Below are 122616 nucleotides of genomic sequence, written 5' to 3' on the forward strand. Positions count from 1 at the left end.
TGTTGGATTCAAAAAAATTGTTTTTTTCACAAAAAACCAAAAATTATCTGTATATTCTTAGCTACATTTTAAGACCATGACCATTAACATTAGTTGCGTCGTTCTTGTGTTATAAGCGTTTGAAGGTAGCCATATTGAATTTTTTTTCGATTTTTTAAAAATCAAATGTGAAAACTTTTTTATTTTTATTTCTAATTTTTCGAAAAAACTTTGGTAATTTTATATACATATCTGTTCAACATCTTATCAGGATCCATTTAAGACTTTTATCTGAAAAGTGCATTGCGTATATCTCGAGATATTAACATTTCAATGCAACCATGTCAAACAAATTTTTGATTATTTTTTTCTATGAGAGTTTTTTTCAAACCTCGTTTTCTCCGCTTTTTTTTTTTGTTAATATTTTCAGATATTTTTGTATGAACACAACAAATAAAGTACCTTGGCACTACTGTTTTTATCGAGAGAAAGTAAAATCTGGATAATTATCTGGATTTTTCAAAAATCTATACAGATAAAGTTTTTGTTGTTTTTAACATGTAAATTGTTTTGATTTCAAAAATCTCGATGTCGTTTTTTTGCACAAAATCTATATAGATAAACAAAAAAACACACCTATTAAAAGAAAATAAATTGGCGTTTTTATTTGAACTATAAAGAAAGTAATACAACTATAAAATATATTTGAATGACTTTAAAATCCAAATCTCATCAAAAGAAATTTTGTCCAGAGGGTCAATTCTCGTTCTGTGAAGCTGTGAAGTGATAACAATAATATCATTTCAGTTTTCGCAGCGTTTTTTTTTTCATTTTATCACTTCACATGCTCCCCGAAACCGATTCTCAAACTCAATGTGATAAATCTCTGAAAAATTCTGTACTTAAAACTACTAAATTAAAAAATTCTGTCACTTATATTTCAGTTTTGAGTTTTTAAATTGTGTATTTTTTTTGTGAGAATAATTTTTAATAAAAATGCTAGTCGACTCAAGTAAACTTGATAGTTGGAAAACCTGGGGTCGAACTACGGCATACGTTAACGTATGGTTGCTATGTGTCCCTATCTTGTTCTACTAATTAAATAGAGAGAGCAATAAACAAAACGTTAACGTATGATCGTAATCGTGTTCGGTAATTCGACCCCTGTTCGGGGTTATGAATTCACAAGTGGCAGCGGTGGTGCCATGCGTAGTGCGTCTTCCCAACCGCTAGGTCGTGATTTCAAGCCTCGCGGGGCAAATTTTCGAAATTGATCGAACATAAGCGACTTGTCACCACTGAAAGGAGTCTGATGATCGGGTTGGTCCCCGTAAAATAGCTATAACTCCAGCCTATGAACTTGGTGGTAACACACACAAGTTGTTGTTGTTCTTCGAATCCTTCAATTTCACTTTTTATTTCATCTAAAATAAAAATACTTTTATTTTAACTGATAAGAAGATTTAATTCGATGCTACAATACATAAATATTCAATTTTACAAAAATGCATCTCTAATCCAGAACATTGCAAGAGTCCACAGGAAAAAACACCTAAGTCAACTTTTTGTCAAAATTAAAGTAATGGTGCGGTCTCGTGTTATTAGTAATTAATATAAGAACTATCAGTGACATTCCTTGTTTTTAAAAATCAATTTGTATCCTTTCAAACAAAAAACCTAATACAATGATCTACAACCCTTATTAGTAACTTATGTCAACAATTAAATTTACATATAACTATTTATGTTTTTTTCTTGAAATTGATTTGACTAAGTTATGAAGATGTAGAAGTAAACCATTTTTGTATTTTATTTTTACTGCCGTTTAAAAATTTAAGTCGAAAAAAAAATTTTTTGATTGTAATCTAGTCTAGTAAGAGTACGGTCTAGCTACATAGCACACCAATTAGCAAAAGCTGTGACCTTTTCCTATTGGCAAGAGTTGTTCTAACTAGACTTCTTAATTTACCTTTTTAGAAGAGTTTCATGCCAAACTAAATAAAGTCAAATTGCATTTATCTGAATTACACAATTATTTACAACAGTAATATTGAAGTGCATTAGTTACTGTTGTGAAATAAACCAGTTACCGTTGCTATCAATTGTGAAATTAAATTTGTTTTTTTTTTTTTTTGTTATTTCGAGTTAAAATCTTGCGAAATTCAATCAAATTGCAGGACAATGACGCTCTTCTTGGAATTATAATTGCAGTAAATCTTTAAGTCTATAAGATCTTAGGAATTTTGAATGCGACTTGCAGGACAATTGTTAGGTAGGACTATTAGGCAAATATACTTTTTTAATATGTCTATAGCTGTTCTTCAAAACCTACATGAAGCTTAAACTGGATCCACACAAGGTTGATCAACACATTCAGCATACCTTCCAAATCGACATACTGAACAGTTAAACATTTCCAAATTATTCTAACTAATGTATATGGGACATATTTGAGCCCACACATCAATTGAACTAGCTTGTAACGGTTTAACTATTCGTAATTTCGATTTGGAACGTATGTTGAACGTGTTGATCAACCTAGTGGGGATCCAGCTTAAGAGATAAAGAGGGGTTCACACCTCCCAATAAGAAATCAAGCACCAAATTCACTTCAACATTGTCATCTGTTAGCTCTTTGATTAACAAAACTTTAAGGCTTCTAAAAATTGTTAAATGATGAGCTTAAGAACAAATCACAATAATTATTTGTGGATTGAATCACAGCACATGGATCCTTTCCTCACAATTTACATTACAAGTTACGACTCCCGAAAATGCTTTTCAATCTTAGCACTTTCATCCATTTAAGTGAACAGACAAAGTTCCCAGCTAATGCCACTGATAACTTTCCTGTATGTTCCATTTTGGGAAGACTTAACCTAAAACTTTTAAAAAATAACATAAACAAACAATTAAGTTTGTTTTATTCCGTCCGTCTGTCTTTTTAAATAAGATTTAACAATGCTTGTTGATTTTTTGTTATTTTATTTAAAAAGGAATTTACATACAAACCAAACTAGGAAAACTACTTTTTGCTTGGACCGGTGGTCGCTGCCAAAGCTGCAACTTCATCTTCCTTAGCTTGAATAAGCACGAGTTCCTGCTTCTTGTTAGCAATACGCTCCTCTCGCCGCTTGCGTGCCTCACGCACCTTTTGTCTGCGGGCCTCAGCTTGGTCAGCCAACATTTTGCTGCGTTGTTTCTCGGCCTTCTTCTTATGGATGTACTCCATAAGGACACGCTTGTTCTTGAAGACATTACCTTTGCACTTCATGTACAAATCATGGTACAAGTGCCGGTCAATTTTCTTGTTGTCTCTGTACTTCTTCAGCAATCTGCGCAAAACTCGCATACGCTGCATCCACAGGTATTTGGTTGGCATACGGGCATTGGCTGTACCCTTGCGCTTACCAAAACCACAATGACGTCCCTTGCGTCTGGCTTCGGTGTTCTTGCGGACACGGTAACGAGAGTGAACGACTACGGGTTTTTTGATGATCAAACCATCCTTGATCAATTTACGAATATTTTGACCTGTAAATTAATTAAAAAAAAAAAATAATAAGAATATTTCTTACTAAAGATTAGGGTTAAAAAACTTACGTGAGTTTGTGTTTGCAATCTCATTGATTTCATTAGGATCCAACCAAACCTTCTTCTTGCCACATCGCATTACCGAGGCTGCAAGCCTCTTTTGAAGTTTAAGCGAACTGAAAAATTATTTAAAAACATGTTATTAATTTAATTTCACATTAGAAAAATATAAATAAACACTTTTGATTAGAATTTTGGAAATATTTATTATTTTATTTAGGGAAAACCGTACCTCATGGTGTTCACTCGTACTCGCAGTTTCTTGAAAAGAAGGAATTATTTGAGATGGCGGAAGTTGGAGCCATTTTCGAAATTAAAAACTTTTCGAAGTGAACGTATTCAAAGATGGAATGTTGTTTTTTATGCATTCAGTGAATAAATGTCTTATAAGGTTGAGTATACACTAAAGCTATTTGGTTGGTTGTCAAAGCAAAATTTTTGGTGCTCGCACAATCAGAGATAATTTTTTTTCTTGCGATAAAAGATATGTTTGGGAACTGCCTTAAATGGAAATATTTCTACTTTTTCAACTTTTTTAATCCAATTCCTGTTTGAGTACTCTGAAATTGTGTAGTTTTTCACAAAAAAGATGGCCGCGAACAGGGGTGGAAAAATATCATTAAAAAAAATGCTTTTGAAATTAAAAAAGAAATATTTATTGCAAATAAAAAATATTTGCATTGATAAAAAAAAGGTTATTGCAACTGAAAAATATTTGCAATGAAAAAAAAAATTATTGCAACTGAAAAATATTTGAATTGAAAAAAAAATATTTATTGCAACTTATATTTTGCATTAAAAAAAATTCTATTGCAAATAATGAAAAAAATTTACATTGAAAATAAAATTTTTATTGCAAATAAAAATATTTTGTATTGGAAAAAAAAAAAAATTTACTGAAAAAAAAATATTCATCAAATTTCCAACAATTTTGAATTTTTGATTATACATTTGGTTCAATGTTATAGTTGAAATAGGCAATATATGGTCAAATAGTCAAAATTGTTAGAAATTCAAAAAATATTTTTACAAAATTTTGAATGCACACTTTTTGCATTGAATTTTTTTTTTCAACTCAGAAATTTTTTATTTTCAATTAAATTTTTTTTTTAATACAAAATATTTTTATTTGCAATAAAAAAAATTATTTTCGAAACAAATGTTTTTTCATTTGCAATAATTTTTTTTTTGTTCCAATTTTTTTAGTTTCAATAAATATTTTTTTTTTAATCAAATATATTTCAATTACAATAAAAAATTTTTTTAAGGCTTGGCCACACCGGAGGGTACGCGGTAGAGGTACAGGTAACGGTACGGGTATTTGTATGGAAAAAATTCCAAACTGACACATCAACAGGTCCGTCAAGCTGGGTACGCCACAACCGAAAATCCAAAATCTGAGTATGCAGGAATTTGTTGCTAATTTGTTGCTAATTTGTTACCCCAATCCCGAATTTGTTGCTCCTGCCCTTACCCCTTAAATCTGTGGCGTGCCCAGCTTGACGTCAAGCTGGGTACGCCACAAATTAAAATTCAAAATTTCAAAAATGTAAGTATGCAGGAATTTGTTGCTAATTTGTTGCTAATTTGTTACCCTAATTTCGAATTTGTTGCTCCACGTTTTGCCCTTCAAATGCACATTAACAGATTATGCAAAAAAGCTAAATCGCCCAAAAATTATCGCACAGACAAAAAAGTGGTATCAATAGAAAGAGGTCCTTGAAACCTTTTCAAAAAGGTCCATATCAAGTTTTTATTCCAATCCCTTCATGTCCAAAATGCCTTGTGGAGCTTGAATGCATTTGTGGAACATATGTGGATGAAACGAAAAAACGCAAAAACACGTAATACTCAAAATTTCAAAAAAATAAGTATGCAGTAATTTGTTGCTAATTTGTTGCTAATTTGTTACCCCAATCCCGAATTTGTTGCTCCCCCCCTTACCCCTTAAATCTGTGGCGTACCAAGCTTGACGTCAAGCTGGGTACGCCACAACGCAAATTTGAAAATCTGAGTATGCAGGAATTTGTTGCTAATTTGTTGCTAATTTGTTACCCCAATCTTGAATTTGTTGCTCCACGATTTGACCTTCAAATCGACTGCAACAGATGCAATTTTGTGGAGACTTTTTATCTATACACTTTTTCAAAAAACTAAAAACGCCAAATTATAGACAGAATTTGTTGCTCTGCAAAAAGCTATTTTTAAATTTTCTATCATTACCCAATCCCATCTTACAGGAGGAAAACTAATTTTTCGATGACGTCATCCAACAACGCAAAAAATCGTAATACTCAAAATTTCAAAAAAATAAGTATGCAGTAATTTGTTGCTAGTTTGTTGCTAATTTGTTACCCCAATCCCGAATTTGTTGCTCCCCCCCTTACCCCTTAAATCTGTGGCGTACCCAGCTTGACGTCAAGCTGGGTACGCCACAACGCAAATTTGAAAATCTAAGTATGCAGGAATTTGTTGCTAATTTGTTGCTAATTTGTTACCCCAATCTTGAATTTGTTGCTCCACGATTTGACCTTCAAATCGACTGCAACAGATGCAATTTTGTGGAGACTTTTTATCTATACGCTTTTTCAAAAAACTAAAAACGCCAAATTATAGACAGAATTTGTTGCTCTGCAAAAAGTTATTTTTAAATTTTCTATCACCACCCAATCCCATCTTACAGGAGATAAACTAATTTTTCGATGACGTCATCCATCAAGCTGGGTACGATAAAACACAAATTTTAAAATCTAAGTACGCAGGAATCTTAAGTTATTTTGTTGCTAATTTGTTACCCTAATCTCGAATTTGTTGCTCCACGATTTGACCTTTAAATTGGCTGAAACAGATGCATGATTTTGAAACTTTATGATACAAAGTTAACAATGCATAGATTTAATACTCTTTGCAGATTAATGCTCAAATCTTTAATTTGATGTAAAAACTACCTTAAAATACTGTTAAAAACTTCCAAAAACTGAACATAACGCACTTAAACCAACTAGCTGCAGGTAATTCAATGCTCTTTAAAGGCTACGTCATTTCCAATATTTGGATATACATACATACCTACCCTTACCCTTTCATATTTAAAAACCTTTAAAGGCTGGACCTACCTTCAACCTACTTCACTCCCTTCAATAAAACGCAAAGTAAAATTCAACACTCCAACTTGATTTTTATGGATGCTCCTCAATTCTTAGTTTAATAAGTGTTAGGTACTGCTACCCATTCAATTCCTATATTGCCAACAGCTTTTTTGTTCTATTTTTCCTCAATTTCAAAAATAAATTGAATTTAACGTATTTTTGCATCTTCCTATTTTAAACATATTTAACTATATAGGTAACTTCTTCAATATCCTAGAAAAACCCTTAGACATCTTTTGAAAATACTGTAACGATGAATTACCGAACTACTTTTAAGATAAAAGTCTGAACACACTACCTGCTACAGTAAAGGTAGAAATGTGAACGGACCTTTAGTAATTAAGAAACTACCCTCTGAACGCATCCAAAGAAATTCCCTCGACTGCTGAATATCCCAAAATATCCCACTGGACTGGAAGTATGAAGCGCCCCCTCTTGGAAAGGAAGCTTCGAGAAGCAAAGACGAGAACCTTCGAAGACATTCTCGAATTCCGAATTTCAGGTATAAAAGGGCAGCGTGGACACCGACCGGAGACAGTTTAATCTTGAATGTGAAAGAGTACAGTACAAAGTGAAATAAAGTGTTGGAAATTGTTAGTAGTAAATAAAGTGATTGAAAAGTGTGTTTGTTTGAGCGAATAATAAAAGTAAATTGATTTGAAATAAAGTGTGTTCTTATTTGAACGGAAAGATAAGTGGAAGTTAAAATAAACGAAATAAGTTTTATTGTGAACCCGGAATAAAACATTACATTGGTGTCAGAAAAGTGGAATAAAACTTATTTATTTGTGCGAATCAGATAATTTCGCGAATAAAATAAAAAGTGCGCGTGTGTTTTAACAATAAACAAAGTGTAAAACATTTTGAAATAAGTAAAAGTGCTCGCGTTTTGAAAAGTTAAAATGGGTAAGACATTGAATCAGTTAAGTTTGACTGAGCTGAAGGCGGAATTAACTAAACGAGGTCTTCCTACTGCTGGATCGAAAAATGACCTCATTATTCGCCTGCAGGATTATTTAACCCAGAAAAACGAAGATTTGGATACATTTCAATTCGAAGTTGAAATGGTAGAAGAACGAGTAAGTACTAGTTCCGATATGTCATCCATGATGGCTGTTCTCCTTGCAAAATTTGAAGAACAGAAAGATCAAATGGAACAGCAACGTAAAGAACAAAAGGATGAACAGAAAAATCTTCTTGAACAAATTGAGACACAACGCAATGAACAAAGAGAACAAATGGAACAACAACGAACAGAGCAAAAGAGTGAACAACAGAATCTTCTCGAAAAAATTGAGAAACAACGTACCGAGCAAAAGAGTGAACAACAGAATCTTCTCGAAAAAATGGAGAAACATCTAGAAGAACATCGCGATGAGCAAAAGAATCTTCTAGAAGAACAGAAAAATCTTTTAGAGGGAAAGCTTGGTGATTTCGAGAAGAAGTTCACTGCTCTTGACGAGCGTGTTGAAGAAAACAAAGAAAAGCTGTTGGCAATGCACACAAAGTTCGAAGAGAAATTCCAAGACATTACTAAAGAGTTGGACAAGGTTCGAAAAATTAAGGCCCGAGAAAGTTCTGGTGAGTATTCAAAGAAGAAGGAAATGCATCCACCAACCTTTGATGGACAAAGTTCTTGGTCGATCTACAAGAAACAGTTTGAGGCAGCTGCCACAACAAATGGCTGGGATGACGAAGACAAATGTATAGCGCTGACTCTTGCTCTTAGAGGTCCTGCTGCTGAGTTGTTACAAACTTTACCACCAGAAAAGAATGGTAACTTTAACGCTCTTGTCCAGGTCATTGAAAAACGCTTTGGAGATGGCCATATGCAGGAAGTCTTCCGCGTCCAACTCAATACAAGAGTCCAGAAAAGAGGAGAAACTCTGCAACAACTCCAAGCAGATATTGAAAGGTTAGCTCATCTGGCATATCCGACAGCAGGAGACGACATTATCAATCAGTTTGCGACAGAAGCCTTTGTACGTGCTGTATCTGATATAAATCTTCAGCGAGCAATTCGAACAGCTGGAAAACGTTCCCTTCCTGAAGCATTAGCGTTTGCACTCACTATGGAAGCAGCAGAACAGGCTTCTCAAGGCGTTCATCGGGTAAGAGAAGTTACAGTGGAGGAATGCTCTTGTCAAAAACTCGCATTCCAAAGAAACCAGCGAGACGGAGCTGCTCGATGCTGGAACTGTAACAAGACAGGACATCTCCAGCGGCAGTGCAGATTGCCACCAAGAAGAAGTGCTTGCCAGCACTGTGGAAACAGGAATATTGCCCAACAACAGGGGCAGAAGCTGGTTTCTGGTATCGATGGCCCCAGAACCACAATTCAAGTCTCACAAACTAAACGAGACAACAAAAGTCTGACAGTAGAGGCAACCATAAACAATAACCAACACGTGGCTACAATTGACACCGGTGCCACCGCCTCTATTGTACGAAGAGACTTGGTAAAGATGACGTGGCTACATAACATCAACAGCTATCGTCTGAAGACCGCCACAGGAGAAGCAGCAAGAGTGTACGGAGAAGTTCGTCTTGAGATCCGTATAGCAGAACTAAAGTTTTTACATGTGTTTTTGGTGGCAGATATATGTGACGAGTGCATCATTGGAATCGACTTTATGAAGGAGCATGGAATCATTTTGGATATCGGTAATCAAGTCCTGAAATACAGAAATGTAGAGATTCCAATGGTCTATGGCAGCGAAAACTCAACAACAATTAGAACTGTCATCAAAGAAGACATGTGCCTGCCTCCTTCTTCAGAAGTTTTTGTGTGGACGAAGTTAAAGGGGAACTGTGGAAACCATCGATACCTCATGGTCGAACCAGAAGTTGAGCAAAGTTCCGAAAACATCATCATCGGGAAGACTCTTGTGGCACCAAAGAACAACATGGTACCTGTACGGATACTTAACATCAAACCGTACCCAATCAAGCTTAAGAAAGGAGAAGTTGTTGGGCAATGTGAATCTGTGTCCGCAATAACTAAGATCAACGAGATGGACACACAGATGATTATGAACTCTGAGAAACTAAAGACTCAAATTCTCAAATCAGACAACTTGAGTCAACATCAGCTTAATGTTGCTGGAAGGCTTCTTCATGAATATGCTGATATCTTCTCTTCACCCAGCGGGCAATACGGCCGAACACAACTGGTGCAGCATCGAATCGATACAGGAGACGCTAGGCCGATTCGTCAACCAGCAAGACGTCTCCCCTTGGCCAAACAAAGTGAAGTTGAAGAAATGATATCGACAATGAAGAAAGACGGGCTGATCGAAAATTCCAAAAGCCCTTGGGCATCACCGGTAGTTCTCGTCAAAAAGAAGGATGGAAGCACTCGATTTTGTGTCGACTACCGCAGGCTGAATGATGTGACGAAGAAAGACAGCTACCCACTGCCAAGAATCAGCGATACTCTAGATGCAATGGAAGGAGCACAATGGTTTTCGACTTTGGATTTGAAGAGTGGCTACTGGCAGGTAGAAATCCATCCAGAAGATCGGGAGAAGACGGCTTTCTCCACAGGAAATGGTCTGTGGCAGTTTAATGTCATGCCGTTTGGGCTATGCAATGCCCCAGCTACTTTTGAGCGCTTAATGGAGTGCGTTTTAAATGGATTAACCTGGAAATCTTGCCTAGTCTATTTGGATGATGTCATCGTTTACGGGAAAACATTTGATGACCATTGTGAAAACCTAAAGGCTGTATTCCAGAGGCTACGAGAAGCACATCTTAAGTTAAATCCAAAGAAATGTGCACTTTTCAAGACCGAGGTTAAATATTTGGGGCATATCATCTCATCCCAAGGAGTAATGACTGATCCAGAAAAAGTTGACACTGTGAAGAATTGGCCAACCCCTCAGGACAAGCATCAACTTCGGAGTTTCCTCGGTCTGGCAACGTACTATCGACGGTTCGTGAAGGATTTTGCGAGAATCGCCAAAAGCTTGCACCAGCTTACGGAGAAGGGTAAACCCTTTAAATGGTCAGGTGAGTGTGAGAAAAGCTTTCAGGAACTGAAGCTACGGTTATGTGAAGCTCCTGTGTTGGCCTATCCGACTCCAGGCAAACAATTCATCATTGACGCAGATGCAAGTAATGTTGGAGTTGGTGCTGTTTTATCGCAAGTTCATGACGGAGAAGAAAAGGTCGTTGCCTATTTCAGCAAGGTACTCTCGAAACAAGAAAGAAACTATTGCGTGACCAGAAGGGAACTTCTAGCTCTGGTATTGGCAACAAAGCACTTCCATAAGTACATCTATGGACAGAAGTTCCTTCTTCGCACAGATCATGGTGCACTAAATTGGCTTTTGAACTTCAAAAATCCAGAGGGTCAAGTAGCAAGATGGATCGAGATACTCCAGACGTATCAATGTCAGATTCAACATCGAAGAGGAAAGCTACATTCAAATGCAGACGCATTATCTCGGCGCCCGTGCAAGCAAGACTGCAAGCATTGCACACGGCTAGAGGAAAAGGAAGTTGTCGCTGTAAGAAGAACGAGAGCTGATCCCATTTGCGGCTGGAGTAATGAAGAACTCAGGATGGCCCAACAGGAAGATTCGGACATCGAACCCATCCTTGCATGGAAGGAACATGAAGAGAAACCAGAATGGGCCGACATCTCCGACCGAAGCCCCAATCTCAAAGCATATTGGGCACAATGGGACTCACTTCATGTGCAAGAAGGGTTACTCAGGCGTAAGTGGGAATCCGCAGATGGTAAATCTTATGTAATGCAACTAATCGTACCTCAGTCAAAGGTTAATGATGTTCTCCGAGAGATGCACGAGGGAACTTCTGGAGGCCATTTAGGCATCAACAAGACGCTGGAAAAGGTACGCCAGCAATTCTACTGGTTACGTATGAGAGAAGACGTTGAAAAGTGGTGCCGAAAATGTGATACTTGTGCCGCTAGCAAAGGACCAGCTAGAAAAATGCAAAGCAAGATGCATCAGTACAATGTGGGCACACCTTTTGAGAGGATTGCAATAGACGTGGCAGGTCCTTTTCCCGAAACCAACAAAGGAAACCGGTATATCCTCGTAGTGATGGATTACTTCAGCAAGTGGCCTGAGGCATTTGCCATCCCAAACCAGGAAACCAAAACAGTTGTGGATAAGATTGTCTTTCATTGGGTGAGCAGGTTCGGAGTACCCATGGAACTTCATTCCGACCAAGGAAGGAACTTCGAATCTAAGATTTTTCAAGAGGTTTGCTCACTCCTTGGCATCAAGAAGACGCGAACAACACCGCTTCATCCACAATCTGATGGGATGGTTGAGCGATTTAACAGGACACTTAAAGAACACCTGTCAAAAGTAGTCAACGATAATCAACGAGACTGGGATCGACATATTCCATTATTCTTGATGGCTTATAGAAGTGCAACACATAGTTCCACTGGACATACACCATCGGAAGTCCTTTTTGGTTCTACAATACGGCTGCCAAGTGAGATAAAATTCGGATGTGTTCCAAATGAGCCACAGGAAATAGATGAGTATGTTGATAACCTGAAAGAAACACTGGCTGACATTCACCAACGGACAAGGACAAATATAAAAGCGTCTAGTGACAGGATGAAAACAAGATATGACGCGCGAGCGACAGCAACAGGGTTTCAAGAAGGAGAACTTGTGTGGTTTTACAATCCCCACCGACAAAAGGGACTATCACCGAAGCTACAACAAAACTGGGAAGGCCCTTACACAGTAATAACCAGAATCAACGACGTGGTTTACCGTATACAGAGAGGGGTAAGAGGCAAATTAAAGGTAGTTCATTGTGACCGTTTACATCGTTATAATGGTGAAAGTAGCAATGGAGTTGTTCGGGACGAACAATCCTAAGAGGGGGGCAATGTAACGATGAATTACCGAACTACTTTTAAGATAAAAGTCTGAACACACTACCTGCTACAGTAAAGGTAGAAATGTGAACGGACCTTTAGTAATTAAGAAACTACCCTCTGAACGCATCCAAAGAAATTCCCTCGACTGCTGAATATCCCAAAATATCCCACTGGACTGGAAGTATGAAGCGCCCCCTCTTGGAAAGGAAGCTTCGAGAAGCAAAGACGAGAACCTTCGAAGACATTCTCGAATTCCGAATTTCAGGTATAAAAGGGCAGCGTGGACACCGACCGGAGACAGTTTAATCTTGAATGTGAAAGAGTACAGTACAAAGTGAAATAAAGTGTTGGAAATTGTTAGTAGTAAATAAAGTGATTGAAAAGTGTGTTTGTTTGAGCGAATAATAAAAGTAAATTGATTTGAAATAAAGTGTGTTCTTATTTGAACGGAAAGATAAGTGGAAGTTAAAATAAACGAAATAAGTTTTATTGTGAACCCGGAATAAAACATTACAATACCATCAATTTTTTTCCATCTTTAAATTTATCTCTATAGCCCTAGTTTTGGAGAGATGCATTTCATTTACTACCACACTAACGACCTAAGATCTCAACTCAATTTATGTACCTACTATTCATCCAATCAGATTATTGCAATTTGCGACTTATTTTTATATTATAAAAACAAACCAAATACCTACATAAAAATGTGTACCTACATTATACTAAATACAAAAAAATCACACATTGATTTTCTATTTTCATAGAAATAATCGAGTGTGTATGCGTTGACTTTAAATTTGACTCCGCCCCCAACGGTCTGCTTTGATGAAAATAATACATATACTATTACAATTAGTTAGTATCTATATCTACGCACTACGCCTTGAAATGTTTTTTCTTTAGTCGGCCTCAGACCTCTAGTAAGGTAAGTACCATGTACGTTCTTTAGAGGCAAAAATGTTATGAAATAGGAACCTACATTTATAATGTTATAAACACACATATGTAGGTAGGTAGTTTCGTAGGGTTTTCAGTTGAACTGAATTTAAAATTTAATTCTGGAAATATGTATGTGCAAGTTTTTTTTATGTTTTGGGTCTGCTATTGATGTGATGAACAACGCTGCATATTTTTAGGGAAAAACTTTAAATTCTAATAAACTGAAGACCCGCTTATTGTAGGTATTCTAAATAAAATTAAAACTCTTAGGAAGGTTATAACGGTATTTAAGTGAAGGTTGAAACGTCTATTTTTTTAACTTAAAGTTTTTGCTTTATATTAATGTAAAGAAATGAAGAAATATTTTTGTTCATATGTTAAAATGTGCAGAAGCAATTATTATTGCTTTTTGTTTAAGATAGATAGATTTTTTCTGAATTCGGATTCGAGATCAGCACACAAAAAACCATTAAAAAAATAAACTTTGATTTCTATAAAAAAAATCTTTTTGACTGGCGAATCGAACGGGCAGAAATAATCGAATGCCTTGTTCGAGTTCACTAGTCAAACAGTTTTTTTTTATAGAAATCAAAGTATATTTTTTTAATGTTTTTTGTGCGCTGAGCTCGAATCCGAAGTCAAAAAAAATCTATCTTTCACATTTTTGACATATTACCATGCCAAAACATCACAAAAATAGTGTTTTGGACGTTCAAAATACAATATCTCAAAAACTTTTCACGTAAAAGCTATTCTAATGCTAGATTCAAATTAAGAAGGTTAAAGGCCATTAGAAAAGTATAATTTGGTTTCTATGGAAAATTATTTCTCGCCAATATTACTGTCATCTACGGAAAAATCAATCTTAAAAATCGTTTTTCTGTTTTTTTCAACTTTCTCAATATTTTCTAAAACAAAGGTGTAGTTTTTCTTAATCTTAAAAAATAGTTTTTAATCTAAATAATTGCATTCCAAGCTTTTCAAAAATGAAAATTTTATTCGGTACCTTTTTTGATTGAAAAATAGGCTATTTTTTCAAAATAAATTCGTTAAAAATCCAAAAATTAACTTTTTGCTCAAAAAACATATTAAATAGATAGAAAACATAACAAACTAGTTTTGCTAAAATCCAACCATTTTTGTAAAAGATAAAAATAAAAAATCCTATTTTTGCATTTTTTCAATATTTATTTATATTATATTATATATAAAAAATGGCCTGAGTAAAAGTTGTAGATATCTATACTATCTACAACTATGCATTTAACTTTTTTCGATAGAAAGGTCTACTTTTGAGCATGAGGGTGGTGCGAAAATTCAGGATAAATGGTATATTAAAAGGGAAAAATAAATTGCCCATAAACAAATTGGGGGAAAGGGGGTGGGTGGGCGAAAAAGTGCGGTGGGTGTCAAAAATCTTGGTTTCTTACGATTTCTGTCAAAAGTAGCTAGATAGTATAGATATCTACAACTTTTACTCAGGCCATTTTTTTATATATAATATAATATAAATAAATATTGAAAAAATGCAAAAATAGGATTTTTTATTTTTATCTTTTACAAAAATGGTTGGATTTTAGCAAAACTAGTTTGTTATGTTTTCTATCTATTTAATATGTTTTTTGAGCAAAAAGTTAATTTTTGGATTTTTAACGAATTTATTTTGAAAAAATAGCCTATTTTTCAATCAAAAAAGGTACCGAATAAAATTTTCATTTTTGAAAAGCTTGGAATGCAATTATTTAGATTAAAAACTATTTTTTAAGATTAAGAAAAACTACACTTTTGTTTTAGAAAATATTGAGAAAGTTGAAAAAAACAGAAAAACGATTTTTAAGATTGATTTTTCCGTAGATGACAGTAATATTGGCGAGAAATAATTTTCCATAGAAACCAAATTATACTTTTCTAATGGCCTTTAACCTTCTTAATTTGAATCTAGCATTAGAATAGCTTTTACGTGAAAAGTTTTTGAGATATTGTATTTTGAACGTCCAAAACACTATTTTTGTGATGTTTTGGCATGGTAATATGTCAAAAATGTGAAAGATAGATTTTTTTTGACTTCGGATTCGAGCTCAGCGCACAAAAAACATTAAAAAAATATACTTTGATTTCTATAAAAAAAAACTGTTTGACTAGTGAACTCGAACAAGGCATTCGATTATTTCTGCCCGTTCGATTCGCCAGTCAAAAAGATTTTTTTTATAGAAATCAAAGTTTATTTTTTTAATGGTTTTTTGTGTGCTGATCTCGAATCCGAATTCAGAAAAAATCTATCTATCTTAAACAAAAAGCAATAATAATTGCTTCTGCACATTTTAACATATGAACAAAAATATTTCTTCATTTCTTTACATTAATATAAAGCAAAAACTTTAAGTTAAAAAAATAGACGTTTCAACCTTCACTTAAATACCGTTATAACCTTCCTAAGAGTTTTAATTTTATTTAGAATACCTACAATAAGCGGGTCTTCAGTTTATTAGAATTTAAAGTTTTTCCCTAAAAATATGCAGCGTTGTTCATCACATCAATAGCAGACCCAAAACATAAAAAAAACTTGCACATACATATTTCCAGAATTAAATTTTAAATTCAGTTCAACTGAAAACCCTACGAAACTACCTACCTACATATGTGTGTTTATAACATTATAAATGTAGGTTCCTATTTCATAACATTTTTGCCTCTAAAGAACGTACATGGTACTTACCTTACTAGAGGTCTGAGGCCGACTAAAGAAAAAACATTTCAAGGCGTAGTGCGTAGATATAGATACTAACTAATTGTAATAGTATATGTATTATTTTCATCAAAGCAGACCGTTGGGGGCGGAGTCAAATTTAAAGTCAACGCATACACACTCGATTATTTCTATGAAAATAGAAAATCAATGTGTGATTTTTTTGTATTTAGTATAATGTAGGTACACATTTTTATGTAGGTATTTGGTTTGTTTTTATAATATAAAAATAAGTCGCAAATTGCAATAATCTGATTGGATGAATAGTAGGTACATAAATTGAGTTGAGATCTTAGGTCGTTAGTGTGGTAGTAAATGAAATGCATCTCTCCAAAACTAGGGCTATAGAGATAAATTTAAAGATGGAAAAAAATTGATGGTATTTTCAAAAGATGTCTAAGGGTTTTTCTAGGATATTGAAGAAGTTACCTATATAGTAAATATGTTTAAAATAGGAAGATGCAAAAATACGTTAAATTCAATTTATTTTTGAAATTGAGGAAAAATAGAACAAAAAAGCTGTTGGCAATATAGGAATTGAATGGGTAGCAGTACCTAACACTTATTAAACTAAGAATTGAGGAGCATCCATAAAAATCAAGTTGGAGTGTTGAATTTTACTTTGCGTTTTATTGAAGGGAGTGAAGTAGGTTGAAGGTAGGTCCAGCCTTTAAAGGTTTTTAAATATGAAAGGGTAAGGGTAGGTATGTATGTATATCCAAATATTGGAAATGACGTAGCCTTTAAAGAGCATTGAATTACCTGCAGCTAGTTGGTTTAAGTGCGTTATGTTCAGTTTTTGGAAGTTTTTAACAGTATTTTAAGGTAGTTTTTACATCAAATTAAAGATTTGAGCATTAGTCTGCAAAGAGTATTAAATCTATGCATTGTTAACTTTGTATCATAAAGTTTCAAAATCATGCATCTGTTTCAGCCAATTTAAAGGTCAAATCGTGGAGCAACAAATTCGAGATTAGGGTAACAAATTAGCAACAAAATAACTTAAGATTCCTGCGTACTTAGATTTTAAAATTTGTGTTTTATCGTACCCAGCTTGATGGATGACGTCATCGAAAAATTAGTTTATCTCCTGTAAGATGGGATTGGGTGGTGATAGAAAATTTAAAAATAACTTTTTGCAGAGCAACAAATTCTGTCTATAATTTGGCGTTTTTAGTTTTTTGAAAAAGCGTATAGATAAAAAGTCTCCACAAAATTGCATCTGTTGCAGTCGATTTGAAGGTCAAATCGTGGAGCAACAAATTCAAGATTGGGGTAACAAATTAGCAACAAATTAGCAACAAATTCCTGCATACTTAGATTTTCAAATTTGCGTTGTGGCGTACCCAGCTTGACGTCAAGCTGGGTACGCCACAGATTTAAGGGGTAAGGGGGGGAGCAACAAATTCGGGATTGGGGTAACAAATTAGCAACAAACTAGCAACAAATTACTGCATACTTATTTTTTTGAAATTTTGAGTATTACGATTTTTTGCGTTGTTGGATGACGTCATCGAAAAATTAGTTTTCCTCCTGTAAGATGGGATTGGGTAATGATAGAAAATTTAAAAATAGCTTTTTGCAGAGCAACAAATTCTGTCTATAATTTGGCGTTTTTAGTTTTTTGAAAAAGTGTATAGATAAAAAGTCTCCACAAAATTGCATCTGTTGCAGTCGATTTGAAGGTCAAATCGTGGAGCAACAAATTCAAGATTGGGGTAACAAATTAGCAACAAATTAGCAACAAATTCCTGCATACTCAGATTTTCAAATTTGCGTTGTGGCGTACCCAGCTTGACGTCAAGCTGGGTACGCCACAGATTTAAGGGGTAAGGGGGGGAGCAACAAATTCGGGATTGGGGTAACAAATTAGCAACAAATTAGCAACAAATTACTGCATACTTATTTTTTTGAAATTTTGAGTATTACGTGTTTTTGCGTTTTTTCGTTTCATCCACATATGTTCCACAAATGCATTCAAGCTCCACAAGGCATTTTGGACATGAAGGGATTGGAATAAAAACTTGATATGGACCTTTTTGAAAAGGTTTCAAGGACCTCTTTCTATTGATACCACTTTTTTGTCTGTGCGATAATTTTTGGGCGATTTAGCTTTTTTGCATAATCTGTTAATGTGCATTTGAAGGGCAAAACGTGGAGCAACAAATTCGAAATTAGGGTAACAAATTAGCAACAAATTAGCAACAAATTCCTGCATACTTACATTTTTGAAATTTTGAATTTTAATTTGTGGCGTACCCAGCTTGACGTCAAGCTGGGCACGCCACAGATTTAAGGGGTAAGGGCAGGAGCAACAAATTCGGGATTGGGGTAACAAATTAGCAACAAATTAGCAACAAATTCCTGCATACTCAGATTTTGGATTTTCGGTTGTGGCGTACCCAGCTTGACGGACCTCACATCAACGTTCGGGTGTGGAATTTTTTTAATACAAATATCGTTGCCGCTACCCGTACCGCTACCGCGTACCCTCCGGTGTGGCCAAGCCTTTATGCGAATATTTTTCAGTACAATAAATATTTTTTTTTCAATGGAATTTTTTTTTATTTGCAATAAATATTTTTTCAAAAATTTGTAATAGAAAGTAAATTGCAATAATAATAAAATGATTTTTTACAATCCTGGCCGCGAGAGAGAAAACAATTTTCCCTTTTCTTGCGAATTTCAGCAAAAAAAATTTCTTCGGACAAATATTTGAAATCTTTCAAAAGGTAGTGCTTTCTCTGTTTTTCTTTATTTGGTGTTGTCGGCTTGTCACAAAACATAAACAAAACAAACTACAAACATTTACACTTTTGCACTTTTGCTATAATAAAATACAATGGTGCAAAAATTGTCTGTTGTAGTTGTAGTAGTAGAAAAATAAAACTTAGCAATTTTACACCTTTTCGTTGCACCGTTTCGTGAATACACCTATCAAAAAAGTGTTTGAAAAAAATACAAAATGCTTTCATATTTTTCGTTTCTTTATTTATTTTTTTTTTTCAATTGGTGTTGTTGTTTACATTTTTGATGAACAAAACAAACTACAAACATAGCAGTGTGGTTTTTTGACATGTGTTTTTATTTTTAATTTATTGCGTTTAGTTGGTTTAAGTGCGTACTTTGCGTAAGTGCGTAATAGCGTAATTAAAGGCCGACCTGACAGATTGGTGCCCATTTTTGACAAACAAATTTTGACAACGTTCGGAAGATATTACCTTATTATGTGTACTGTGGTTCAAAGCAGCTTAGGGCCAGTTGTATATAAATATTTAATCCGTGGTTCAGCAACTTTTATCTTCTGAATTCGGTGGTAAAGCCTTAGTACGCTGCTGAAGCGAAAAGAAATTTTCCATATAAAATTTCGTCAACGAAATCCTGAACGGAAAATTTCGTTTTGCTTTTCGTTTTTCAGTACGCAGCTCTAGCGAAAAATTGGAGAGTTTTCATTCATTTGTCACTTACTTTTTACTGTCCTGTGCATTTTTCTTGACTCCAAGAGTTGACGTGTTGACGGTTTTTCACTTCTAATTCATTTTTTTTTTGCTTTAAAAATTATTTTCTTTTAGTTTTTCTTGATTTTAAATTAATTTTGAATTTTTTATTTTGACTTTGACAGAATACTCGATGATATTTTTTCGTAAGGCATTTTCGTTTTCGACTTTGTAGACTTGAAAACTTTTCGTTTCACATCAGCAGCGTAACAGTGGTAAAAATTTGGGCCTATTCCGCCAAATCTTTAATTCTGCTATAAATTTTTTGTTATGAATGATAAAAGATCTTTTATAATTGGTATTCAGGAGTTCGAAAATCTGCTATAAACAAAGCAAACAGAAATTAAATCTTTTATCATCTGTCATTTCCAAAGACAAAAAAAAAATCAAAATATAGAAAGTAAAGTGAATTGAATTTTCTTGTAGATTATCCAGTAAAATTGTGTTTCTTCCTATAAAATTAAAGTTAATAAATAGATTCGCGTGCATCTTGCCTTTCGCGAAATATTTACAATCTGGAGCAAATACCTCACCGCTACAAAACCAACCCTATTACATACCGAACCCGCCGGTGCTGAAGTGATAGAATGACAGTTGGCTATATAAGTGTCAACATAATGACTTATGTCGGTATGACGTTTAGTGTGTTTTCGTGGATTGATAATACAGTTCATCCCGGGGAGTTCCAGGATTGAAATTTCATTCGGTTGCGGATCGAGTAGAGCCCCGGGGAGTGAATCCACTGCGTCTTCGGTAATAGGCATGATTTTGATTATATTTAATATTCTTAGTTTGTAATTTTTTTTAGTTAGGAGTGTTGGCTATACTTTTGGGCTAAGGTCTGATATTTTTTTATTCCGAAACTACATTTGTTATAAATGATTTAGGCAATTTTGTCGCCGAAGCCAAAATGGCGTCCACTTAGAGTGACAAAAGTTTTTGGCTCTAATTTTAACTCTATTTAATATAATTTAATGGGAATTTATTTTTGTATTATAAATCTTTTTATTGCGGTTCGATCTGTGTACTCAGTTTGATTTTTTTTTGAAAATGTGGGTTAGGCCGTTTTAGTTCTGAGCGCCTCATATAAAAAAAGGACCTACTTTTATTGAAAATTTGCTACTTTCATGAAATCTTTTATGATAAAAGTAACAAAAATCTGTCTTTTATTCTTTTATGATTCATAAGTCTGCTTTTACATGAAGACGCAAGGCGCAGAAATTATCTTCGAATTTCCTTTTGATTTTCTCTTCGGTGCGTCGCGCGCTTCTACACGTAGTAATTTTTATAAGACGCAAATTTGACAGCTATTTTTTTTATTTTATCTTGTTCTTGTTTTCGTATCTATTTTTATTTAAAAAAAAAGCACCAAAATATACAAAAAACAACATCAGGGGGCTCTATGTGCAACGAAAACATTTAAATAAATTAACAAAAGTTAGTATACACCCAAATAATATACATCCGACGAAGCGAACTCTGCCACTGACGAAATCAATTAAAGCAAAACAGCAAAAAAAAGAACAAGATCAAAGAGAGACGTCAAAATGAGTCTCAAAATTTTCGACCGGGGACTCACAGGGTAAAAAATCTTCCATCCCTCTTTTTCGAACTTTCTTTCTCCCTTACTCTTCATTGAATCTTGACTCTTGCGTCTTCATGTAAAAGCAGACTAATAGATTTCATAACAGATTAAGGCTTGCTGAATACCAAAAATGGGATTCGTAAAAGAATTTTTGACAGTTCGAACTTCGTAAAGATTTTATAAAAGATTTCATAGCATATTGGGTATGCCGAATACCAAATATGAAAATCGTAAAAGATTTTTTGATAGATTAGATTTTTGTATGGAAATTCATAAAAGAATAACAGAATAGCAGAATAAAGATCTCGCGGAGTATTTAACTCCGAAAATTTTCGAAAACTACATCAGAGTGCATCGCCATAGCCATCTCAAATTGTGGAACACGCCTAATATTTATATGACACTTGACAGATAGATATCAGTGATGCCGTATGTGTTTAATCATGTGAATAAGTTAATAAATTGGACTCTGGACGAGGCCATTTACTTTCTGATTAGCGATTAAAGTAAATTCATATACCTCTTTTACATTTCTTAACCTATCCAAAAGGCAAGGTTTTGCTGCAAGTGCAACAAATTATTATTTTTTTTTAAAGAATGGCTCCTGGATTATCAATACCGCTCAATCGTTATGAGCCTGAAAATGTTGGCATCAAGGCTGTTTTGATTGGGCCTCCAGGCTCTGGAAAAGGAACCCAGGTATGTTTTATAGTGTACCTTTATAACCTTCATACGTTATTGTATAATTAACTCAAAAATATGTCCACGAATCAATTTTTAGGCTCCACTTCTTAAAGAAAAGTTTTGTGTTTGTCACTTGTCAACTGGAGATATGCTTAGAGCCGAAATCTCATCTGGATCGAAATTGGGTGCCGATCTCAAGAAAGTTATGGATGAAGGCAAACTTGTCTCTGATGAACTTGTTGTAGATTTGATTGACAACAATTTAGATAAACCAGAATGTAAAAATGGTTTCCTTCTTGATGGTTTTCCACGGACAGCAATTCAGGCTAAAAAGGTACAAAAATTGGCATCGAAATATGACAGTCATGATAAATGATGGAATTGGTTTTGTTTTCTTTTTCAGCTTGACGAGTTGCTAGAGAAGAGGAAAACCGAGTTGGATGCTGTCGTTGAATTTGCCATCGATGACAATTTACTTGTGAGGAGAATCACTGGAAGACTCATTCACACAGCCAGTGGACGGTCATACCATGAAGAATTCCATCCACCAAAGGTGGCGATGCGTGATGATGTAAATATAAGATTTAATTGATGTCCTTTCCCTATTAACTTCCTTATCCCTTTGCTTTTTTTTAACAACAGATTACAGGCGAACCTCTGATCAAAAGAACAGATGACAATGTTGAGGCTTTAAAGAAAAGACTCGAATCATATCACAAGCAAACTAAAGTTTTGATTGATTACTATGCTCAGCGGGGTTTGCATTTCCGAGTTGATGCCGCCAAACAAGCTAGTGATGTGTTTGCCAATATTGATTCAATATTCCAGCGCCAACGCAGTCGACGTGCAGTTTCATGATTCCCTTGTAAGACTCTAAAGTGTATTAAAGAAAAGTTATAGAAAATTTGTATTTTTATTATTTATCGTCTTATATCATAGTTTCCAAAAAAAAAAAATAAGTTATCAAATTCAATTAAAAAGACTATAATTTTAGACAGTTGTATTGGTAGGTTAAAGTCCACCAAAAGTATTGGATAGAATAATACTAAGAACATCTAGATGGAAAGATACTCGTAGATATAAATTAATTGATGATTTTGCATTATTTGTGTCGATGGGTGTATAATGTATATCATAGTATATAAGCATTTTTGACATAGCATTTCCTAATTGCTATTTCAAAACCGCTTTCAAATAGGGAACAGAATAATTTAAAAAAATTGTGTGTTATTTGAAATGAAATACTTTTCGAAAGTATTTTGTATTCAATTTCGAATTCTTGGAGCGAAATTTTAGTCAAGTCGAAATTGAACGAAATTGAAATTGAATTGAAATTGAAAGGCCATCCTAAAGTAAATATTTGATCTTACCCTCATAGAATTCTCCACGGACTTGCACCTGTTGGTGGAAAATTTTCCTCAATTCTTCTCAAACTTGGTACATTATGTGTAGTGGAGTAACTAAAGCAAATTATTAAAGAAAGTGGAACAGCTTCGATTTCGATGAACTTTTTTTCAAACGTCGGTAATTAAAAATACTTTAACCTCTATAGGTTGAAAATTGCCGATGTTGCCGTATTGTTTTTTTTTTTTTTTAAATTAAAATTAATTTAATTTTTTATAAGAACAAACCAATTTAGTTGCTTAAATTTCTGAATTAAAAAATACCAAAAGATTCTCTAGGTAATTTAAGGGAAGAAAAAATATATAAAATATATGGGAGTAAGAGACAATCTTCCATTGTTTAAGCGATAAATGCAATTTTCTCACAAACTGACTTCAAACACAAAAAAAAAAAATATTTTGAACTCAACGGCAACACACATTTTTAAAAAGCCAAAAGCGCATTCGTATCTATGAAATTTAAATCCACTAAATTTAATGAAGAGTTTTAAAAATAAATTGCACGATTGGGGTCGACGTACTTGTTCTTATGCTTAAAGTAACTATAATGTTAAAACTTTTTATTCAAGAAATTTAAAATTTGATATTTTGAAGAAATTTCAAAAGTAGTATAAAAAAATTAAATCTGTTTTTATAATTAATTAAATTCCGTTTTAAATGATCTTTAAAAAAAAAAAAAACAAATATGCCATTTTATTTCTTGTATAAAAAGGTATTTTTAGAAAAAAATTTTCGAAAATTGTAGGAGCCGTTTTTTAAAAAAATAATTTTTTATATACAGGGTGTCCCAAAAGTAATGGATCAAACGAAGTATGCTGATAGGGGATCTTAAGGGCTCTCAGAATTTGGTAACTTGTTCATCCCAAATCCTTACGGTTTTCGATTTAATGCAATTCTTGTGAAATTTCGAAAAATCCCTACTTTGCAACAGTATTTTGCTTCCTACGCCCGTTATTGATTTTTGTTTTTTTAAGTTCTTTTACAAAAACATTGCCAAATAATTAGGAACAATTAATTAATCAAAATATTTTTTATGCCATACGCCATTTCGCTGCAAATTAACTAACAGTTTCAAGTTTTATAAAAAATCAGTTTCTTACTTTTTTTTGAGAGCAACACCGTTAAAAAAATTTGTACGGTGTGAGACTCGTTTATTATTTTAAAAAGTTGCCCTGTTATTATAGTTTTCAAAAACGTATAAAAGTTTCCAAAGTTGCAGTTAGATCGCAAAATATTACAATTTTAATTCAACAAAACAAAAAGTTGGCTCTTATGTGTAGTACTACACACAAAAATTTTAATCAAAATCGTTAGAGCCGTTTTTGAAAAAAATTAACTTTTCTATTTCCGTTATATGGCAGGTACCCTTAGTTTTGGTCATAAAAAAAAATTTCAATTTCCCCTCTAGGGAATCACCAAAAACTGCTAACTAACAAGTTTGAAGAAAATCACTTCACTCGTTTATGCTGCAGCTCCAGATAGAGACAGACACACAGAGAGACAGAGAGACAGACAGACAGAATTGCCGGACCCACTTTTTTGGCATTCTCCATTATCGTAATGTCATGTAAAATTTTTATCTCGAGTTCTATTTTTTTTACGAATCCTAAACTTGCCCTATAGTACCTATATCGCAAGTAAAAATGTTCTTCAGACTCAGAATTTTGAAAAATATTGTTATTAAAAAAAAAATTTTAAATGACTTTTTTCAAACTTTTTCGTAATAAATATGGTTAAAAAATTTTATTTAATCGATATTATTAGTTAAATTTCGAAGAGGAAAAGATAATATATTATATTACCGTTTTGAAACAAAAATTAAAAAATTTATTCAATTAAATTGGATTTTTTTGATAAAAACTGAAATTTTGTATTGACATACATACCTATGTAATTGATTTTCTCTAATAATATTTTTTTTGTGTTTGCAGTCAATTTGTCAGAAAATTGTATTTATCGCTTAAACGATGGAAGATTTTCCCTGCACTCTTTTGGCATCAATTAATTTATGAAATTTAAGCAAAATTTTTGAAAACGAAAGTTTATTGTTGCCAAAAATCTTCAAATAACCCCTTGTAACCTTGTAATCACAATCGACTGGATCTTAACTATAATAAAACACGTATTTTTTAAAAATTCAATAAATTCATTATTTACTTAGTTATTTAGATATTTAGGGAGTAAGAACATAAGATTAAATAATTTATTTTTATATACAAATGCAAAAATTCAAACAAAAAACTATCTAATACTTAGTTTTAGGCACTTTCCTAAAATCCAAAAATAAAACCCCGTTGGTTTATCCAGAAAAATTATTTTTTCTGAATTTCGTAGTTTTTACACAAATTTACTTATTTTCAAAAAAAGCCCATCTTTCAACATTAACAATTTAAAACTATTGGTGCCATTTAATAAAAATATGGCGTACTATTTCGATAAAGCAATACTTAGGCCGTGTGTGAATTGCGTTAAATAGTTAACACCGTGTAAAATTTTTGACACTATTGAGGTGAACAAAAAAAATTTGATGATTGATTTTAGGAAGTACTTTGTATTAATACTTTAACACTTCTTAAAATATCAACGCATTACAACAAAAATAATTTCAAATCTATATTGATCTTTCTGTCTTGAGAAACGTCAAATTTTAACCACTAGTGTCAAATTTTACCCTGCTCCTCAGCTGGGTAAAATTTAATCAAACGTCAAATTTTAACCAACATTTTAACGCAATTCGCATACGGCCTTAGAGTGAAATGTGACATGGTAGCCCCATTAAAAAATCAACACGGCAATAGCGGCAATTTTTAAGCTTTAGAGGTTAAAGTATTTTTAGTTACTGATGATTGAAAAATCAGAGCTGTTCGGCCGGGTTCCCTAATTTTTCCATTTTTTGAGCTTTAGTTACTCCACTAGTAGAAATTTTTGGAAATTGTACAGAGAATTTTTTGAAATTAGTTTTTTCAACACCTTACCTAACGGTATCTGTAATATAATTTTAAAAAAATATAATATTCTGTAAAATTCTTTTTACGAGTTTTTTTTTAAGTGAGTTTTTCAAGTTTTTTTTAACGGTACCTGTCATAGAAACGTTTTTTTTTTTTCAGTTCTGAATTCTTCTCAAAAGCATTTAAACAGGGTGTCCTCGGCGGGGCTGTACACCTTGTCGCGGTGCGGAGGCTTAGTAGAGGTCAATGACTCTTGGGACTAAAACATTCCCTATGAGGAGATTCGAAGCTAAGATGCAGCCATCCCCTCCCCTCCTCTACCCCTCCCCCCTTCTTTCCTATTTCCCTACTCAACTTACCTTCCCTTACCCTCCACAAACAAAAATTCCCAAGTCAAGGTAGTTGGAATACGTGCCGAGGACTGAATGGTGCAGGGAACAAAACATGTGCATCGCGAACGTACTGTCCCTATGCGATACCGGGCGACCTCGCATAGTAACTAGCCTTACGTCTACATGGGAGCTCTGTAGATAGTTGACCTTATATTTCTCGCCATACTCGTGGGATTCAAATGGAAACAAACAAACAAAAAAACACAAACCAAAATAAAAACAAAAACAAAAATCATTTACTAGTTGACAACGCAATAACGGAGTCAGATGAAGAAGCTCTACTCCGCTCACCAGGGACTGATATGGACGTGGATTTCGTCGAACCACCGCCATATACAGGAGCCGTGCCCGTTCCCAATGCAAAGGGCAATCTAGATGCTCAGGCACCACAAGGTCCAAGCTCTATGATTGAGGGTAACGAACACGTCAACAAGCCCCAGCAGAAAGATTATTTCACTGGGGCTCAGAAGCGACGTATAGCTGCGCAGATAAGAGACGGCATTGAGCCCGAAGAAGCCAGGCGCAGAGAAAAGGCTAGATATGCTAAAATACTAGCAGACAAGCAGGCTGGCACATCGGTGCAACCAACTAACAAGGGCAAAAGGGAACGGTCAGCTGACAACTCCCCTGCAGGAGCAGCCTCGAAGAAGCATCGTGCTCACGAGAAGACCAGATTCAGCCCTAATACCAGCAAAGACAAGCCCAGCAGTGCCGCCAAAACTGGATCCAACCATGGAAAAGAAGGTAATCAATCACGACCAAGCACATCAGGGGGCTCCTATCGGGATGCCACAGCCCAATGTAAGGTCGCGATTATGCACTTTCTCCATCCTTTACAAACACTTACGGAGCGCGAAACCAAACTGGTCAGAAAAAGCGTTCTGGAAGAAATGGACAAAGCAGACAAAAACTGTCCAGCAATTAAGTTTGTAGCCGTCTCGGACAGAGACGGATGGCTCTCGTTTACCTGTCACGACACAGAGACCAAAAAATGGCTCATGTCTACGGCAGAAAAAATAAAGCCATGGAAGGACGCAAAACTACGTGTCACTCAGGGCAACGATATACCCAAGCAACACGTTTGCGTTACTTATGTCCCGGAAGATGAAAATCTCACCAAAGACATTTTTCTAAATCGGCTTGGAAAACAAAACACCGATTTAAACACCAAAGGATGGAGAGTCCTCAGGATCATCGAAGAAAAAAGTGGCGGTCATCACGTCACTTTCTCTGTCGATGAGAAATCCAAGGACTCCATTCTGAAGTCAAAGTGCAAACTGTTCTTGAATTTCTCTCAGATCCAAATTAGGATCAAGGCAAACTCAAGACAGGAAGGCACTGGCACGCAAGGAAACAACAAGGGCGATAGTTCTAAGGACCTTGCAACAACAGAGGAAGCAAAAACAGATGCTCCTACAATCAGTGGGTCAACGGTAGAAGTTGCCAACCCCAGGAAGTCTAAGACGTCTGAAGACTTATCTCAGACCGACGAGACCCCTGGGGATAACTCTATCGCGGCACCTGGAACTGATACTGGCGCTCCTGCCAGTAAACCTGCTCAACAATAACATGGGATTGAGGTGTATCCAAATTAATCTGCAGCATGCGAAGGCTGCCTCGGCAGTACTAAGCCACAGATTCAATAAGGAACACCTTGATATAGCCTTTATCCAGGAACCTTACATAGTGAAAGACCAGATAAAAGGCCTATCAGGTGAGCTAATTTATGATTCTAGTAGTGAAGGTAGACCTAGAGCTTGCATTATGATAAATAAATCTATAATAACCATTCCTATTCCACAGTACACCAACAAGGACATGGTAGCAGCTATCATCCAGCTGCAGACCTCGGAGGGTAGGTCAGAAGCTGTCATCTGCTCAGCCTACCTGGCAGGGGATTCTGCCGACCTAAGCTTCACACCACTGCAGGATCTTATAGACTACTGTGGCAGAACAGGCCGGCAAATCATCATTAGTTGTGATGCTAACGCCCATCACACTGTATGGGGCAGCTCCAACATAAACAAAAGGGGTGAGTACCTTCTAGAATTCATTTTTAAAAATAATCTTGAAATCTTAAACTATGGGAATAGCCCTACCTTCATGAACAGAATCAGGGAAGAAGTCCTTGATCTCACCCTATCCACTTCATTCATAGGTAATGCTATACAAAACTGGCATGTTTCGACTGAAACATCAATGTCAGATCACCGGCAAATTTGCTTTGATATATGTATAGAATCAAAACTCCCCTTAACGTACAGACAACCGAGAGCGACGAACTGGGACGACTACTGCCTAGAAATCTCGCAAACGATCAGAAACTGTCCAAACAGCATCAGAGACATTGACAGCCTAGAAATAAGCTGCAACAGTCTTAATGCAACAATCACTACTGCCTACCATAACGCATGCCCAGAGAAAACGAAATCAGGCACACGAAAAACACCATGGTGGAATGCCAAGCTCTCAAAGCTAAGAACGCTGACCAGAAAACTATTCAACAAAGCCAAGCGCAATGGAGACTGGACCTCATACCGCACTTCTCTAACCAACTACAATACAGAGATTAGAAGAGCCAAAAGAGAATCATGGAAAAAGTTCTGCAATGATCTATCTGATATACAAAGCAGCGCTCGCATCCACAGAATTCTCGCTAAAGAGCACACTAATCATATTGGTCTCTTAAAAAACACGGATGGCACGCGTGCGGAAAATGGTCCAGATACGTTACAAATCCTTACGGACACTCACTTTCCAAACTCTGTAGTCATACCCTCAGATCTATCTAGTCCTTCTCCCCAGTTCAGGCTTACCAGACCAAACAGAGAGGATTGGAAAAGAGCAAGGGATATGTTCTATGAGGGAAATATAAAATGGGCAATAAATTCCTTCGACCCATATAAATCTCCCGGAGAAGATGGAATCTTTCCAGCACTCCTTCAGAAAGGAAATGAGTTAATTACACCTATGCTAATAAACATATTTAGAACAAGCTACGCATGGGGTTACTTACCAACAAGCTGGAAAGAAGTAACGGTCAAATTCATTCCTAAATCAGGACGAAGACCAACTGACCAAGCTAAATCCTTCAGACCAATTAGTCTTACCTCATTCTTCCTGAAAACAATGGAAAAGATACTAGACAGGCATATCAGGGACGGGCCATTGAAAACAACACCTCTTCACAACAACCAATATGCCTACCAGCCAGGAAAATCAACCACGCTTGCTCTTCAGGAATTAACAATGCGGATTGATAAATCCCTTAACGACAAAGAGACTGCAATAGGTTGCTTCCTAGACATTGAGGGTGCTTTCGATAACACTGATTATGCCCAAATACAACGCTGCATCCTCAGCACAGGGGTAGATCCTACCACATGCAGATGGATTCAACATATGCTCAGTCACAGAAAAATTAATGCCACATTGGGCAATGACAAAATCAGAATCACAGCTGCAAAAGGATGCCCTCAAGGCGGGGTTCTCTCCCCACTTCTGTGGTCCATTGTAGTTAATGAACTGATTGTCATACTTAGCAATGCTGGATTTTATGTTCAGGGCTATGCTGACGACATTGTGATCCTCATTAAAGGTAAATTCGAAGACACGATCTCGAATCTTCTACAAAGAGCACTCAATATAGTCGCAAACTGGTGCCTAAAAGTTGGACTTAATGTCAACCCTAAAAAAAGTACCATAGTCGCCTTCACCAGAAAAAGAAATAAACACAAACTTATAAAGCCTACTCTTTTCGGTGAAGCGATAGAATTCTCAAAGGAAGTTAAATATCTAGGGATTACCCTAGACGAAAAACTCAACTGGAACTCTCATATACAGAAAACCATTGACAAAGCCAGGACTGCCTTATGGACCAGCAAATGTCTAACTGGTAAAAACTGGGGTGCCAACCCCAAAATCTCTCGCTGGCTCTATACAGCCATTGCCAGACCAATTATAACATACGCTGCACCGGTCTGGTGGCATAAAACAAAACAAAAAACAGTACAAGCCAAGCTCAATAAACTACAAAGACTAGCTTGTATAAATATTACAGGAGCAATGAGAACAGCCCCCACAGCAGCGTTAGAAGTTATCACAGATCTACCACCACTCCATCTCCTACTAAAGAAAGAAGCCATGGTCAACGGCTACAGGCTCATCGCAGAAGATAACTCTAATTCCAAGATAATCCACTCTGATATTCTCACTGAATTAAATAGGGAAGAATTACTTAAAATATGTCTAGTAGACAATTGTCTCCCAAGATATAACTTCACCCAAAACTATAAGGTCACATTCCCCTCACGACATGAATGGGAACAGAACAGACCCATCTTCAATAGCGAGTCTCATGTATGGTACACAGATGGCTCCAAAACAAATGAAGGTGTTGGGGCCGGAGTATTCGGAATGAACACCAAAACTTATCTGCACCAGAGCATGGACAGCTTCAATTCCGTATTCCAAGCAGAGATATTCGCAATTGAACTCTGCCTCAGAGAAAACTTAAACAGAGCTGTAATAAACAAAAAAATTTATATTCTCTCTGACAGCAAGGCGGCACTCCAAGCTCTTAGGAGCAATGAAGTCACCTCAAAGCTGGTATGGGACTGTATACAACTTCTACACCAGCTTGCCAGTACAAACAGAGTTCAACTCATTTGGATACCTGGTCACAGCGGTCACGTTGGGAATGAAATAGCAGACACACTAGCCAGAAAAGGTTCCGCATCTACATTCATGATGCCAAGACCATTCTGTGGCATACCAACAAGCACTGCAAAACATTACATTAATAAATGGCTAAGAGATATGGCTAATCATTACTGGACGCATACGGAAGGTAACAGACAAGCCAAAAAATTTATACCAAACATCTCCCACGCCAGAACGAAACAACTCCTCACACTCACCAGGAGTCAGATTCGCATAACCACAGGCTTCCTTACTGGACACTGCTCAGTAAAAAAACATCTCAAGACCATGGGCATCACACAAGACGATACCTGCAGAATGTGTAACGAAGACGAAGAAACAGCAGAACACATATTGTGTCACTGTAATTGCTTAATCAATACACGTCGACGTCACCTCGGAGGGTATTATCTCGAAGCGGAAAACATTGCCGCTAGTTCACCCAAAAACATACTAAGTTTTCTAAACTCAGGATTTCTACGTGAACTCTAAAAAGAGGACATCACAATAGGCCCATCAGAGGCCGCAGTGATAAGGCGAATTATTCCCACCTCTCACCCTAATCTTAATCTTAATCTTAAACAGGGTGTCCGGTAAAGAATGGATAAGCCTGAAATGGCTGATACCTACGCTGATGACATTGTTTTTGGTTCCATAATCTTTTAAAAAACTGCAGTGTTATTGAACTTTTTCTTAGAATCAGCACCGATACAAGCCGACTTACATATCGTCGGTCTCATAAGGAAACCTCGTAACTCCACCTTTTTTCTAAATAGACTTAAATTCAAATTTTGTTTCTCTACTCTTTTGTCTCTCCAGTAAAATTTTTAATTTTGGGAGTTACTAGGTTTCCTTATGAGGCCGACAATATGTATTTGTAATCGCTCTATTAATATATGTAAATCAGTTATCTCTCGCGCAAGAAATCTGCTGTCGGCTCAGAGACTAATAGCAATTCAGTTGCGGAGAGCAAATCAAAGACGATCACGTTTTTTAAAAAAATAGTAAGTATACGCCCAAATGAACACACTAGGATACCTATCTAAAACGGTTAGGTTATCATTTTATAAGACATTCTGGTGAACATACTGGTGTAGGTGTTTCATGTGTTTTTTTCGATGTGGCGAGCGTTCAGAACTGAGTAGTTCGTATTTATTCCTGATTTTAGGAATGTGCAATTAAAAAAAGTCGAACATTAAATAATGTATTTTGATTTTCAGAAAAAAAAAGAATTATGAGCCAATTATAATTATTAAAAGTTAAAATAAAATCATTTATTTTTTTGTTTTCACAGTTTTTCGTTACATTGTTTGATTTGCACATCAAAACAGCTTTTTCATTAAACGCACGAAAATAAGTCTGTTTTAAAAGGTTGTCATCAACTCATCTTGGATACTATTAGATCTTAAAAGTTGTCTTTTTGTGGGTCCACTACCCAATGCAGCCAGGTTTTCCGAAGAAGATGCCTCTGCATCTTTTTCAGCGTGGTAGGCATCAGAGAATTCCTAAAATAGGGAAATAAGAAAAAGAATTTTTCGTAGGATAGAGTTCAAAATAAAGAACGATTTTGAAAAATATTACTTTCAGAATCCGAAAAAATATACATATAAGTTTTTCTTATTTATTGGACTTTAAAAGAAGTATGAAATGTGTAAAATTAAACAAAAAAAAAAAAGGTTAAGGCCAAATAAGACCTATCAAATGCACATTTTTGGGACTTGTAGGGTGTTTAAGGATCCCATTGAACAGTGCAAATATTTATAACAAAACGCTTTTACCTTTAGTCTATTTCCAAAGAATACAGATCTCTCACGCTTCTTGTTCATGTATTCCGATGCAGCCAACCACCTGTGTTCAAGACATTCCTCAGAGTAAGGACGTTTGCTGTAAAAAAATTAATTATTGCAAATTATTCTAAGCTGGCTTTTATTCAAATCAAATACCTTGGGTTTCGCTTAAACAAGAACATAATGAACCGTGTCGCTTCTGGGGTAACTTCACTATACAAATTTTCAAAACGATAACGAACAAATGTAATATTCTGCCGGGTTTCAGTATCATCATTTCCTCTAAACGGACTCGACCCAGATAAAAGGATGTAAGTTAAAACTCCCACCGACAAAATATCGCTTTGAGGCATTACAAATTCTTCATTTATCATTTCTGGAGATTGATAGTCGAGAAGTCCACAAACAGGAACAGTACCACCTAGTTTTGAGATTTTCCTTGATGATCCGAAATCTACGAGCTTAATCTGCACTGAACGCACAGTTGCCATGACAATATTGTCGGGTTGAATGTCAAGGTGGCAAAAACCTCTCCAGTGAAGGTATTGTAATGCATCTAAAAGCTGTGTTATAACAGTTGCAACCATTTGCTCTGTGTATTCGTGTCTACTGCTGAAATAATTTAGAATATCAGCACCCTGAAGTTTCTCCATAATAAATATTTTAATTGGTAGATTTGGAGGGCTGAATGCAGCAAATAGAGAAGCTATCCCTTCATGACGAAGAGTTCTCAAATGTTCGAATTCGTTTTGAATAGCATTTTCGTTGTTTTTATCGACTTCGAAGATCTTACCCACAATCATGGCATTTGTCGATTTTTGAATTCCCTTAACAACAGTACTGAATTTACCTCGATGAATTTCGGAAATAAAGCTGTATTTATCACTTATGTCAGAGTCGGTTATCCAACTGAGGGATTCACGTTCCAGTTGATAGTCTACGTGGACTTTTCTTTCTTCGGAAACAATTTCATGGCCACTTTCTGTAAGTTGTTGCAGATGCTTCATAGATTTGGTTATAGTTATTTTGGGGGCCTCATCTCCCGATGTTCTTACGTGTGTAGGTATTCCCATTTGACTCCATCCAATTTGGTTTCTGGAAGCAAGTCTGAAATGATAATTTTCATGGGGCTGCAGGCCATGAACTAGATAAAATTCGTGATCAATGTTGTCAGCTACAGTTGTCCATTGTTCACTTGCACCGTGCTTGTCTTAGTTCTTGAAGAAAATAAAGAAAAGAAAAGAAAAGAAAACAAAAAAGGTAATGCAAATGCCCAACAACAACAACAGAGTATAAATTCTCGTGAGCCTGGAAAGATGAATATTCAAATCGGTGTCCAATGCGTCAATCAGAACAATCCGATTAACATTAATTCCATGAATGACGTCTATTGGGAAAATAAATCTTCAAGTTGAGCCAACGGAAACAGGAATTAAAGGTGAGTTTAATTTGGGAGCGGGTCAAAATTCTGGTTTATTAACGAAAATTCTGCTTTTTTCTAATTTTGTCTTTCAAAATTCTACTATGCATCATCATTGGCATCCATCTGTTTGATAAGTTTTTGTTTGATAATAATTTGCTTCAGTTTCAAAACAGAATTAAAATAGTCTTAAATCTAGCTCATCGAGTGGAGTAACTAAAGCAAATTGTTAGAGAACCCGGCCGAACAGCTCTGATTTTGATAATCTTTTTTTCAAACGTCGGTAACTAAAAATACTTTAAAGTCTATAGGTTAAAAATTGTGGATGTTGCTCTATTGTTCTTGAAAATTAAAATTAAATTTTTTTTTAAACAAAACTATTTTTTTTTGCTAAAAATTTCATAAAATAAATGATACCAAAAGATTCTCTAGGTAATTTAAGGAAAAAAATATATGGGAGTAATATATGCAATTTTCTCACAAACTGACTTAAAAAAAAATATTTTGAACACAACGGCAACACCTAAAATATTTGCATAACTACATGTTTTTACAAAAATCATTTCTATCTGTAAAATTTAAATCCACTTAATTTAATCAAGGGGTTTTGAAAGAATGGTCCTCAACTCAGAATTTTGGAAAAAAAACGTTATTAAAAAATTTTAAATGACTTCTTTTCAAACTTTTTCTTAGTAAAATATGAATTTATTTTTCTTAGAAAAATCAAATTTTCGAAAACGGGACATTGAATTTTTTTGAAATTTTGTTTTTAGATGTTGATTAGTGATTTCTACAAAATAGCATACCAATTTTATTTTAAAACTTTTTTTCCAAAAAATTATTTATAAAAAATTAGTTTTTTAAAAAACGGCTCTAACGATTTTGAAATTTTTTTTCTAAAAATGCACCTTAATATATCAATCAAAACTGCATACTTACTTCGTGGGGCGATTTGATTTTACATTTTATTTAATTTTTTAAAAACGAATTTTTTGTTTTTATTTTTTTTTTGTTTTTATATGCCTACATTTCCCAACTGTCTGTATTAAAAGTCTTAAAAATTTAAGCAACTTGAACTCTAAGAGCAAGTTCGTGCGATCCAGTCGTGCATTTTATTTAATTCTGGACTTCGTAGCAAAGGAATACATATTGCAACACCAGCTGTGTCAATTATTTAGCTTCAAATACTTAAGTGTCCATTTAGTTCAAATTTAGAATTTTCTGAAAACATCAATCTTATAGTAAAACAAATATAGGGGAAGTGGGGGCAAGACCGCCTATGGGGGCAAGACCGCCTATGGGGGCAAGACGGTTTTCGTACTATGTTGTATGAAAAAAAGTAAAATTGGCAACACTTGCAATATAAAATAGGTGCCCTTTGGTACGATCGATCACGTCTGTAAGTTTTAGCAATTTCAGTTAAGACCCCGAAGAGCTACGGTAAATTTGTGATATTTCATCAAATTGTTTATGTGAAAAGTCAGTTGTATTTTTGACGCTGAAATAATTAAAATTTTTAACTTTTCCTTTTTTTATAATAGAAAGTGAATATTAAAAAAGTATTTTCTGTTTTCTTGATCCAATCCAAAGTATTGTTGGATTAAGTGCAATATGTGTACCAAATGGTACCAAAAAGTTTGTGCTGGAGTGAGAACTAATGAAAATATAGCATATGTAATTGTGTTTTTTGAAAATATAGCATAATTGTGTTAATATTACAAATAGGCTGCATTTAAAACAATAGAAACGGTCTTTCTACCAAAAAAAATTTGATAGGGTGGTCTTACCCCCATGTGGGGGCAAGACGGTTTTTTGTTTGATGTTTTTTCAAAACGTATTATCTTTTGTTCAGTATTTTTTTATTTTTTTTATAATAATGAGAGTTTCTGCAAAAAACATTAAACTTAATGAATAAAAACTTTATTCTATTTAAAAGATGTTTTTTATTGTTTTTTAAGACAGTCAAACACTAAGTGGGCGGTCTTGCCCCCACTTCCCCTACTTAGCTCATGTATCATAAGATAGTAGATAGGCTTCCTACTAAGTTCCTCAAAAATTGTTTCGATCAGATTGTATATCCTTATCATTGTTTTACTTACAGATTTAAACTCCTAATATCTTGACTTTGGACGTGGCTCACATATGAGCTCATCATCACGCAAAAAACGAATGAGAACATCGTTTAAACATCATCAACTTAGAACAATGAAATCCTTTTTTGCTATTAATCATAATCCTGATGCAAAAGATTTAAAACAACTTTCTCAAAAAACTGGTTTAGAGTAGTTCAGGTGAAATTTTATTTTTTATTAAATAATTGAACATTTTATTAAAATTTAATTATTGTTAACTAGGTTTGGTTTCAAAATGCAAGAGCAAAATGGCGCAAAATGCAAGAGCAAAATGGGTAAACCAGTTTTTTGAGAAAGTTGTTTTAAATCTTTTGCATCAGGATTATGATTAAAAGCAAAAAAGGATTTCATTGTTCTAAGTTGATGATGTTTAAACGATGTTCTCATTCGTTTTTTGCGTGATGATGAGCTCATATGTGAGCCACGTCCAAAGTCAAGATATTAGGAGTTTAAATCTGTAAGTAAAACAATGATAAGGATATACAATCTGATCGAAACAATTTTTGAGGAACTTAGTAGTAAGCCTATCTACTATCTTATGATACATGAGCTAAGTAGGGGAAGTGGGGGCAAGACCGCCCACTTAGTGTTTGACTGTCTTAAAAAACAATAAAAAACATCTTTTAAATAGAATAAAGTTTTTATTCATTAAGTTTAATGTTTTTTGCAGAAACTCTCATTATTATAAAAAAAATAAAAAAATACTGAACAAAAGATAATACGTTTTGAAAAAACATCAAACAAAAAACCGTCTTGCCCCCACATGGGGGTAAGACCGCCCTATCAAATTTTGTTGGTAGAAAGATCGTTTCTATTGTTTTAAATGCAGCCTATTTGTAATATTAACACAATTATGCTATATTTTCAAAAAACACAATTACATATGCTATATTTTCATTAGTTCTCACTCCAGCACAAACTTTTTGGTACCATTTGGTACACATATTGCACTTAATCCAACAATACTTTGGATTGGATCAAGAAAACAGTTGCAGATAGAAGGTACAAATACAATCTGCAAAGTCCTTTTTATCAGAATCATCAATTACAGTAGGTATTGTTTGGCGCCTGTTGCTTAGCTTTTTGGAAGATTTAACGATGAAATTCTTTTTTTCTCTTTGTTTAAGCTACCAGAGCTTCCAATTTCGCCCATGGGTGGTCTTGCCCCAGTCATATCATATTTGATATTCTGTATAATTTTTTTAAATTTATCTTTACGACTCCTTCTTTCGCAGAAAATACTTTTTTAATATTCACTTTCTATTATAAAAAAAGGAAAAGTTAAAAATTTTAATTATTTCAGCGTCAAAAATACAACTGACTTTTCACATGAACGATAACAATTTGATGAAAAATCACAAATTTACCGTAACTCTTCGGGGTCTTAACTGAAATTGCTAAAACTTACAGACGTGATCGATCGTACCAAAGGGCACCTATTTTATATTGCAAGTGTTGCCAATTTTACTTTTTTTCATACAACATAGTACGAAAACCGTCTTGCCCCCATAGGCGGTCTTGCCCCCACTTCCCCTATATTTGTTTTACTATAAGATTGATGTTTTCAGAAAATTCTAAATTTGAACTAAATGGACACCTAAGTATTTGAAGCTAAATAATTGACACAGCTGGTGTTGCAATATGTATTCCTTTGCTACGAAGTCCAGAATTAAATAAAATGCACGACTGGGTCGTAAGAACTTGCTCTTAGAGTTCAAGTTGCTTAAATTTTTAAGACTTTTAATACAGACATTTGGGAAATGTAGGCATACATATAAAAACAAAAAAAAAATAAAAACAAAAAATTCGTTTTTAAAAAAATTAAATAAAATCTAAAATCAAATCGCCCTACAAAATAAGTATGCAGTTTTGATTGATATATTAAGGTGCATTTTTAGAAAAAAAATTTTCAAAATCGTTAGAGCCGTTTTTTAAAAAACTAATTTTTTATAAATAATTTTTTGGAAAAAAAGTTTTAAAATAAAATTGGTATGCCATTTTGTAGAAATCACTAATCAACATCTAAAAACAAAATTTCAAAAAAATTCAATGTCCCGTTTTCGAAAATTTGATTTTTCTAAAAAAAAATAAATTCATATTTTACTAAGAAAAAGTTTGAAAAGAAGTCATTTAAAATTTTTTAATAACGTTTTTTTCCAAAATTCTGAATTGAGGACCATTCTTTCAAAACCCCTTGATTAAATTAAGTGGATTTAAATTTTACAGATAGAAATGATTTTTGTAAAAACATGTAGTTATGCAAATATTTTAGGTGTTGCCGTTGTGTTCAAAATATTTTTTTTTGAAGTCAGTTTGTGAGAAAATTGCATATATATTACTCCCATATATTTTTTTCCTTAAATTACCTAGAGAATCTTTTGGTATCATTTATTTTATGAAATTTTTAGCAAAACAAAGATGGTTTTGTTTAAAAAAAAATTTAATTTTAATTTTCAAGAACAATAGAGCAACATCCACAATTTTTAACCTATAGACTTTAAAGTATTTTTAGTTACCGACGTTTGAAAAAAAGATTATTAAAATCAGAGCTGTTCGGCCGGGTTCTCTAACAATTTGCTTTAGTTACTCCACTAGATGAGCTAGATTCAAGACTATTTTAATTCTGTTTTGAAACTGAAGCAAATTATTATCAAACAAAAACTTATCAAACAGATGGATGCCAATGATGATGCATAGTGGTGTTAGTTAAAGAGAGGTAAATCTGCCGAAAAATCCAGATCTGGAAAATTGATCTAAGATTAAAAAAAATCAATTTTTTTGGCCAAACGAAGGCAAAAATGATCAAAATCAGTTTTTTAAAAGATTCATTCAAATGAAAATTCCACAAGAAAGTCATTCTATATTTTTGCGACAATTAAACAACAAACAGTAAGGAAAATACAAAAATTGAAGTACATTAATAAGCTGTAAGTGGAAACAGAATTAGCAGAATTTTTTTGTTCAAAAATGTGCTGGCAGAATTTTGAAAGACAAAATAGAAAAAAGCAGAATTTTCGTTAATAAACCAGAATTTTGACCCGCTCCCAAATTAAACTCACCTTTTATTCCTGTTTCCGTTGGCTCAACTTGAAGATTTATTTTCCCCATAGATGCCGCCACGTCATTCATGGAATTTATGTTAATCGGATTGTTCTGATTGACACCGATTTGAATAGTCATCTTTCCAGGCTCACGAGAATTTATACTCTGTTGTTGTTGTTGGGCATTTGCATTACCTGCAGCTACTGTTCCATTGGCATTGCTGCATATTGCATATTTGGAGTGAGTGCATATTGAAGAGCCGTGTTTGGTGCTGGTATAATTGGTGATAGAAAAGCTCCGATGGAATATCTATTTTGTCATTATTTTATATACCAATTTTTAATTCATAAAAAATAAGAAAAAAGCTCACCTTGATTACTCATTGTTGGAAAACGCATGCGATCCATTGATGTTGTTGTTGTATGAATAAACTTATAAATCTGTAAAGTTTACTATTTATTCCTAGGATTTTGCGAGCTTTAACAGAATTTAAATAAAAATTTGAAAGTAATACAAATATGGCTTGAAAACCTATGCTACTATAATTTAGTAGGAAATATACAGTAGTTTTTGTATAGTGATTTTTTTTTTTTAAATATAAAACTTACGACATGGTTGATCTCTTTGGTCATTCATGATTTGTTATAGAATTTTGGAAATGTATTTCAAATTAGGATACCTTTTCGTTTCCAACAGGAAGCAAAATGAAATATGAAAACGAAAGCATCGCATTTTTCAATTGTTGATGCGTAATTAATTCAGACTGATAATGCAACGCCGCCTTTGAATTTGATTTAGCGGTATTTAAAATCATATGGTTAATTTAATTTTGTAGGGTTGCCGCAGTTATTTTTAATTTAATTTTATAAAAATTAATTTTATGAACAAAAGGTTGCATAGTTTTTTAAAAGGTATTTTTGAATTACTTTAACTGTCGCCATCGAAAAGAAAAAACTAAAATTTTTTGTGTAAAACTCAAAGTTTAGCAAATAAGGGGTTTTCGATATTTTTCCGTCAAAAATGGGGGTTTAAATAGATGCCAAGGCGAGAAAAAAATATGTCATCAACTAGTCATTTGAAAAACTTCCTTAAAAAAATGATTTTGGTTTCTTGATGAGTAGTTATGAAACGTTTGGTACACTGAAGGATATAAGAGTATCGAGACTCGAGAGTACGAAAAAGCTGCTAAAATTAAGCGTGATGAAAAAACATGAAATATTAGGAAAAAATTCAAATAAAAAATTAATTTTTCGTTGAACCAAAATGAATACTTTTCTATAGATTTTTATGTTTTAAATTCATTTAAAAAAAAACTTCAAGATGAATTTTTATCTTCGAAACTAGCGCCTTTTGTGCTTTCTCATTTCATTAAATTCATTTTTAAGCCATAACTACAATGACCTAAAAAGCGAAAAAGTGGGAAATTTACATAAGTTATTTGTTTTTAGAAAAAAACTACAAAAATTGTTTTTAAAACCAAAAAATAAACTTTCTGCATCATTATTTTAAATTTTGCCGTGGAAAAAACTATCAGAAAATGCGTTTGAAAATTTTCACTTTTTTAATTTTTTGCAAAAAGTGGCCGTTGTAGTTAAGCCTTTATTCAAATCTTTTAAAGTTGCAAAAGTGTAAAAAAGGAATTTAATTAAAGGCATCATTATTTTAAATTTTGCGGACATAAAAAGTGTCAGAAAATAAGTTTGAAAATATTGTAACGATGAATTACTGAACTACTTTTAAGATAAAAGTCTGAACACACTACCTACTCCTGCAAAGGTAGAAATGTGAACGGACCTTTAGTAATTAAGAAAAATATCTCATTGAACACATCTAAAAATATCCCACTGAACACATCTAAAAATATCTCACTGAACACATCTCAAAATATCCCACACTGAACACATCTCAAAATATCCCACTAGACTGGAAGTATGAAGTGCCCTTCCTGGAAAGGAAGTTTCGAGAGACAGGGACGAGAGCCTTCGAGGACGTTCTCGAGTCTCGAGATTCCGGTATAAAAGGCAGCGTAGACACCGACCGGAGACAGTTTAATCTTGAAAGTGAAAGAGTACAGTACAAAGTGAAATAAAGTGTTGCGAATTGTTAGTAGTAAATAAAGTGATTTAAAAGTGTGTTTGTTTGAGCGAATAATAAAAGTAAATTGAGTTGAAATAAAGTGTGTTCTTATTTGAACGGAAATATAAGTGGAAATTAAATAAGTTTTATTGTGAACCCGGAATAAAACATTACATTGGTGTCAGAAAAGTGGAATAAAACTTATTTATTTGTGCGAATCAGATAATTTCGCGAATAAAATAAAAAGTGCGCGTGTGTTTTAACAATAAACAAAGTGTAAAACATTTTGAAATAAGTAAAAGTGCTCGCGTTTTGAAAAGTTAAAATGGGTAAAACACTAAATCAGTTAAGTTTGACTGAGTTGAAGGCGGAATTGACTAAGCGAAGTCTTCCTACTGCTGGATCGAAAAATGATCTCATTATTCGTCTACAGGATTATTTAACCCAGAAAAACGAAGATTTGGATACATTTCAATTCGAGGTTGAAATGATAGAAGAACGAGTAAGTACTAGTTCCGATATGTCATCCATGATGGCTGTTCTCCTTGCAAAATTTGAAGAACAGAAAGAACAAATTGAGACACAACGCAAGGAACAGAGAGAACAAATGGAAAAACAACGTACCGAGCAAAGGAGTGAACAACAGAGTGTTCTCGAACAAATGGAAAAACAACGTACCGAGCAAAAGAGTGAACAACAGAATCTTCTCGAAAAATTAGATGAACAGAAAAACATCATCCAAGGTAAGCTTGACGCGATCGAGAACAAGTTCGTTGCTATTGATGCTTCCATCAAATGCGTTGAAAAGCAATCTCAAGAAAAGTTCGAGAAAGTTGAAGAAAAACTCGAGAAAGTAGAAGGAAAGTTCGAGAAAGTGGATGACAAGTTTGAAAAAATGGAAGTTAAAATGCAAAGTATTACTGAGGAACTTGACAAGGTTCGGAAAATTAAGATTCGAGAAAGTTCTGGTGAGTACCCAAAGAAGAAGGAAATGCATCCACCAACATTTGATGGACAAAGTTCTTGGTCGATCTACAAGAAACAGTTTGAGGCAGCTGCAACAACAAATGGCTGGGATGACGAAGACAAATGTATAGCGCTGACTCTTGCTCTTAGAGGTCCTGCTGCTGAGTTGTTACAAACGTTACCACCAGAAAAGAATGGTAACTTTAACGCTCTTGTCCAGGTCATTGAAAAACGCTTTGGAGATGGCCATATGCAGGAAGTCTTCCGCGTCCAACTCAATACAAGAGTCCAGAAAAGAGGAGAAACTCTGCAACAACTTCAAGCTGATATTGAAAGGTTGGCTCATCTGGCATATCCGACAGCAGGAGACGACATTATCAATCAGTTTGCGACAGAAGCCTTTGTACGTGCTGTATCTGATATAAATCTTCAGCGAGCAATTCGAACAGCTGGAAAACGTTCCCTTCCTGAAGCATTAGCGTTTGCACTGACTATGGAAGCAGCAGAACAGGCTTCTCAAGGCGTTCATCGGGTAAGAGAAGTTGCAGTGGAGGAATGCTCTTGTCAAAAACTCGCGTTCCAAAGAAACCAGCGAGACGGAGCTGCTCGATGCTGGAACTGTAACAAGACAGAACATCTCCAGCGGCAGTGCAGATTGCCACCAAGAAGAACTGCTTGCGAACACTGTGGAAACAGGAATATTGCCCAACAACAGGTAAGCGATACAACTAACACTCATGCTCATCTTGTTTCCCATTCGGGAAACGAGTAAGGACCAACTTCGAGGGGCAGAAGCTGGTTTCTGGTATCGATGGCCCCAGAACCACAATTCAAGTCTCACAGAGTAAACGAGACAACAAAAGTCTGACAGTGGAGGCGACCATAAACAACAAACAACACGTGGCTACAATTGACACCGGTGCCACCGCCTCTATTGTACGAAGAGACTTGGTGAAGATGACATGGCTACATAACACCAACAGCTACCGTCTGAAGACAGCCACAGGAGAAGCAGCAAGGGTGTACGGTGAAGTTCGTCTTACGATCCGTATGGCAGAACTAGAGTTTTCGCATGTGTTTTTGGTGGCAGATATATGTGACGAGTGCATCATTGGAATCGACTTCATGAAGGACCATGAAATCATTTTGGATATAGGTAATCAAGTCCTGAAATACAGAAATGTGGAGATCCCAATGGTCTATGGCAACGAAAATTCAACAACAATTAGAACTGTCATCAAAGAAGACATGTGCCTGCCTCCTTCTTCAGAAGTTTTTGTGTGGACGAAACTAAAGGGGAATATTGGAAGCCATCGATACCTCATGGTTGAGCCAGAAGTTAAACAAAGTTCCCAAAACATCATCATCGGGAAGACTCTTGTGGCACCAAAGAACAACATGGTACCTGTACGCATACTTAACATCAAACCGTACCCAATCAAGCTTAAGAAAGGAGAAATTGTTGGGCAATGTGAATCTGTGGCCGCAATAACTAAGATCAACGAGGTGGATACACAGATGACTATGAACTCGGAGAAACTAAAGAAACAAATTCTCAAATCAGACAACTTGAGTCAACATCAGCTTAATGTTGCGGGAAGTCTTCTTCACGAATATGCTGATATTTTCTCTTCACCCAGCGGGCAATACGGCCGGACACAACTGGTGCAGCATCGAATCGATACAGGAGATGCTAGGCCGATTCGTCAACCAGCAAGACGTCTCCCGTTGGCCAAACAAGGTGAAGTTGAAGAAATGATAACAACAATGAAGAAAGACGGGCTAATCGAAAATTCCAAAAGCCCTTGGGCATCACCGGTAGTTCTCGTCAAAAAGAAGGATGGAAGCACTCGATTTTGTGTCGACTACCGCAGGCTGAATGATGTGACGAAGAAAGACAGCTACCCACTGCCAAGAATCAGCGATACTCTAGATGCAATGGAAGGAGCACAATGGTTTTCGACTTTGGATTTGAAGAGTGGCTACTGGCAGGTAGAAATCCATCCAGAAGATCGGGAGAAGACGGCTTTCTCCACAGGAAATGGTCTGTGGCAGTTTAATGTCATGCCGTTTGGGCTATGCAATGCCCCAGCTACTTTTGAGCGCTTAATGGAGTGCGTTTTAAATGGATTAACCTGGAAATCTTGCCTAGTCTATTTGGATGATGTCATCGTTTACGGGAAAACATTTGATGACCATTGTGAAAACCTAAAGGCTGTATTCCAAAGGCTACGAGAAGCACATCTTAAGTTGAATCCAAAGAAATGTGCACTTTTCAAGACCGAGGTTAAATATTTGGGGCATATCATCTCATCCCAAGGAGTGAAGACTGATCCTGAAAAGGTTGACACTGTGAAGAACTGGCCAACCCCTCAGGACAAGCATCAACTTCGGAGTTTCCTCGGTCTGGCAACGTACTATCGACGATTTGTGAAGGATTTTGCGAGAATCGCCAAAAGCTTGCACCAACTTACGGAGAAGGGTAAACCCTTTAAATGGTCAGGTGAGTGTGAGAAAAGCTTTCAGGAACTGAAGCTGCGGTTATGTGAAGCTCCTGTGCTGGCCTATCCGACTCCAGGCAAACAATTCATCATTGACGCAGATGCAAGTAATGTTGGAGTTGGTGCTGTTTTATCGCAAGTTCATGACGGAGAAGAAAAGGTCGTTGCCTATTTCAGCAAGGTACTCTCGAAACAAGAAAGAAACTATTGCGTGACCAGAAGGGAACTTCTAGCTCTGGTATTGGCAACAAAGCACTTCCATAAGTACATCTATGGACAGAAGTTCCTTCTTCGCACAGATCATGGTGCACTAAATTGGCTTTTGAACTTCAAAAATCCAGAGGGTCAAGTAGCAAGATGGATCGAGATACTTCAGACGTATCAATGTCAGATTCAACATCGAAGAGGAAAACTGCATTCAAATGCAGACGCATTATCTCGACGCCCGTGCAAGCAAGACTGCAAACATTGCACACGACTAGAAGAAAAGGAAGTTGTCGCTGTTAGAAGAACGAGAGCTGATCCCATTTGCGGCTGGAGTAATGAAGAACTCAGAATGGCCCAACAGGAAGATTCGGACATCGAACCCATCCTTGCATGGAAGGAACATCAAGAGAAACCAGAATGGGCCGACATCTCCGACCGAAGCCCCACTCTAAAAGCATATTGGGCACAATGGGACTCACTTCATGTGCAAGAAGGGCTACTCAGGCGTAAGTGGGAATCCGCAGATGGTAAATCCTATGTAATGCAGCTAGTCGTACCTCAGTCAAAGGTAAATGATGTTCTCCGAGAGATGCACGGTGGAACTTCTGGGGGCCATTTAGGCATCAACAAGACGCTGGAAAAGCTACGACAGCAATTCTACTGGTTACGTATGAGAGAAGACGTTGAAAAGTGGTGCCGAAAATGTGATACTTGTGCCGCTAGCAAAGGACCAGCTAGAAAAATCCAAAGCAAGATGCAGCAGTACAATGTGGGTGCACCTTTTGAGAGAATTGCAATAGACGTAGCAGGTCCTTTTCCCGAAACCAACAACGGAAATCGATACATCCTTGTAGTGATGGACTACTTCAGCAAATGGCCTGAGGCATTTGCCATTCCAAACCAGGAAACCAAAACAGTTGTGGATAAGATTGTCTTTCATTGGGTGAGCAGGTTCGGAGTACCCATGGAACTTCATTCCGACCAAGGAAGGAACTTCGAATCTAAGATTTTTCAAGAGGTTTGCTCACTCCTTGGCATCAAGAAGACGCGAACAACACCGCTTCATCCACAATCTGATGGGATGGTTGAGCGATTTAACAGGACACTTAAGGAACACCTGTCAAAAGTAGTCAATGATAATCAACGAGACTGGGACCGACATATTCCATTATTCTTGATGGCTTATAGAAGTGCAACACATAGTTCTACTGGACATACACCATCGGAAGTCCTATTTGGCTCAACAATACGTCTGCCAAGTGAGATAAAATTTGGAAGTGTTCCAAACGAGCCACATGAAATAGATGAGTACGTAGATAACCTGAAAGGAACACTGGCTGACATTCACCAACGGACAAGGACAAATATAAAAGCGTCTAGTGACAGGATGAAAACAAGATATGACGCACGAGCGACAGCAACAGGGTTTCAAGAAGGAGAACTTGTGTGGTTTTACAATCCCCACCGACAAAAGGGACTATCACCGAAGCTACAACAAAACTGGGAAGGCCCTTACACAGTAATAACCAGAATTAACGACGTGGTTTACCGTATACAAAGAGGGGTAAGAGGCAAACTTAAGGTAGTTCATTGTGACCGTTTACATCGTTATAATGGTGATAGAAGCAATGGAGTTGTTCGGGACGAACAATCCTAAGAGGGGGGCAATGTAACGATGAATTACTGAACTACTTTTAAGATAAAAGTCTGAACACACTACCTACTCCTGCAAAGGTAGAAATGTGAACGGACCTTTAGTAATTAAGAAAAATATCTCATTGAACACATCTAAAAATATCCCACTGAACACATCTAAAAATATCTCACTGAACACATCTCAAAATATCCCACACTGAACACATCTCAAAATATCCCACTAGACTGGAAGTATGAAGTGCCCTTCCTGGAAAGGAAGTTTCGAGAGACAGGGACGAGAGCCTTCGAGGACGTTCTCGAGTCTCGAGATTCCGGTATAAAAGGCAGCGTAGACACCGACCGGAGACAGTTTAATCTTGAAAGTGAAAGAGTACAGTACAAAGTGAAATAAAGTGTTGCGAATTGTTAGTAGTAAATAAAGTGATTTAAAAGTGTGTTTGTTTGAGCGAATAATAAAAGTAAATTGAGTTGAAATAAAGTGTGTTCTTATTTGAACGGAAATATAAGTGGAAATTAAATAAGTTTTATTGTGAACCCGGAATAAAACATTACAATATTCACTTTTTTCGAAAAGTGGCTGTTGTAAATTAGTTATACTTTTAGTCGACTCACAAAGAAAAAAATAAAGGGCCAGTTGTACAAATATTTAAAGCCTTAATGGCCTAAAAAGTGAAAAAAAATGGGAAATTTACAAAAGTAAATTTTTTTTATTTCTTTCTAGCGCTATTTGTTTTGGAAAAAAAAAACTACAAAAAATGTTTTTTAGGGCAAAAAATAAGCTGCATCATTATTTTCAATTTTGTGGTCGGAAAAACTGTCACAAAATGACAAAATGAGTTTGAAAATTTTCGCTTTTTGACTTTTTGCAAAAAGTGGCCGTTGTAGTTATACCTTAACCGTTCAATTAAACCCCAAAAGTTTTCCACATTTACAACATTAAGATGGTAAACTTTATCAAACATAATTTTTTTATCATATCGCACATAACAAAAAATTTAATTTTGAAATACAGGCGATATTAGCGAACCTGGTGTGGAAACTAGACGAAGCATCAAAATTACGACTTTTTCAAATGTAAACCTAGATGGCGTTCTAACTCAAAAATGTTCATTGTTGTTTAGTGCCACTGTTGTTCTCAACGTGCCATATTTTCGTAGTTTTCCATATAAATTTTAACAGCTCATTTACGACATTTATCATTTTACCACGTCTACAAGTTTTCATGAATATCTACCCCTAATATTCATCGATTGTCATATTTAAATGATTTTGTGTAATAGATTTTAACTGTGTGGTCACAGATATTCTCCAGACTTTTAGTCGCCATCTTTATTATGTTAACCCAATGCAATAAGAGCTTCCCAAACCAAATACATGTGGTTTTGAAGAATGCCAAACAAATAAGTAAAAGAAGAAAACAAATCAAATTGTAGTGATTTTAAAATTTAATAGCGTTTATGTGCTTTTTGCACTAAAAATGTGTTAATGTTTATCGAATTACGCATAAAATAGGAAATTGTGTTGTATAAAGGTATAGCTACAACTACAACGGCCACTTTTTGCAAAAAGTCAAAAAGTGAAAATTTTCAAACTCATTTTGTGACAGGTTTTCCGACCACAAAATTAAAAATAATGATGCATGAAGCTTATTTTTCGGTTTAAAAACCAATTTTGATAGTTTTTTTTTAAAAACAAATAGCGCTAGAAAGAAATAAAACATTTTTACTTTTGTAAATTTCCCACTTTTTCACTTATTAGGTCATTGTCAGAGATCAGAAATAAATCTCAACCTTTTGAAAGGTTCCTTAAAACTCTTATTTGTTGCCATTTTCAATAAAGGTAATAAAATAACCTTTATTTTTAAAAAATAAAAATTTCTGTCAAAGTCTGAGAGAAACCTCTATTTTGTATTTTTTTATGTTTCGGTCAACCAGTGAGATTTATCGCTGAGAGAAAAAAATAAATCTCATATGCAAATGTATTAATTAGACCATCGATCTCCTAAAACATTCGAAATTGCATTGGTTTTGCTTGTCGACATTTTCGTCTTTACATTTATTTTAAACGAAAAGCGATATAATCTTGAGTCTTAAGAACTTTGAGAGTCTATTATTAGTTGACCTTAATACATGAACTAAGAAAAAACATCCTTTTCATATTTATTTTTGCAAAATCAAGACATTCTTGACGTATTCGACATTTTCATTTGAATTGACCATTTTTTATTTATTTTCAGCGAAACCGGTTAATCTATCAACCATTGAGAGATATTTAAAAAAATAAATCTCAACCGATAACCTTTATTTTTGAGAAACCGAATGAAAATAATGGTTGACTGTTATTTCTGGTCTCTGGTCATTGTAGTTATGGCTTAATGCTGTTTAACTCGTTCCAGACTCTTTGGCAGTCTTTCGTAGTTTTATTTTCTACTGAGAGAATTCTCTCCCAACTCTCATTAATTTGACAGACTTCCTAATTTAATTTTTATTGTAAGGCCGTGTGTGAATTGCGTTAAATAGTTAACACAGTGTAAAATTTTTGACACTATTGAATTGAACAAAAAAATTTCGGCTGTATGGCTTAGGCCCATTTGCTGAAACGAGTCTTAAATATTTATGTGAAACATAAACCCTTAAATTCTACATAGTGGTTTGCACGAACTTAAAATTGTGTCGTAAATTGCTCTAAGTTTGACATAACTTAGGTGGAAGAAATAGTAGAACTTAAGGATTTTATGTTTTACTTAAAGTATTTTATTGACCAAAACAGAATGAACGCGGCTTGAAAAATGTATGCATGTTGTAAAAAACGAAATAAATTATCAATTTAATCATCATCACCATCATCATATAATAAAACGGCGAACGCGATTTTGTGGTACAAACTACGCGGCCCACAAAAACCGAAGGGGCATAAATTATATACCGACCAAAAGCAAATGTTCCCTAGATGTGCAGAATGCATAATTTTTAAAGTTTTTATTAGCCGAAATAGGTAAATTGATTAAAATAAAATTCGATATTTTAGTAACAAAAAAAAAAACAACAAAGCAAAACAAAAACAACTGGAAATATTTGTTGGAAAACTTCCAATGGACTGGAATAAAATGTCATTCATGACTGAATGAATGAATGAAAGCATTCAGCGAAAATCAAAAAACATTAAGGTGGGTTCACATTGGTGCGTTGTCTAAGATCGCATGTAAACTATGGTTAACTTTCATTGTTTTAGTTATCTAAGTTTAGAAGTAAGATGTTTGTTATATTACCATGAATTTTTTTGTTAAAATCGAATTCTATTAAAATCGAGTCTATTACTAATCCCATCTTTTGTAAACACTTTTGATACCAATGAAATCTATTTTCGTCCTTTTCTCTCTTGAAAGAACATCAGAATTTGTCAGCAATTACATGAAGCCTCAAGAGTGCAAAAGAGAAAAAAGATGAAAGAAAAAATTCGATACGAAAAAATAGAGTTCGAATTCGGTTTTAGCAACCCAAAAACTATATGAAAAACATAGATGCAACCCCAGATAACAAATTTAGTTTTTTTGGTTTTGACATTTTTTTGAGGATATCTCAGAAACCTGACGTGATAGGGCGAAATTGACTTCGAATCTGGATTCAGTGATCCAAAAACTATATGATTAACATATTCCAGATCAAAGAAACATTTTTTTTGTTTTCGTGACATTTTATGAGGTTATCTCGAAAACCTGACGTGATGGAGCAAAACGGACTTCGGATTCGGTTTCAGCGACCCAAAAACTATATGAAAAATTTAGTCGCAATCCCAGGTCAGAACTTTTATATTTTTTTGTATGGCTGCCCTACTAACAATTTTGCTTCTTTAATGCTTTAAAGAAGCAACAATTGCATCTGTAAAGCTTTATCGAACCAAATTGGATTCAGCGATCCAAAAACTATATGATTAACATATTCGCACATCCAGATCAGAGAAAATTTTTTTTTGTTTTCGTGACATTTTTTGAGGTTATCTCGAAAACCTGACGTGATGGGGCAAAACGGACTTCGGATTCGGTTTCAGCGACCCAAAAACTGAAAAACTATATGAAAAACTTAGTCGCAACCCCAGGTCAGAACTTTTATTTTTTTTTTTGTGTGGCTGTGTATCAAAAGAAAATTCGAAAAAAGAGTCAAGCCTCTTGAGGCTTCATGTAATAGCTGACTTTGACAGTTCCTTTACCATTTTACCAAGTTTTCACTTTTAGACGTTTACATTTTTGAATAAAAGTCACTAATATTTTATCGCCGCATGGCAAAGCGTTTTTCTTATGAGGTTCAGGGAAAACTAACAAAAACGTCTTTTTTCTTCCTTATACCTTCCAGCTTATTTTTTGGTTTAAAAAACAATGGTGGTAACACACACAAGTTGTTGTTGTTCATTCAAATTCCTCAATATAAATTGATTACACAAGCAGCTGCCTGCAAGTATGAAAATACACAAACCTCTTCTAACAATTTTTGTAGTTTTCCCAAAAACAAAATAGCGCTACAAAGAAATAAAAATTTTTTACCTCTGTAAATTTCACACTTTTTCACTTTTTAGGCCATTGTGGTTATACCTTTAACAAATTGTTTTTATACAAAAAAAAAATATAGTTTCCGCATTTTTTGTTTTAATTTTCTAGCCCAAGCTACAAAAATGCGTTTGAAAATTTTCACTTTTGTACTTTTTCACTTTTTGAGAAATTGTAGGTAAAAGCCACTTTATGCAAAAAGTCAATAAGTCAACATTTTCACTTTTCATACTTTTTTTTATTAAATTAAATACACTTTTATTGCCACTTTCACTATTTTACACTTTTTTCTGCAATTAAAATTGCCAAAACAATAAATTTGTTGAATTATTCCCGGTAAATTGCTCAAAAACAATTCAAATAAACTGACGTTTGTGTCGTTTGACATTTTAATTTGAAGTTCTCAGCGATTTCTCGCATGAAAGTAAATCGTTGCTAGGATAAACATAAATATTTTTTAGAAACTTAGAATAAACTAAGTAAAACCTTAGAGCTATGTTCCACCTATCTAAGATTAGAATTTATGACTAGTATGAGCAAATGGGCCTTATTGTTTAATATTTTTTCTGCCTCTTTTCTGCCATGAAACTCCTTTTTAATAAAAAAAAAAAAAAAAAAAAAAACAAAAACCATCTGCAAAAAAAATTTAACCAGGTCCCAGAGCCCAATAAATTTTTAACAGCTGAAAATTTTGTATTCAAGTCAATAGTGTCAAAAATTTTACACGGTGTTAACTATTTAACGCAATTCACATACGGCCTTTAAGATTATGTAAGAAGCTTTAAGCCGTGTGCGAATTGCGTTAAAATGTTGATTAAATTTTCTACCACGATTAAATTTTTGACGTTTGGTTAAAAAAAGGGATCAAATTTATTTTTTTGTTGTGCGAATTGGGTTAAAATGTGTTAAATGGGACTTTCTTTTTTGCACTTCTTTGATTGAAATTCCCTCAAGATAAAACAAAATTACCCCAAAATATGGTTTTTTTTATATTCATTTAATTATTTTTTTAAACAAAACCCAGCTGAAAATATATAAAGTTAAATATTCTAGTATGAAAATGAAAGAAATTCTCAATTTCACACACTTTTTTTTTATTTGTATCGATAAACTTCCACTTCATTACGATCAAAAAGAAATTATTAATTCAGTCTTCGAACACTAATTCATAGTTCACCAGCTGCCAACAAAATAGAAATATAATAAATAAAAAACAAACAAACAATTCGTAAATTTTCAATTTTTCAAGATAAATAATAAATTTTAGGAAGTACTTTGTATTAACACTTTAACATTTCTTAAAATATCAACGCATTACAACAAAAATAATTTCAACTCTATCTTGATCTTTCTATCTTGAGAAACGTCAAATTTTAACCACTAGTGTCAAATTTTACCCTGCTCCGCAGCTGGGTAAAATTTAATCAAACGTCAAATTTTAACCAACATTTTAACGCAATTCGCACACGGCCTTAGAGTGAAATGTGACATGGTAGCCCCATTAAAAAATCAACACGGCAATAGCGGCAATTTTTAAGCTTTAGAGGTTAAAGTATTTTTAGTTACTGATGATTGAAAAATCAGAGCTGTTCGGCCGGGTTCCCTAATTTTTCCATTTTTTGAGCTTTAGTTACTCCACTAGTAGAAATTTTTGGAAATTGTACAGAGAATTTTTTGAAATTAATTTTTTCAACACCTTACCTAACGGTATCTGTAATATAATTTTAAAAAAATATAATATTCTGTAAAATTCTTTTTACGAGTTTTTTTTAAGAGAGTTTTTCAAGTTTTTTTTTAAAGTCATTATTAACGGTACCTGTCATAGAAACGTTTTTTTTCAGTTCTGAATTCTTCTCAAAAGCATTTAAACAGGGTGTCCGGTAAAGAATGGATAAGCCTGAAATGGCTGATACCTACGCTGATGACATTGTTTTTGGTTCCATAATCTTTTAAAAAACTGCAGTGTTATTGAACTTTTTCTTAGAATCAGCACCGATACAAGCCGACTTACATATCGTCGGTCTCATAAGGAAACCTCGCAACTCCACCTTTTTTCTAAATAGACTTAAATTCAAATTTTGTTTCTTTACTCTTTTGTCTCTCCAGTAAAATTTTGATTTTGGGAGTTACGAGGTTTCCTTATGAGGCCGACGATATGTATTTGTAATCGCTCTATTTATATATGTAAATCAGTTATCTCTCGCGCAAGAAATCTGCTGCCGGCTCAGAGACTAATAGCAATTCAGTTGCGGAGAGCAAATCAAAGACGATCACGTTTAAAAAAAAAAATAGTAAGTATACGCCCAAATGAACACACTAGGTGTAACCAATTTCAAATATAATTAAAACTACAATTATTATCCAAAAAGCTTTAAATTAATTTATTATTAATAAATAAAGAACTCACGAGTTGACCAAAACATGCACCATTTCATTTCGAATAAACTTAAATTTGGGAATAAAAAGGGGAAGGGATAAAAATAGTACGAAATGGAACAAGGAATGAAAAGAAATTTAGTATGTTCCGAGAATGAAATTTGGGATATTGGGGGAATGGAATAAGGTATGTTTAGGAAGTATAAGATGTTGCAGATTTGTATCCAAGATTTTTGTTGCTAATTATTCTTAGCAACTTTTGTTGAATCTTTATGTGGGAGGGATATGCAACTTGGGAATGATGATACCTTATAAGGTATTTTGCCACATAAATACCGATAATAGAGTTGAACAAAAGAAGGTTGTTCAACAAAGAAAGTAGATCTTAAGTTATGTATTTAAATAACGAACAAAGAAGGTTCTATGCTTTACAGGAAATTTAGGATAGACAAAGATTCACTTGATATACCAAGTTCAAAGTGTCGAGACGACTAAACTCCACTCGAAAATAACGATCATTTTACATTTTTTAATTTACATAAGTTAATTTTATAAGTGTTAACTTTTATAATACTTTACTTATAAATTTCATAAGTGCTAACGAAAGCAAAGCAGAGTTAGATTAAGAACAAAAGAAATAGTTAATTGATATAAACTGAATATCAATTTATTTGAGGTAAGCTCGAATATAGTGTAGTGAAAATACTAGAAAAATTATTAACAAGGGTATTTTTTCTAGGCGGTTTTGTTTAATTATATAGACCGCCTCAATTCCATATCTAGAAAAATTGGCTTGATAAAGAAACCTACAAGAAGAAAACTATACGAAGTTACAAGGAAAATTAAGTTAACCCAGAAGGAACCCACTATAGTTCAGGTGGCTAATACGCCCTACTAGCAGTCTATAGTACCAGAGAACTCAAGTTCAATTCCAGTGTGGAACCAACCAATAATTTTTTTATTGCATTTTTTTATTTAAAGTAAATTTTTTTAATCAAAGTAATTAAGCTTTTGTTGATACTTAAATTTTAAAGTTTAAATAATTAAAATACCTAATTCGAATCGGCCATACGCTAACAGTGACGGTAACAAAAGAAGTTGTTTTAAACAATTATAACACGAACCGGGTCTAAAGATATATATACATTTGAATAGTGTTTTAAAGAACAATTTTAAGTATATACATATTAATATATTGTGGAAATAAGAACTAAAAATACCGAAAGTCCTCACGTCAACTTCTGCTGCAGTGATCACTTCATCAGGATATAAAAGGGTGAGTTTGATTAAAAAATACATATATATTAAAAATAAAACTTATATTAAATTATATACTTATATCTATCTTAAAATAATAAAGCTATTCAAAAGGGTTTTGTGGGTAGGGGATTAATGATTAATTAATTGAATTAACATAAAACTAAAATAAGAATAAAAATCTAAAATTTATAATAAATACGAAGACGTTATAATCGCTAATAACTATTTCTTTGAACCAAATCTAAAAACGTATTTACTGAATTCGATTTAGTATCATAAAATTATTTGTCTTTAATTTCGATAACATTGCATACAAATAAAATATAACTAAAATTATTGAAATTTGCATTAATATTAAATAATTTTGATAATGATAAACTTAGAATAAAATGATGATCTTAATGAAATGCAAAACTATTTATTTTTCTTTAAATGAAATCTGAAAAGTTAAAAGAATGAAGATGGAGTAAGTTTTAACATAAAGAGATGGGGGGGACAAAGTAAGTAGGAGGAAGTACTGAAGATAAGAAGATGCCAATTTTAAGGGTCGTCTAGGCGAGTACGGCGACTATGGAAGGGAGGGTGAGAAAATTGTCTCGCGTATCTTCAACATCTAAAGATACATTAGACTGGTATGATATTTATTTTTTTGTAATAAGGTTGAAGATCAAAGAACCACACCCACCGACGAGCTACAGTAGCGACCAGCATACCAGCAAAGATCTTCGGTACCCAAACAAACCTGTTACAAAATGGCGCCCAACGTGATTGTTGCCCACTATTGCGAAATAGTGAGGCCAAGATTTTTGAGCCACTTCAAGATTTGATTGCAGTTTAGTTTAAATTTAAATTTTTTTATTTTTTGATTTTTTTAGTTTTTTTTTAACTTTGCTTAATTTTTATAATATTTGGTGATGTCTGCCTGTGAGTCCCGATGACTGATGGTATGGTTTCGGTATCGCGTTGCCACATGGTAATTCACACCAAAAACATTTAAAATACAAGAAAGGCTTAACAGTTTGAGTCTGTGGAAAATCTATTAAGGTATTCACAAAGCCGAACAATTTAGCCCTTGCTTGGAGATGTAGGTTGGAAGAAGACTCGTAATGCGGGAGCGTTCTCGAAAGTCCTTTCAGCTGATTCTCAGTAGATCCTTTTATTTTATTTTTCTTAGAGTCTTCTCAGATGAAAAGTTGTCTGTTGTTGTCCTAAGGAAAAGAAAATTTAATTTAATAAAAGTAATTTCAAAATTAGTTTTAGATTCAGAGTTACCACTAGTTTATTTAATTTTTTTATCTTGGCTCAGAAGACTACGGCATCTTCTCATTCTTAGGTCTTCAGTCCTTTTATAGTTTAGTCACCCTCATCTCTTTAACAATTTATGAAAAGTTTCTGAAATTGAAATATAGTTTTTATTAAACAGAGTTTATTATTTAATTAAATTTTTATTTTTTTGAAAAGCCAAATACAATTTTAAAAGTGAAATTTATATTTTCCTGATTAAAATTCGTTTTTTTTAACCCAAGTTAAATTATTTTAAAAATCGAATTGTTTTTTTTTATTTTTTATTTTTTTGGTTTGAGTCGACTGGATAGAATTTTGAAGTTCTGGTATCCAGATAAGCTGTTGGAGTTCAAAATAGAAATAGTTTTTATACTTTGTTTTCAAACATTTAATAGATTAGAGCTTGAATTTATTCAAGAGAAAGCTTTTGTGAGTCGGTTTAGAGCTCAAGAGTATGAGCCAAAACAACCCGAAAAAAAGTTTGTTAGGCAGTAGTTGGGGAAATCTTCGAGCTATATCAGAAGCTAGGTTCGAAAGTTTTGTACGGCGTTTTAACAACACCATAGATAGGTTTAATTTAGATCAATCGGTAGATTTTTCCAGAGAATTAAACTCAATTATTTCGGATTATAGTGCCGACATGTCTAATGTTAATGGTTCAGTAGAACCTTCGGAGGCGAACGAAAGTGTACAGTCAGAAGTAGACTTAGCGAATAAAACTTTTGAAAATGGAATAGATCCTGCCCGGACAGAACAGGTTGTCCCTCCTGGAGCAGGAACTTCTAACACAGTCCAGGGTCCTGGTAGGTTTGAACGTGATGATTTCGCTGATAGGGTGGAAAGGAGTCTACTCGATAACCAAATGCGTGTTTTTGAGCAAATGAAACAATTTATGGATAGTGTAAATCAGCGGTTAGACAATTTTGCGAAAAGCAATCCTCAAACGTCTGTAGGTGAACATTTCGCACAGCAATTTACTTCTCCGCTGCAAAGGGAATTTAATGCTTTATCATTAAATAACTCAAATGCTTCAGTTAGGTGCCGTATAGATACATGGCATATTAAATACGATGGCACTAGCAATATCTCCGATTTTTTATTTCAAGTGGATTATTTGCAGGTTTCGTCAGGGTATACAGATGAGCAAATAAAACCTTATTTTCAGTCATTACTCAATGGTAAAGCTAATGAGTGGTTTTGGAGGTATTTACGTAAGAGACCAGATGCGAAACTTGCAGAAGTGAAATCTGAGATGCGTAAAGAGTTTGAACGCCCGGAAAGTGATGTAGAAATTTATATGCGGTTGCTCACTCGCAAGCAGGGATATAAAGAGTCGTTCGATGAGTTTTATAATGCCATTGTTAAGATCAATGATCGCATGAAAGAACCATTCGATAGCAGAAAATTAGTAGACGTTATTCGAAATAATGCGAAGGATAAGTTAGGAGAAATGTTGTTGGCTGCAGATGTCAAAACAATGGAACAATTGAGAATAAAGGCTAGGGAAGCCGAAAGATTTTTGGCAAAACGATTTTCTTCTCCCAAAGTTGTTCATGAACTAGCTTTGGAAGAAGAAACAAAGCAGCATGACGTAGAAGATGAAGAGATCGCAGCTTTTTTGCATCAAGGTAGGGTAGGAACAGCTTCAAATTATTCTTGTCATAATTGCGATGGAAAAGGACATTCATACTTATACTGTCCTTCACACACCCGTAATTTGTTTTGTTATTTTTGCGGAGCAAAAGGTGTAACCACACTTGAATGTCCAAAACATGCGGGAAACTCTCGACGGGACGACAAGAAGGGTTGGGAAAGTCGTCCCCCGAAAACCAATCCAGACCCTTCCAAGCAATAAAGAAACAAACTAAGAAACAACTTACCTCTGATAACTCCTGCTCTCAACAAGACCAAGGAGAAAATTCCCAATTGTTAGAAGAAAAAGACAGTAAGGTAGAGTCCAATCCAACCAAGGTTCTCAAGCGTGAAGTACCTCCGGAAATTTCTAGTCACCCAGTCCACACTTATGATCTGAAGTCTCTTCACGATAGAAAAATGACTTATGAAAAAGCGCGTGCTAGAATAATGGGAACAAAACAAAGTTTAGTTGATAAAAAAGTTCAAAAATGTAGGAATAGGTATAGGAACAGAAGGAAAGTTAGAAAACTAATTCTTGATTCAATTATTTCTTCTGAATCAGATGGTAGAATGTACGCCAACGTTTTACTAGAAAATGAATCTATTTTCGGATTATTGGATAGCGGTGCATCAATTTCAGTACTAGGCAAAGAGTGCTTGGATTTAGTAAAGCGAATAGGAGTAAAGGTAACATCTTACGAAAATAAAGTTAGCACCGCAGACGGAAAAGCTCATAATATAATTGGATTTTGTAAAATATCCACAAAATATAATGGTGTTTCTAAAAATCTTACTTTCTACCTGGTCCCAAACCTCACCCAGACACTTTATTTAGGCATGAACTTCTGGAGGGAGTTTAATTTATTACCTCAAATCGGTGAAATACAAGCTAATGTCGATGACGATGAAAAAGAGGTTAATATTAAAGATGAAGCAAAATTAATTGAACTTTCCCCAGAACAGAAAATGCAGTTAGAGGCAACAAAAAAGTTGTTCCCGAATTTTGTCGAACTGGGTCTAGGAAAAACTCACGTTGGCATTCACGTCATTGATACTGGTGAAGCGGCACCAATCAAATCAAGACACTACCCATTGTCTCCCGTCCGACAAGAGGAAGTTTATAAAGAATTAGACCGCATGTTAGAGCTTGGGGTTATTGAGGAGTGTAATTCTCCATGGTGTTGCCCATTGGTTTTGGTAAGAAAGCCTGGCAAAGTTAGATTGTGTTTAGACTTTCGTAAGGTAAATGCAGTCACAGTAAAAGATGCGTACCCCATGCCGCACATTGATGGTCTATTGAGCCGAATAAAGGATACACACTACATCTCAGGCATTGATCTCAAGGACGCATATTGGCAAATACCATTAGAAGAAAAGTCGCGGCCAAAAACAGCCTTTGCAGTCCCAGGTAAGCCACTTTACCAATTCAAAGTGATGCCATTTGGACTGAGCAATGCAGCGCAGACGTTGTGTCGTACCCTTGATAAGGTTATACCATCACGTCTAAGACATCAAGTTTTTTTATATCTAGATGATTTGTTAGTTTGCACTGAAGATTTTGAAAGTCATTTGAGTATATTGAAAGAAGTAGCATCGTGTCTTCGCAGGGCTAATCTTACCATAAATCTCGATAAGAGTAAGTTTTGCATGCGGGAGATAAAGTATCTTGGATATATAGTAGGACATGGGACTTTAAAAACTGATCCAGATAAGATTGAAGCGATGGTAAATTTTCCCATTCCCAAGTCTCAAAGACAAGTTCGACGATTCTTAGGACTGACTGGATGGTATCGTCGCTTTATCAAAAACTATTCTGATTTAGCAGCACCGTTGTCGGATTGTTTTAAGAAAAAGAAGTTTGAACTCAGTCCTAAAGCTTTAGAAGCTTTTAACAAGTTAAGAGAAGCTCTTTGGTCAGCACCGGTATTAAACCAACCAGATTTTAAAAAGCCTTTTACGATTCAATGTGACGCTTCTTCGGAAGGCATTGGGGGTGTTCTCTTTCAACTGGATGAGGATGGAAATGAGAAACCCATAGCATATATGTCTAAAAAGCTCAACAAAGCCCAAAGGAACTATACGGTAACAGAGTTGGAATGTCTTGCTGCGGTCTTAAGCATAAGAAAGTTTCGAGCATATGTTGAGGGATTACCTTTTCGTGTGATAACTGATCACGCAAGCCTGAAGTGGCTAATGTCACTGAAAGACTTGAGTGGACGGTTAGCTAGATGGAGCTTAGAGCTACAAGGTTTTCGTTTCGATATAGAACACCGAAAAGGATCTCTCAACGTAGTACCCGATACTTTATCTAGAGTAGACATGGATGGTATTTCAATTCTGTTACCTGTACTAGGAGAAAGTTGCGATGAGATTTCTATTACTTCAGTTGCAGAAGAAGTAGATTTAGAGTCAGAAGATTTTGATTCCGAACAATATTCCAAGTTGAGAGAGAACATCCTCGCGGAGCAAGAGTTACTTCCGGACTTGACAGTATCTGGAAAATATGTGTACAGGAGAGTGCGTTTTAGAACTGGAGAGGTGGGTGAAGAAGATTCACTTTGGCGACTTTGGTTGCCAGAAACATTAACTCGACAGGTGATAGAATCAGCTCACGATAGTAAGCTGTGTTTGCATAGTGGTTTCAGCAAAACATACGAAAGAATTCGCGAAAAGTACTATTGGCCAAAAATGGCTATAGATATAAAACAGTATGTGAGTTTATGTGAGACTTGTAAAACAGTCAAAGCTCCAAACGTAACATTGCGCACTCCTATCGTAAATCAAATAGTAACCGAAAGACCTATGCAAAGACTTTTCATAGATTTATTAGGCCCCTATCCTCGAACCAAACGGGGAAACGTTTATGTCTTAATTGTATTAGATCATTTCAGCAAATTTGTTTTCTTGAAAGCACTTTCAAAAGCCACGTCTTCAAAAATAATTCAGTTTTTAGAAGGAGACATTTTTCATCAATTCGGAACTCCGGAAATGATACATTCTGACAACGGTCAACAATTTGTGTCTAAAGAATTTCAATCGTTTTTAAATATCTATGGAGTTAAACAACAGAAAACGGCTTTATATTCTCCGCAGGCCAATAACTCAGAAAGAGTAAACCGAAATGTTTTAAGCAAATTAAGAATTTGTATTTCCGAAGACCAAAACGATTGGGATATTCATTTGTCAAGCATTGCTTGTTCGTTGCGTTCAGATGTCCATGATTCTATAGGATGTCAACCATATTTTGCACTGTTTGGCCAAAACATGGTAGTACACGGATCAACTTATAAAATAATACGAAATCTAAAAGCACTCGCGGATCCCGAATTACTAACTACCCCAAAGGAGGCTAAAATAGTGCTATCAAGACAGAAAGTAGCTGAAAATTTAAAGAAAGCACATTTAAAATCGAAAAAAACTTACAATTTACGTTCCAATCCAGTAAGTTGTGTAGTGGGTCAAGAGGTGTTTCACCGTAATTTTGCCCAAAGCAATTTTGCTAAAGGCATCAACGCAAAATTATTGCCAAAATTCCTTAAGTCCAGAATCCGTAAAGTTGTAGGGACTTGTTTATACGAACTTGAAACGCGTGAAGGTAAATACATAGGAGTATATCACTCGAAAGATATACGTCAATAACCTGAAAGAAAAAGTAAACAAAAACAAACCACAAAGTATCAAGCGTAAAATCAGAATGAATTTATAGAACTTATCTGATAGAAAGTTAGAACTTTGCCCGGCACGAGACAACAGGGCGTAAGGTACGGCTCCCACGTTAGTTGAAAGATGCGACTTTTTCTTTAAGCAAATTTAGCCGTACTCGCAAATAGTTAATCCAAATAAAAATCATATTGTTTACAGAAAATGTAAACAAGACTGAACTGTCATTTCATTTTCAGTCATTTCACTTTTCAGTTATAATCCGTTTCGAAGTAAGGTTAATTTTGTATAAACAAAATAGTAACCGTACATTTTAATTCTTTTCTTACACATTGAGTCATACTTTCTCCTTTTAGCACAAGAGGGTATATGATAATACTACGCACCAATTTTTTTTACAGCCATTTTTTTATTTTTTTATTTATTATTTTTATATTTTATTGAATTTTGTTTTTGAATTTGTTTTAGCAAAAGTTGAAGTATCACTTCTTTAGCACTATGCAAGAGTATTTAAAAATCACTGTTAAAGTAAACATTTGATAACTTTTCCGATGTTCAAAATCTCGTACGTACGTGGGTTCATATGCATTGTTTCCAACAAGTATTTGTCGGAAACCAGCATAGCCCTGTAACCAATTTCAAATATAATTAAAACTACAATTATTATCCAAAAAGCTTTAAATTAATTTATTATTAATAAATAAAGAACTCACGAGTTGACCAAAACATGCACCATTTCATTTCGAATAAACTTAAATTTGGGAATAAAAAGGGGAAGGGATAAAAATAGTACGAAATGGAACAAGGAATGAAAAGAAATTTAGTATGTTCCGAGAATGAAATTTGGGATATTGGGGGAATGGAATAAGGTATGTTTAGGAAGTATAAGATGTTGCAGATTTGTATCCAAGATTTTTGTTGCTAATTATTCTTAGCAACTTTTGTTGAATCTTTATGTGGGAGGGATATGCAACTTGGGAATGATGATACCTTATAAGGTATTTTGCCACATAAATACCGATAATAGAGTTGAACAAAAGAAGGTTGTTCAACAAAGAAAGTAGATCTTAAGTTATGTATTTAAATAACGAACAAAGAAGGTTCTATGCTTTACAGGAAATTTAGGATAGACAAAGATTCACTTGATATACCAAGTTCAAAGTGTCGAGACGACTAAACTCCACTCGAAAATAACGATCATTTTACATTTTTTAATTTACATAAGTTAATTTTATAAGTGTTAACTTTTATAATACTTTACTTATAAATTTCATAAGTGCTAACGAAAGCAAAGCAGAGTTAGATTAAGAACAAAAGAAATAGTTAATTGATATAAACTGAATATCAATTTATTTGAGGTAAGCTCGAATATAGTGTAGTGAAAATACTAGAAAAATTATTAACAAGGGTATTTTTTCTAGGCGGTTTTGTTTAATTATATAGACCGCCTCAATTCCATATCTAGAAAAATTGGCTTGATAAAGAAACCTACAAGAAGAAAACTATACGAAGTTACAAGGAAAATTAAGTTAACCCAGAAGGAACCCACTATAGTTCAGGTGGCTAATACGCCCTACTAGCAGTCTATAGTACCAGAGAACTCAAGTTCAATTCCAGTGTGGAACCAACCAATAATTTTTTTATTGCATTTTTTTATTTAAAGTAAATTTTTTTAATCAAAGTAATTAAGCTTTTGTTGATACTTAAATTTTAAAGTTTAAATAATTAAAATACCTAATTCGAATCGGCCATACGCTAACAGTGACGGTAACAAAAGAAGTTGTTTTAAACAATTATAACACGAACCGGGTCTAAAGATATATATACATTTGAATAGTGTTTTAAAGAACAATTTTAAGTATATACATATTAATATATTGTGGAAATAAGAACTAAAAATACCAAAAGTCCTCACGTCAACTTCTGCTGCAGTGATCACTTCATCAGGATATAAAAGGGTGAGTTTGATTAAAAAATACATATATATTAAAAATAAAACTTATATTAAATTATATACTTATATCTATCTTAAAATAATAAAGCTATTCAAAAGGGTTTTGTGGGTAGGGGATTAATGATTAATTAATTGAATTAACATAAAACTAAAATAAGAATAAAAATCTAAAATTTATAATAAATACGAAGACGTTATAATCGCTAATAACTATTTCTTTGAACCAAATCTAAAAACGTATTTACTGAATTCGATTTAGTATCATAAAATTATTTGTCTTTAATTTCGATAACATTGCATACAAATAAAATATAACTAAAATTATTGAAATTTGCATTAATATTAAATAATTTTGATAATGATAAACTTAGAATAAAATGATGATCTTAATGAAATGCAAAACTATTTATTTTTCTTTAAATGAAATCTGAAAAGTTAAAAGAATGAAGATGGAGTAAGTTTTAACATAAAGAGATGGGGGGGACAAAGTAAGTAGGAGGAAGTACTGAAGATAAGAAGATGCCAATTTTAAGGGTCGTCTAGGCGAGTACGGCGACTATGGAAGGGAGGGTGAGAAAATTGTCTCGCGTATCTTCAACATCTAAAGATACATTAGACTGGTATGATATTTATTTTTTTGTAATAAGGTTGAAGATCAAAGAACCACACCCACCGACGAGCTACAGTAGCGACCAGCATACCAGCAAAGATCTTCGGTACCCAAACAAACCTGTTACATAGGATACCTATCTAAAACGGTTAGGTTATCATTTTATAAGACATTCTGGTGAACATACTGGTGTAGGTGTTTCATGTGTTTTTTTCGATGTGTCGAGCATTCAGAACTGAGTAGTTCGTATTTATTCCTGATTTTAGGAATGTGCAATTAAAAAGTCGAACATTAAATAGTTTAACATTTGTATTTTAATTTTCAGAAAAAAAAAAAGAATTATGAGCCAATTATAATTATTAAAAGTTAAAATAAAATCATTAATATTTTTGTTTTCACAGTTTTTCGTTACATTGTTTGATTTGCACATCAAAACAGCTTTTTCATTAAACGCACGAAAATAAGTCTGTTTTAAAAGGTTGTCATCAACTCATCTTGGATACTATTAGATCTTAAAAGTTGTCTTGGTGTGGGTCCACTACCCAATGCAGCCAGGTTTTCCGAAGAAGATGCCTCTGCATCTTTTTCAGCGTGGTAGGCATCAGAGAATTCCTAAAACAGAGAAATAAAATAAGAATAAGTAGCTAACATTTTAAGAAAAAGAATTTTTCGTAGGATAGAGTTCAAAATAAAGAACGATTTTGAAAAATATTACTTTCAGAATCCGAAAAAATATATAAGTTTTTCTTATTTATTGGACTTTAAAAGAAGAATGAAATGTGTAAAATTAAACAAAAAAAAAAGGTTAAGGCCAAATAAGACCTATCAAATGCACATTTTTGGGACTTGTAGGGTGTTTAAGGATCCCATTGAACAGTGCAAATATTTATAACAAAACGCTTTTACCTTTAGTCTATTTCCAAGGAATACAGATCTCTCACGCTTCTTGTTCATGTATTCCGATGCAGCCAACCACCTGTGTTCAAGACATTCCTCAGAGTAAGGACGTTTGCTGTAAAAAAATTAATTATTGCAAATTATTCTAAGCTGGCTTTTATTCAAATCAAATACCTTGGGTTTCGCTTAAACAAGAACATAATGAACCGTGTCGCTTCTGGGGTAACTTCACTATACAAATTTTCAAAACGATAACGAACAAATGTAATATTCTGCCGGGTTTCAGTATCGTCATTTCCTCTAAACGGACTCGACCCAGATAAAAGGATGTAAGTTAAAACTCCCACCGACCAAATATCGCTTTGAGGCATTACAAATTCTTCATTTATCATTTCTGGAGATTGATAGTCGAGAAGTCCACAAACAGGAACAGTACCACCTAGTTTTGAGATTTTCCTTGATGATCCGAAATCTACGAGCTTAATCTGCACTGAACGCACAGTTGCCATGACAATATTGTCGGGTTGAATGTCAAGGTGGCAAAAACCTCTCCAGTGAAGGTATTGTAATGCATCTAAAAGCTGTGTTATAACAGTTGCAACCATTTGCTCTGTGTATTCGTGTCTACTGCTGAAATAATTTAGAATATCAGCACCCTGAAGTTTCTCCATAATAAATATTTTAATTGGTAGATTTGGAGGGCTGTATGCAGCAAATAGAGAAGCTATCCGTTCATGACGAAGAGTTCTCAAATGTTCGAACTCGTTTTGAATAGCATTTTCGTTGTTTTTATCGACTTCGAAGATCTTACCCACAATCATGGCATTTGTCGATTTTTGAATTCCCTTAACAACAGTACTGAATTTACCTCGATGAATTTCGGAAATAAAGCTGTATTTATCACTTATGTCAGAGTCGGTTATCCAACTGAGGGATTCACGTTCCAGTTGATAGTCTACGTGGACTTTTCTTTCTTCGGAAACAATTTCATGGCCACTTTCTGTAAGTTGTTGCAGATGCTTCATAGCTTTGGTTATAGTTATTTTGGGAGCCTCATCTCCCGATGTTCTTACGTGTGTAGGTATTCCCATTTCACTCCATCCAATTTGGTTTCTGGAAGCAAGTCTGAAATGATAATTTTCATGGGGCTGCAGGCCATGAACTAGATAAAATTCGTGATCAATGTTGTCAGCTACAGTTGTCCATTGTTCACTTGCACCGTGCTTGTATTGTAGACTGTAACAAAGAACAGCAGAGTTTCCATCGGAACGTGGTTGTTTCCAACGAAGAAGAACTTCTGTAGAACTTACTGATGACACTTCTGGAGAGTCTGGTGGGTTTGGTAAGCTTGCCATAACCACACGACAACGAGCAGTGGTTTGACCAACCCTATTTCTTGCAACAGCCTTATAAATTCCAACATCATAGAGGCTTGCGGGTTCGAATTTCAGAATTGAACGGCCGTCTTCGTCAGAAACTATTTTTATACGTTTGTTTTCTGTTATAACCATATCGTTTTTGAACCATTGTATGGACGGTTTTGGATCACCTACAGCAAAGCAATGAAGATATGCAGGTTTACTGTCGGTTACGGCAAGAGTTTGGGGTTTCTCCCTAAAGAATGGTGGATTGCCTTCTCTTTGACTTTCAATAAGGGCATCTGCTTCAGCATATTGATCAAGTCTAGGTCCAAGTTCAGTTCTTAAACGTCGAATGGAGTAAGATTCATTAACGGTATAAGAACCAATTCGGCTTTTACGTTCATCATCGATTTCTTCGTCCATTATGTCTGTGAAGCGCCTTCTTTCTCTTATGACAGGTAACTTTATATGTAAAAGAAACATGAAAATGTGTTATTAAATCAATAAATTGGAAAAAATTAAGATGATTTAAACACTAATATTTTGCATTTTATTTATTTTTTTAACTCTTTTTATTTCGTAGGATTCCACTTTAAGACTAAAGGCTTAACTATATTGGATCAAAACAGAAAAAAGTGAAAAAAGTGACTTGAAAACTTAAAAAAATGAAGCTAAAAGCTTAATTTTTGGTTTAAAAAACTTTTACTGTGCGAGCAGTTTTCCAAAAAAAGGCCAATGTTTGTAAGCCTTTATAGGCTATAGGCACTGTTTCGGTGAAGACAACATTTTAATGGAACGCACAACAGAGTTGGGTGAGCTCTTCAAAAAAGTCAAATGGGTGGATGTGGTGAACAGTTGGCATGGAATGATTCGAAGTCCTACTTTGTGGAATCCTAATTAAAACAAAGACAAATTCCATTTCTTAGACTTACACTCCAATCCAAGTTCTCAGTCATGGCATACGTAGGCGATCTTCGGTGAGCAACTTTCATATACTCACGCAATCTCACCGGGAAGCTGACATCTCTCAACTGCAGCAGATAAGTATCTGGACCATATTGATAGCTTCAAAATAAATAAAGTTAATACATTTAAATGAATATTAAAGTTTAAGACCTTACCGACTCTCGGACTCTATCAAACCAAGCTCATAATCAGGATGTAAATATTTCGATCCTGTGTCTTTCCATGGTGCAGATCTTTTTTTCGGTTCAGGAGTGCGTTCTGGTGAACCGTCTGGAGTGTACTTGAAACCAGGTGGGTAAACCATTTCCGATGGATGAGTAAAGGCATCGTGTAAGAATCTTCGACGGTAGTAGTTGTTGCAAGAAGCATTGGCATACCAATCCGAGTAACCTCTGTAATAGTTTCTGAGACGATCGGAGCTTATCTTATAGCCATCATAATCTTTACGATCGAGCATAAAGAACCATGGATGTCTTAATGCTGTTTTAACGTCCAATCGTTCGGTAGGATTGTAAACTAGCAATTTCTTAATAAAATCTCTAGCTTCGAAACTTATGTCCTTCCATAAAGTTTCATTGAAATCCCAATAACCTTCGCGTATTTTTGTCAATGTTTCTCTATCAGTTGCTCCTCTGAATGGATTAAAACCAGATAACAGGACATAAGTTATTATACCAACAGACCACATATCGTGCGAAAAGCTAACTCCTTCTCGATTTACAACTTCTGGAGAAACATATTCAGGCATTCCAAAGTCCAAAGTTGCCAAGCGACTTAGATGAATTTTTCGTGCAAGACCGAAATCACAGATCTTAAGGTTATCACCTCCAGGAACCCAAATCAATAAATCTTTAAGCTAAATTAATAAGATTGACAATATAATTTACTATATTTCTGAAAATAAATACTTTATATTGCTAGATTACCGTTAATCCCATGTGACCAACACCAATATCATGCATATATTCCAGTCCAAGCAAAAGTTGATGCATATAACTGCATATGTCCCTCTCTGTGTAGTAATTTCTCTTAAGCAAATTATCCTTTACCAATTCACCACCAGAAGCTAGCTCTATGATAAGATTGTAACCATGATCCATTTCATAAGCATCATGAAGTCTTATCAATTTCTTGTGGTTCAGCATGTTCATGATGTCAATTTCATTGAGCATGAATGGACGAAGTTCTGATCTTCCATGCATAATCTTGGCAGCATAACTTTCACCTGTTGCACGTTCAACAGCATGATATGTTATGCCTTGAGTACCACGACCAAGTTCATCTCCAATATCATATTTATCCGTAAAAGCTATTGGCTTGGATCTTACGTATGGATGTCTTCCATAGGTCTTATAAATGTAAAGATCTTCATCTTCTTCAATATGTACCATTACGGAGGTACTTATGGATCCGGCAACGTTTCTTGCACTAATCGAATATAAGCCTTCGTCCTTGCGAATAGCATCTTGGATTGAAAGAACGCAAATATCAGGTTCGTAGAAATTAATCTGATGATAAAAATAAAAGCATAAAATAATAAAAATTAGTTATGTTTTGAGTAAAAAAAAAAAAACAAAATTTAATAATTTTTACGACCGAAACCATATTGTTGTTTAAGCACAACTTAAGAATAATACTTCCAAATAGTATCAGTAAACACTTCGAATACTTACCTTAATTCTGCTGGTATCAGTTATTGGTTGCCAGTCCTTAAACCACTTTATTTCTGGATAAGGTACTCCCACAACATGTGCTTCGATTCTTCCATTCTTTCTTGACATAATAAACAGTTCATCTGGTCGTTTCTTGAAGCGTGGATGCTCGGCAATTTCTAATCTCACTCTTTGGCGAGCTTCTCCATGTTCGTTGGTGGCAACTGCTTCATAGATTCCAACATCACGATCAAGCATTCTAAATTAAAATTAAGTATTGTTTTAGCATTATTAATAAATCTTTTTTTGTAAAAAAGAAAAATTTGGAAAATTTCTGCCCAGTTTGTGAGGTCCACAGAACACTTATTGAAAAAAAAAAACTAATTTGCTAATGAAAGATTGGCATCTAATCTAAAATATGGTCTAGCCACATTTTTATTTTTTAAATTTTGGTCATACCTTATTTTAATATTTCAGCAACAGTTTTTGCAAAATAGTACAAAACAACTTTTTTCTTGCATAGTTTATGAGACACTGAAGTGAAAAACACATATGATATATATATCAATTTAAAGGTAATGAATAAAATTAGAACATTGTCTGAGCGGATTTTTCATTTTTGGCCCTATTTTTGAATAATCATTTCATGAAAAACATCAAAATTGTTCATTTTCTAATGCATTCTTACCTCCTTTTATTGATCCAACAAAAAAAACTTAATCAAAAAGCTACTTATTATTGCAAAATAACACAATTAATAAAACTATTTTTTTTTATCAAAAAGTCGTTACTTTTTGTTAACGGCTGATTTTAGTTCTAATTTAGTTCTTTTTTTGTTGGAAGTTGGAACATAAACAAGTTTGAAGTAAGAAGATACAAAAAAAGAAGAAGGACGATATAAAAATGTATAGGTTTTCGAAATATGATTTTTCTAAGTTTTTTGTCGTTGTTTTTTCCAACCTACTTAGTATTCGGGCTTTATCTTGAGTAATAGACGAATAATCTGAACAGAAAAGCCGGCGCCTGAAAGCTGAGTAGGTAAATAAGCAAAAAACACTAGAACCACTTTTCTGGGTCACTCCAGATGTTTAAGTGCAATGTATTAAAACATTTTTAAAAAATCGATTTTTGAAAGGAAATTTTTGCAAAAAAAAACTTTATTACTGAAAGAAAAAATCAAAATCTCGAATCCTTATAGTTTTATGTGTGTATAGAACACTTTCTGGCAAAGATAAAAAGATAATTTTCTTCAAAATCTATGGATAAATTATAAAGATATGACCATTTTTGTAACGATCAATATTTTCGACATTTTCTGTTACTTTTTGAGTTTTTGTCTATAACTTGAAAAGCAAGCCGAATTTGAAAATCTTTATTAAGTAATTTTTTGTAGATAAATAAATTTCCCCTTGAAAAATAATTATATTGTTTGACACTGGTTTATTATTTAAAAACATCTCTTGTAATTTAATTTTAAGATATAAAAGCTTAAAAATAAAGGTAAATTACAATTTAAATTTAACAAAACAGAGTTCTGCATGTATGTATAAATGTTCACTATGGTGTATACGTAACATTTTTTTTAGAAAATCTTAATCAGTTGATATAAAAATTTTAGTTGCATACATTTTTTATAGCGTGAGAGTGGTCACCATAGTAATTTGAATTAAAATCAATAAAGTAAAGGGAAACTAGAGAAAATAGAATTACTTTAACGCGATTAAAAAACATACCTACATTCAGAACACATAAAATGCGCCGAAAGTTTGAAATTAGAGTCTTATTACACAAACGTACCTGTTTATAAACAATGTTGCTTGGCCGTTTCGGGTATAGCTGTAGTCGAATCTTCCACCAGACTCAATGAGAACATCATTAAAGTAATAAGACATCTTAGGCTTAGGGTATCCATATACGAACCACATCAAATTTGTGTCATGACCTTTAACACCATATGTAACATCTGCTTCTCTTCGGAGGAATCTAAAAATAAAATATTTAAATTAATTAATGAAACTACATATTGATTGTAAAAATAAATTTACAACAGTATTTTTTCATGAAGTCTTCAATTTTTTCTATACTTACTGTGGTGCATGTGCAAGTTTATCATGTGCAGGTCGTTCAATATCAAAATCTTTTGGAAAGTATGGTGAAATATCTGGCCTGAAATCAATTCCCGGTGGTAGATAAGGATAAATCTTCGGAGCTTCAGGAACAAGTTTTTTCCTACAAGTTAATTTTAATTTTTAGTGTGATTAAGCATAAAAGAAGTTAGAAAGTTTTCTGTCGTACCTATAAGTTTGCAAATATGGACTTGGATCACTAACACCAAATTGATTTTCTACTCGAACTCTTAGTCTATAATCTCTTTGTGGATCTAGATCTCTTATATCTAGAGCACAACCACGAATACCCGTTTTGATAGTACGCCAATCTCCTTCTGGCATATCCATGACTTCAACCTGTCAAAATGTTGCATAAGTCAAAGCTTCGAAGTTAATGACAAGTTTAACTTACTTGGTAAGTGACGGGATATCTTGGTGCAAGAGGCAACGATGGTCTCCATGCTAAGTTAAGACGCCTTTCAGTCATCTTAGCAATGTATGGTCGCTCGGATAGTGGAGCTGGAACTCCTGATCGCTTGAATTTGTCAAAACCAACATATTGATCAGCAATCGATGCATGTGGATGTGGATCCAAGGATGCTAAAATTAAAATAAATTAAAATCAAAGTTTATACAAAAATTATTTTAGACTTTCACTCCAAAGCAAGGGAAGGGCTTTAGTGGTGTGAAAGAAAACTTTATCAAGTGCTCTGCTTAATACAAAAAATTGACAACAACTCGTGAAACACTCAATACCTCAAAGAAAATACCAAAGAATTTGGATATGATTTTTTATATAATCATTTGAAATATGCAAAAATAGAATGAAAATAAATGAATTTATCTTAACTGAAATGTATACAAAACACGCAGTAACATAGGTAAAAAACACTTTAATTACACAAATTTTTGAATATTTTCACTTAAAATGTATGACAAATCTTTAAAAAACTAGATAACCCGCGTAGAAAAATGTATAGGTACAAATTTTTTGATTCAATAAATAGATCAAACTTTATAAGCAATTGAAGGTTGCTATTTTTGAGTTAAAAAAAACCTATTTGTGAATTCAAACGCTTCCCAAATTTGAATTTTCTAAAAATGTAATGTTTTAAATATTTGTACTAAATTTTAAGTGAAAATGCTTGAGCTGCGCAGTGTCGTGGAGCTAGATACTTTATTTTTTTTTTAAAGGCGCTTACTCAGATTCACTGTAAGGACGCTATTTTCTTATTATTCTTTAAAATTACACCCAATACCTGCCTAACAATATATCATATGTACTTCAGAACTTTTTTGCTACCACATTTCGTTTAATACAAAAAAAAAAAAATAAAAGCCTATTTTTTCAACACTTTTAGTGTCCTAACCCCTTAAAAAAGGTTTTGGCAAAAAAAAATTGATAAACCTATGTATTTATGTAGATTAAATGAAATTTTGATGATTTTTTTGTCTATGAACGTCGATAAAAAACCAATAAATGCCAAATATATATGGGGCTTTTCGATGATTTTGGACTTAAAATAGAAAATTTCAAAGGCCAAAATCTTTCTTAACAGAGCCAACTTTGAAAAACTAAGGACGCCATCGTGTTCAGCATACTCAAATTATTATTAGTAGATAGGAGCATCATCTGTCGGTTTTTTGAACTAGCACAGTGTTATTTTAGTACAGGTTAAATTAGTACATAAAATCAAGAAATAAAAAAACACTCATGAAACTTGGCAAAAAGTTTGCTTTTGGGAGAAGAACCAAGTACAAAAAAAGTCTATAAAAAAAAAATTGGGTTCAAGGGTGTTTTTTCGCGGACAAGAGGGAGGAGGTGAAGGTCAAAAATATACTGAAAAAGATTGTTTGTCGAATATCATCATATGACACATGTTTTCAAGGTATTTTTTGATGCTGAAAATAATGACATAAAAATAAAGTCAATACGATTGCTCTAAAAAAAAGTTATTGCCGATTAAATCAAGGGTGCTTGTTTTTTGACTCCAACAAGTAAAATATTACCCAAACCCATGTGAAAAACATTCTACACTGATAAAATTCGGAATGAAGGTTTTAGATAAAGCAGGGACAAAGGATTCATTAAGTTCTGAAAATTATTTTTGGTAAAAGGGTATTTTTTTGTGTGTGAGGAACGTATCATAACAGCAGACTTATATTTTATTAATTTTTAAAACTTGGTTTTAAATTTTTTGGTTGGTATGAGAATTAAGAATCTATAAAGTGTAAAAAATTATCTTGAGTGAAAGGGTATTTTTTTTTAAGAAATGGTGAAATTCGGAATTAGTACCACAAAAACTAGGAAAAAATTGTTACACGAATGAAATTTGGTAAAAATGTTTCATTTATAACAGAAACCAAGAACCCAAAAAGTCTATACAAATATTTTAGGTAAAAGAAAGTTTTTTTTTGGGAAATAGGGAAAATCCGCGATTAGTCCATTAAAATCAATGGTATAAAAGGTACCCTTACGAAATTCATTAAATATGTTCTCTTTCCCATAGGAATTACGAATAAAACAAATATATAAATTTTTTTCATGTGAAAGGGTGTTTTCTTTAGGTTCAGAGAAAATATGGATATATTTGAAGAAGTGTGTAAAACTAGAGTAATATAAGTTGAAATTTAGCAATTATGTTACTTTTAAGATAAAAAACAAGAATCTAAAGGATCTATACACATATCATGGTTAAAAGGGTGTTTTTTTGAGTGGAAACGAAAATGATGGGTCACCCTAATGAAATTTGGTAAAAACATTGAATTTGGGATAGAAAGCAAGAATAAAAAGTTTTCATAAAAAAAAATTTGGTAAAAGGGTGTTTTTTTCGAAGAGACAGTAAAATTTGTAATTGATACAAAAAGGCAACACCCTTTCACCAAAAATAATTTTAAGAACTTTATGAATCCTTTGTCCCTGCTTTATCTAAAACCTTCATCCAGAATTTTATCAGTGTAGCATGTTTTTTACATGGGTTTCGGTTATATTTTACTTGTTGAAGTCAAAAAAACAAGCACCCTTGTTTTTAATCGTCAATAACTTTTCTTAGAGCAATCGTATTGACTTTATTTTTATGTCATTAGATTCAGTATCAAAAAATACCTTGAAAACATGTGTCATATGATGATATTCGACAAACAATTTTTTTCAGTATATTTTTGGCCTTCACCTCTCCTCCCTCTTGTCCGCGAAAAAACACCCTTGAACCCAATTTTTTTTTTATAGACTTTTTTTGTACTTGGTTCTTCTCCCAAAAGCAAACTTTTTGCCAAGTTTCATGAGTGTAACAATTTTTTTTAATGCCTATTTTACCTGTACTATTTTAGCTATACTTAATGCTTGAACCAAATCTTTAATTCGGATTTTGAATCCCACTTCCAAAAATAAATACAAAGTGCAAATACTCACAATGTATACCTACAGATTAACACTTTATTATTACTATAATTATTGTTGCATTTCTTATGGAAACTTCTAAAACGAAAGCAAATTTCTTAAACTTTGAAGCTAAAATTCCTCAAGTTCTAATAGACCGAGAGCCGGCAGCATATTTTGGCAGTTTTGATACAACCGAAATTCGAGTGTGCACATGCACATATTTAGATATGCACCACAGTATGTCAACGGAAAAAGTCTGGCAGTGATCTTTTTCAGCCTTCCCTCTGCCAGACGCATCCAAAGTGCAGTAAAAAATCAACTTTTGGCGTTTTGCTAGGTATTAACCGAATAAATGATACACCAAAAAATCATAAAAAATCCCCTGATTTCAAAAATGTGGATACCAGAAGTTTTTTTCAGCTTTCACCCCGCCATACCGCTTTGAAGCATTTTGAAATGCATTTTTCTAATAAAAAACCTAATAGCTTATTTTCTGTTAGGTATAACCGTATGATGGTAACAAATTAAAATTCTATGTCTATTCCTGGTTTAGAAAATATAAGTTTAAGCCAGCTATTTTTCAGTCTTCCCTCTGCCAGACGCTCTTAAAGGTTTCCCAAACAGGTTTTTCCATAAATAAAACACCTAGTTTCTGTTTTTTTCTTATAAAATTGAAATAATATTTTTTTGTTTAGAGTAACCATATGATGGCCAAATATTAACTTTCTCTGCTTTTTCCTGATTTAGAAAATGTAAGTTTAAGCCAGTTTTTTTCAGCCTTCCCTCTGCCAGACGCCCTAAAAGGTATCTCAATAGTACGGGAAAGTTAAATTTTTTTATATGGGGGTCTGGGAAAAAATCCGAAATGGAAGACTGAAAAATAGCTGGCTTAAACTTACATTTTCTAAATCAGGAAAAAGCAGAGAAAGTTAATATTTGGCCAGGAATAGACATAGAATTTTAATTTGTTACCATCATACGGTTATACCTAACAGAAAATAAGCTATTAGGTTTTTTATTAGAAAAATGCATTTCAAAATGCTTCAAAGCGGTCTGGCGGGGCGAAAGCTGAAAAAAAACTTCTGGTATCCACATTTTTGAAATCAGGGGATTTTTTATGATTTTTTGGTGTATCATTTATTCGGTTAATACCTAGCAAAACGCCAAAAGTTGATTTTTGAAGTTATACTTCTTATGGGAGGGTGGGTATGAAAATTTACTTTTTGACAAGAATGTCAAAGGGATTATGACGCGATCACCCTGGGTAGCAGGGCTGTCGTTTCACCTTTAGAGTAGGCAGTACTTTAGTATTTAAAAATGCAGTACGGCAAACATAAAACATACAACACGTTGCAAGTTACATGTTTCATGTGGCAAGTTGCATGTGGCAAGTTGTATGTGGCAAGTTGCATGTGGCAAGTTGCATGTGGCAAGTTGTATGTGGCAAGTTGCGTGTGGCAAGTTGCATGTGGCAAGCTGCATGTGGCAAGTTGCGTGTGGCAAGTTGCATGTCTCAAGTTGCGTGTGGCAAGTTGCATGTGGGAAGTTACATGTGGCAGGTTGCATGTGACAAGTTGCATGTGGTAATTTCCATGTGGCAAGTTGCCAGGGTTGCAAAAAGCTCACATTTCAGCTCAGCTCAAATTTGAGCTTGCTCACTTTTGAGCTAGGTACAATAGCTCAGCTCATTTGAGCTGAGCTGAAAGTGAGCTGAGCTGAAAGTGAGCGCCCCCAACTTCCAACGCCTATATCTCGGAATTTTAAAGAAAATGAAAAAAAAAATTTGATGCCAAAAGGTAGCGGGGACTCTAACCTACATTTGGGTACAAATCTTATCCCTGTAGGTCCACGCGTTCTCAAACCGGGAGAACTTAAAAGTAAAAAAAAAATAGGCACGATTCTGAAAAAATAGGCATAATGTGGCGGTTTAACATGGAAGATGATTTTTTAAAAATCTGACAATGTACAAAGCGTAGGCCCATGACACAAGCTATCATTTGGCATCACTCCCAAAAATTGCTCTCAAGCGGTTTAGCTTCTAGGAGCGTTCAAAGATTCGGGGATTTTTCGAAAAAAAAAAATTACCCCAACTTTCAAACGCGATTTTCTCGGAATTTTGAAAAAAGTCGAAAAACCGGATTGTACCGGATTTTTTTTTTATGATAAAAAAAGAAATATTTTACTAAAAAAATAGAAATATATTTACTATTAAAAAAACCAAGAAAAAAGATCACGAAAAATTATCTGTTTTATTTATAAAAATATCCATGTGTTAAAATAATTCCATTAATAACTAGAACCAAACATCTTAAGCTATGGTGTTTTATAAAAGTTTAAAATATCTACATATTTCATTATAATTTCCAAATAAAAATCAATGTATCCTCTCACCCATCACAGATCAGCCCAGCTCACTTTACCTTAGCTCACCCAAAGCTCAGCTCAGCTCACCGACAGCTCAGCTCACCCATTAGCTCAGCTCACTTTCAGCTCATCTCAAATGAGCTGAGCTATGATACATAGCTCAAAAGTAAGCTAGCTCAAAATTTGAGCTGAGCTGTGAGCTGAGCTCAGCTAACTTTTGAGCTTTGTAGCAACCCTGCAAGTTCCATATTGCTACTACTAGTGCTGAAGCACACACAATTCTCATAAAATTACCATATCGCACATTTTATGCGCAATTCATTTACTTTAGTTAACCATATACCGTACGTTCTGAACCGCACAACATGAGTAAATTTCACAGAATAAATTGAAAACTACATGGACGCAAGGAGGATGAAAGAATTAATTTATTGTTCACTTGATAAAAATGTAAAAAAACTAAGTGTGGATTAATTACTTAATAATAGAAATTAAAAATATCAAATGAAATTCATTTACATATACTGAATGAGAAGTATAACTTCAGTCGCGTGTACATGTGTACACACACTCTTTTTTTGACTGCACTTGGATGCGTCTGGCAGAGGGAAGGCTGAAAAATAAAAATATTTTCTAGACCTAGAATAGACATAGAATATGAATTTGTTACCATCATACGGTTATACCTAACAGAAAAGAAGTAATTAGGGTTTTTATTAGAAAAATGCACTTCAAAATGCTTTAAAGCGGTCTGGCGGGGCGAAAGCTGAAAAGAAACTTGTGGTACCCACAGTTTCGAAATCAGGGGATTTTTTATGATTTTTTTGTGTATCATTTATTCGGTTATACCAAAACGCCAAAAGTTGATTTTTTACTGCACTTTAGATGCGTCTGGCAAGGGCCGATGACATACTGTGGTGCATATCTAAATATGTGCACACTCGAATTTCGGTTGTATCAAAACTGCCAAAATATGCTGCCGGCTCTTAGACTATAACCGCGCATACAACCAAAACTTAAAAACAAAACAAAAAATACATAAACTAGGAAAATTGCTGACATAGAAATATGCATTCTTTTTTAGTCCCTGATGTTACTAAAGCTGTATATTATTTCTAAAACAATAATCTTAACATTAAATTCGGAATTATTACAAATTGTGAGTTATCCTGATATGCTATAAGGCTGGTAGTTTTGACTAAAAAAAATAGAATTTTTTTATGTTTGTAATGCCAAGTATTTGAATAAAATATGTAAGGATATTGTAATGAAATCATATTTTTGGTTATTTTCTTGATGGTGTACGTTCTTCTCTTGTGCATATAAATCTCGAGCTAAATAGCTAAGAGAATCCAAAAACATTTTAAATAAAAAAAAGCTCAACAAAATTTATTTCATGATTTTTTGGCAAATTTTGAAAATGAAAGTGCCTCTCTCTGTTTTGTTAAAAAGTGGAATTAAAATAACGAAACTGTGCTGCAATCTGATGATCGATTTGATTTGGTGTGTAATGTACTCACATTTTTTGGAAATCAGACTAAAACAAAATTGATGATGTGCACGTTGCCTAACAGTTTTTACAAAATATAAAACATGTTGAAAATTACTATTTATAATAACAATTAGAAAAAAATTGAAGAGCATGAAAATAACTTTTGAATTAACTAGGTATTAAATTCCACAGAACAAAATATCACTCATTGTTTTTAAGGCTTTCAATATTGTAAATGTTAACAAATTGATATTGATCTTAGATAGAAAATTAATCTATATCTCTAAAACCGTTGAACCAGATAAGTTGTTATACCTAATTCTTTTTTGTGCACACTGAAATATTTTTGAGGCTATGTCGTTTTATTTTTTTCTTTCTAAGCCAGACTTAACGAAGTTTTGTAGCATTTAAAATAAGTTTCCTTTGCAAAAAGAAGTTAATTATATGTATATTGATATTGCATACTTTGGAATTAGAGATTTTTTTATTGGAAATATTGTCATAATTCCCATGTAAAGGATTTACTTTTTACCAACTTTGAGATGTAAATAGATAAATAACTTCAAAAAGAACTTAATTTTCAATAATCTTTTAGACTAAAATCATGTCAATATAGAAAATTATTTTTGTTTATTATAGGAATATGAGTAAGCTATATGGAGAGCTCAAGCTATTCTGCACCAAGTCACGAAAATTATTGAATTAAGAGAAATAAAATCTAAAAAATTGATGATTTTCCTTTAATTACTATATCTTAGAAACAAAACAATTTTTGGAATAGTTCTTTGTTAACCCTTGTAAAGCTTAGCCTTGCGCAGAGTTTAGTACTAGATTTTTAAAAAATTGCCTTTTAAGCGCTCAATACATATATAATATTTAACTAGTATTTGAAAAAATTGCCCCTAAGTGAATTGTTAAAGGTTAAACATAAAAAATGTGTCTAAAAAAAAGAGTAGAAAAAGATAACAAAATAAATAACCTACCATCATAGAAAAGTTCTCCATTGCACGTGTCGTCTCCGAGAGGATTAAACACTCGGCATGAATAACGTCCAACATCTGTGTCATCGACATCCTTAATATTAAGGCGTATTATTCCATTCGGTTCATAATCCATCGATATTTTATCGGTTGGGAAAAGTTTCTGTCCATTTTTGAACCATTCGGCTTCTGGTTCTGGGAATCCTGTGGCACAAGCTGTAAATTTAGCTGACATTCCATGTGAAACTTCGGTGTCTCCAATCTTTTTCAAAAATGATGGTGCTTCTGATCGGGAATGTTTGGTCCTTAAAAATGAAAAATTTTAAAATAATAGCTTTTTGGTAGAAGCAAACTATTCTTACATTTCAGGAACAACATCCAAATGGCAGGTGGTAATGTCTTCTCCCTCTCGATTTCTTGCAATACATTTGAAGGCACCAGCGTCATCATGTGTAAGATTTTTAACATGTAGTATGTGATGATCTCCATCATTCTAAATAAAAATATATCTCACTATTATTATTTGAAACTACATATTTCTTTTTTAGCGATTAGGGTTTTTATTCAATACACACAATAGCGAATAGATTAAAATCTTACATCATGGTAGAGTCAGTCAATAAATTATAAATTTAATATAAAATAAATATATACATACAAACATTTTGTTTTTAATTTTCATATTCATATTTTCATTCATATAACCCTTAGTTTACTGAAGATTGTTTCGTATGCAAACTATTAAGGCTTTGTTTTTCGAAACTACTCCACGTTGTTTGAATAACTCTTCTTCTTGGAAAGTGTTATATAGAGGAAACTGTTTTACAAAAACTCTTTGAAAAAATTGAAACTCGTTCAGCCAGCGGAAAAGTCGAAAATTAAAAATCTAAATCTGTTTATAAATGTTGACCAGCCTTATTGAAAACTTTGCTTGACCAATTAAAACCCAAAGAGTTGCCAACAAATCGTCGATGCAAATCATAATTGTTCTAAGTCCTTCAGAAATCCTATGGAGTTAAAAGAATTTTGCTTTCCACCGGCGAAATGTTAACTAGAGACAAAACTATTACCATTGGAATATTATGTTTAAAAAAAAAAAAATCACTCATACGCCACAGTGGCCCTAATAAATAAAGTTTAAACGCTGACTAAATAATGTAAAAAACTAGTTGGAATTTTTTATTTATTTATTACTGACTACCAAAATTACATAATATATGTGTTCATAAAAAGCTTAAAGATGGGATGTTATAATCTCTGAGCTCTTATGTTTTTTTATATCATCAGCAATAAATTAACATAAACTGTGTAGTTTGTACCCACTGAAGGAAGTGCAAGAGAATCATAAAACAAATTAGCGGTTGCATGATCATGATGTGAAAAAACAAATACAAATGGCTGCTATACAACTTGTTGGTTAAATTTTTTCTCTTACAGAAAATAAAAACACTTTTAACTTCTGCTTCTGAATCGAAAAGAAAATTCCTATCAGAAAAAACCAGGCTATCGAACCGCATTCAGGAAAATTAACAGATTGATCTGAAATAGGTCTTCTATGCGAACAACTATCACAACTATCAACGGCGATGATAACAAGCGGGTACATGAAGACCTTTTCAAATCAAATCCAGGATTTCTAGATGAAGTAGGTATGATAAATGCTTCTAGAAACTTCTCCTATTATAATTTTTAGAGCTATAAGTCAGTGCAATTTCTGTCTTTCTTGGTTCTACGATTTTCGGTGTCAATAAAATCGAGCGTATACCTACATTAGCTGCGTTCCTTTGGAAAAATTTATCTACTGCTTAGTACTTAATGCTGCTTTGAACTACTTTTTCAATAGAGCAAAAAGTATAGTTCAAAGTAGCTTTAAGTACTATGAGCAGCAGTTTTGCTTAGTAGTATTTTTGTTATTATCGAGTTGAATTTTAGGTCAAGTAATTATGTATGCAGTTTCTTATGCTCAGTGATTTAAAAAAGATTTGTCATATTGACAAAAATGTAACCCACTTAATTCAACTTAATACTTAATTTAACAAAATCAAAGTTGGTTAAAAAAAACTGTACACAAATCATTACCTTAACGTCATATTTATTGCTATCTTGCAATGGTTTATCCTGGTAATACCAAAACAACTCTGGATATGGAACACCGGAAACAGTAACTGCTAGTTTAGCATCCTTACCAACAGCTTGTTGAAGATTAATAAGTTTCTGTGTAAATGTTGGTTTTTTATATATTTTCCTGACATTGGCAATACACTCTGAAACATCCTCGCCTAAAGGATTTGCCAACAAACAACTGTAGACTCCAGAATCTGATGGCAAAGCTGGATTTATAGACAAAGCTACAGACTTTCCATCACAAGTCATTAGAGTTCGCTCATTTGGAGACAGAGGAATGTTGTCTTTGGACCAAATAGTCTCTGGCACTGGATTTCCAATAAATGGAGCCGATATAGACAATTCTTGTCCTTCATCAGCGTTAACATCACGAAGAGATGAAGCAAATTGTGGTGGATGCTCGAAAGTCGATTCATCTGCTTTTGGTACAATACAAAGTTTTCCTTTGGATGATATTTTACCCTTATCGTTAACAGCTGCAACTTCAAATAATCCTGAGTCGTTTGGTGTAGCTTTTTCGATAATTAAACTGATGCTCTTGTCTGGATTTTCAACAATTGCAAAGCGTTTATCCTTTGCTCCGATCTCTTCACCATTGTGATACCATTTAAGAGCTGGTGGTGGGAAACCAACTACCTTAACATTCATCTTGACGGGGTAACCTTCAACACTTTGAATGTCTTGTAAGTCAGCTACAAACGATGGTTTGGCTGATTGTGGTACAACTTCAACGTTAACCTTCTTTTCGATTTCTCCTTCGCTATTGGCTATAACTATCTTATAACATCCAGCGTCTTGAGGTTTAATTGGATCGATGCTGTTAAAAAAAATTATTATTTTAAAATATGTATGGAAACATAATTTATATAGAAACACACCATAAACCAATTATACCATTAGGCTTATTGACGAAATTAAGCGATTGTGTTGGGTGAAGAGGTGTTCCATCTTTGAACCACAACACTTGTGGTGATGGAAATCCAAGAACTTTGGCTTCAAGTGTTGCTGGAGATCCCTCCACAGCCTTGACGTCATCAAAAGGCTCAACAAATATTGGTGCCATGGGTTCGGCTAGACATAAAAAAATTAATTAAATAAAAAATAACTCAGAAAAAGTTTAAATTGACAAACGTTTAATAGCAACAGCACACAATGTTGAAAGGTCTCCATTTGGATTGCTAATAACTAATTTGTATGAACCAGAATCGCTAGGTTTAGCTTTTTCAATCTCCAATCGAATACGACCGTCAGGAGTGGTTTCAATTTTTATACTGTAAAAGTTGATTTTTTTAGAAAAAAAAGTTTTTAAAAACTTAAATAGCTTGGAAGAAGTGATAGTTTAAACGTTTTTTTAATTAAAGTTTGTATTCTTTTAGAAAATGCTTACCCTTGGTCTGGGAATATTTCGACTCCATCCTTATACCATTTTACCTCTGGTGCAGGACTTCCTGATATAACGGTTTCTAAAGCAAGTAATTGTCCTTGTGACACTTCAACAGATTTGCTCAAAGGTGTTGTGAAAGAAGGTTTAGTTTGAACCAATTGCAACTCAAATTTAAATTCAGTTGTTCCAACGTCATTCTTTGCAACAGCAGAATACTAAAAATTAAACAATATCATTGGAAACCGCATTCTTAAAAAATCCTAAGGCTTTCAAACTTATTACCATTCCTTCGTTTGTTGGCCTAAAGTCTTCAATAGATAGTGAACTGTAAATTTGATCTTCATCGATTTCCTTGAACTCTGCAACGTATGTGTTGCGTTTCTTGTCGTTCTTTGCCTTGTAATCAATTGGTTTTCCATCCTTGAACCATTCTAATGTTGGTTGAGGTATTCCATGAACCTGGACCTCAGTCTTCATTGGATGATGATCGCATATTTTTTGGTCCTCAGGAGCAATTACAAATGCAGGTTTCTCAACTTTAAATTAATTAATTAGTATTAATACTGAAGGATATTGAGAGTTTATGAATTTACCATGAATGTTCAATTTGAAATCTTGTTTCGTTGTACCACAATTATTGGTAGCAGTTATTGTATATTCGCCTGCATCTGATGGAGCAACAGAATGTATGACCAATCTGTATTTTTCAGCTTCAACATCAGCAATAACCTCGAAGTTTTCGTTATTGCATAAGTTTTCATTATGCCTTGACCAAGTAACCTTTGGTTTGGGATTAGCATAAACAAGAACATCATAAACAACAGCTTCGGATGGAATGCAAAACTGGTCCTTCAAACCAACAATTTCTGGTTTGGATAGAATATCTAGCCAGCAACTTGACGCAAGTGAACCGTATTTATTTTCAATACGAATTTCATATCGTCCAGTATCGAAATGTTGAGCTTAAAAAAACAAAATCATCAAAAAACTCTCTTGCATTTTATCACCCGGTTCATACTTTCTGCAAATGTCAGCTGGTAAGTAAATTCTTTAAGACCATGTTCCAAGTCTTTTTTAATAACATTAATTTGAATGTTTGCATCTGGTTGGACAACATTTCCATCCTTCAACCATGTTACCTTTGGTTCAGGGTCGGCAGTAACAACAACTGACAATGTGTGTTTGTTACCCTTTTGTTCTGATATATCATGCAATCCTCTTTCCAATATTGGTTTCCTATATTCCGCAACACCTTTAGTGGAAAGAAATAATTCAAATTATTTTTTTCGAATATCAAATGAATAATCAGTAGAAAGTAACCCACCTTGTAGCGAAAGTACACATTTTTGAGATTGCTCTCCAACTTTGTTTTTAATTACAGCTTTGTATTCGCCTTCATCTCCGAGTTTCAGTTCCTTGATTTCCAACTTATATTTTTCCTTAAAATTAAAGATTTGAAAATGGTGAAATTAAAATCAAACTTGAGGAGTAGACAAACAAAAGAACTCTAAACTTCAAGCTTAAGATTTTTGTTTATTTACATAAACTCTTAGGTCCAATTTATTCACTCTCCATTATTTTTAAAGGCTCCATTAAAAATTATAAAACTGTCAAATCGCATACAAATTTTAAAATTTCCCTTTTTTAATGGTAAAAAAAACTTGTTGGAGCCGTTGAGAGTGAGAAGGTGTTAGTGACAAATTTTATAGCTTTGAGAAATTGTTGTTAAAACTTTTTGTTTTATAACTTTTTGTAGATATGAAAATGAAAGAGATCTAGAAAAAAATGTAATGCTTACTTTTAAACTAATGAAACTAGGGGAAAAACAAAAGGACAAAAATTTAAGATGTTGTTTGACACTTTTATCTACCGAAAAAAAAACTTTTCAAAAAATGCCCCATTCTCAACGCTTTGTCCTCTAAAAATGCAAATGCAAAAATTTGGAAATTGTTTTTCGAACGTCTCATTTCGTACAAAACGGCGAAAAACTTTCAAGTCACCAAGGTCAGTTTAATAAGATGGATAGGTAACCAAGAAGATGAAATAATTCATTTGTACAAGGAGGTATCGAGAAATAAAGTATAATCAAAAGGTAGTGGAGTGTGCTCTAAATAAATGATCTTGTAAAATCTTCAATTCTTGCGATTTTGATCGGGAAAAGGTAATTTAAAACAAAAGTAAAAAAGTCGGTATGCGATTTTGAAGAAATAATTAATTTACATATAAAAACGGAATTTCAAAATTTTTCACCAACCCGTTTTCAAAAAATTGATTTTTCAAAAAAAAAATTTGAAATCTTTTTTAAAAATCTAAAAATGTGGTTTTTGAAAATTTTCTAAAATTTTAATATTACATTTACCTAAATGCTTTTATATAAAAATTTTTGTTTAAATCAGGTTAATCTTGTACGACATATTCAGAAACCAATAAAACCGTCCTATAGCAGGTACCGTTAATAATGGTACAAAAAATATTTTTTTTTATTTGTAAAGTGGCTCTTATGTATAATACAAATACTACACACAAAAATTATAATCAAAATCGTTAGAGCCGTTTTTGAAAAAGACTAACTTTTCTATTTCCGTTGGCAGGTACCGTTAGTTTTGGTCATAAAAAAAAAATTCAATTTCCCCTCTAGGGAATCACCCAAACTGCTAAGGCTAACTACCAAGTTTGAACAAAATTAGGTCTGTTCCAGACTTTTTGTGCACTAAATTAGGCAGTTTGTCAAATTAATGAGAGTTGGGAGGGAATTCTCTCAGTAGGAAATAAAACTACAAAAGACTGCCAAAAAGTCTGGAACAAGTTGAACACCATTATACAACACAATTTCATATATTATGATTAATTCGATAAACATTACCACTTTTTTAATACTACCAATATGTAAACGCGATTCAGTTTAAAAATCACTACAATTTGATTTGTTTTCATCTTTATTTATTTGTTTGACATACGTCAACTTTTCATTTGACAGAACTCATATTTCTGCCGGAAGAAATTCTTTGGGCTAAATTTGTCAGGATGGGGAAATTTTTTACTCTCTCGTGAGCGCTCTCTTCTACACAATTTTTGAAGTTGGGAACAGACTCTGACTAAAAATAACCAATTATTACTAAATTCGGCAGTTGCAAACTGAGTGTGGAACGGACCTATTACTTCACTCGTTTAGACTGCAGATAGAGACAGACTCACAGACAGACAGAATTGCCGGACCCACTTTTTTGGCATTCTCCATCATGGTAATGTCATGTAAAATTTATTATCTCGAGTTCATTTTAAAGAGAATTGCTTTCAGAATCAAAAATTGTTCTTCATGTTGCTTTGTTTAGTTAGCCTGTTCTAGACTGTCCGTAATAAAAACGTATGTACAATTTGTTGGTGCTTAATGAGGCAATTTTTGTTCCGAACAACATTCGTTGGTCTTCGTTGGAGTTGAGCTTATCTGGAACAGTTACAAACAAGATTTCTGTACTTTCGTTGTGTTACGCCTGAGAATTTGGATATATCTACAAACTTATTTCATCAGTTTTTGCAATTTAAGATAATTTTTGAAAAAAAAAACAAAGAAATTTTGTGTATTAAATTTGTTCAAAAACGTAGCGAATGTTTTATTAAAATTTGGAAAAAAAAAATAGATCGATTTTTTTTTTTAAATTTGGTTTTTAAAATTAATTTTTTCACAAAATATTTCATAAAACAGTTTTATTTGAAAACAAGATAGAAGACAAGGTTTTTGACTTTACAAAAAAGTGAAACACGTTATTTTAGGTGTAACCGTTGATTTTCAATAATTTTTCTTTCCAAATTATGTAAGTTAATTTTTTAGATAAAAAAAATCCCACTGGAAATCGTAATTTTTATCAAAAAAAAAAATAATAAAAACGAGCTTTTGTTCACTAGCACCTTACTTTTCACAACAATCTTCTAAAATTATATTTGTAATATCAACATACCCCTTCATTTGAAATAATAATTCTATCATTCGCCTTCATTGGTTTTCCATTGTGTAACCACTCCACTTCTGGTTTAGGAATACCACGAGCAATAACTTCATACTTAAGTGGAACGGATTCATATGAGTTCGAGTCAAACAAATCACCATGCAAAAGTTCAGGCTTAGCTAAAATGATAAAAATAGAAACATTGAAAATTGTATTCAATTCATACAAAACTCCACAAAGGACAGGAAACTTACTTAAAACAGCTACTTCTGCCTTCGATGTACTGTAACCTTCCTTATTCATTGCCCTAACTTGATAAATACCAGCATCAGATACCTTACACAAATTTAATGTCATGTAATACGATTCAATTCTTTTAGAATCTCGGCTAATTTTGATTCGTGCGTCCGCAGATACTTCTTGACCATCCTTATACCTTGAAATGCCATAAATCGTTTAATTTATATTATACTTTGAATTTTCTGTCACCTTACCAAGTCACTTCAGCTTCTGGCAAACTGTATATCTCTGCCTCTAATTTTAAGGTTTCTCCCTCAAGAATTTCACAGTCTTTTGTGAATTTCTTTATTTTTGGCACACCTGAATAAAAAAGATTAGACTTCTTTAATAAAGCTCAAGAAATATTTAAAAAAAAAATATTTACAGTGAACTTCAACTTGGCATTCGTTTTCCAAGTCTCCATAAGCGTTTTGAAGTTTGCATGTATAACAGGCTTGCAATGCAACAGTAGCTTCTTTTATTATCAACTTGAAATCATCACCCTCTTCGACACGTCTGAATTCCTTGCGTTTTTCATCAATTTCAATTCCATCAATAAACCACCTAATTCCTGGTCTAGGATAACAATCAACATTTATATTAAGCTCCACATTCGTATCCCCTTCTTTGACAATAATGTTTTGAAGTTTTTTTCTAAACACTGGAGGACACTTAATTCGCAAGTTTGTTTCATCCTTCACAGATCCATGTTCATTTTTGGCTTCCATGGAATATTTTTCAGCATCGATTCTTGTAGCATCATGAATCTTTAAAGTATAACAGTTTGTATCCACAGACATTGTGTATCTTTTGTCTTTAGTGGATAGTTCAGTCTTATCTTGATACCATTTAACTGTAGGTGCGGGATAAGCATCTATTCTAACTGACATTATAACATCTTCATGCTCTCCATAAACGTATTCTGTTTCGAGATGTTTAACTATTACCGGTCCACTACGTACCTCACATTCCCAGAATTCGGATGTTTGATTTAATTCATTGGTGGCTGTTATTGAGAATGAGCCAGAATTTGTAAGACTTATCTTAGAGATTGTTATTTTTATTTTCTCTTTGCTTTTGCCAATGCTCGTAGAAGTTATTTTTACATAACTTTCACTTGTTATATCCTTTCCATTGTTGTAGATTTTCACATCTGGTTTAGGACATCCTTCGACTTCAACTTCCATTTCGACTGTATCACCAGCAAAGCAGGTGATGTTGGACGGTTTTTTGATTTTAGGGGGAGCTGGTAAGAAAACAAATATTTTTTAGTCAGATGTAAACAATTCTACATTTATACATATGTAAGTCCGCAAAATCATTTCTTAGAATGAAATATTATTGGAATAACTAAAGCTCAAAAAATGCCAATATTAGGCCACCCGACCGAATAGCTCTGAATTTGATGATCTTTTTTTTTCAAACGTCGGTAATTAAAAATACTTTAAAGTCTATAAATTAAAAATTGCCGCTGTTGCCGTTTTGATTTTTAAATTAAAATTTTTTTTTTTTCAAAATTGTCTAGGCAATTAAAAGAAAACAACTATATGGAAGTGAAGGACAATCTTCCATCATTTAGGCGATAAATTCTTTAAATTCTCTCACAAATTGACTTCAAACACAAAAAAAAAATATTTGAGCACAACGGCAACACCGACAATGTTTAAATATACATTTTTAAAAAGCTAGAAACTTATGGCGTTTTCGATTGGCAGTCCGGAAGCGTCCGGAATCATTCTGAAAAAATTTTATTCATACAAAACTGTCAGTTTTGTGCGAATAAAACGCTTTCAGAATGATTCCGGACTGCCAATCGAAATTACTATTATTCATATTTGTAAAATAAAAATTAAGTAAATTGAAGAAAGGGTTTTTGAAAAAATGGTAATTAAACTTTTGAAAAAAATTTTAATATGCCCTTTTTAAAACCTTTTCGTAATATAAAATGCATTTATTTTTCAAGTTTTTTGGCCAAATTTATTATGATTTGAAATTATAAAAGGAAATGTCAATATGTATTACAGTTTATGAAAAAAAATTAAAAGTATTTCATTTTCGAAGAACTTTTTTTAAAGAAGTTTTGAAAATTAAATTCAACATTTAAATATAAAGCTTTTTTTTTTTCTTCATTCAATAGCCAATAAGGGCAAAAGCAAAAGTTTAAAGTTCAATGCGAAAATTCAGTTTTTATCAAAAAAAAAATTTTTAAATAAATTCATATTTTACTACGAAAAAGTTTGAAAGCAAGTCACTTAAAAATTTTTAGTAACGTTTTTTTTCCAAAATTCTGAGTTGAAGACCATTCTTTTAAAAACTCTTGATTAAATTTAGTGGATTTAAATTTTACAGATAGAAATGAGATTCTTTTTAAAAACGTGTATGCAAATATTGTAGGTATGTCTTTTCATTGTGATTCTCTATTTTTTATTTTTTATTGAATTTCGAAACGCTTAACACTGCTTAAGTCTAGAAATTATACTCTTCTCGTACGTAACAAAAATGTACCCAATACCAAAATGTTAAAAAAAAATTCCATACCTTGCACAACCAAATTAATTTGACTCGAAGCTTCTCCAAGTTCGTTTTTGGCACTGATGATATATTCACCAGCATCTTCAGTATTTGCATTTTTAATAAGCAATGACATACTTTCTTCATCTTCAAATAATATCCGGTGACGAGTATCAGCTGCAATTATTTCACCATCATGTGTCATTTGAACAGCTGGTTTTGGGAAACCTTTGCATTGCAATTCTAAAATTGCTGTTCCTCCAACAGCAACATTTGCTTCTCTATGTTCAATTATAAGAGTTGGTTGTTCTGGTTCACGGTTAAGAGTTTGAATTGCTCCTTGAACGGATAATTCAGCACTGCATGATATATTTCCAGTGCTAGTTTGTGCAACACAAGTATAAATTCCAGCATCTTCTGGTTTAACATGTTGAAAAACTAGTGCTAATGAATCTTCATCTTCACCGAAGAGAACCTTAAAACGTTCTTCCGGATCGAAATCGACTCCATTTCTTTTCCAAGTAAATGCTGCTTTCTCACCCGCAGGAAGAATTTGTCCACTTAGTGAACCAAATACATTTTTATCCTCTGGAAAGTGTAATACAAAACAGCTTTAAAAAAAAACTAAAATATTAGATTTTTCTATATTATCGAACCTATTGTTGTAACATTAGCTTGGCAAGATGTTTTTCCAAATTTATTTTCAGCCTCACATGAGTACACTCCTGCATCAGATGAAAGCACCTCAGTTATGACAAGTTCATAAAATCCAAGGTAATCTTTATCACGAATAATTTGTACCCTTTCTGTTTCAGTTATTTCTACTCCATCCTTGAAGCTAATTGAAGACATAAAATATAAATTATGATTAGAATTGTTGACAAAAAAACTTACAAATGAACTTTAGGTTTAGGGTCACCAAGAACTTTAACCAGAAATCTGAAGAAAGAAAACTCCAGCATTTCGGTGTCCTTCAAACTAACTAAGAATACAGGTTCTTGATCCATTTCCTTGACTCCTGCTGCTTTATCTATTAAAATAATATAAGAAAATTATTTACTTGACAGAGACATTTTGTTGAAGTTAATTACCTTCACCAATAATAAGTTGACTTGAGCTTGATGTACTTTGAATGCCTGATACAGCCTTTGCGGTATATGTTCCGGAATCACTTTCACTAAACAAAAAAAGCAATTATTGATAGAATTACGGTTCTAGAGTTACTCCATAAAATTCTTTTCACTTTGTAAAAGCTTACCAACAGTGTTTTATGGTTAATCGATGATAGTTCAATTCGTTTTCTGTGATGCTAACACGATCTGCTAACGCATCATTTAATGGCTTATTATCCTTTAGCCAAGTTACAAGACCTGGTTTCTCAACATACTGAATTTCAAACACAGCATTTTCTCCAGCTTTAAAGAAAAAAAAAGTTGAATTTCTTTCTCAACAATGATGAGTTTCATCTAAATTTTTAATTTAAAAAATTCATAAAAGCTTACATTTGACATGAACACTTTTAAGATTTTTCGTGATTACAGGTTTTGCAAGCGATCTTGATGCATGTTCATCATGGATTTCGCTTCTCGCCCTTGAAGTTGCTCTAGAATATCGATCTTCGTGCCCAGATTGAAGACGATTATCTTTGGATGAAAATATGGAGGCACGGTCCTCCGTGCGGCTTGTAGCAAACCTTGATGTTTGGGTTACCGACCCGGCGTAGCTGCTCTGCGAAGCTTCTCTGATATTTCCTGTGAATTTTCATCAAAATTCATATTAACATTTTTATTTTTCATAAATAAAACTATTTTATTTAAAAATGACAAAAATGTATATATCAAAATTCAAACTACATAGGTATAATTCAAACCAAAGTATATTTTCTATAATGTGCAACATTGAACAATGTTTAAGGACATAAGCAAATCTAAGGCCTGTGATATGGAAAATTATAAAATAAAAAATAGTGAAACCAAAATATATATAATAATAAGCAAGCGTTTTTCAACAATTTGCTTAATTAATTTCTTGCATTTTCTTCAAACTAATATAATTTTGATATAATATGTTTCTACTGATCAACAAAAAGCATAAATGAATATTGTTTTGGATATCTCGAACCACTGAAAAAAAATCAAATAAAAAAAAAATAAATCTATGTATGTGTATATAAAAGCTATAATTAAGTGCGCTTGAATTTTAAGCAAACAAAGTGGTATCGTGTATTTTATAGGCACCTTTGTAAGGTGCTTCAGAGAATTTTTGCTCTTAGTGGTTTGTTTTATACCTACTGCGTTTTAGATTTTTCCGTGCAACAGAATTATCCGAGGTTTCTCTCGAATAAATGTCAAGTTAGATATTGAGTTTATTTAAATCATTTAAGTTCATATTCAATTTAAGAAGAATATACAAAAAAAAAAACCAACTTTTTTCCGAAATTCCAAAAACTACGTTTTAATAGTTTTGAGATCGCAGTACCTATCATATTAAACCTAATTTTAAAAGAATATTTGTATTACTTATAATAAATAGCATAATTCTAAAGAATATAAGGTACAGTATTTCAGTGCTGGGTTAAAGTTAACCCCAAGTTACTCTGTATTAACTGAATAAAGTTGTTTTAAATTTAAGTTTCTTGGTATTTTATGTAATCATTCTCTCCTGATTTGGTGTTTTTAAGCCTAATTGGTATGGCCTTTATGGCCGTCCAACGTTATAAATAATCATTTCAAGACCAAAACGTTGCCATTGTGGATATTGTTTTTTGGCTTTTTATGTATATAAAAATCAGTTAGACTACAATGGCTATAGCTATATAGTAGTTATCTCCAAAAGTAAATTATTTTCTTAAACAAATTAAGGGGTTTCTCGATTTCTGTGATCTTATCAAATGTTTTAGTACAAAAGAACTTCAAACATATTATTGTATTATAAGTTTTTCAATAGATAATAATATATTTTTTGTAAATAAAATACAAAATAAATTAAATTCCCATGTGATTTTGACCTGAACCAAATATTTAGTGATTAAAACTTTTGACTGTAATAATTCTTACTCAAATTCCAAAAGTTTCTTTGACATTAAATTAAAAAAATTTAATTTTTCGGTTGACCATATTGGGGAAACTATTTTCAGTATCAAAATAAACTGATCTGTGCGTTGAATCTAAGGAGACCTATCAACGATTTCACCTTCCATTTTATTTAAAGTCATCATTAAAAATAAGAAATCCGTTATATCTTATACAAATCTTAAAAATTTATTGATTTAAATTGTGACTTTGAATTTAATAAAGTGTAAGGACTAACAAACTATTAGACCTTTAAATAAAATCCTATCTTCATTTCAACCGTTTGTCTCAAATGAGCACAGAAAAGATTTTTGAGCAAAAGAAGTTTTTAAAAAGCATAAAGAGCGTGTTTTAAAACCCTATGAATAAAAACATGAGATTAAGTGCTAAGATCATGGAGGTGGAAACATTTCAGATCCAAAAATTTAGTTTTTAAGGTTTTTTTTTATTTTGTTCATAATAACGATTATGATTATATATTACATTCTAACCGGTCCGCGTATTTAATATATTAATAACGAAGATAAAAAACATTGTTTTTTACTATATGTATGCAGGTAGTAGGTATATGTATATTTGGAAATTGTATTCTTTTGGCTAGAAAAATGTTATTTTCAATTGTTTTTCTTTAAGAACGCATTAAAATCAATTATTTCTAGGAACTATTTATTTTTTGATCTTTTCAAAATTGATTTCTAAATGTTTAACATACAAATTGTAACACATTGTATCAAAGTTTCTTAAAGTTTCGAAATTTTTATCATCTAACGTACAAATGGTCCTTCGCACATTTTTTCGTTAACGTTGACTAGATTTATCTTTAGATAACTATACATACTTGTATAATGGATAGATACATTTATTTAATGCTATAAGTGAAAAGTAAGTGTTATTTATAAGTAGCCTTTATAAATGAAGCGTCATACCGAAAACGCTTTTTTTTGGGAAGAATTTAATTTAAAAATAGTTACTTTATTGGCGAAATGATTTTAATCATATACATAAATAGTTATTAAGTCTGTTTAATGAATCTGATCCGCACAGAAAAGAACAGAAAAGATCCGAAAAGTACAAGTTTTTGTGTTTCATGAAAAAAAAACTCGGCCCAATTTGTTCTACAATCTGTCATTTTATGTTTCATGAAGTTTTTCAGCACAGAAAAGTTCAAGTTTTTCTGCTCCTACTTTTGGGGTAGAGCAAGTGAGTGAAAAGTGTCAATTGTCAGCTGTTTGTTTGATTGTGATAAAAATAAGAAAAAATATGATTTTATAAAAGTGAATTTCTGAAGAGTTTTTGATTATTAACAAAAAAAAATTTACGGGAATATTAAAAGTGCTAGTAAATCATTATATTTACATAAGTAAGAAATAATTTCAAGAAATGATTTTTGCATTTAAAATTTTGCAACTGTCAATCTTGTTAAATACGAACTTTTCTTGTTTTCTTGTTTCTTGTTCTGATAGTATTTACAAACTTGTGCTGCTCAGATCTGTTCTGTCCTAGATTTTTTTCACTAAACAAACCTAACAAATGTGCATTCAAAAATCGTCTACTCGTCACCTAGAAAAAGGGGTAAATTCCAACTAATGTCGCCCAGCTCCAAAATCAACCTTGGGCTAGTTTGTTTGTTTTTGATAGATTAGTAGCCATAGTAAAGACATTTCGAAAACATTCAAATCTATCAAACTTGCAGTTCTTTTTGTCTCATTCTCTACGTTAATATAATTGGATATCAAAAATATTGAATTTGAAAACATTTTTCATTTTCAAAAATGACTACAAAGAGCTTAAAGCTGTATAAATTCAATACATTAAAAATAAACAAATTAATGTTCTTTCTGTTTACATGAAAAAATGGACAAACATTCGATGTTGATACTTAAGCTTAAATCATAAAACATCTTTACATTAAAAAAATCAAATAATTTCATTTTTGAAAAACATATCGATACAATAATTTTGTATAAGCCTACAAGTAGTTCACTCTTAATGAAGCAAATTATAAGCGATGAAGCATGACATTGTGTTCTTAAAATAAACTTAAAACGAACAAGATTATTAATAAAAATATGTCATATTTGTATCGTCACAAAAATCAATATTTTAATAAAGTTTAAGAACTTTTGATTTCTAATATTTATAATCCTTAAAAGATCTACACACATCGAAGATACCGGCATTTTTACTAAATAAACTGAAATAAATTACAAATTGTAACAATTTCAATTATATTTATAGTTCATTTTTATTAAAAATTATTTAAAATTGTAGTCATTATATTATAAAGACGGCACACAAAACTTAAAATAGAAAAGTATTGAAAAAATAATTTATAAAATGACAGCGGCTGTCCTCATAAATAGATAAAACCATTCACTTCACTGTTTATAGGTATCTTGTCATTCTTTTTAAATAAATTAAATAGGGGAAGTGGGGACTTCTGCAGCATTTTTCTATATTTGGGGTTTTCGCCCTTTTTTTCTTAGATGGACGGAAATCAAAATTAAATTAATCGCAAAGTACTGTTTTTCAGTAAAGATTGTTGTAAAAAATATTTATTAAATTATTAACATGGCATTTTATTGAAAAATAAATTACATAATTGAGAAGCAAAAATTAACCAAAAACAGAATTTCATTTGCTGTTGCTATTGTTTTCCAAAGTGTATATTTGGGGTCAAGATAAGAAAAAAACAACTTATGGGGTAATGTTAGCTAAACGAGGCTCGATTTAGTGTAATCCGATTTTAATTGAACTTTTGGTATTTAAATTAACTAACTTAAAAAAAAAAAATGGTAAGTTCGGAAATTGTTATTATTAAAAAATATTATACACTCCCAAGCAAAATTATAAAACCACACAGATCACTCTTTTTTGCGTTTCAAAAAGAACATGACAAGGTTTTAGGAATTCTGCTGAGACATTTCTGATTTCTTCTAATAGCTTAAACCTTAACCTTCAAACCATTGAATAGTTACAAATTCTAATTTAGGAAGAATAACTTCAAAAACCTTTCTTTTTTTCTCACTAGTGGGCGTGTTTTAGTCTGTTGTACGTATATGTAGTACCAAACAGAAACATTTATGTTAAACGTTATCCGCTTATCCAAATAAATAATCTTTGAAAAGAGTTCTCGACAACCTGAACCAGATTATGACCTAGTTTCTAATCTTAATTTCGACAAAATCCAATGGATTCAGGAATTTTATTGAACTATTTACCTACTTGTTTTCATTTTTGTGCATGGCCGCAGGAACTGCCAAATGTTAGTTTATTACGCTAACTATCGTTTGAAACTTAAATTAAATATTTATATCCACTTTTAATTTTTTTAAACATATGAAATGTGTAAATCTAATCTCAATCAAAGATTGTTTTGAATAAGGACATGAAAAGGATATAATACCAACGTGATTTATTATAAATTGTGTTAAGGTATTTATTGTTAATTAATTTCTTTTCCTTTGAAAAATGGTAGAAAAACTTCATAATTATAGTTAGAGGGCAAACAAGGGCATCCCAATTAATTTTATTATTATTCTAATGTGTATTATACTGCAGGATGTTAAATATTGTGCGTTCTACTTCAAGTGAAACGAGGAATTATATTTTTTGTGGAAATTTGTTAAAATTTAAATATTTTATTTATGTAAACCACCTTACTGATGTCGAATAAATTATATTTTCGTATAAAAAAAAAATTGCACGACCGTTAAAATTGTCCAGCTAAGAATAAATTGACGAACGTGTAAATATTGTAAGAGTTATGTATTTTCGGCTTTAAGCTTAAGTCAATCTACTGGAAAAACAAAATTCTGAAATAACAAAGAAATAATACAATTTTGATAGAATACATCATTTAAATTCAATTAATGTAGTTTAAAGAAATTAATTTAATAAAAAAGGGATTTTCGTATACTTGTTCATTTAAAAGTTAAAATTTTATCATTTCCATTGAATAAACAGTAAACCTAACCTCAAAACTGATTTAGCCTTTATTAATCTAGTTTTTTTTTTTTTTTTGTAATAAAACTCCATTTCAGAAAGTACAAATACATGCTCTTTCACAAAACATACAAAATTCAAACTTACTTTCTCTGGTTGATCGCCTGGAGTATCTCGAAGATGAATATTCGTCCATAGCACAGACGCTGGGGTCTCTTGAGGTTAAAGTACTGTGCTCTCTGAAATCACCTGCCAAAGAATCTTCGGGTTCAATTATTAGAGGAACATCGATTAATTCATAAACAGGTTTTTTTGACATGGGAGGTGTAAAAATGTGCAAAAAATCTCTAGCTTTAGCTTTTTGTACAGTGTCTTCAGCGTAATTTGTAGTTTCGGTAGATTTTAGAACAGTGTTTTTAATGTAGCGCATCTTTTGTCTAGCAGTGCGCAAGGAGTTATCTAAGCCAAGTGAATCGGTAAACACTCCAACTCCTTCAATAAAATCGCGGGATTTTCTTTCAAGACTCTCCGTATGCACCAGAACCTTCTTATCAATTATCGGCGGCGGAGGTGGTGGGGGGTAGTTAGTTTTAACAAGAAGAATTTCAAATGTTGTTTCATATTTAATTTTTGGCAAGGGTTGGAAAAAGCCAGGCATGCGGAAGGTATTTTGGGGAGCCCTGTAAGGAGTCTCCATGCGTCCACTTTGTTCAATCATATCCGAAATTGTGTTATTCCAAAGCATTAAAGAAGCATTATCTGTTATGTTAGTAATATTAGAAAATTGCTGTGTGCCATCATGAGCAGTATTAATTTGCATTGTGCTTTCTTCATTGCTATCAAAATGATCTAAAAACAAGTTAGCGTTAAAAAAGCGTTAGAATAATGCAGTTTAATGTTTTATAGCTAAACCGGAAACCATCATACCGTATTGGGAATCTTGTGCAGCTTGTTGATCCACTTTTGCTATATATTAACCTGCAAAATATAATAATTTCATGTTAAAATGTTCGTATGTAACTGAGATTATTTTTTTTGTTAGACATTTTGGAGAATTTTCAAATAACTAGTTTAGTAAATTGCTTTAAAATTTTATTACAAATGTTTTATTAGTTACTCTGTATATTTAGTGGAGCAAATTATTAGGGAACCCGGCCGAACAGCTCTGATTTTGATGATCTTTTTTTCAAACGTCGGTAATTAAAAATACTTTAAAGTCTATAGGTTAAAAATTGCAGATGTTGCCGTACTGTTTTTTTAAATTAAAATTAAATTTTTTTCTTAACAAAACCATTTCCTTTGGTTAAATTTTATAAAACAAATGATAGCAAAAGATTCTCTAGGTAATTTTAGGACAAAATATATATGGAAGTAACAGATAAACTTCCATCGTTTAAGCGATAAATGGAATTTTCTAATAAACTGACTTTAAACACAAAAAAAAAATATTTTGAACACAACGCCAACATTTACAATAAAAAAAAATACATTTTAAAAAAGCCAGAATCTTATTCCTATCTATAAAATTTAAATCTACAAAATTTAATGAATAGTTTTTGAAAAAATGGTCCTTAAACTCAGAATTTTGAAAAAAAAAAATGTTATTAAAAAAAAAATTAAATGACTTTTTTTCTAACTTTTTCGTAATAAAATATTAATTTTTTTTTAATATTTTGGCCATAGATATGATCAGTCAAATTCCGAAGAAGGAAAGGTACCTAATATATATGATGGTTTTGAAAAAAAAGTGGTTGTCTGTAAAGTCGGTTTACGGACGATAATTTTACGTGATAACATCATAAGAAAACAGGTTGTGTGCTTTTGTAAAAAAAAAGTCACTTCCAACACCCAAAAACAATTTTTTTATATAACAACCTATAATAAATGATATACTATCTAAAAGCCTATTATTTCAGCTCAAAATATTTATATCGCCTATCACCCATGTCTGTGTGACATCTACAAAAGGAGTTAGAATTTTTTGAACCCAATCAGTTTTCATATCAATCTTTTTTATCTTCTCACGCCATTAAATTAATTTTTTTCTTTAACAACCTATATTAAATTTTATATCATTTAAAGCTTATTGTTTAAACTTTCATATGACGCTTCAATCATATTTTATGATGGCTACAAAAAAAGTTAGAATTTTTTGAGCGCTACGAAAAATTAAAAAAATAAAAACTCACGCAAAAATACCCCAAAATAAGTAGGTGTTTTACAAAAATTCATATTTCGAAACGCAGAGACTTAAAAAAAAATCCGTATGAAACCCCTTACTTTTTTTTATTATCTTTCAAATGACGTCAAATTTTCAAAAAAAAAAATTTCCCCTACTTTGTCAAAGGTCTACCTCATGTCTTAGTTTTAAAAAATCATTTATTACTTGGTTTTAAAATTTCATCGATTTATAAAACGTTATCACGTCAAAAAATTAAAAATTAATCCAATTTCATCGGATTTTTCGATAAAACTGAATTTATGCATTGAAATAATTGATTTTCTCGAAGACTTTGGCAATAAGAACTTAAAACTTTTGCTTTTATACTTTTGACAATACCTAAGGGCTATTGAATGAAGAAAAAATAACTTTATATTTAAATGTTGAACTTAAAAAAAAATTAAGTGAAAAGTTCTTCGAAAATGAAATACTTTTTTATTTTTTCATAAATTGTAATACATATTGACATTTCTTTTATAATTTGAAATCATAATAAATGCGGCCTAAAAAATTTTGAAAAATTAATACATTTTATGCAAAAAAGTTTTAAAAAGGACATGTTAAAATTTGTTCAATATTTTTTTTTTTTTCAAAAATTTGAGTTTAATTACCAGTTTTTCAAAAACCCTTCACTCAATTAACTTAATTTAAATTTTGCAAATATAAATAACCTTCTAGCTTTTTAAAAATATATATTTTAATATTGTAGGTATTGCCGACGTTTGAAAAAAAAGATCATCAAAATCAGAGCTTTTCGGCCGGGTTCCCTAATATTGCCATTTTTTGAACTTTAGTTACTCTACTAATTACTGAGTAAACATTTTATGCTAAAAACAACAACAAACGATTAATTTTATTTGTATTTAATAATCCTGGGTCAAAAATGTATAATTTTTGACAAAAAATTTCTCTGTAAACTAACAAAAAAAAAACTTTTATTTATCTTAAGCAATCATTAGTTGTTGTTTCCCGTGCAAAATTTTACATCTTAAATTAAATAACATAAATTTCTTTTCAGTAATTTTAACATTTGGTTGAAACATTGCTACATTAAAAATTTACTAAACTTGTTTTGAATAAAACTAGCTTCTTTGAGTGACTTTTCTTATTTTTAAAACAATTTATTTTTAATATCTATAGGCTTAAAAATAAATTGTTTTAAAACTAGCTTCTTAGTTTTTCAATAATATGGAAGTTAATATTCACACGTTTTAGTTTTAGTTTAATCAATTGTGCGTTTATTTTTTGTTTGTATTTATTTAGTGTAAACAATATTTTTAGTTACCTAACGTCAAGCGTATCACTTTGCGTTGCACAGTTGTTTTTAGTTAAGCGTAGGAAAACTACTTTACTTAGTAGATGTGTTACCTGGAGATGAAAAGTTATACTTGGCAGGGATATGATTCAAAGATGAGTGCTCGTATTTCGTCAATCTGTGGAAACAAAATTATGTTGTTGAGTACATCTGATCTTTTTTTATTAAATGATTAAAACTTTTTATCTGCGAGTTCATATCATTAAATTCAAAAATATGACCGTGTGTCAATGCTGAATGATAAACTCGAATATTTTGACGAATATTTTTCAGCTTTCAAAAATGTATCCTTCTCCAAATAATGAGTAGCTTAAAAAATATCTGTGCGTAGTTTGGTATAAACATGATAACAGCCAAAATGCGTATTTTTCATATGAGGCTACACGGTTAAAAATTTTTTTTAATTAAATTTTCAAGTCTACTACAAATTTTGTTGAAATTTACATTTTTTTGCATTAAAAATCAAGAACTTTTTCCTGAATTTAAAGTTTCAGTTTATTATAATGATATTTTCTTTTTTATTAGATATTATTATCTTATCTTCTTAATTATTTTTTTTCTTACATCTTTAAAATGAAACAAAACATTTCTGAAAGTGATTACTCATCATAAATATAATAATGGTGGTATTATTATCTCTTTTTTTCACAAACTATGTGAAGTGAAATTTCAATACTTTTCATTACGTTTTAATGATTTGTATTTGAAACTAATAGTCCGGTCAAATTAGACTAAAATAAGGGGGTGAGGTTACATAAATTTCCAGCAAGCTGAAAATTGGTATGATTGTTGTAAACACCATCATAAATTAAATCTAAAAAGTCCTCATCGATCCGAAACCTGGAAAAAAAATTACTTGGGGTCAAAGGTCTCGTCTTAAGGGAATATTTTTAAGAAAATGGGCAACCTAGGTTTCTATAGATTTATTTTATACCACAGGTGTTTAAAATTTTTCATAAAATACTTTTTTTACATTTTGCATCGAAAAACAGATTTCCAATTTTTTTTAAGGAATGTGTGCAATAACTATCAAATTTTTAAAATGTTTTTGTACTCATTCAATTATTGTAGAAAATTATAAAAAAAATAAATGAATAAAATTCATTCATTCGTGGTTGAAGTGAACGAAAACATAAAATGATAAAATATAAAATACACTGATCGAAAAAAAGCCAATATTTTACGAACTGGTTGCGATAGAACTTTTTTCTATCTGTTTTTAGAACAGTCATAAGCATAACTCATAAGTGTAGCTATCAGCCGTTTTAGGGTTGCCCATTCTCTATCGGACACCCTGTATTATAAAAACTACCAGGGAAATGGTTTCGGAAGAAGGGCTCCAATCGGAAAATTGTTGAAAATTTCCATTTTTTTTTGCTTTCCCATATTCTTAACCATTGAAGAATGAAATTCAAGCTAAAAAAATAATGAAATTTCAAGAACTTTTCAGTTAGGAGTTTTTTTTTTTCAGAATAGGCCTGATTTTGAAGATTACAACTCAACTTCAACTTTTTGAATCGTTATACCTAAGAAACGGTGGGTCTTAAGAAAAAAAAAGTGTCATGACACTTTTTATAGATAATAATCTGGTTTACAATTTTTGCATCGAAAATTTTTTGATAAGACTAACCGTTTTGCTGAAAATCGTGAAAAAAACATTTTTTGTGACCTTTGACCCCATGTAAATTTTTTCCAGGTCTCGGATCGATGAGGACTTTTTAGATTTAACTTATGATGGTGTTTCCAACAATCCTACCAATTTTCAGCTTGCTGGGAATTAATGTAACCTCGGATGTCTAAATTGACCGGACTATAATACTCGTACATTTTAATTTTTTGTATTTGAAATTAATAAAAAAAAAATTATAAAAAAACTGTGTAATAAAATCGCAATATTAAAAACTAATAAATTTTGTTTTGTAAAAGGCCTAAATTCCAAAGGTTGTACTAAAAACTACGATACAATTTTGAACCGTGTATCAAATTTTTATTAAAATTTTAAACAGCTTTTAAAAACATTAAGATTAATAGGTAATTACAGTCACCTCTAAACGTACGTTCAGTATAGATGGTTATAAATAGTGAAAATAAAGGCAAAGAGTATGTATTAACTTTTTGATTGCACTCACAACAACTGGTATTTAAAAATATTTATTACCGATTAGTAAATTTAATTAAAAACATTAGCGAAAATCAAACAAAATGTTTGTTCTTTCGTTAATTGATAGAGCTCCGTGAAGCCAGAACTGCTAACTAAAAATTTTTGAACCAAACTTGTCTAATTCGTTTGTCCACCGTTTGTCCATGTTTGTCCACCCAAAATTTACGTTTGTCCACCCTTCAAAAAAATTTTAGAACAAAGTCTTTTTTTATATAGGAAGTCTGAAAAATAAAAAATAGTCTAAAATGCTCAATTGATGAGATACCAACTGAAATCGTTTGTCCACCTCGAGTTCTATTTGCATACCAAATTTTATCGTTCTTCAACCCTCCGTTTAGGAGATACATACATATCCAAAAAAAAAAACAAATTTTGCACTGAAAAATTGAAATTCCCCTAAATTCCCCAAGAATTACTTTTTTTTTTCAAAAGTCGTTTTTCCACTTCGAGTTCTTTACGTATACCAAAATTTGTTGTTTGTCTACCCTACGTTTAGGGATATTCAAAAAACTAAATTTGTGTTGAAAAATTCAAAGTCTCCTAAAATCCCCAAGAATTACTTTTTTTCAAAAATTCAAGCTTCTGTTGAAGTTAAAACTTGCGAGCTGAACCTCTGAGCTTTTGGATTATCGGGCTACTCAAGGGAAATAAAATTAATTTTCTGATTGAGAAACGTTATTGTTCTCAGTCTTCAATTCGATATCGAAAATGGACACGTTCAAGAAATATTAGGGACTAGATATTTAGGCAACGTCATTTTCTGAACGGAAATTTGAGTAAATTGCATAAATTAGTTTAGATAAGATACTATTGTCAAATTTCGAAATTTACTTAAGAATTTTACCGATCGCATGGGGAAGACACCGAATTTCACTTAACTTTAATAAATAAATAATATTAATTTTAACCCATAATCCACTTTTTACTCGTTTTTCACACAAATAAATTTGATTTTGCTAAATTAGTTCTTTAATTCAAAACAATCTGTTGTCATGTTGACAAAAATAACATTCCTAAATTTTAAGGGAAAATTTTCTTGCCTAACTTTCCAGTTAGCTTTCCAATAAAATTACCTAAATTGGAAAGATTTTTTTTTGATATCTGACCAATCAGAGACCGAGAAATTACCTAAATATTTAGTCTTAGAGAATTTTGTCAAAGTCGAAATAAAATGAAATTCAAAATTATTGAAGAAATTAATGAAAAAGTTTAATTAAATCAAAGAAATTTAAATAATTTACATATGTACTACATATAAAAAATTCTTTTTCGATAGAAGAAAAGTGGAGGGCAGTTATTTGTGGGCCTAAAATGTGTAGAGATTAGATTTATCTAATTAACTATCTATGTAAATGTTTGTCAATTTTTCGAAAGAATTGCTTTGTCTAAAACAAAAAGTATAATATTGACTTTTCATGAGCCGATTTTAGCCCCACAAAATGCCACTCGGCTAATATCGTTTATTTATGTTTTTTTTTGTAAATAAATTTAATGTTAAGAGTTAACGTTAGTATTTAACGAATTAAATAAATAAAAGGATTCTGCTATGGCGTCACTTTAGTCAAGTGCGGGCCACGATCACACGAATTGACTTGCGCCAAAAAGCTTCGCAGCAAAGGAAAAATTGAGTGGTAAGAGTCGGCATAACGAAATGTTTCGTTTGCAATTTCATTGTGCCATTTTTGTATTAGAATTTTCGTTTCGCTTCAGCAGCGTAATAGGCTGTAAAAATGACTTTTTAAACCAAAAGTGCAACAGGGAAAGAGACTCCTTTTCCAGATCCACAGAAGAAAACTTACTTACTTTCCAAGAGATGTCATTTTCACAAACTATAACTTTGTGAAAGACTACAAAATATTCCTCAGTAGTAAAAAATATGGGCAGGTGAATCTATCAACTATTCATTTAAAGAAAACACAACATCAAATGGTACAGAGACGTGTCGAAAACAGCGGAAGGTACAGGGTTTTTGGGCCTAGTACCAAACTCTTCGTACCAACGGGTCAATCCCCAAATAGCTTTCTAGCCATTATAAAATGCGTAGAAATAAACCTCGATTTAAAATACCGGAACAAAAATATTGCCATTATGTCTGATAATGTCTGATGTCTAAAATAATATCCAAGCTAGTATTTGAGTGTATAGGAAAACTTTTTTTTCGGCGAACCCCACAGGCAGATCACTAGAGTTATGATCCTCTCGACATCGTGATCATAGATAACAGCGCCGAGTAAAATTAAGAAGAAAAAATAAAACTTAACGTGGAAAAATAAACAAAATCACTGTCCAGGAGAATGAGGATGTGGACTCTTTAGCAAAAGCTGGAGCTCAAACCGTATTGTGGAATAGGAGAAAACTTTATTAAGAACAAAATTTAAAAAAAAGACCAGAAGAGTACAAAACTAGGCAAAACTGAGACAGGACAAAAGGATTCTCGGAAACTACAACCAAGAACGTTTTAAATCTTGTATCAGTATCAGTTTAAGTAGGAACAACCTCAAGATAATCACTGGTCTCCTAAGGGTACACGAAAGCTAAGAAAACATCAAATATTTTGGGCTAAGTAAACAGTGCAACATGTAGATTCTGATATGAACAAGAATAAAACCCTAACTATATTCTGGGAAGTTGCAATGCACACCTAATACACCTTAGATTCAAACTCCTGGTTTGCATATAGGCGGAAGAGGAACAGTTACTACACTCTATGACACCCAATTTCCTGAAAGGAATTAAGTTCGAAGAAGCGCTTTTACATGAGGAACCAACTCAGCCAATTTAAAAGGGGGGCACAATAGATCTTATAGGTTGCAGAGCATCTTACATCCTATATCTCAATCAATCGATCAATCCATGACTGTAGTAGGTATATTATAATATTTTAAGGACTTTCTAGCACTGCACATATTTAATCATAAAGTGGTATTGGAGAACGAGTGCGGAATCCATTGATATCATTACCTCATGAAGATAGTATCTTCAAGATACTGTTTCGTTCAGTTGGGTACATGCGTGTAGTGTACGGCAGCAAGTGTATAGCAAGTCAAATGCTAAAGTACTCACACAGACAGACAGATGCAAGAGCAGGCGACCAAAAAGCACGTGGCATAACATTTGCACTCTTGACAATGCTTCTTTTTAGGAAAAATAGTATTTATAACACTAATGCATCGTTAAATAGAACCTGAATAAGAATGTTTATTTTTTAAATAGAAATCACTATACTTTCTTATCTTTTCAACAAATAAATCAATCACATTTTTTGTTTTATATGTATTCACACTCCTACATACATAAGCATATGCACATCCACATATAAATTTTTGCCAATTCATTCAAATGTGTTTACATTATGTAAATGATTTGTCATGAAGATAAAACAAAAACAAAACGAATAACGGTGGTCTTCAGATATTAAGACTTGCATTCTAGACATTTCTTATTTTGACTTCATGCCAGATGGACCGCCACCAAAGTGCAATGAATGCCAATGACCGCAATAACCTGCCATGACTAGAATGTCTAATTTGCACTTAGCCACTAATTTTGCGTCCACAATTTTTCACGTTTCTAGTCATACGAATACTTTATGAACTCATAAATCATGGAAATAATGACCATGTGACCAAGAATTCATACCACTACAATAGCATGATGGATTTCAAATTCAATCTGATGGAAAACATATTTCCACAATTTATTTCACATTTAAAGGGAGCGCAACTTAAAATGCGCCAAAAAGTTTCACTCAGAAAATATTTTTTTGTTTTATTACAAAAAAATGCAAGATCTTATCAACCACAAACATTTTTAAGTTAATTTTAAACCGTTAAAAGCTAGATGTAAAATTTAGTGCAGATTGTGTCGTCTGCTTATTCCAACTATGTATACTCTGTTCAACATAAAATTTCCTCTTCAAGAGAATTTATTGCTTTTTCCTCATGTTCTATTTGCAATGGCTTTCATCAAACTGTTACTTTTTAAAGCTCTTATAGGTTAACCATGTTTAGCATGGAAATATATCATAATTTTGTTGATAATTAATCATAAATTGAAAATAAATTCATAAGCATTTGTATAAATATGATTGCTTTATAAATTACTAACTTACTAACTAAACAAAAAACAAGTTCTTTTAAATTTCTTTTAAAAAAACAACAATTTGTTAAAAAATTTAAGCATGCATGACATTGGTATATTGTGAATAAATAGTCTTTAATAATCCGCAAAATATACCTTGCACATCTATTTTTTTTTTTTTTTTTTTTTTTCAGAAATAATAAAAGAATAAAAAATATCTGATCACTGTGGCGTATACGTACTTTTTTATTTTTTATTTTATTTTAATGAAAAACCACACATTTCTAAACGTCAAACACAGGATTGATAAGTAATTCCTTCTAATGAACTTTAAAACTTTGTTTTCACTGATGCAATTTATTTGCGATGCTCACATTTATGACGATTTTAAACATCATTGTGAATATTTTTTTTTGTACACATTCTCTTTTGTTTGGTACACATTCATTTAAATAAGCAACCAATTATTCATAGTATTTACTCAAGAATTTAGATTCATTTAATAATGAGTAGCCAACAATTGATGACGTTAATATGACTTTTATATCCAATAAGTTTGTGATGCAAAGAATAAATTTAATTTGGCACAAATACTATAATTTTCATGCATCTTTATAATAAATTTAACGAAATATCTTAATAAACACAAAATTTACAAGAATAAAGTCATCATCGAAAGCTTTAGATTGTAGTTGTAATTTGTAATTTGTGTTTGTGAAAGATAAATTAGCAGCCCTTTTCTATTACATGTTTTTGTAGAGTTACATCTGTATATACAAATGTAAATAATTTAAAATCAATAAGAATTGCGGTCATATTAAAATTTAAATAAACTATGTTATTGAGGAAATATACTAAATCTAGAATGCTCAATCAAAATAAAATTATCTTTGTTTACACATTGTTTCGTTGGTTTTTTTTATCAGACTCTAGGTTTTTCTAATGATTATAATTGAAATATAATAATGATTATTATTTGACTTAAATATACTTTTTTTGATTTCTTCATTCTTTATTTTTGAAATGAAATAAAGTTTCAATAAAATCGAGCGTTAAAAAAGTAAAATTATTTTTTTATGATTCACGTCCTCTTAAACAATCATCAAAAAACAATAAACTATTAAATGTATGTAGGTATTATGTACTTTTTTGTATCTTCTTATATACCTACATAGTTACACTAGTTTCCACCTAGTGCCGTTATACTTTTCGTAAGGACTTTTAACCGTAGGTTTCTTAAATCGTATCGGATATAGTTTTTCGAGTTATGATTTTTTAAATTTTTGATTTTTTAATGCTTTACTTAACAAACTTCATAAATATTCGTAGAAGTTTTGAATGATGATTGATCAAGGTAATGTATGTAAAATGTATAAAAAATAGGCAATAGCCTAATGAACTTTCTCAAGTCCTCCAAATGGCTCAACCAACCATAGCATTCATAGGTTAACACTTTTTCATGAAGTTACAATACTTCAGGGTATCACAAGAGATCTACATTGATCTAAGTGTGACGGTAACAAAATCAACTGTTAGCCCATATAACCTAACCTAATGTGTACCATTGAAAAGCTTGAAAAGAAAGTTTTAAGTCAACATAAATGAGGTATGTAAGGAACAAAAACTGAAATTAAAACAGAAATTATTTGGAAAATTTAACATTTAAAAAAAAATAAATTCAATTCATTGACAGACAACGCTAAAACTATCGTAAGGAAAAAAAGACTGAAATTCTATCAGAGAGTGTCTGTAAAATTTTTAACATTAAAAAAATAAAGTGCAATTTAACGACAGATAGCGCTAACACTATCATATGCATTTTTATGTTTTTACCAACAATTCAAAGTAAAAAAAATAAGCTTTAAAACGAGACCATGAGAATTTGAATAGAAATATTTTATCCATTGCAATTTTTATTTTTAATATATATAATTTATTTGATTCCGTTTTTTTTGCTCCTAAGTGTAGTATTTTGTACATAATTATAGAATGTTGAAATACAGTATTTTGAATACAGTATTATGAGTATGACCCTTACAGTATTTCGGTCTCAACCCAAATCAAGAAATATTAAAATAATTTTTCAGGGTCACCAGACTCTTTTTATTAATTTTTAGAAAACTTAAAAAAGGAAGCCAAATTTGAAAATTTTACTATAAACGATTTTTGTAAAAAATTAATTTATTTTATATTTTTTAAGGTTTCCTTTTAAAAAGCACATTTCTAAATCTAAATTCCGTTTACTTTTAAAGTTATTGACAAAAACTTGAAGAAACAAAAGAGTCGAAATAATCTCATTGTCTGTTTTTACAAAAAATGGTCATATCTTTATAACTTATGCATACATTGTCTTAGAAAAGTGTCTTGTCTTTTTTGTCCAACACAAATTTTCAAGACCATTGTTAATCATTTCTGACTAAATGGAGTTGAACTTTATAAACACATGAAATTAGAATAAACTTAAAAAAATATTGTAGTATGCAATTATCCCAAAAAGGTTTTCTGGAAAATTTTAAAAAGTTGAAAATTGTAATTCATACAAACACCAAGAATAGTCAAAAACTTCGAGTATTAAAAAAAATTTCCTTAATGATAAGATTGCTTAAAAATGTTTTGACTCATTGGACTGAAACTTCTGAGGTGACCCAGACATTTGCTTATTTACCCCTATTACGGTTTGCATTTGTCATAAGACGATACAAAAACGACCCGTTCTGCCAAAATGCCAAAGCCAAAATGGGGGCTAAAGTAAAGCAATAATCGTTTCATAGGGAAGGAGGGCGGAGAGCGGGAGAAACTACGAAGTTAAATTTTTAATTTAGCAAAAATTGGTGATCCTAGAGCAAATCGTTTTCTTGTCGTTTTATAATAAACGCCAACCGAATAACCGTAATTTTTATTGCTTATTTATTCAGCTTTCAGGTGCGGGATTTTCTGTTTCTATTGGCCTTTATTACTCAAGATATAGCTCGAGTACTAAGTATGCCTATTATAATAGGCTGATACATTGTATTTGTTAAAATCATAGAAGGATATTCTTTCCGTCGAAATTGTTTGCTTTCGCCAAACAACGTAACAGCAATTTTAAATATTCAATATTATAAACGCCATGGTTAACAAATAAGCAAAAACACTTAAAAAAAACCAAAAAATACTAACGAAACAACATTCAAAATAATAGGTGTGTTTTGCACAAAAAAACGACATCCGGATACTTGAAATCCGTCCAAATATTTGGCACCACTATACATATCTTTGGCAGCTGTCTATCAGAAATGTTGCCTTTGCTTTTTGAAGTGAAAACTTCTTTATTATCGTAGTGATTTGAAACAAGATGAAACGAAAAAGCGACAATTGATTATAACTTTTTTGTTTTAATAGATAGATGAATGAAGTTTATGCTGTACATAGGTAATTAAATAAAATATAATTGTACAAAATTTCAATTAATTTCATATTCAAAATCCTGAGATAACGGTGAAAAGTTGTTCTTTTTCTAAACACGTTATATCATTTGATCTAGAGCATTTAAAAATTTGGTTTAACTTTGATACGCATGTTAATTAATAATATTACTTTTCATTTGATATGTCACACATAACGGTACGGGCTCTACAAGTTACACAATCTTAAATTGAAAAGCTTGAACAATACTTCAAAACACCTATGTAGATTTGTGCCGATGACCAGCCACAAGTGTAGGAAGTATGTATATGATATGTTTGGCTTTAAAAAATTCTTTATTTTTCGTATAAATATGATTGAAACGTCATATAATAGGTGAAATAATAAGCTTTCAGATGATATAAAGTTGAAATTTAAAAAAAATGGATTTAATGGTATTAGAAGATGAAAAAGATTGATTTATATCAAAAAATTCTAGCTCTTTTTGTCGGACAGTCATGATTGAAAAAATATTTAAAGCTTAAACAATATGATATGAAACGTTCATATGATATAAAATGTCACATAGATACAAAAAAAAATTGAATTAAAGGTGATGTCAAAAAAAAAGTTACCTAGATTTTTCGATTTTTTTTTTCAAGAAAAAATGATTTTTTTAAGGTTTCACTTCTAATACGTGTGAATTGCACACACGATTTTTTTTTAATTTTTAGTGGTATGGCAATGGCATCCATGATGGGTAAAACCATTTTTTTTTGTTTTCCAAAAAATCCAAAAACCATTATCTGTATATTCTAAGCTTAATTTTAAGACCATAACCACTAAAATAAGAAGTTGCGGCGTTCTTAGGTTACAAGCATTTGAAGGTAGTCATATTGAATTTGTTTTCGATTTTTTTTTAATCAAACGTGGAAATTTGTTTTTTGTCTAATTTTTTGACAATACTTCTGTAATAATCCAGTTAAATAAGGGTTTAACCTCGGAATGAATGTTAGTAGAAATTTTTTTTGCTCAATATCTTCCTTTTGCCATTCTATAACATATCTCAAAAGTCTAGAAAAATCTCATGTCCGCTTGTCGCGATTTCAAGGTCATATCGCGAAATGGAGATTTTCAAAATTAGCAAAAATAGGCTATGGTATTATATACACATATGATACATGATTTCAAAGTATTTTTTAATGCTGATTCCAAAAAATCTAAAATCAAAAGTTAAAAAGGAAAAAGTTATACATGTTTTTCATCTGTCAACTCATATTATTATAACAGTTGCAAACTTACTGCCGAAAAACCCTTAAAAGTTATGGTAGATGAACCAAATTTTGCATGAAGATTTTAGAATCCATCATTATTAAAAATCAAAACAATCCCTTACAAAAAATATATATACCTACGAAATAATGGTATTTTTTGATGGAGGGGCAAATTAGATTTTTTGGAATCAGCATTAAAAAATACCTTGAAATCATGTATCATATGTGTATATAATACCATAGCCTATTTTTGCTAATTTTGAAAATCTCCATTTCGCGATATGACCTTGAAATCGCGACAAGCGGACATGAGATTTTTCTAGACTTTTGAGATATGTTATAGAATGGCAAAAGGAAGATATTGAGCAAAAAAAATTTCTACTAACATTCATTCCGAGGTTAAACCCTTATTTAACTGGATTATTACAGAAGTATTGTCAAAAAATTAGACAAAAAACAAATTTCCACGTTTGATTAAAAAAAAATCGAAAACAAATTCAATATGACTACCTTCAAATGCTTGTAACCTAAGAACGCCGCAACTTCTTATTTTAGTGGTTATGGTCTTAAGCGGACATGAGATTTTTCTAGACTTTTGAGATATGTTATAGAATGGCAAAAGGAAGATATTGAGCAAAAAAAATTTCTACTAACATTCATTCCGAGATTTACCCCTTTTTTCTCCTTATTTTACTGTATTATAATTTTATGTTTAAATTCGTTCAAAACTCATATCAGAATTCATTCAAGTCTTTTATTTGAAAAGTGTAAATATTTCTTATACCTCGAAATACTAACATTTCAATGCAACCATGCCAAACTAATTTTTTTTCAAATCTCATTTTCTCCGTTTTTTTTTTTGCTAAACATTTTTGGAAAATTTTAATGGTAATCTATAAAAATCTACAAAGCAAACAAATTTAATGGTAACGGGCCATGCGGCCTTCGCTGATGGGCATACATCGTCCACCCAGAGTTTTATGTTAAAACGTTCCTTTTATTGTTTCTGTATAAATGATCGATAACACAAAAATTATAGTATATCGGCACTACTTTTTTTTATCGAGACAAAAGTAAACTCCGGATAATTATCTGGAGTTTTCATCTGTCTATACAGATATAGTTGTTGTTGGTTTTAATACGTAAATTGTTTTGATTTCAAATGTCGCGATGTCGTTTTTTTGTGCAGAGCTCCAAATACATAGAAAAACAAGAAAACACACCTAATATTTAAAACTGACAGAGACAGTAGCACAGTAGGTTCTATTTGTTTAACCTGTCGCAAATATGCCAAGAATATTTTTCAACTTATGATTTTGAACCGAGGATCGGAGAAAGAAGGCAGTAAATAAAACAAATTTTTCATTGCCGATTTGAAGACAACTCTAAAGTACCTAAGTAAGCTTTAATTTGCTTCAAGTCAAGAAATAGTGAATTGGCCCTGAAGAAATTTATTTAAACTTTTTTTAATATAACTTTTTAATTTGTTTAATTCCTCAAAATAAAACAGTTTCACTGTGATTCTGAACCACTATAAAACGCTTATTTGTATCAATTAGCAGCACACTTGTATGAAAAGAAATCAAAAGTCACTGAACAGAACAGTTATTTTATTATAATTTATAACTATTCCGAAAACTGAAACAAAGTTAAAGAATATTACCGACTTTTGTCAAAATTAATTTATAAAACAATAATTTTAAAACTCTATTTTTTTTAATCTTTTCTGCATTTTATGAAGCTACTATTTTGTACTAAATATCTCGTAACTACTTAAAGTCTTTCATATTTTCCTCCTCCTCACAGAAAAAAGATTCAGCCAAACTGTTTAGTTGAACACAATGCCCCGCTTAAGAATGACGGCCGGACGGCACGACAGGCAGTGCGATAGCTTCAAATTCATAAAATTGTTAACAAATGTATACAAACAATAAACCAATTACTAATGATCGAAGTCAATCGGCCTTATATACGGTCATAGGATTCTATCGAAATATTGATCTGATTTGATTGAAAATAAGCTAGCAGAAAAAATTAAAGGATGAACAAAAATTTCCAAAATGTTTGATCGTTTTCAAGTGACTGTATTAAATGGTTGTACTTGAAATTATAAACCTCGAATTTTCTAGTTTTGAAAAAAGATACGTGTACCGCTTAATTTTATCGAAACCGACAAATTTTTTCCAACTTAACCACTACCTACATATATGGATCGGATAACTTGTTCATTCAGCTTTAATTTTCTTTTTTTTTGTAAGTTCGATCCGAAAACTTCGACGCTGAGATCTTTCGATATCCACTTTTGTCATTAACCGTCAATATCTCGGGAACCACTGATTGCACAAGAAAATTAAGTTAAGAAGCCTTTGATAAATTTCCCATAGAAATCAAGTAGGTATTGCTTCTTGAAAAAAATATTTTTTTTATTTTTTGCATTAATTTTGAAAATCAAGAAAAAATGAGCTTTTGGTGGCTTTTGCGATAATCAGGTGCTAAGTTGGAAGTATCGAGAAAACCAGTAATGTTGATTGTGCTTTTTATAGTTGAATAAGCCTATAAAATCCCTACGAAGTTTCAAAGTTTCCATTGAGCAGTTGTTTCTTTATTCGATCGAATTTTTGCAAAAAAAATAAAGGATCATGATTTTTCACTGTTGTATGCATTTCTATTGATAAAATGTCATAAATTTAAACATTTTTATTTCAAGCTTAATTTTTGTATTCATTTTTATTTCAAATAAAAATTAAAAATCAAAACTAGCTCAATCAAAATAATATAAGTAGGTTAAGTAATAAATCCGGTCAAGATCCAACCCTGACCTACCTTAAAATATCCACTTATTGAATAAAAGTCTTTAAAATGATTGATAATGCAAACAAGTTCCTTTCCAAAAGGTTTATTGCCTTTTTTACATTTTTTCAGATCAAAAAATACAAATTGTTGCAAACAAAACTACACGCACACAGGACTTCATGGAGTCGCACAGTGTGCAATTTTGACAATCTAGCGGTACTTAATTCTAATTACACGTACACTTAATCTTTTTTTTGATACAAACCAGCTTAATTTTGTTAAATATGTATTTCTACAATGGTTTTATTGATTTTCAAAATTATATATGTAAATATATATGCAATATGTGGTATACTAGTACAAAATGTACCACACTTGGTGGGGAAGAGCCGACATCGAGCAAACGATTTTGGGAGTTGCTTCTTAAACTGGCTTTATATCGAAAAGGAAGCAAAATATCGAAAAATTTTATTTAATCTTTTCGTCTTATTTTGCCAACAAGAATCTAAGAAAGTCATTTTCAATTTGCAAAAATGTGATGTACGATTTTTCAAACATCAAAAACAAATAAAAAAAATGATATGGTTTCGCAAACCAGAAAAGTTAAAGAATTCTAACGAATATACCAACGGAGATTTTAGGTCCAATAACACTATGAATACATGAGGATACATTTTTATAATGCTTCACAAAGTCAAAAAACACAAACAGAATTGGTCAAAGGTCTTAAAAAAAAACGAAGTTTTCTTCCATTTTAGAAGTAAGAACACATTTTTTCTTATCCTTACACTATTTTTTTTTTTTTTTATGATAGAAAACCAAAAAATAATACAAAAATATACACAAATTTTCATCTAACTTCTATAGTAACGAAATATGGAACGAGTAGTTTCACCCGAAAAATTCAACTCGATTTTAATATTTTTTTGCTTAATGTAAGGTTATGTTCAAGAGTTCAAGGCGCTGTAGAACGGCAAGTACAATTTAATTTTTTTTTTCTTTGTTAACATTATATTGTATGAAGTTTTAGCTTTGATTCTGCATCAAAATATTTTTGTTGGGACGACTTCGAATTTTGAATAAAGTACCGCTAGATATGCAAAATTGCACACTGTGAGTCGTCTTCCCACAAATGTACATATTTATTTATTATTATTTGAAACAATGGAGAATAATTATTGTTTCAAATAACCGTTCAATTTTATAAGTAAGGTATTACAAGCCGAAGAGCAAAAAAAATGTTCTTTAAAACCAAACATCCAGAAAAACGAATGTTTCATTCGATATTTTAAATAGATTTGTTTACGAAGTCAAAACACTTGACAGTTTCGACAAAGTTGCGAACTTTATTCAAATAGACACGAATTTTTTTTTTTTATATCAAAAGCTCATCTAGCTAGAAAACTTTTATTTTCTAAACGCACAAGATGAATAAAAAAATTTTTTTCAGAAGTCAGTCCAGCATTTGGCAAATCCACCAACAGCGGAAATAAAGTAAACAAATTATTTTTAATTTTTTAAAAATAGAATATTTTGCAATTATATTTAGATGCATATGTAAATATCAAAGTACAAATGTAAATAAATTTTACATAGCGGCAAAATTTATTATATTCACAATAATTCATTGCAATACTTTGTATAGTTTAAAAAAATAAAATCTATTAATTTAAAATAAAAGAAAGCATCATTTTTATATATTCTGCAGGTTGTTTGTATTGCCGTGTTTATTTACCTTTGGATGCGTGAAAATACAGGTAAAACTTATATGTCAAGAACAAAAATACATATTGTTTTTATTTGTTTATATTTGTTTTGAAAGTGTTACCTTGCCTTTTTTTTCTAGATTCCATGGGAATTTTTTTCGAAATAATATACTGTTTTTGAAATAATAACAGGACATTATTTTAATGAATTTAATTAATTCACTCCACGTGGGTACAATTTAAGAAAGATTTTATAAGCATCCGAAAAAAGCTACCACATAAATACTAAGACTTCCATAGCTCAAAATTATTTTTTCTTTTCGACAAAATAACTATTTTAAACTCTAATCTTATTCAACGATTTTCAGTGTTTGGGTGTATTAAATTTCATAATTTATAGAAACATATCTATATATTAAAAATTTTAAATTTCTTCAGCTTTTATTTTATTCTTCATTAATTTATGCATTGTTTTTTTATACAGCAGCACAGATTATTTAATTCTTGATTACATACTTACGAAATATTGTATATTCCAAAATTTAAAACAATTTATTTAATTGAAGTGTAGAAAGATTGACATACTACCTAAACGGTTTTGATTTAATTAAACAAATATAAGCTTAAGGTCGCATATTTCGCCATTTAGCTAAATACGTGTGTATTTATAATTTATCTTTTATATGTAGTGATTGTAGGTTATGGACCCACACAGAAGCACTTATCAATACATTTCGTCAAATGTATGAATGTATGCGAATTTTGGGAGATTTCGAGTGGGTGTAGGTTTCGTTCGTACGTTTATATAGGTATATATATATTCTTAATTTTCAAATATATATAATTTTTTTTTTAAATATTTTAGCCATTAGTAGAATAATTGAATTTTTCTTTTCTTATTTAATTTTTATCATCACAATATTCAATATTAACTATGGCCTCTCACATTCACGCACAGATAATATTTAATATATTTTACATATATATTATATATATGTGATTTAAATAATCTTAAATTTTATAATGAATTTCACCAAATTTTTTTGTTACACAATTTTTTTCTCACATTTGCTTTTTTCGTTCGCTAAAAAACAACGTTTCGAATATTGGCACGATCTTATCCCTCACGATGTAGGAAACCGACTGGTTTTTTCACACTTCAAAACTATAGGAGCTTTCGAAAATTCAAGAATCTAAATATAAATTGCCGGTTTGTACTGAACGAACTTTTGAATAAAAAAAAAAAAAAATTGTTACAGCATATCACAGAGAAGTAATTTTTGTCATTCTTCAAAAGATCTTCATTCAAAATCTTCTCTACTTTTCGCCTATATCTTTTTAAAATGCAAAAACTCATTGAAAATTTACTTAATGTAATAATTAATGTTCATAGATATAATGAAAGGATACGTAAAATATGAGCACCGAGGATTTAATTGATTAGGTGGTCTTTTATTCCATTATATTCCTTGTCAAGTATTTTATCTAGTTTCCGCTATTTGTTTGTTTCTTATTGAAAATGGTTGTGCAAAAGCTTATTTTTGTCAATTTAATTGTTCCAGAATAAACGAACTTGTTGAACTTGTTTTGTGTGTACCGTACTTATACCTTACTGAACAATATATAAATACACAGGTTTAATAGTACAGAGTTGCTTACATTGTAAGTTTTAACATTTCATTTCAATTTCTGTGTACAAGAGAAGAGTTTTGAATAATCATACCTACGAGTAAATTTAAATTAATTGCACGATTGGGTCGAACGTACTTGCTCTAATGTTGTTTTATTTTTAAAAAAATTAGAAAAAATAAAAATAAGAGCAAAAAAACCGAATCAAATAAATTTTATATTAATAAAAACAAAATGGATAATATATTTTTTCTTCAAAGTCTCATGGTCTCATTTTAAAACTTGAATTTTTTACTATGAATTTTTGGTAAAACCATAAAAATGGATACGAGGATACGATAGTACCTATTAGCGCTATCTATCAATAAATTGCACTTCGGTTTTATTTAAATGTTAAATTTTCTAGATACTCTCTGTTTCAATTTCAGTCTTTTTTCCTTACGATAGTATTAGCGTTAAATATCAAGATACTCTCTGGTTTCAATTGCAGTCTTTTTTTTTACATTATACATACTTCATTAATGTTGGTTGGATCTTTATAAAGTGAACTGATTTTTAAGTTCTTAGTATTGACTTAAAGCTTTTGTTTCAAGCTTTTCAATGGTACCATTAACATTCATGTATGTCAATTTCATCCCGATAAATTATCGTTTTTACAGAACGCAAGATTTGCTCCTGAGCTTAGTTTGATTTTTTTTAGGAATGTAAAAAGTAATGTAAAAATATAAAATCTATTTTAATATACATATGTAGGTACTTAAATACCGTTCAAAATGATTTTAAACATGAAAGAAAAATTTGTGTATACAAATACACATCTTAAATTTATAAATTTTATTTAAAAAAAAATTGATATTCCATTAAAAAAAAAAATATATAAATAAACATAGGTTTTCGAAAAAATTAATCAACCAACGTTTTCTTTTTTTTTTTAATTTGAAAAAATGAATATCAAGAAAACGATTTTATGACAGAAATCTTTAATTTTGATATCTTAAATTATATAAAATATAAATTTCCGCTCTAGAGAATCTCCCAAAATTCGTAACTGCTAAATTTGAACCAAACAGTGGTATGAGCTGTAGCTTAAGGCTAGAGATCAAGGCGGACAAAAATGCGGGATTAACTTTTTTTTGCATTTCCTATTATTGTAATTTCTATTGTTCCAAAGTTTTTATCTCAACTCAATTTTACTGAAAGAAAAAAAGTGAAGTAATTCCCAGAAGTTATTATTCTTGGACTTTGTGTTACATTTTCACTGACTTTTATTGCATGTCTCGCAAAAACACGGCTATTTTTATGTTTTATCTCTATCTCTAGCCTAGTATGCAGATCGAACTAAATTTAAGCATACATTTTTTTCTCTGTTTATTTTTTACTTTTTTCCGTGCCTTCAACTGAGAGATTAAAAATGTGCAGCAAGATACGAAGATGTGATTTTTTAGCTGGAGCTTCTCAAAACTTGTCCGAAATTCTTGAAAAAATGGGATCTAAAACTTAGCTCGATATGCGTAATCGGCTTAAATGTCAATATTTTAAAATGAAAAAATATTTTTTGAGCCGTTATTAATGGAAGGTACCTTCCTGTATAGAACCGTTTTTTTGGTTTCTCACTTTTTTAAACGACTTAACCTAGTGTTTAGATTTTTATAAACTTCCATTCATTTTTTTTTTTTTTTTTTTGAAAAATCAAGTTTAAATATGGATCCATGAATTTTCTTTAAATTTTATATACAGTGCGGTTCACATGGTTAGACGCACCAATTTTCGTTTACATAAATTTCATTTTTTTGTAGGTGTGTGCAAGAATAACCCAAAAAAATGTATTTATTAGAATGGTTATTTAGTTCTTAATAGAAAAACAAAAAGAAATAGTGGGTGAGTGGAAGTTAACGGTACTTTTTAGTCCTTCTTGTCCGTGATGTAAGAAAAAGGGCAGCTTTTTTCGGTTCACATGATTAGACGCACACCTTAAATTAGTTAGTTTGGCGAGATCTATTGCACTGATTTGATTACATTTGGAAGATTAAACATCAAGAAGTTATTTTTTAGTGATTTTCATTCAAAATCTGTTAAAAAAATTTCTGAGCGCGAAAGAATAAGGGATAAATGACGCGTTGGATTCCAAAGGTCTTTCCATTAGCCCCATTGCCAAAAAAAATAGGATGAAGTGACTATTTCGAGAGAAATTATTTAAAAAACAGTGCCTCCTACGAAAAAAACTTCAAAGGAGGAACAATAGAAGCTTTAACACCCCAGGAAAAATGAAAATTTATGAAAAAAGCGTCGAAAACAGCTCTATCCCCGAGCAAAATTAAAGAAAAAGCTAGGCTAACGGGAAGACCATCAACTTTTCGGTGAATTTTTTTGAATGCTGAACATCATAGATTAAAATTAAACTTAAGAATAGTTTTTAAAAACCACAATTTGAAAGAAACAGCGGATGGAGATCGCACGTCTTCACATAACGTGGGAAACAAGTTTTTGAATTTTTTTTTTAAATTGGCGAAATGTGTTTTTTCTAATGAAAAAGAATTTAATTTGAATTGTTCTCATGGGTATTTCCACAACTGTCACGATTTTCACAAGGAGGAAAAGTTTTTGACACTTCAACATTCAAGAAAAGGAGGAGTAATGGTTTTGGGAGCCATTTAATATTACATTCGATTTAGTTTTCGTTTCAATCCGCTCTTTTTTTCAAACGGCGTTTTTTAAAGACTATTTTTAAGTTTTATTTTAATCTAGGATGTTCAGCATTAAAAAAAAATCACAGAAAAGTTGATGTTCTTCCCGTTAGCCGAGCTTTTTCTTTAATTTTGCTCGGGGATAGAGCTGTTTTCGACGCTTTTTTCATAAATTTTCATTTTTCCTGGGGTGTTAAAGCTTCTATTGTTCCTCCTTTGAAGTTTTTTTCGTAGGAGGCACTGTTTTTTAAATAATTTCTCTCGAAATAGTCACTTCATCCTATTTTTTTGGCAATGGGGCTAATGGAAAGACCTTTGGAATCCAACGCGTCATTTATCCCTTATTCTTTCGCGCTCAGAAATTTTTTTAACAGATTTTGTATGAAAATCACTAAAAAATAACTTCTTGATGTTTAATCTTCCAAATTTAATCAAATCAGTGCAATAGATCTCGCCAAACTAACTAATTTAAGGTGTGCGTCTAATCATGTGAACCGAAAAAAGCTGCCCTTTTTCTTACATCACGGACAAGAAGGACTAAAAAGTACCGTTAACTTCCACTCACCCACTATTTCTTTTTGTTTTTCTATAAAGAACTAAATAACCATTCTAATAAATACAATTTTTTTGGTTATTCTTGCACACACACAAAAAAAAAGGAATTTATGTAAACGAAAATTGGTGCGTCTAACCATGTGAACCGCACTGTATGTGAATCAAATATTTTCTTCAGAACGTCATACATACTTTTTTGAAAATTTTTTGAAAATTTGTATGTACCTACAAAACAATATTAACAATATAGGATTATTTGACCCAAAAAAGTGATCAAAATTATTTCTTGGTATTTTAAAATGAAAAAGGTCTTTAAAAATTGTAATTAATAAATATAAAAATTACTTACCATTTACAATTTTTAAAATTTGTATAACCAAAAAGATATTTCAATATAAAAAAGTAACTCATACACCACAGTGAACCGCAGTTAAATAATTAAAACAATTTTATAGATGACTAAACAATTACACCAGTTCTCCTTTGTTGACCATTTAATAAATATCAAAATTTCACATTAAGGATGCTAAGATTTCAGAGCCATTAAGTATCAGAAGCGAAAATTTCATGAAGTTTGGATATAGAAACTATGAGAAAAACCATAAAACCTATTGATCCATTGAAGCCGGTTTTTTTTGTTGATAAAAATGATTATTTGCTTATCTAGACATGATAGGTTTATTTGAATGTAACTTTAGTGGAAAGCAAAGCAAATTATTAATGAATCTGGCCGAACAGCTCCGATTTTGATGATCAAAAATACTTTAACATCTATATTTTTTAATTAAAATTATATATATTTTTTTTTTACAAACTCAATTTTTTTCCAAAAGATTCTCTAGGTAATTTAAGGGAAACAAATATATGGGAGTAAGGGACAACCTTCCATCGTTTAAGCGATAGATGCAATTTTCTCGCATTTTTTAATTTTTTCTTCGAAAATTAAATACTTTTTAATTTTTTTCATAAACTGTAATAGGTATGTACATATTGATATTTTCTTTTATGAATTCAAATAAAAATTAATAAGGCCAACAATATTTTTAAAATAAATGCATGTTAAATTTTGTTCAATACATTTTTTTTTTCAAAACTCTGAGTTTGAGGACTAGTTTTTCAAAAACGCTGCATTCAATTAACTTTTCATTAAACAAATATCGGTTTTAAAAATAAAATAACAAAAAGATCGTTTAATTTATCTGTCCAAAACATAATCAACATTATCTTTCATTGTAACAAAATAAACTACTCGAAACAAAATGTGGCCCATCCAAGATTTATTTTGAAATTTTCCTTAAAATTACTTATTTCGTTAACATTGGGTCGTATGCAAACAAATTGCTTTTGGAAAAAAGTTTTCTTGTACCGTTATTAACGGTATCTGCAATAGAAGAGTTTTTATATTTATTAATTTCTCGTAAACGACGAAGCAGTATCGACCAAATTTTTTATACAGAAACGTTAAAACAATCTTTGTATAATAAATTTCAAAATTTTTCATAAAGCACATTTTTGGAAAAAATATTTCAAAATTTTTTTCTCTTTATGTGTTTCCTAAAAATAGCATACCAACTTTTTTTTAATGTTAGAAAATTTGTAGTAATAAAAATTTTTTTTTTTAATGGCTCTAACGATTTAAAACTTTTTTTTAAATTCCTTTTTAACCAAGTAATTAAATGGCATTTTTGGTTTTGCGAAAAAGATCATTAAAAACGTTGTTAATTGTAAAAACAGATTTTAGATTTTTACACTA

General features: G+C 32.3%; 4 protein-coding genes and 1 long non-coding RNA gene across 9 annotated transcripts; 1 reads left to right on the forward strand and 4 right to left on the reverse strand.

Annotated features, from left to right (window-relative positions):
* Window positions 1-2944: 2944 nt before the first annotated feature.
* Window positions 2945-3936, reverse strand: LOC129920998 (60S ribosomal protein L19). The gene is made up of 3 exons (XM_056002596.1): window positions 3806-3936; window positions 3583-3689; window positions 2945-3513 (listed from the first exon to the last, which is right to left on the reverse strand). The coding sequence occupies exons 1-3, from the start codon at window positions 3808-3810 to the stop codon at window positions 3005-3007; spliced, it is 621 nt and encodes a 206-aa protein (XP_055858571.1). The 5' UTR covers window positions 3811-3936; the 3' UTR covers window positions 2945-3004.
* A 17903-nt stretch (window positions 3937-21839) lies between these two features.
* Window positions 21840-22955, forward strand: LOC129920997 (adenylate kinase). The gene is made up of 4 exons (XM_056002595.1): window positions 21840-22066; window positions 22149-22385; window positions 22455-22622; window positions 22694-22955. Exons 1-4 carry the CDS (start codon window positions 21965-21967, stop codon window positions 22907-22909), a joined length of 723 nt encoding a protein of 240 aa, XP_055858570.1. The 5' UTR covers window positions 21840-21964; the 3' UTR covers window positions 22910-22955.
* Window positions 22956-32738: 9783 nt separating this feature from the next.
* LOC129920995 (obscurin-like) lies at window positions 32739-40523 on the reverse strand. The gene is made up of 5 exons (XM_056002591.1): window positions 40485-40523; window positions 40247-40316; window positions 33439-34492; window positions 33274-33379; window positions 32739-33000 (listed from the first exon to the last, which is right to left on the reverse strand). Exons 1-5 carry the CDS (start codon window positions 40506-40508, stop codon window positions 32860-32862), a joined length of 1395 nt encoding a protein of 464 aa, XP_055858566.1. The 5' UTR covers window positions 40509-40523; the 3' UTR covers window positions 32739-32859.
* A 15261-nt stretch (window positions 40524-55784) lies between these two features.
* LOC129905593 (uncharacterized) lies at window positions 55785-59876 on the reverse strand. The gene is made up of 3 exons (XR_008770620.1): window positions 58623-59876; window positions 56731-56850; window positions 55785-56666 (listed from the first exon to the last, which is right to left on the reverse strand). It is a non-coding gene; the product is annotated as an uncharacterized LOC129905593 (long non-coding RNA).
* Window positions 59877-64892: 5016 nt separating this feature from the next.
* Window positions 64893-117166, reverse strand: LOC129915090 (obscurin). Of its 5 annotated transcripts, XM_055994566.1 has the most exons (35): window positions 117062-117166; window positions 100568-100715; window positions 97989-98039; window positions 97209-97910; window positions 91548-91796; window positions 91304-91460; window positions 91137-91222; window positions 90940-91075; window positions 90702-90883; window positions 90073-90633; window positions 87920-88780; window positions 87750-87855; window positions 87510-87691; window positions 87268-87434; window positions 84636-84750; window positions 84330-84563; window positions 83905-84273; window positions 83594-83847; window positions 83315-83526; window positions 83059-83198; window positions 82806-82998; window positions 81883-82744; window positions 80166-80296; window positions 79807-80108; window positions 71998-72185; window positions 71773-71942; window positions 71566-71706; window positions 71275-71460; window positions 69499-69736; window positions 68752-69333; window positions 67981-68681; window positions 67792-67924; window positions 65673-67321; window positions 65508-65613; window positions 64893-65213 (listed from the first exon to the last, which is right to left on the reverse strand). In XM_055994566.1, exons 4-35 carry the CDS (start codon window positions 97879-97881, stop codon window positions 65073-65075), a joined length of 10407 nt encoding a protein of 3468 aa, XP_055850541.1. In that variant the 5' UTR covers window positions 97882-97910; window positions 97989-98039; window positions 100568-100715; window positions 117062-117166; the 3' UTR covers window positions 64893-65072. The 5 variants fall into 5 exon arrangements, with proteins under 5 accessions (XP_055850541.1, XP_055850555.1, XP_055850535.1 ...); XM_055994580.1 differs by having other exon boundaries at window positions 87268-87691; window positions 97209-97322; window positions 100651-100715; XM_055994560.1 differs by having other exon boundaries at window positions 87268-87691; window positions 100651-100715.
* Between the last annotated feature and the right edge of the window lie 5450 nt (window positions 117167-122616).

The sequence above is a fragment of the Episyrphus balteatus genome, chromosome 1 (genome assembly GCF_945859705.1).
Source record: "Episyrphus balteatus chromosome 1, idEpiBalt1.1, whole genome shotgun sequence".
Classification (NCBI taxonomy): domain Eukaryota; kingdom Metazoa; phylum Arthropoda; class Insecta; order Diptera; family Syrphidae; genus Episyrphus; species Episyrphus balteatus.

Excerpts from the sequence above, each read along its gene's own strand:
- LOC129920998 (XM_056002596.1), bottom strand. Across the intron at positions 3,514-3,582 it reads GATTGCAAACACAAACTCAC|GTCAAAATATTCGTAAATTG; the intron begins GTAAGTTTTTTA and ends ATTAATTTACAG.
- LOC129920997 (XM_056002595.1), top strand. The coding sequence starts at position 21,965 with ATGGCTCCTGGATTATCAATACCGCTCAATCGTTATGAGCCTGAAAAT. Across the intron at positions 22,067-22,148 it reads GCTCTGGAAAAGGAACCCAG|GCTCCACTTCTTAAAGAAAA; the intron begins GTATGTTTTATA and ends ATCAATTTTTAG. Across the intron at positions 22,623-22,693 it reads AGGTGGCGATGCGTGATGAT|ATTACAGGCGAACCTCTGAT; the intron begins GTAAATATAAGA and ends TTTTAACAACAG.
- LOC129920995 (XM_056002591.1), bottom strand. The coding sequence starts at position 40,508 with ATGACCAAAGAGATCAACCATGTC. Across the intron at positions 33,380-33,438 it reads TTGTTTAAGCGAAACCCAAG|CAAACGTCCTTACTCTGAGG; the intron begins GTATTTGATTTG and ends ATTTTTTTACAG. Across the intron at positions 33,001-33,273 it reads TCTTTGGAAATAGACTAAAG|GAATTCTCTGATGCCTACCA; the intron begins GTAAAAGCGTTT and ends TCCCTATTTTAG.
- LOC129915090 (XM_055994560.1), bottom strand. The coding sequence starts at position 97,881 with ATGCAAATTAATACTGCTCATGATGGCACACAGCAATTTTCTAATATT. Across the intron at positions 84,274-84,329 it reads CCAGCTGACATTTGCAGAAA|CTCAACATTTCGATACTGGA; the intron begins GTATGAACCGGG and ends TGTTTTTTTAAG. Across the intron at positions 65,214-65,507 it reads TCCTTGGAAATAGACTAAAG|GAATTCTCTGATGCCTACCA; the intron begins GTAAAAGCGTTT and ends TCTCTGTTTTAG.